The following is a 121,278-nucleotide window of genomic DNA, read 5'->3' as shown; positions in this document are numbered from 1 at the left end:
ACCATACGCAATGCCAAGCGTTGGCTGGAGATGTGTAAAGCTCGCCGCCTTTGGATTTTGGAGTGATAAATTACTCTTCACCATCTGGCAGTCCAACGGACAAATCTGGGTTTGGTGGATGCCAGGAGAATGCTACCTGCCCCAAAGAATAGTGCCAACTGTAAAGTTTGGTGGAAGAGGAATAATGGTCTGAGGCTGTTTTTCATGGTTCGGGCTAGGCCCCTTTGTTCCAGTGAAGGGAAATCTTAATGCTACAGCATACAATGACATTCTAGACGATTCTTTGCTTCTAACTTTGTGGCAACAGTTTGAGGAAGGCCCTTTCCTATTTCAGCATCCCAAATGCCACCATGCATAAAGCGAGGTCCATGCAGAAATGGTTTGTCAAGATTGGTGTGGAAGAACTTGACTGTCCTGCACAGAGCCCTGACCTCAACCCCTTCGACCACTTTTGGGATAAACTGGATCTCTGACTGTGAGCCAGGCCTAATCGCCCAACATCAGTGCCCGACCTCACTAATGCTCTTGTTTCTGAATAGAAGTATGTCCCCGCAGCAATGTTCCAACATCTCTTCCCAGAAGAGTGGAGGCTGTTATAGCAGCAAAGGGGGGACCAACTCCATATTAATGCCCATGATTTTGGAATGAGATGTTCGACGAGCAGATATCCACATACTTTTGTTAATGTAGTGTGTATATCTAAATATGGATCTGTTCTGCAGTATTTGACTAAAAAGTTATATTCAAACTGAATTGACTGAATGACTGTACAGTTACGAAAGAGTTTCAAACCATAACAAGCAAATCAGTAATATCCAAGAATTGCCAACTGGTTGGCAAAGAAAGCTATGAGGTATCGAAAGACACTGTTTATCTCATACACATCCACCGGCTTGACATTCTTTGCTTGGATTGTTTAGGTAATGTGATTTCTGAACTATTTTGATAGATATGACTGTATTATTGTACAAGATGATGTATGTTGTATTGGATTTAAATTATTGTGTCATACAACACAAAACCAAACTGAAAGAAGCATTGACTTCTACACACTAGGCTGGTCTTGTTATGAATCTCAGGACTACAGAAGAACAGTAGAAAAACTGTGCATTAAAAGATGATTTCTCTGTCATCAACCCAGAGCACTACAGGAGTTATTGTGTCGTTACGATCCTTATGATACAGATTATCACTGATTTTACAACAATGAAGAAACTCCTAACTCACTAATAATTGAACATTATTACTTTTTATAACCATACACAAACCCAAAAGATACGGTATGACATGTGTATCCCAATAGGTATTGCATTGTCTTTATAGTAGTCTACTTGCTTAGGTCCTGCAATAAATCACATATCATACCTGCCTCTAACATCCATATATGTCATACGTTACTGTGTACATCTAATGCATTATCCCACCAAAACCATACGGAGCTCTTTAAGGTAAATGACTCAAACCTACAGTGAGGCATACTGTAGGAGAAATCACCTATAACCTTCTTCAGTACAGTATGGAACATCCACTGTTTATTGCACGGTGTTAATCAAATCAAATTGTATTTGTCACATGCTTTGTAAACAACAGGCGTGGACTAACAATGAAATTATTACTCAGTTAATGACAGCCAAGTAACATTAGTTATCACCCAGAGAATGCTAAGGTCTGACTCTCCACCTTTTGTGCTGTGCAAGCTTCAGTGTGTATGTTCATGCAGGTTGTGGTAAGTGTTGACAAAAAAAAGTGTGTAGCTATTGCTTTGTACAAGCTTCTGGACAAAGGGACCAACATAGCTTCTGGACAAAGGGACCAACATAGCTTCTGGACTAAGGGACCAACATAGCTTCTGGACTAAGGGACCAACATAGCTTCTGGACTAAGGGACCAACATAGCTTCTGGACTAAGGGACCAACATAGCTTCTGGACTAAGGGACCAACATAGCTTCTGGACTAAGGGACCAACATAGCTTCTGGACTAAGGGACCAACATAGCTTCTGGACAAAGGGACCAACATAGCTTCTGGACTAAGGGACCAACATAGCTTCTGGACTAAGGGACCAACATAGCTTCTGGACTAAGGGACCAACATAGCTTCTGGACTAAGGGACCAACATAGCTTCTGAACAAAGGGACCAACATAGCTTCTGGACTAAGGGACCAACATAGCTTCTGGACTAAGGGACCAACATAGCTTCTGGACTAAGGGACCAACATAGCTTCTGGACTAAGGGACCAACATAGCTTCTGAACAAAGGGACCAACATAGCTTCTGGACTAAGGGACCAACATAGCTTCTGGACCAACATAGCTTCTGGACTAAGGGACCAACATAGCTTCTGGACTAAGGGACCAACATAGCTTCTGGACAAAGGGACCAACATAGCTTCTGGACAAAGGGACCAACATAGCTTCTGGACAAAGGGACCAACATAGCTTCTGGACAAAGGGACCAACATAGCTTCTGGACAAAGGGACCAACATAGCTTCTGGACTAAGGGACCAACATAGCTTCTGGACTAAGGGACCAACATAGCTTCAGTGCCCTGTGTGAATCTTACAATGCTAAAGGAGATACTTTACCATCTGTTATTATAATATTCACAAAACAACCAATAACATGGTCGTGCTCCCAACATTCTGAATTGGCAACCTAAAGCTAACCAACCAGTTTCCACATTCATAAGTGAACCACAAAAATATATCTAGTACCTCTAAAGGCTAAACCATACACATAACATGACCACATTATCCTATCTCATCTCAAATGACCTCATGCTTGTCTCCAGAATTAATTGAAACTAATGTTCAAGGCACTTTAAGTTCAAATTCTTCCACATTTCTTTAGACTATTTCAAGCACTTGTGTTGTACACATTTCAATGAAGTTTGAGGAAGTTGAAATATATTACAACATAAATAGCAGAGTAATAAAGCAGAGGGTCATGGTAACCAGATAATCCAGGCTTGTAACCAGGGGTACAAGGTTTTTAACCAGGGGCTCAGGCTGGTAACCAGGGGTACAAGGCTTTTAACCAGGGGCTCAGGCTGGTAACCAGGATGACACGGCTGGTTAACAGGGTGACAAGGCTGGTAACCAGGGTGACCAGGCTGGTAACCAGGGTGACACAGCTGGTAACCAGAGTGACAAGGCTGGTAACCAGGGTGACACAGCTGGTAACCAGAGTGACAAGGCTGGTAACCAGGATGACACGGCTGGTTAACAGGGTGACAAGGCTGGTAACCAGGGTGACCAGGCTGGTAACCAGGGTAACAAGGCTTCACAGTGATGGCAAGATGGTGAATGGCTCTGCTGAGTTAGGACAGAGCCCTGCAGCACCTAATGTACACACGCTCACACAAAAACACACAGGGGTTACTGTATATACATACACATACTGTACACACATATGGGTGATTTACTCAAAAACGTGAACAATTTATGTACAAAGACATACAGTATGAATGAATAATATACAAATAGATCATGTAAATACACGAACGCTTTATACACAAACAAACAAATGGATTATGCACATACACCTTATTTATATACACTACAGCACATTCACACAGGTGATAAGATAGACATATGTCCCGTCCCTTATGTACATAAATATGAGGTATGTCAATTGAGGTTGATAATGTCACACACATTGATAACAGCATACGCTGAGTGTACAATACATTAAGAACGTTCCATGTTCTTTCCATGACATAGATAGATTGACCAGGGGAATCCAGGTGAAAGTTATGATTCTGTATTGATGTCACTTGTTAAATCCACTTTAATCAGTGTAGATGAAGAGGAAGAGGTTAAAAAAATTTGTTAAGCCTTGACACAATTGAGACATGAATTGTGTATGTGTGCCATTCAGAGGGTGAATGGGCAAGACAAAATATTTAAGTGCCTTTGAATGGGATATGGTAGTATGTGCCAGGCGCACCGGTCTATGTCAAGAACTGCAACGCTACTGGGTTATCCACGCTCAACAGTTTTCCGTGTTTATCAAGAATGGTCCACCACCCAAAGGACATCCAGCCAACTTGACACAACTGTGTCAACATGGGCCAGCATCTCTGTCAACATGGGTCAGCATCTCTGTCAACATGGGCCAGCATCTCTGTCAACATGGGTCAGCATCTCTGTCAACATGGGTCAGCATCTCTGTCAACATGGGTCAGCATCTCTGTCAACATGGGCCAGCATCTCTGTCAACATGGGTCAGCATCTCTGTCAACATGGGTCAGCATCTCTGTCAACATGGGCCAGCATCTCTGTCAACATGGGTCAGCATCTCTGTCAACATGGGTCAGCATCCCTGTGGAACGCTTTTGACACTTTGTAGAGTCCATGCCCCAACGATTTGAGGCTGTTCTAAGGGCAAAAGGTGGGGGGAACTCAATAGTAGGAAGGTGTTCTTAATGTTTTGTACACTCAGTGTGTATACAAATACTTATCATATACATATATGCTGGTTAAATAGAAATAGTTTACATTGTGGTAAGGGAAGACTAGAGCTCTAACTACATATAACTCATTTTGGAAACATAGTTGGAAGACATGGAGCTACAGGGGTTAGTGGTTCCTGGGTTTGGGGTAGGGTGGACCAGGGGTGGTGGTGTCACAGGTTGGGGGCACGGCAGGTAAAGCAAACACCCCTGAACCCAAGGGGGACAGCAGCTCAGGCCAAAGGCTTACACAGAGGGGCGAGAGGGGCGAGAGCAGCAGCCCTCCAAACAGGTCTGGGCCTGAATGGGCCAGCATGTAGCCAGGATGGAACTCTGCCTGTCTCGGGGAGCTGGTCTTCATCACTGAGCACAGGGCCTAATTGTCAATCATCGGCCATGACAGGGGGAGCTGGGGGCCTTCAGAGCCAGGGGCTGTCCTGGCAGGTGCCTGAAGAGAAAGATATGGAGGTGAGCTTTCAGTCACCACAGACTTTCACCTTGACTGTACCAGACCTGACTTCAAATAGTATTTGTTTTCTTTTAAATACATTAAACGTTTGATTACGTCTGCCTGCAGTGCCAGCTGGCAGGATCTGCACTTTTAGGACTATTCCATCAGTTCTATTGTGCCAAACATGCTCAATCAAATGCAGTTAACTTCTTGGTGACAGGGGGGCAGTATTGAGTAGCTTGGATGAATAAGGTGCCCAGAGTAAACTACCTGCTACTCTGTCCCGATGCTAATATATGCATATTAGTAGTAGTATTGGATAGAAAACACTCTAAAGTTTCTAAAACTGTTTGAATGATGTCTGTGAGTATAACAGAACTCATATGGCAGGCGAAAGCCTGAGAAAAATCCATCCAGGAAGTGGGAAATCTGAGGCTTGTAGTTTTTTAACTCAGCCCCTATTGTAGATACAGTGGGATATTGGTTATGCTGCACATCCTAAGGCTTCCACTAGATGTCAACAGTCTTTAGAACTTTGTTTGAGGATTCTACTGTGAAGTGGGACCGAATGAGAGAGGAATGAGCCAGGTGTCTGACAGATTGCCACAGGCTCTGAGGCGCGGTCACGAGAGAGTTAGCTCTCGTTCCATTGCTTTTCTAGAGACATAGGAATTCTCCGGTTGGAACATTATTGAAGATTTATGAAAAAAACATCCTAAAGATCTATTCTATACTTAGTTTGACAAGTTTCTACCGGCTGTAATGGAACTTTTTGAATTTTTTTGTCCAACGTTCGGCTGGACCTGAACGCGCATTTGGATTTGTTTTTCCAAATGCCCTAACAAAAGACGCTATTTGGACATGAATTATGGACATTATCGAACAAAACAAACATTTATTGTGGAACTGCGATTCCTGGGAGTGCATTTTGATGAAAATCATCAAAGGTAAATGAATATTTATAATGCAATTTCTGACTAATGTCGACCACCCAATGTGGCGGATATCTTTTTGGCTGCTTTGTTGTCTGAATGTTGTACTCAGATTATTGCATAGTTTGTTTTTTCCGTAAAGTTTTTTTGAACTCTGACACAGCGGTTGCACTAAGGAGAAGTATATCTCTAATTCCATGTATAACACTTGTATTTTCATCAACATTTATAATGAAATATTTCTGTAAATAGATGTGGCTCTCTGCACAATCACTGCATGTTTTAGAACTACTGAACCAATGTAAAATTAGATTTTTTTAAATATAAATATGCACTTTATCGAACAAAACACACATGCATTGTGTAACATGAAGTCCTATGAGTGTCATCCGATGAAGATCATCAAAGGTTAGTGATTAATTTTACCTCTATTTGTGCTTTTTGTGACTCCTCTCTTTGGCTGGAAAAATGGCTGTGTTTTTCTGTGAGTTGGTGGTGACCTAACATAATCGTTTGTGGTGCTTTCGCTGTAAAGCATTTTTTAAATCAGACACTGTAGCTGGATTAACGAGAATTGTATCTTTAAAATGGTGTAAAATACTTGTATGCTTGAGGAATTTTAATGATGACATTTTTGTTGTTTTGAATTTGGCGCCCTGCACTTTCACTGGTTGTTGGAGAGGTGGGACGCTACCGTCCCAAATATCCCAGAGAGGTTAACTTCTTCGATATAGGGGGCGGTCTTTTAATTTTTGGATAAAAAAACGTTCCCGTTTTAAACAATATATTTTGTCACGTAAAGATGCTCGACTATGCATATAATTGACAGCTTTGGAAAGAAAACACTCTGACGTTTCCAAAACTGCAAAGATATTATCTGTGAGTGCCACAGAACTGATGCTACAGGCGAAACCAAGATGAAATTTCAAACAGGAAATGCCCCAGATTTTGAAGGCGCTGTGTTCCAATGTCTCCTTATATGGCTGTGAATGCGCAAGGAATGAGCCTACACTTTCTGTCGTTTCTCCAATGTGTCTGCAGCATTGTGACGTATTTGTAGGCATATCATTGGAAGATTGACCATAAGAGACTACATTTACCAGGTGCTCGCTTGGTGTCCTCCGTTGCAATTATTGCGTAATCTCCAGCTGCGTGCATTTTTCCATTTGCTTCAGAGGAGAAACCCAACTGCCACGAATGACTTATCATCGAATAGATATGTGAAAAACACCTTGAGGATTGATTCTAAACAATGTTTGCCATGTTTCTGTCGATATTATGGAGTTAATTTGGAAAAAAGTTTGGCGTTGTAATGACTGAATTTTCGTTTTTTTTTCTTAGCCAAACGTGATGAACAAAATGGAGCGATTTCTCCTACACAAATAATCTTTTTGGAAAAACTGAACATTTGCTATCTAACTGAGAGTCTCCTCATTGAAAACATCCGAAGTTCTTCAAAGGTAAATTATTTTATTTTAATGCTTTTCTTGTTTTTGTGAAATGTTGCCTGCTGAATGCTAGGCTTAATGCTATGCTAGCTATCAATACTCTTACACAAATGCTTGTGTAGCTATGGTTGAAAAGCACATTTTGAAAATCTGAGATGACAGTGTTGATAAAAGGCTAAGCTTGTGAGCCAATATATTTATTTCATTTCATTTGCGATTTTCATGAATAGTTAACGTTGCGTTATGCTAATGAGCTTGAGGCTATGATTACGCTCCCGGATACGGGATTGCTCGACGCAAGAAGTTAAATCATTTCATAATTTGATAGAAAACAAACACAATTTGAACCCAGCCCTAAACTATACACACGCTACCCCCACAAACACAAAACATACATTACATTTAGCTACACCACCACTAAATAATGGATAAAACATAAACTCACATACATACCGTATCGAACAACTACTCACATCTGGAGCGCTGAACAGTCTGTCTCTTGTTCTGGGCCCCCCGGGGTCCTCGTTCCAAAGTGGTTGCCCTCTGCGGCTGAGGGAGCTGGTCCGCGGGTGCCGGGTGACACCCAGGGCCTCCATGGTCCAATCATCCACTATCCTGTGAAGGGAGTCTGTGAAGGACTCTGTGTAGGAGCCCATGTAGGTGCCGGTGTAGGTGCCTGTCTTGTTGTTGCTGTTGTTGGCCTGGGTTTGGGCCAGCCCTGCTACTGTCTGGTGGGGAGAAGTAGAGCTGGCTGTCTGTTGTTGGGGTGGCTGGGTGGATGCACCTGGGCCTGCTCCAGTCCCTGGGAGATGGACATACTGTTCACACCCTGCCTCAAGTTCAAACTAGCTCTGTTGCTAAAGCATGCTATTTTAACTAAATGTAGATACCATGAACACTAGATGGCCAATCCTGTTTATAAAATTATATCTAATAAAATGTGCTTATGAGAGCAACTTTGGGGAAGGAAAACAAGGTATAGGAGTAGCTACAATAAATACACAATACACATAGATTGGGGTTTTCTAAATGGCTAATGTCTTTGCTGCAAGTTACACTTACCCCTTCCACGCTCTTTTCCAAGGCAGAGTCGTTTCAGAGTTGACCCTAGGGGACAAACAGAGTTAGGAATCCATGCAGCATGAAGACAAAAACACGCAGTGTAAGTCTACAAACATACAGACACGCTGCTGCACAGAGCTGCTCAATGGCCATACTCAACATTATCACATATACAGTACATAACACTGTGGGAAAGCATGGTTCAGTCAACTATCTGAATACTGATGGACAAGGCCAATCATGCAGTCACTCCAGAAGTGAGCTGCAGAACTGTAAGAGGTCTGAGAGAGAAAACGAGAGCGAAAGAGAGAGAGAGATCCTAACCAACGGGGCACAACATAACAGTGGCTATGTGTAGCCATGCAGACGGGGTCCACTACGTAGGACTGCAGGCGCAGAGACTGGGATACATTGAGAGGATCTGTGCTGAGCAGACAGGCAGGAGAGGAGAGTAAGAGTGAGCTGAGCACACAGTGCTGCTGCAGTGCATCACTATACTGTACATGCACTACTCATCGGCCAAGCACAACAGACAGAGAAAAACATTTAACTAGACTAAATAACTTTTTTGCCCTCTTTGAGGACAATACAGTGCCACTGACACGGCCCGCAACCAAAACCTGCGGACTCTCCTTCACTGCAGCCGACGTGAGTAAAACATTTAAACGTGTTAACCCTCGCAAGGCTGCAGGCCCAGACAGCATCCCCAGCCACGTCCTCAGAGCATGCGCAGACCAGCTGGCTGGTGTGTTTACGGACATATTCAATCAATCCCTATCCCAGTCTGTTGTTCCCACATGCTTCAAGAGGGCCACCATTGTCCCTGTTCCCAAGAAAGCTAAGGTAACTGAGGTAAATGACTACCGCCCCGTAGCACTTACTTCCGTCATCAAGAAGTGCTTTGAGAGACTAGTCAAGGACCACATCACCTCCACCCCACCTGACACTCCAATTTGCTTACCGCTCCAATAGGTCCACAGACGATGCAATCTCAACCACACTGCACACTGCCCTAACCCATCTGGACAAGAGGAATACCTATGTACGAATGCTGTTCATCGACTACAGCTCAGCATTTAACACCATAGTACCCTCCAAACTCGTCATTAAGCTCGAGACCCTGGGTCTCGACCCCGCCCTGTGCAACTGGGTACAGGACTTCCTGACGGGCCGACCCCAGGTGGTGAGGGTAGGTAACAACATCTCCACCCCGCTGATCCTCAACACTGGGGCCCCACAAGGGTGCGTTCTGAGCCCTCTCCTGTACTCCCTGTTCACAGACGACTGCGTGGCCATGCACGCCTCCAACTCAATCATCAAGTTTGCGGACGACACTACAGTGGTAGGCTTGATTACCAACAATGACGAGACGGCCTACAGGGAGGAGGTGAGGGCCCTCGGAGTGTGGTGTCAGGAAAATAACCTCACACTCAATGTCAACAAAACAAAGGAGATGATTGTGGACTTCAGGAAACAACAGAGGGAGCACCCCCATATCCACATCGATGGGACAGTAGTGGAGAGGGTAGTAAGTTTTAAGTTCCTTGGCGTACACATCACGGACAAACTGAATTGGTCCACCCACACAGACAGCGTCATGAAGAAGGCGCAGCAGCGCCTCTTCAACCTCAGGAGGCTGAAGAAATTTGGCTTGTCACCAAAAGCCCTCACAAACTTCTACAGATGCACAATCGAGAGCATCCTGTCGGCTGTGAGGTCTGCACAACGCATCACCGGGGGCAAACTAACTGCCCTCCAGGACACCTACACCACCCGATGTCACAGGAAGGCCATAAAGATCATCAAGGACAACAACCACCCGAGCCACTGCCTGTTCACCCCGCTATCATCCAGAAGGCGAGGTCAGTACAGGTGCATCAAAGCTGGGACCGAGAGACTGAAAAACAGCTTCTATCTCAAGGCCATCAAACTGTTAAACAGCCACCACTAACATTGAGTGGCTGTGGCCAACACACTGACTCAACTCCAGCCACTTTAGTAATGGGAATTGATGGAAATTGATGTAAAATATATCACTAGCCACTTTAAACAATGCTACTGAATATAATGTTTACATACCCTACATTACTCATCTCATATGTATGTGTATATACTGTACTCTATATCATCTACTGCATCTTTATGTAATACATGTATCACTAGCCACTTTAAACTATGCCACTTTGTTTACATACCCTACATTACTCATCTCATATGTATATACTGTACTCGATACCATCTACTGCATCTTGCCTATGCCGTTCTGCACCATAACTCATTCATATATCTTCATGTACATATTCTTTATCCCTTTACACTTGTGTGTATAAGGTAGTAGTTTAGGAATTGTTAGGTTAGATTACTCGTTGGTTATTACTGCATTGTCGGAACTAGAAGCACAAGCATTTCGCTACACTCACATAAACATCTGCTAACCATGTGTATGTGACAAATAATTTGGATTTGATTTGATTTGAACTAGCTCAGATAGACACAGAGGAGAAGGTGGGATGGGGGAGAAGAGAAAAGCTAGAGGTAAAGAGATAAGCTAGAGGATGAGGAGATGAAGAGATGAGGGATAGGAGTGAGACAGTAAAGAGGAGGAGATGAGGGACAGGAGTGAGACAGTAAAGAGAAGGAGATGAAGAGATGAGGGATAGGAGTGAGACAGTAAAAAGAAGGAGATGAAGAGATGAGGGATAGGAGTGAGACAGTAAAGAGAAGGAGATGAAGAGATGAGGGATAGGAGTGAGACAGTAAAGAGAAGGAGATGAAGAGATGAGGGATAGGAGTGAGACAGTAAAGAGAAGGAGATGAAGAGATGAGGGATAGGAGTGAGACAGTAAAGAGAAGGAGATGAAGAGATGAGGGATAGGAGTGAGACAGTAAAGAGAAGGAGATGAAGAGATGAGGGATAGGAGTGAGACAGTAAAGAGAAGGAGATGAAGAGATGAGGGATAGGAGTGAGACAGTGAAGAGAAGGAGATGAAGAGATGAGGGATAGGAGTGAGACAGTAAAGAGAAGGAGATGAAGAGATGAGGGATAGGAGTGAGACAGTAAAGAGAAGGAGATGAAGACATGATGGATTGGAGTGAGACAGTAAAGAGAAGGAGATGAAGAGATGAGGGATAGGAGTGAGACAGTGAAGAGAATGAGATGAAGAGATGAGGGATAGGAGTGAGACAGTAAAGAGAAGGAGATGAAGAGATGAGGGATAGGAGTGAGACAGTAAAGAGAAGGAGATGAAGAGATGAGGGATAGGAGTGAGACAGTAAAGAGGAGGAGATGAGGGATAGGAGTGAGACAGTGAAGAGGAGGAGATGAGGGACAGGAGTGAGACAGTAAAGAGGAGGAGATGAGGGATAGGAGTGAGACAGTAAAGAGAAGGAGATGAAGAGATGAGGGATAGGAGTGAGACAGTAAAGAGAAGGCGATGAAGAGATGAGGCATAGGAGTGAGACAGTAAAGAGAAGGAGATGAGGGACAGGAGTGAGACAGTAAAGAGGAGGAGATGAGGGACAGGAGTGAGACAGTAAAGAGGAGGAGATGAGGGACAGGAGTGAGACAGTGAAGAGGAGGAGATGAGGGACAGGAGTGAGACAGTGAAGAGGAGGAGATGAGGGACAGGAGTGAGACAGTAAAGAGGAGAAGATGAGGGACAGGAGTGAGACAGTAAAGAGGAGGAGATGAGGGACAGGAGTGAGACAGTGAAGAGGAGGAGATGAGGGATAGGAGAGAGACAGTAAAGAGAATGAGATGAAGAGATGAGGGATAGGAGTGAGACAGTAAAGAGAATGAGATGAAGAGATGAGGGATAGGAGTGAGACAGTGAAGAGGAGGAGATGAAGAGATGAGGGATAGGAGTGAGACAGTAAAGAGGAGGAGATGAAGAGATGAGGGATAGGAGTGAGACAGTAAAGAGAAGGAGATGAAGAGATGAGGGATAGGAGTGAGACAGTGAAGAGGAGGAGATGAAGAGATGAGGGATAGGAGTGAGACAGTGAAGAGAAGGAGATGAAGAGATGAGGGATAGGAGTGAGACAGTAAAGAGAAGGAGATGAAGAGATGAGGGATAGGAGTGAGACAGTAAAGAGAAGGAGATGAAGAGATGAGGGATAGGAGTGAGACAGTAAAGAGAAGGAGATGAAGAGATGAGGGATAGGAGTGAGACAGTAAAGAGGAGGAGAACCAATGAAGATAAAAGAAGAGGACATGAGAAGAGGAGAAACTAGGAGGAGAGGAAGGAGAGCAGTGCAAGAGGAAAAGGAGCAAAGTGAGTGGTGGAGCGAGGGAGGGAGAAGAGGAGGAGGAGAGGAAGGAGAGAAGTGCAGGAAGACGAGGAGCAGAGTGAGTGGTGGAGCGAGGGAGGAGAGGAGGAGAGGAAGGAGAGAAGTGCAGGAAGACGAGGAGCAGAGTGAGTGGTGGAGTGCTTGGAGGAGAGGAGGAGGAGAGGAGAGGAGGAGATACAAACAGATAGACAGAGACACAGGCCCACTGAGGAATCTAGCGCGTGGTTTGCTACTGGATTTATAGGTCACTCTCTCTGGCGGTGGAGGGTAAGACGGCCAGCCTGTGGAGAGGAGGAGAAGAGGAGGAGAGGAGGAGGAGGAGAGGAGGAGGAGAGGAAACACAAGACACTAGGGTAAGAAGAGCACACAGCTCTGGACAGAACACACATTAGAGATGAGTTTGAACAATAACCCATGTCAGAACCATAAAGGTTAAAGGCTGCAGATGCCTGATTAAGGTCGATGTGACCGAAACGTTGCACCGTCCTACTTCCATTTTGATCCTCCTCTGTACCTGTGATAAGACTTTACATGTTCTATCATTTGCACCTTGTCCCAAAATTCCCAGGTTTTCCCGAAATCCCGGTTGGAATATTTACTCAGGACGGAATAAGCAGGAAATCTGGATTCCTCCGACCAGGAGTTTTGGAAAACCTGGTCATTTTGAAAGTTACCTGAATTTTGTAACCCTAGTGATAATGTTCTCCATTTGCATGGCTGGGATGTGTAGATTGTAGGTCACCTTGGCCTGGTGAAGCTTGTGGTCCTGTCCTCTCTCCGTGTAGTCCAGCTCCAGCGTAGATGTTGTCTGAAGAGAGGGAACCCTTGAGGGAGCAGGGCTGCTTGGTCTGGACAGGTTCAGAGGTGGAGGTGAAGGTATCCAAGTGACTGGTACCTGAACGGGCTCTTCTGTCCGACTGTAATGGAGCTTTGGCTGGAGACCAGTTCAGACTGACTGTAGGCTCACCTGCACAGACAGACCAACTTAAATATTACACACAGAAACCTGCACAGAGAGACATTAAGTGCATCACAAATGGCACCCTATTCCCTATTAACTGGACTACTTTTGATCAGGGCTCATATGGGGCTCTGGTCAAAAGTAGTGCACAAAATAGGGAATATGTTGCCATTTGGACATAGACATACACATTATTACAACTTAGCCCTGCTACTCCATTCAAATTATGACAGTTACCTTGCCTGACACATGAGGACCTGTCTGCCTTAAATCATGCAGACAAGCCTGTTTCAGTCCTTTCCAGAAGGATCTTTCAGATCATCTTTCAGAAATGACTGGTTTTGGTGCCTTGTACTCACTGGTTTTGCCAGAGTCGCTGGTTTTGGGGGTGACATGCCTAAGCTGTTGTACCAGAGGACTGAGGAGTTTTTCAGCCTTCAGTTTGTGCTTGTGCTTGCTCCTCCGCTTGGGGGGAACTGAGTGAGAGAGACCAAGGAGGGGTGGGGTGGCTTTACCCAGCCTGCGGTACAGCAGCTCTATCTCCCCTCTGTGGTGCGCCTGCAGCTCCGAGAGCTCCTTTAAATGTCTGGGTGGAGGAGATGGATGGAGGGGAGAGAAAGGTTTTAGATAAAGGGTAAGTTGACTTACTCAGATTATGCTCTTCTAGACTCAGACACACCCACACACATAAACACACAGCTGACTTACTTCTCCCTGAGTCTGGTCAGCTCTCTCTTCATATCCGAGTCCTCTAACTCAGAGTCATTATCACTGCTCACATAGGCCGAGCCATGCACGCCCCCCTGCCGGCTCAGCGAATCAGAGCTCTGCACACTACTACTACGGCCTGAACGGCGTAGGAAAGCCACCGCTCTCTTCATGAGGTCACTTCCTCTACGCTCCCCTGAGCGACCGTGGCGTGAGGGCGTGGCCGGGGCCAGCTTGGCCGGACTACTCTCCGAGTCCGAGGACAGGAAGCGCGCGTGAGCGTGGACTGTAACATCAACAGACACGGAGGTGGATGTGGAGGCGTGTGTCAACGACCCCCGTTTGGCCATGGCGGGGGGTGTATCAAGGTAGAAGTCTGGCGGGGCGGAGTAGCGGCTGTCATAGGTCCTCAGGGTGACGTCGTCCTCGGTGCTGACCACTGAGAAACGTCCGATAATGGTGGAGGCGGCCTGGGCACTGCTGCGGTAGTCTGAGAGATGGCCAGCAGGGTGCACCGGGGAGGCAGCGCTGCTCCAACTCCTCTGCTTCCGCTCTCCTTGCGTCACCACATCAGGAAGGTCTGTGATCATCTATAGATAATGAAGTTATTGTTTAAAAAGCTCTGACACGTTTATACCTACTTTGCAGAAATGAAACAAACAGGGAATTATAATATCAATCCACAATATCACAAACTCAAATTATAAGACATTAGTCAGGCATTGTAGGTAGATGGAGTCACTAAGAGGTAGTAGTAAATAGTGGCCTTGGGGAACAAAAATGTAACACAGTAAAGTACCTTAAACTGGCCTCTGGATCCAGAGCCAGAGCAGGAGGTAGAGTGTGGCACGTTTTGTCTCCTAGACATGGGAGCTGCAGACAGAGAGAGAGAGACTGAATGCCCAGGTTAACAATAAGAGCAATAAGAGCTGTTCAATAGGTTAAAGGAAAATAACTGAAACCTCTGTGGATCTTGAAATTGATCACTGTCATAGACAGCTGTTTGAGGGATCACAATAATGTTGTATCCTTCATACCACACTATAGAATGTACATACCACACTATAGAATGTACATACCACACTATATAATGTACATACCACACTATAGAATGTATATACCACACTATAGAATGTATATACCACACTATAGAATGTACATACCACACTATAGAATGTACATACCAAATATATAATGTACATACCACACTATAGAATGTACATACCACACTATATAATGTACATACCACACTATATAATGTATATACCACACTATAGAATGTATATACCACACTATAGAATGTATATACCACACTATAGAATGTACATACCACACTATATAATGTACATACCACACTATATAATGTACATACCACACTATATAATGTACATACCACACTATATAATGTACATACCACACTATATAATGTACATACCACACTATAGAATGTATATACCACACTATATAATGTATATACCACACTATAGAATGTATATACCACACTATAGAATGTATATACCACACTATAGAATGTACATACAACACTATAGAATGTACATACCACACTATATAATGTACATACCACACTATAGGATGTATATACCACACTATAGAATGTATATACCACACTATAGAATGTACATACCACACTATATAATGTACATACCACACTTTATAATGTACATACCACACTATAGAATGTATATACCACACTATATAATGTACATTCCACACTATAGAATGTACATACCACACTATAGAATGTACATACCACACTATAGAATGTACATACCACACTATAGAATGTATATACCACACTATAGAATGTACATACCACACTATAGAATGTACATACCACACTATAGAATGTACATACCACACTATAGAATGTACATACCACACTATAGAATGTACATACCACACTATATAATGTACATACCACACTATATAATGTACATACCACACTATAGAATGTACATACCACACTATATAATGTACATACCACACACCGCAGAATCACTCAACGTGCTCAAACTGTCCATCCTCTCTGGAATCTGAGGCTGAAAGAAGGAGTGGAGAGGGAGGGAGGGATGAGAAAAGAGAGAAGTGAAACAGAGAAAGACAGTTGACAGGGAGAGAATAAAGAGCAGTCATTTTAAAGGGATAATGGTCAACATTTAAGGATGAATGGTGGACATAGATTACATGTACTTTACATGCAGTCTGGGGTGTGAATGAAGTTACTTTTAAGGACTAAACAAATCTCAGAACAGAAAGTATGGTTGCATCCCAAATGTATTGCACTATTTAGGGAATAATAGGGTGCCATTCTATGATTTATACGGAATAAAGGTTCTGTGTTTACCAGTTGTTCCCCTGTCCGGTAGCGCCCCTCCCCCATAGGTTGGGGGGTGCTGCTTCCTGAACCCAAGGTGGCGCTGTCTGGACCAGGAGGGGATTGGACGTACTCCGTCCCCGAGCCTGGCGTCTCCGCAGCACTGCCTGATGGATACATGGGGGCGTACTCCTGGTACAGCAGGGTCCTCAGCTTCTCGTCCAGAGTCTTGATGGTGCTGTCCACAAAGCCCCCTCGGCCCCCCACCCCTCGCCCCTCCCCATCTGACTCACTAGGCCCCCCTGCTGTGTGCTGGTGGGGGGCAGGGCTCTGGGGCAGCGAGGGGGCCTTTGCTCCACCCATGGAGAAGGGCTGCTGGAGCACCACAGGCGGCTGGGAGCGGTCAGGGCGGGCAACGGAGGGGTAGGAGAGTTGGAGGGACTCTCTGGCTGAGGAGGTAGAGGGGTCCTGGGAGGGCAGAAGGGTGAGAGGAGCTGATTTCCCCTGGCCTCCACCACTCACATCCAGGAACATTGGCATGGCCAGTGGGCAGCAGGGCACCTCCTCCACCATGGAGGCAGCACATGCCATCTCCGCCATCTGCTGGACGGCATGGATGGGGGAGATGGCACCAAGACGCCCTCCCCCCTGGTGCTCCTCTCCAGGCAGGGAGCTACGGAGACCTCCAGAGGGGGCCACTGGCAGAGCCAAGGCTGACTGGGTGTGATGCAGCCTGGGCAGGATAGAGCTGTGGGCCTGGCCCTCTGGAGGATGGCCTGGTTGGACAGATGGGGGGCCAGAGGGAGCTGAGACATGGGACATAGCCAGGAGGAGAGGGTCTGTGGAGGACAGGATGGGAGGGCTACAGAGGCCATAGCCCTCGTAGTTGAAGCCTCCACTCCCCCCAGACACAGAGTTAGCTATGGAGGAGGACGCTGATACTGCAGGAAGAACCGAAAGAAGACCCAATATAAGAGTAACATCCTGTTTGTCTACAAATGTACAACAGGCCCACATCCAAAGACCTTAAACAGATAATATTTCAAACTAAAGCACATTATTTGAGGATGTGGTTCATTCGTTTAGCACTAGAGGACAACATGGTACCGTTACTCCACCAGGATGACATAGTACTCAAATGGTCACATGGAAACAAAGTCACCTCTGTCTGAAGCAGTCCCTGCAGTGCCATAATCGGCAGACTTACCTGGCACAGCACTTCCATCAGGCTGAGCAGTCCCATCATGTTGAGTAGTTGTAGTCCCATCATGTTGAGTAGTTGTAGTCCCATCATGTTGAGTAGTTGTAGTCCCATCATGTTGAGTAGTTGTAGTCCCATCATGTTGAGTAGTTGTAGTCCCATCATGTTGAGTAGTTGTAGTCCCATCATGTTGAGTAGTTGTAGTCCCATCATGTTGAGTAGTTGTAGTCCCATCATGTTGAGTAGTTGTAGTCCCATCATGTTGAGTAGTTGTAGTCCCATCATGTTGAGTAGTTGTAGTCCCATCATGTTGAGTAGTTGTAGTCCCATCATGTTGAGTAGTTGTAGTCACATCATGTTGAGTAGTTGTAGTCCCATCGGCAGACATGTTTGCAGTCCCATCCTGGTTGGAGCTGGGAGTCTCCTCCACTGGGCAGATGATGAACCATCGCTTCCCTGTGTGGAGCACTGAGAGAGAAGAGAGAAGAGGAGAGAAGAGTGAGAGATAGAGAGAGAGAAAGCAATGGAGAGAAAAGGAAAGAGAGAGAGAGAGAGAGAGAGAAAGCAATGGAGAGAAAAGGAAAGAGAGAGAGAGAGAGAGAGAGAGAGAGAGAGAGGAAAGTCATCAGCTATGGCAGCCAAAACATCACTAAGTCCTCAGTACAAGCTCCTTTCAAAACCTTCCTCCACAGACATCCCAATCACAAACAGAATAGATAGAGGATAAAGGAGGGGGAGACAAAAGAAGAGAGAGAAAGACTGAGAGAATGGAGTATTACCATTCTGCTGATAAACAGGCTGGGGTGCTCCAGGCTGCTGACTCTTTAGAGGGATAGAGAGACAGACAGAAAACAGACATTTGAGTGTGTGTGTGTGTGTGTGTGTGTGTGTGTGTGTGTGTGTGTGTGTGTGTGTGTGTGTGTGTGTGTGTGTGTGTGTGTGTGTGTGAGAGAGTACGTGTGTGTGCGTAAGTGTGTGTGAGAGAGTACGTGTGTGTGTGTGGTTTCTTTTAATGAATGTTCATGTGAGTAGACTAGTCTCTGTGTGTTAGTGGGTTGTGTTTGGGATGTCCCCGTCACCTCTCCCCCCGGCCCCCAAGAGGTGTGTCCCAGTTGGGGACTGCCCCCCAAAGCAGAGTCCGTCTCTCCCTCCATGTCCTCGCTCAGCATGTCCTCAGCCTTGTCCACGATGTCCTTCAACTGGTCAATGAACATCGCCTTCTCTATGGGTAGGATGAAGAAATTCTCTGCCTACACACACACACAAAAACACACACACACAAACGTGCACACACACACACACACACACACAAACACACACAGAGACATGGACACCACACACACACACAGAAGATGTAACCACATGTAAATAATTGTGAAGATATAACACTTCAGGAACAAATAACACTTCAGGAACAATCGTAACATACAGTAATTATACAATATCAGCAATATACAATATCAGGAAAAGTCAAATGACAAAAGGAAATACTATAGATAGAGAATGACCCAACAGTACAGGCTACATTAATTTCCCACATCTTCTGCTGTAGTGCATTGAGCTTGGTGACAGAGGAGGAACCGAAGGTCCATAGTCCTTTGAGCGTTTGCTCTAGCTTGGTGACAGAGGAGGAACCGAAGGTCCATAGTCCTTTGAGCGTTTGCTCTAGCTTGGTGACAGAGGAGGAACCGAAGGTCCATAGTCCTTTGAGCGTTTGCTCTAGCTTGGTGACAGAGTAGGAACCGAAGGTCCATAGTCCTTTGAGCGTTTGCTCTAGCTTGGTGACAGAGGAGGAACCGAAGGTCCATAGTCCTTTGAGCGTTTGCTCTAGCTTGGTGACAGAGGAGGAACCGAAGGTCCATAGTCCTTTGAGCGTTTGCTCTAGCTTGGTGACAGAGGAGGAACCGAAGGTCCATAGTCCTTTGAGCGTTTGCTCTAGCTTGCCTGGAGTGGCAGACAATCTGCTTTGCAGTTTTGGGACTATTCTAATTGGTCCATTAATCCTTAAGAGTGTATTTATGCACCATTGCATTAAATCCCCATCAAAATCCCAATCAAAATCCCAATCAAAATCCCAATCAAAATCCATCTGTTTTTCCATGTATGAATCTGTTATTCAATGCGTTTCATCAAATATGTTTTTCTATTTTTATACCTACAGGGGTCATACAATTCCAAATCAAGTAGCAAAATGATCCATGGTACATATAGGGAAAACACTTCAAAACCTTATTCCTTGTGATTTATATTTTGACTGTCTTTTTTATGAATGTGTTATTCAATGCAATACCAGTAAAGGCTAAATTCAATATTTTATTAAAAAAAATATGTACATACAGTTGAAGTCAGAAGTTTACATACACTCAATTTGGAGTCATTAAAACTTGTTTTTCAACCACTCCACAAATGTCTTGACGGAAGGATGACACAAGTCATTTTTCCAACAATTGTTTACAGACAAATTATTTCACTTATAATTGATTGCATCACAATTCCAATTCAGGTACACTAAGACGACTGTGCCCAAAAGCTTGGAAAATTCCAGAAAATGATGGCATGGCTTTAGAAGCTTCTGAGGAGGCTTGCAACCCGAAGAACACCATCTCAACCGTGAAGCATAGAGGTGGCAGCATCATGTTGTGGGGGTGCTTTGCTGCAGGCCGTGCACTTCACAAAATAGATGGCCTCATGAGGCAGGAAAATGATGTGGATATATTGAATCAACATCTCAATTCATCAGTCAGGAAGTTAAAGTTTGGTCACAAATGGGTCTTCCAAATGGACAATGACCCCAAGCATACTTCCAAAGGTGTGGCAAAAAGGACAACAAAGTCAAGGTATTGGAGTGGCCATCACAAAGCCCTGACCTCAATCCCATAGAAAATTTGTGGGCAGAACTGAAAAAGAGTGTGCGAACAAGGAGGCCTACGAACCAAGCTCTGTCAGGAGGAATGGGCCAAAATTCACACAACTTATTGTGGAAAGCTTGTGGAAGGCTAACCGAAACATTTGACCCAAGTTAAACAATTTAAAGGCAATGTTACCAAATACTAATTGAGTGTATGTAAACTTCTGACACACTGAGAATGTGATGAAAGAAATCAAATCTGAAATAAATAGTTCTCTCTACTATTATTCTGACATTTTACATTATTAAAATAAAGTGGTGATCCTAACTGACCTAAGACAGGGATTTTTTACTAGGATTAAATGTCAGGAATTGTGAAAAACTGAGTTTAAATGTATGAGAGCATCAGCTGTTCCGGACAACTGTGTGATCACGCTTTCCGTAGCCGACGTGAGTAAGACCAGGTCAACATACACAAGGCTGATTACCAGGACGTGTGCTTCGGCCATGTGCTGACCAACTGGCAGGTGTCTTCACTGACATTTTCAACAAGTCCCTGATTGAGTCTGTAATACCTACATGTTTCAAGCAGACCACCATAGTCCCTGTGCCCAAGAACACAAAGGCAACCAGCCTAAATTACTACAGACCCGTAGCACTCACATCCGTAGCCATGAAGTGCTTTGAAAGGTTGGGAATGGCTCACATCAACACCATTATCCCAGAAACCCTAGACCCAACATAATTGCATACCGCCCAAACAGATCCACGGATGATGCAATCTCTATTGCACTCCACACTGCCCTTTCCCACCTGGACAAAAGGAAAACTCATGTAAGAATGCTATTCATTGACAACAGCTCAGGGTTCAACACCATAGTACCCTCAAAGCACATAACTAAGCAAAGGATCCTGGGACTAAACACCTCCCTCTGCAACTAGATCCTGGACTTCCTGACAGGCTGGCCCCAGGTGGCGAGGGTAGGTAGCAACACATTTAATTTTTTTTAACCAGGCAAGTCAGTTAAGAACAAATTCTTATTTTCAATGACGGCCTAGGAACAGTGGGTTAACTTGCCTGTTCAGGGGCAGAACGACAGATTAGTACCTTGTCAGCTCGGGAGTTTGAACTTGCAACCTTCCGGTGCCTAGTCCAACTCTCTAACCACTAGGCTAGCTACCCTGCCACGTTGATCCTCAACACTCGAGCTCTACAGGGGTGCGTGCTCAGTCCCCTCCTGTACTCCCTGTTCACCCACGACTGCATGGCCAGGCACGACTCCAACACCATCATTAAGTTTGCTGACGACACAACAGCGTCAACGATGAGACAACGACGAGACAGCCTATAGGGAGGAGGTCAGAGACCTGGCCGTGTGGTGCCAGAATAACAACCTCTCCCTCAACGTAGTCAAGACTAAGGAGATGATTATGGACTTCAGGAAAAGGAGGACCGAGCACGACCCCATTCTCATCGATGGGGCTGTAGTGGAGCAGGTTGAGAGCTTCAAATTCCTCGGTGTTCACATCAACAAAAAACTAGAATGGTCCAAACACACCAAGACAGCCGTGAAGAGGGCACGACAAAGCCTATTCCCCCTTGGGAAACTAAAAAGATTTGGCATGGGTCCTTAGATCCTCAAAAGGTTCTACAGCTGCAACATCGAGAGCATGTTTGCATTACTGCCTGGTACGGCAATTGCTTGGCCTCTGACCGCAAGGCACTACAGAGGGTAGTGCGTATGGCCCAGTACATCACTGCCTGCCATCCAGGACCTCCACACCAGGCGGTGTCAGAGAAAGGCCCTACAAATTGTCAAAGAGCCCAGCCACCCCAGTCATAGACTGTTCTCTCTACTACCGCATGACAAGCGGTACCGGAGTTCCAAGTCTAGGACCAAAAGGCTTCTCAACAGTTTTTATCCCCAAGCCATAAGACTCCTGAACAGGTAATCAAATGGCTACCTGGACTATTTGCATTGTGTGCCCCCACCCCAACCCCAACCCCCCCAAACCCTCTTTTTACGCTGCTGCTACTCTCTCTTTATCATATGTGCATAGTCACTTTAAATATACATTCATGTACATACTACCTCAATTGGGCTGACCAACCAGTGCTCCTGCACATTGGCTAAACGGGCTATCTGCATTGTGTCCTGCCACCCGCCAACCCCTCTTTAACGCTACTGCTGCTCTCTTTTCATCATATATGCGTAGTCACTTTCACCATATCTACATGTACATACTACCTCAATCAGCCTGACTAACCGGTGTCTGTATGTAGCCTCGCTACTGTATATAGCCTGTCTTTTTATGGTTGTTTTATTTCTTTACTTACCTATTGTTCACCTAACACATTTTTTGCACTGTTGATTAGAGCCTGTAAGTAAGCATTTCACTGTAAGGTCTACCTACACCTGTTGTATTTGGCGCACGTGACAAATAAACTTTGATTTGATTTGATTTGGCTAAGGTGTATGTAAACTTCTGACTTCAAATGTATATGTTTTTTGATACCTAAAGGCCTAAAGGGGTCCTACAATTCCAAATCAAATAGCTAAATGATTAATGGTATGACCATCTTAAAACAATTCCATATGTTAGCATAGTTGAACCCAACCCCCATTTGGAATGCAAACAGGTCTGCCAAGGTCATGACCTCACCATGTAAATAGCGATTTCTTCTGGAGCATCTCCGTCCAGGTCAAACTTGAAGGTTACCATTTTGTGGTTGTGGGTCTCCAGCTGGCACTCCACCATCTTATCGCCCGTGTTGCTCACCTGAGGGAGAAGGAGAAATCACTTTTAATGTGCAAGTACGAATATGCATATACTTTGAATATAGCAATATATTAATATACAGTATAAATGGTAATTTCTGTTTTAAACTTTATCCTTTGGACTTACTGAATAGCTTAAGAATGGCAAAAACCTTGACCACTGGTCAGTTCGGAGAGGTGGGTAGTCAGGACGGACGGACTTACATTGAGCATGCTCAGTTTGGGCTTGTTGGTCTTCTCTTGGCGTGAGCGTGTGCGGGTCGACTTGCGGTGGTGTTTCCGGGACTTCCCATCTCCCTTCCCGCTGCTGGCCGAGCCATCGTAACCATCACTCATCTCCTTACCCGACGCCACATCTGAGTTGAAGCTAAAGGTAGGGATATGAAGGAGGTAAAGAACACTTTTAATAACCTCTACAGGATCGGTGTTCCGTCCCCCCACCTCCCCCGTGGGACGGTTGAGCTAACATAGGCTAATGTGATTAGCATGAGGTGGTAAGAAACAAAAACAAATCCCAGGACATAGATGGGCAGAAAGCTTACATTCTTGTTATTCTAACTGAACTGTTCAATTTACAGTAGCTATTCTATTTACAGTAGCTATTACAGTAGCTATTATTATTTGAGGAGAGTGCACAATTACAAACTTGAAAATGTATGAATAAACCAATTAGGCACATTTGGGCAGTCTAGATACAAAATTTTGAACATATATGCAATGGGTCATTGGATCAGTCTAAAACGTTGCACATACACAGGTGCCTTCTAGTGGCCAAAGTCTAAATTGTGCACTATGGCCAAGACCAAAGAACTGTCAAAGGACACCAGAAACAAAATTGTAGACCTGCACCAGGCTGGGAAGACTGAATCTGCAATAGGTAAGCAGCTTGGTTTGAAGAAATCAACTGTGGGAGCAATTATTAGGAAATGGAAGACATACAAGACCACTGATAATCTCCCTCGATAAAAACTCAACTCGTCGTGTTTGGAGGACAAAGAATGCTGAGTTGCATCCAAACAACACCATACCTACTGTGAAGCATGGGGGTGGAAACATCATGCTTTGGGGCTGTTTTTCTGCAATGGGACCAGGACGACTGATCCGTGTAAAGGAAAGAATGAATGGGGCCATGTATCGTGAGATTTTGAGTGAAAACCTTCCATCAGCAAGGGCATTGAAGATGACACGTGGCTGGGTCTTTCAGCATGACAATGATCCCAAACACACCGCCCGGGCAACGAAGGAGTGGCTTCGTAAGAAGCATTTCAAGTGGCCTAGCCAGTCTCCAGATCTCAACCACATAGAAAATCTTTGGAGGGAGTTGAAAGTCAGTGTTGCCCAGCAACAGCCCCAAAACATCACTGCTCTAGAGGAGATCTGCATGGAAGAATGGGCCAAAATACCAGCAACAGTGTGTGAAAACCTTGTGAAAACCTTGCGAAAACGTCTGACCTCTGTCATTGCCAACAAAGGGTATATAACAAAGTATTGAGATAAACTTTTGTTATTGACCAAATACTTATTTTCCACTATAATTTGCAAATAAATTCATTAAAAATCCTACAATGTGATTTTCTGGATTTTTTTTCTCATTTTGTCTGTCATAGTTGAAGTGTACCTATGATGAAAATTACAGGCCTCTCTCATCTTTTTAAGTGGGAGAACTTGCACAATTGGTGGCTCACTAAATACTTTTTTGCCCCACTGTATGGTATGTATGTGTATGGATATATATATTTACCCAAACAATAGATGGGTGATTGGAAATGATGCAGACAATTACATTGATGGAAGCAACAATCTATACGCAATATTAATTCTGATCCACCCCTTAAAAAATATATTATAATAATAAAAAATAAAACATTCAGGATTGATACAAAATAAAACATTCAGGCTTGACAGGGCAAGGTGTCCATTGTCACACAGTGTAGTGTTCTAGGTTTATTATTCACAGATAGTCAGGGTCACTCATTGTATCCACTAAAGCCCCTGTACTGTACATTGGGGAAAAACATCTTAACACTCTAGTCAAGTTCAGAAGGTATGGCCACACACCTGTCATAGCCTGCATAACTGTGAAACGCCATGGGTTTCTCTTGCACTGGCTCCTGGGGGAAAGACAATGGGGTTGTTGGATTCACAAAACATGTCATATGGGGTTGAGTATGCTTGTATCACAATTGGCACACTATTCCTTCCTATATAGTGCACTACTTTTGACCAGTGCCCATAGGGCACTATGTAGTGAATAGGTGGCCATTTGGGACATAACCTACATTTACAATATGAGTAGTGCATAGCCAACACACAAGATAAGTGTTCCCTGATACATGTAGAAGTAGTGTTCACAGTATGTGCGGTGCAGTGTGTGGGAGTTGAGTAAGAATTGTGTCTGTGCTGTACTATAGGATACTGTAGGGAATTATAGGGAACTCTAGGGTAGGGAACTGTAGGGTAGGGAACTGTAGGGTACTGTAGTGAACTGTAGGGTACTGTCGGGAACTGTAGTGTAGGGAATTTTAAGGTACTGTAGGGAACTGTAGTGTAGGGAACTGTAGGGTAGGGAACTGTAGGGTACTGTAGGGAACTGTAGGGTACTGTAGGTAACTTTAGGTTACTGTAGAGTACTGTAGAGAACTGTAGGGAACTATAAGGAACTGTCGGGTAGGGAACTGTAGGGTACTGTAGGTAACTTTGGGGTACTGTAGAGTACTGTAGGGAACTGTAGGGTAGGGAACTGCAGGGTACTGTAGGGAACTGTAGGGAACTATAGGGTAGGGAACTGTCGGGTACTGTATGGAACTGTAGGGTACTGTAGGTAACTTTGGGGTACTGTAGAGTACTGTAGGGAACTGTAGGGAACTGTAGGGTAGGGAACTGTAGGGTACTGTAGGGAACTGTAAGGAACTGTAGGGAACTATAGGGTAGGGAACTGTCGGATACTGTGGACTACTGTAGGGAACTGTAGGGAACTATAGGGAACTGTGGGGTACTGTAGAGAACTATAGGGTACTGTAGGGAACTGTAGAGTAGGGAACTGTAGGGTACTGTAGGGAACTGTAGGGTACTGTAGAGTACTGTAGGGAACTGTAGGGAACTATAAGGAACTGTAGAGTAGGGTACTGTAGGGAATTGTAAGAAACTGTAGGGAACTATAGGGAACTATACGGAACTGTAGAGTAGGGTACTGTAGGGAACTGTAAGAAACTGTAGGGAACTATAGGGAACTGTAGGGTAGGGAACTGTAGGGAACTCTAGGGGAGGGTACTGTAGGGTACTGTAGGGAACTATAGGGAACTGCAGGGTAGGGACTTGTAGGGTACTGGAGGGAACTGGAGGGTAGGGAACTGTAGGGTAGTGTAGGGAACTGTAGTGTACTGTAGGTAACTTTAGAGTACTGTAGGGAACTGTAGGGTACTGTAGGGAACTGTAGGGTACTGTATGGTACTCCAGGGTGGGGTGCTGTAGGTAACTGTAAGGTACTGTAGAGTACTGTAGGGAACTGTAAGGAACTGTAGGGAACTGTAAGGAACTGTAGGGAACTATAGGGTACCGTAGGGTAGGGACTTGTAGGGTACTGGAGGGAACTGGAGGGTAGGGAACTGTAGGGTAGTGTAGGGAACTGTAGTGTACTGTAGGTAACTTTAGAGTACTGTAGGGAACTGTAGGGTACTGTAGGGAACTGTAGGGTACTGTATGGTACTCCAGGGTGGGGTGCTGTAGGTAACTTTAAGGTACTGTAGAGTACTGTAGGGAACTGTAAGGAACTGTAGGGAACTGTAAGGAACTGTAGGGAACTATAGGGTACCATAGGGAACTGTAGAGTAGGGAACTGTAGGGTACTGTAGGGAACTCTAGGGAACTGTAGGGTATGGAACTGGAGGGTACTGGAGGGAACGACACTGTAGTGTACAGTAGGGAACTGTAGGGTACTGTAGGTAACTTCAGAGTACTGTAGGGAACTGTAGGGTACTGTAGAGAACTGAAGCGAACTGTAGGGAACTGTAGGGTACTGAGAGGAACTGTAGGGTACAGTAGGGAACTGTAGGGTACTGTAGGTAACTTTAGGGTACTGTGGGGTACTGTAGGGAACTGTAGGGTACTGTAGGGAACTATAGGGTACTGTAGGTAACTTTAGGGTACTGTGGGGTACTGTAGGGAATTGTAGGGAACTGTAGAGTAGGGAACTGTAGGGTACTTTAGGGAACTCTAGGGAACTGTAGGGTATGGAACTGGAGGGTACTGGAGGGAACTGGAGGGTAGGACACTGTAGTGTACAGTAGGGAACTGTAGGGTACTGTAGGGAACTGTAGGGTACTGTAGGGAACTCTGGGAAACTGTAGGGTAGGGTACTGTAGGGAACTGTAGGGTACTGTAGAGAACTGAAGGGAACTGTAGGGTAGGGAACTGTAGGGTACTGTAGGGAACTGTAGAGTAGGGAACTGTAGTGTACTGTAGGGAACTCTAGGGAACTGTAGGGTAGGGAACTGGAGGGTACTGGAGGGTACTGGCAGGAACTGTAGGGAACTCTAGGGAACTGTAGGGTAGGGAACTATAGGGGAATGTAGGGAACTGTAGGGTACTGTAGGTAACTTTAGGGTACTGTAGGGAACTGTAGGGTAGGGAACTGTAAGGGACTGTAGGGAACTGTATGTAACTTTAGGGTACTGTAGGGTACAGTAGGGAACTGTAGGGTCAGGAACTGTAGGGTACTGTAGGGAACTGTAGGGTAGGGAACTGGAGGGTACTGGAGGGAACTGTAGGGAACTATAGGGAACTGTAGTGTAGGACATTGTAGGGTACAGTAGGGGACCGTAGGGTAGGGAACTGTAGGGTACTGTAGGAAACTGTAGGGTACTATAGGTAACTTTAGAGTACTGTAGGGAACTTTAGGCAACTGCAGGGTAGGGAACTTTAGAGAACTGAAGGGAACTATAGGGTACTGTAGGGAACTGTAGGGTACTCTAGGGAACTGTAGGGTACAGTAGGGAACTGTAGGGTACTCTATGTAACTTTAGGGTACTGCGGGGTACTGTAGGGAACTGTAGGGTACAGTAGGGAACTGTAGGGTACTGTAGGAAACTGTAGGGTAGGGAACTGTAGGGTACTGTAGGGAACTGTAGGGTACAGTAGGGTACTGTAGGGTACTGTAGGTAACTTTAGGGTACTGTGGGGTACTGTAGGGAACTGTAGGGTACAGTAGGGAACTGTAGGGTAGGGAACTGTAGGGTACTGTAGGGAACTGTAGGGTAGGGAATTGTAGGGTACTGTAGGTAACTTCAGGCTACTGTAGGGTACTGTATGGAACTGTAGTGTAGGGAACTGTAGGGTACAGTAGGGTACTGTAGGGTACTGTAGGTAACTTTAGGGTACTGTGGGGTACTGTAGGGAACTGTAGGGTACAGTAGGGAACTGTAGGGTAGGGAACTGTAGGGTACTGTAGGGAACTGTAGGGTAGGGAACTGTAGGGTACTGTAGGTAACTTCAGGCTACTGTAGGGTACTGTATGGAACTGTAGTGTAGGGAACTGTAGGGTACAGTAGGGAACTGTAGGGTAGGGAACTGTAGGGTACTGTAGGGAACTGTAGGGTAGGGAACTGTAGGGTACTGTAGGGAACTGCAGGGCACTGTAGGTAACTTAGGGTACTGTAGGTAACTTCAGGCTACTGTAGGGTACTGTAGGCAACTGTAGTGTAGGGAACTGTAGGGTACTGTAGGGAACTGTAGGGTACTGTAGGGTACTGTAGGGGGCTTTAGGGTACTGTAGGGAACTCTAGGGAACTGCAGGGTAGGACATTGTAGGGTACAGTAGGGAACTGTAGGGTAGGGCACTGTAGAGAACTGAAGGGAACTGTAGGGTAGGGAACTGTATGGGAATGTAGGGAACTGTAGGGTAGGGAACTGTAGGGTACTGTAGGTAACTTTGAGGGTACTGTAGGGAACTGTAGGGTAGGGAACTGGAAGGGACTGTATGGAACTGTAGGGTACTGTAGGTAACTTTGGGGTACTGTAGGGAACAGTAGGGAACTGTAGGGTCAGGAACTGTAGGGTACTGTAGGGAACTGCAGGGTACTGTAGGTAACGTTAGGGTACTGCAGGATACTGTAAGGAACTCTAGGGAACTGCAGGGTAAGGAACTGTAGAGAAAAGTAGGGAACTGTAGAGTAGGGAACGGTAGGGGACTGTAGGGTCCTGTATGGAACTGTAGGGAACTGTAGGGTAGGGAACTGTAGAAAACTGAAGGGAACTGTAGGGTACTGTTGGGAACTGTAGGGTAGGGTACTTTAGTGAACTGTAGGGAGCTGTAGGGTCGGGATCTATCTGTGTAGCTACCTACCTCTTGGCTGTCCTCAGGTTGGGAAACGGTAGATATGGACTCAGTTTCCAGGTTCTGCTGAGTCGTGGGCAGGCTGGTACCTTTCTGGGTGCCAGCCTGCTGCAAGGCTGCAGCCAGAGCCGAGGCTGGAGCCAGGGGTGGGGCCGGGGCTGGACTCTCAGGGAGTGTCTGATCAGACCCGGCTGCAGCAGCAGGGTCTGGGGACAGGACGGCAGGCTGGACGGGGTGGAGCGGGGCCAGTGGTGACACCGGAGCCTCTCCCTGGGGGTCCTGAGGGGCACCAGTCTGGATCTGGAGGGAGGAATAACTTAGGTATTACAGTACCCTTTTTGCCACTGCTGCTAACATTGTACAACCCATAGAAATAGACAGCCAGGTCACCTGTCATATAAGTCAGTTTTCAGAACCGGCCACTAGAGGCAACAGTAAGCGCTAGGGTTTTACTAGGGTGTTGTGGAAAGGGATGGTGGATAGGCGTATGCATCTCCCTCTGATTCCAAAGGTTGCAAGTTCGAATCCAGCGATAGAAAGTAGTTTTTTAAGATTTTGGTTTTAAGCCAATCCCAAACCCTAAACCCTAAACCTTACCATAACCATTCAGAGTTAATGCATAACCTTAAGATTTCAGAGTGTATGCCTAAACTTCACCTTAAACACTTCAAAATTTGACATTGCAACAAATTCTAAATTTGACATTTGAGAAATATTGATGAACGTTTAATTCAGACATGAGACTGTGAGTGCTAGTTGGAAATAGAAGGAATGGAACGGGCATCCCCATTCAAGTCAATGATGGCATAATAGGTGGACTGGAGGCCACCGGGAGCATACCCATAGGAGGGAAGCAGGAAATAAAAGCAGAAAGTAAAAGCAGGAAGTCTACCCATAAATCTTTGAGATTTCCAGTCAAATTGCCAGGGTTAGATGTTCCAATTCTATTTCTATGGTACAACCTACTAGTTCATCCAAATGTGTGTTCTGAACTGTGCTACTGTCCATGTCTTACTGTCCACATTCCAACTTAAAGTAAAAATGCAAAGCCAAATTATTTGGAAGGTTTTGTAAATCCAGTATACGTAATGTAAGCTACGGTTGTAAATTCCTGTACCTTTCCACAGATTACCAGAAACCCTGGTTAGAGGACTGTGAATGTCCTTACTCCTTCTCACCTAATTCCAGGAATCTTCCAAACGGGATTTCAGGAAAACTAGGTAATTTGGGGGAAATCACTAGAATTTTACAACCCTACAGTGAGCATTAATTAGAATATTCATATGGAGAGGTTGCTCTGCCACGTGTTTCTCAGGGAGGTGGGCAAGGGGGGCGGTAGGGTGTACATGGGAGAGGGGCAGGTGGTAAGAGGGTTGGAGAGGGGGGAGGTCTTGCTGAGGGGTGGCAGGATAGACCGACTGATGCCATGGCTGCTGTCAGGGCATCCTAGGGGGCAAGTTCATTGCAAGCAGGGGGATGGGTACTGCCATGCCTAACATCTGCTGGGGTTGTTGGGCCAGGGACACTGGGATCTGGGGGGTGCCAACGGTGGTTAGGGAGGGCACAGTACAGTAACAGGGGCTGGGGGGACCAGGTACAGGGAGGGAAATCCTTGGGGGGTAGACAGGGCACAGAGGAGCTGGGTAGTAGGGGACAAACTCGCATCCGCCTGGTACCCCACCATGGCAGGGTAAGGCAAGGAGGGAAACTATGGGGAAAAAAAGTGAAATAAACATAATGAAAACGTAACAAACACACAGCTTTAATCTCTCTGTTTTCCACATGCATCAGTTTAGATTAGGAGTGAAACAACCCCTGATCTTAATTCATTAATTAAAGGTCCAATCCATAACTTCTGTGTCCCCAGTGACAACAATATAAAGTACAAACACAATCAACCTGAAACAAAAACAAACAAACAAAACAAGATGTATGATTTTCACTATGGAGAGAAGCCTGTTCCTTTTCTTCATTGGTTTTGCAGTACGTGTGCACTCACAAAGACCTTCGATCGCTGTCAGTCCTACAGGGCACTTTTTGACCAGAATTCTTACATGTTACTCTCATTACTTATTACTTATTACTTGCGAATGGATTATGCATTTACAGTTATGATCAAATCTATATGATATACAGTTGAAGTCGGAAGTTTACATACACCTTAAACTCAATTTTCACATTTAATCCTAGTAAAAACTCAGTAAGTCAGTTAGGATCACCACTTTATTTTAAGAATGTGAAATGTCAGAATAATAGCAGAGAGAATGATTCATTTCAGCTTTCATTTCTTTCATTACATTCCCAGTGGGTCAGAAGTTTACATACAATCAATTAGTATTTGGTAGCATTGGCTTTAAATTGTTGAACTTGGGTCAAATGTTTCTGGTAGCCTTCCACAAGCTTCCCACAATAAGTTGGTTGAATTTTGTCCCATTCCTTCTGACAGAGCTGGTGTAACTGAGTAAGGTTTGTAGGCCTCCTTGCTCCCACACACTTTTTCAGTTTTGCCCACACATTGTCTATAGGATTGAGGTCAGGGCTTTGTGATGGCCACTCCAATACCTTTACATTGTTGTCCTTAAGCCATTTTGCCACACCTTTGGAAGTATGCTTGGGGTCATCGTCCATTTGGAAGACCCATTTGCAACCAAGCTTTAACTTCCTGACTGATGTCTTGAGATGTTGCTTCAAAATATCCACATAATTTTCCTCCTCATGATGCCATCTATTTTGTGAGGTGCACCAGTCCCTCCTGCAGCAAAGCACCCCCACAACATAATGCTGCAGCCCCCGTGCTTCACGGTTGGGATGGTGTTCTTCGGCTTGTAAGCCTCCCCCTTTTTCCTCCAAACATAACGATGGTCATTATGGCCAAACAGTTCTATTTTTGTTTCATCAGACCAGAGGACATTTCTCAAAAAAGTATGATCTTTGTCCCCATGTGCAGTTGCAAACAGTAGTGTGGCTTTTTTTTATGGCAGTTTTGGAGCAGTGCCTTCTCCCTTGCTGAGCTGCCTTTCAGGTTATGACGATATAGGACTCGTTTTACTGTGAATATAGATACTTTTGTACCTGTTTCCTCCAGCATCTTCACAAGGTCCTTTGCTGTTGTTTTGGGATAGATTTGCACTTTTCGCACCACAGTATGTTCATCTCTAGGAGACAGAACGCGTCTCCTTCCTGAGCGGTATGACGGCTACATAGTCCCATGGTGTTTATACTTGCGTACTATTGTTTGTACAGATGAACGTGGTACCTTCAGGCGTTTGGAAATTGCTTCCAAGGATGAACCAGACTTGTGGAGGTCTACAATTTGTTTATGAGGTTTTGACTGATTTCTTTAGATTTTCCCATGATGTCAAGCAAAGAGGCACTTTGAAGGTAGGCCTTGAAATACATCCACAAGTACACCTCCAATTGACTCAAATGATGTCAATTAGCCTATCAGAAGCTTCTAAAGCTATGATATCATTTTATGGAATTTTTCAAGCTGTTTAATGGCACAGTCAACTTAGTGTATGTAAACTTCTGACCCACTGGAATTGTGACACAATTAATTATAAGTGACATAATCTGTCTGTAAACAATTGTTGGAAAAATGACTTGTGTCATGCACAAAGTAGATGTCCTAACCGACTTGCCAACACTATAGTTTGTTAACAAGAAATTTGTGGAGTGGCTGAAAAACAAGTTTTAATGACTCCAACCTAAGTGTATGTAAACTTCCGATTTAAACTCTATCGGTGTTGCTTGAGCGTCATGAGTCTGTCAAGCGAGACTATCTACTTCCCACCTCTGTCTTGATCTGTAGTGGCTCAATAGGGGGTGTGGCCTGGGCAGGCTGCTGTAGAGGGGGAGGAGCACTGCTGGCCAGGAAGGCAGCTGATTGGACCAGACTGGTGGTGATGTCAGAGCACTGCTCAGGTAGAGGCTGACTGGTAGACAACTGTAGTAGGAGAGAGAGATAGAGAGAGAACGAGAGAGAGAGAGAGGGGGGGGGGGGGAGATGGGGAGAGAGGATAGAGGCGAGGGGACAGAGACAGACAGGCAGGGTGAGTAAACGTCATGACAAAGTTAATTGAACATCTATATCTGTCCTGTTCCACAAACATAATCTATTGCCTCAAACACTCTGCCTGTCCTGTCACCAAGTCTGGTTGGCAAACAGCCATATCTGTCTATTTTTTCTGTCTGACTGGTACACGTACCACACATACACACATGTCACCGGGTCTGGTTGGCCACAAACACATATGCACACACACACCCAGAAACACACACACACCCACCCACACACAAACACACACACACTCACCCACACACAAACACACACCCACACACACACACACCCACACACAAACACACACCCACCCACACACAAACACACACCCACACACCCACAAACAAACACACACCCACACATAAACACCCACCCACACACACACACCCACACACCCACAAACAAACACACACACACATAAACACCCACCCACACACACACACACACACACACCCACACACACACACACCCACAAACAGACACCCACACAGAAACACAAGGCTCCGGGCTCACACATACACACCACAGGGCTTGTCTATGTGTGAATATACTGTACTCACAGCTGAGAACAACAAACATCACAGCCACCTTCATCTCTGCTCATTGAACAGAAGCCTGGGGACAGACAGCATCTGACTGGACAGTCAATATTTTGTTATTGAGAGTCCCACAAACTATCACTTCTCATAGCTACACACTCACAGGTACACACACACATGTACATACACAAACACACATTCACACCCAAGTGTTGGATTCAGAACAGACCCTTACCTCCTGGTTGGGCTGGACAGGAGCAGTAAGCTGTGCCTGTGCCTGTCCAGTGGGGACATGGGCAGCAGCTGAGAAGCTCTGTGTTGCAGCTGGTCTGCTCTTATGTACTGTAGGCCCTGGTGTGGCTGGAGCAGAGATATGCCGAGCCTGGGGCTGGGTCAATCCTGTACTGGGCTGGAACACACAGGGGAAAGGCTGGCTTTCAGCTCATGGCTAAGAAGATCTATAACACATCATATAGAACAATCATCTGGAGAAGAAAATGAACATTGAGACCAACACAAATTAAATCATCAGCATCTTCAACTGAGAAATGTTCCTTCACAGGAGCAACACAGGAGTTAATCATTGTGAGCAGGGTTGATATTGCTGCTGGAAACTGCAGGATAAAGGGGAGAGGCTGTTGCAGTAGTAAGGGGATCTACACAGGTGATCCATCATATCATAGAATAAATAGTAATCCAAGACGTTCTCTGTCTGCTGAGGAGGGATCAGAAACAGCTAGAACTGAGGCTAGGGGGAAGTGTTGCAACATTTCAGTAACTTTTCCAAATTACCCAGGTTTTTCAGAAATCGCAAGAGGAAGATTTCCAGAATCAGGTGGGAATAAGCAGGAAATCTGCAATCCTAGTTTTCCTGATCAGGATTTCTGGAAGACCTGGGAAATTTGGGAAAGTTATCGGAACTTTGTAATCCTATTAGGGGTGGATTTTTGATTGGGAAGTATTGTTGCGCTTGGTCATCATGGGAGGGACAGAGGAAGCTGAGCAAAGCAGGAAGAAGAACCAGCCCCATGCCCCTGCTGCAGCTAGGTCGGGTGTCGCTATGGCAACTGATGGGCATGGTCAAAGTTCAATCAAGCCTGTCGTATCCCTGACCTACCATTGTGCCACCTGGACCACCTGGTCTGCCTTCGCTGTCATGTGGCGATAGAAGCAGAGCCTTTTCCAAACTCAGGCCCAAGCCCAAGCCCTGGTCTTGATTAGAATGCTCAAGCACAGGAGAGGTGGGCTGGCTTTGGCCAGGCCAGTAGGCCCCGGTGTCTGGTGGTATAGGGGAGCTGGTCCTGCGAAGCCCAGCCTTTCCATAGCTTTGGCTGGGCCAGTAGGCCCCGGTGTCTGGTGGTATAGGGGAGCTGGTCCTGCGAAGCCCAGCCTTTCCATAGCTTTGGCTGGGCCAGTACAGGGTGTCTATTGGTGTTGGGGAGCTGCTCCTGCGACTGACGATGTGTCTTAGACAGTGGTTGAGCAGGGACAGACCTCCACTAGAGGAGCGGACCAATAGGTAAGGAGGTGGGGCAAGATTTGAGGGTGTGGTCCAGAAGGGAGATGGTGGAGCAGACAGGAAGGAGGTGATTGGAGGGAGATTGAGCAGTGAGAGGAGGTGGGGGGAGATTGATGGGGGGGTGTGGACTGGTAAGCACTGGGGAGAGGGAGGGAGGGGGGGCATTTGGGGGTAGCCTAGAGACTCCCCGGTCTCCATCCTGGTCCTCAGTAGAAGGTCAAAGCTCGCACAGGCTCTGCAGGAGTGGGAGTGGGAGTGGGAGTGGGAGTGGGGCAGGGGCAGGGGCAGGTCAGAGGGGCATTGTATGGGCTTTGTAACCAGTATGGCAGGATGGGAGTGATTGACTGATTGACTGATTGAGTCATGGTAGGAACACTGATGATGCTGGAACAGTGGAGGGGACAGGACAGGATCCTGAGGGGGAGGGGGGAGGGAGGCTGCTGCGCACTCCTCTGAAATTTCGTCCCCTTCTCGGCTCCCACGTAGGGTATTATCTCGTTTGGGACAGAGGTGGCAGTGAGAACGACTCAGTGGCTTAGGGAGAGAGTGGGCCCTGCACATGTCAATCAAGGAGGTGCTTCCACGCCTAGTGCACTGATTGCTCCCACCACAACTCACTGTCCTCTCATTGGTCCCACAACCAGCAAACCAATATTCTGCCCTCTCAGGGGAGAGAAGAGGATTCTGAGATGCAGAGGGCTCACTGAAGTAGTGCTGCTCAGGTCGATCGGACAAAAGAAAACATATTTTAGTTCAGTTTGTCTTTACAAAGACAGAAACTACCCAAAACACAACATAAACAAGGAGCTAGAGAGACAAAGGGTATGTCTGACACTTGCAGTGAGAATACGTTTTGAAATACAGTGAGGGAAAAAGTATTTGATCCCTTACTGATTTTGTATGTTTGCCCACTGACAAAGAAATGGTCAGTCTATAATTTTAATGGTAGGTTTATTTGAACAGTGAGAGACAGAATAACAACAACAAAAATCCAGAAAAACGCATGTCAAAAATGTTATAAATTGATTTGCATTTTAATGAGGGAAATAAGTATTTGACCCCTCTGCAAAACATGACTTAGTACTTGTTGGCAAAACCCTTGTTGGCAATTGACATGCGTTTTTCTGGATTTTTTGTGTTTGTTATTAAAATTATAGACTGATAATTTCTTCGTCAGTGGGCAAACGTACAAAATCAGCAGGGGATCAAATACTTTTTTCCCCTCACTGTATGAGTTTGAGACAATGGGGCATTTTGTGTGAGAGAACTTACAGGTGGAGACTGGTAGGCCCCCTGATGAAACTGTGTGGTACTAGCATGGGAGTAGGCCACCTGCGGAGGCTGTGCAGTGGGCTGCTGGTAGGCCGCCTGGTGCAGCTGGGCCTGGGACTGCACAGGTGGGCTGTAGACCTGGGGTGTAGATATGGGCTCTGGGAGGGACTGGTAGGGGGCACTGTGCTGACTGTCTAGAATAATAGGGAACAGTGTGTGGAGAAAACATTACGCCAACCTCAGACAAGATAGAGAGAGGGGGGGGGGGGGGGGGGTAGCCACAGAGATGCACTTTCTCCTTTACTGTGAGACATATTCCTCTACAAGTGATTCATTATTCACAGAAATAACTACATTTATTCCAAATTTTAACTTAGTAGACCCAGAGGAAAAACTAAAAATACTAATGGGCGAAGTAGCAATGGCTCCTCTTGCAGCCAAATATGTATTTGCCTGCCATAGCCTGAGGGACACTGAATAATAACATCTGCATAGTGAATAGTAACTTACCTATTATTAGTATTATTGTTATTACTATTATTGTTATTTCTATTATTATTGTTGTTTATCATTCCAAATAGTAGTGGTATGGGTAGTAGGGTGATGAGAATGATAGCAGTTTAATGATGGTGGTGGTAGTAGGAGTAGTAGTAATGATGATGGCAGTTGTAGTACTGATGTAATGGTGACGATGACAGTTATTTAGTTATAAGTTAGTTATAGTTTCATTTTCCATGTTTAGCTTGTAATATTTATTACATTTCTACTATATTGTTGTTATTTTTGTATTTACTTTTGTATTATTATTTACTACCATTTTATATTATTATTTGTTATTGTTACTTACTTTTATTAGTTTTATTACAATATATATTGTATACATTGTTGATTTGGCAATATTGACACAATGTTTTCCATGCCAATAAAGCAGCTTGAATTTGAATTTGAAAGAAAGAGATAGCGAAAGAGCTAGAGCGTAAGAAAGAAACAGAGGTACAAAGAGATTAAGCGTCATTATAATTCAAAAGCTGGGAGATGACTCACTGAGCTGAGTCACTGGTGCTATTCACACCCTGCAGCAGTCTCTCTCTCTCTCGCTCTCACTCTCTCGCTCTCTCGCTCTCTCTCGCTCGCTCACATACACACCCTGATCTGCCTTCATGTCCCTCTATCTCTACCTGTCCTCTATAAGCCCTGTAGATATTCATCCGGATTACTTTGAACAGATCGGCCCTGCCTCAAGAGAAGGTGACCAGTGTATGTATATGTGTGTGTGTTTCAGTTACTTTAAGTGTTGGTCTGTTTTCTTGTATGCACATTCGTCTATGTGTTTGTTTCTTTATTTGTTTGTTGTTTTCCTGTGTCTCTGTCTTTGCTATTAGTTCAGAGGCTGCAGAGCAGGTTCTTACATGGGGCCGGCAGGCTGCAGAGCAGGGTAAGGGGCTGGTCACCCTCTTCCTCCTCAGACTCTGCTGGGGCCAGTGGCGCCCCCTGTGGTGGTAACCCCATGCTGGGCAACTGCAGCAGAGTTGTTTATTGTAAACATTTGGTTAATAATAATATGATAACATTGATTCAGACAGACAAATAAAGGAACAAATTAAAAACCAACATCAACAACGACAAAAAGCACAAACCTGTAGCAGGTTCTGGGTCTGGGTGTCGACTGCAGGGACGGTCCGATCCCTCCTCCATTTGATGAGAGCCACTCGGTCCTTGATGGACTTTCCTACTATCTTCACATCGCTGTCCAGGAAGAAGCCCGACTCCACCTACAACAGAGAGGTTATTACTAAACTAAGCACTAAAGGGAGTGCAATGTGACGCAGCATGGCAACGTTAATGTGATTGGTCAAGAATCCCCATGCTCCAAATGTTACACATTTCTCCATTCATCTTCTCTACTGTTTAGGGTCTTTCACTAAATTGTCTTTGCTATCACTAAACCAGGAAGAACACAGAGTACACCTACAGAGGACAGAACAGGACACAGAATAGTACAGGACTGGACAGTACACAGAATAGTACAGGACTGGACAGTACACAGAATAGTACAGGACTGGACAGGGAAGGATGTGGCAGGGCAATGCAGACAGGACATTGAAGGATATGGCAGGGCAATGCAGATAGGACAGGACATGACTTGGCAGGGCAATGCAGACAGGACAGGACATATCAATGCAGAGAGGATAGGACAGGACATGGTAAGGCAATGCAGACAGGGAAGGGAAGGGCACAACAGGATAGGACAAAACAAGACAGGACAGATGTTATTACTAAGAACCCTGACTCCACCTACAACAGACAGGTTATCACTAAACAGGGTTTATGAACTACTGTGGGAATTAGAATTGATCCGACACCATTTTAGGGACATCAGTTGTTGGTCTATCTTTGTATCACAGTCACCCAAAGATAGAGGGTTGCCCCTCCCCACCCCACCGCTCTCAGATGGGACACAGGGTCAGGCGGGGTCAACCGGAATAACTGGTTGTTGTGATTTAAATCAATACCTTCCTGGATCATACCGGCCCGTCCACGAGACCAATGACGATTTACTGATTACATAATGGGTCATTATATCAGAACAGTGTTGGGAGGTGAGTCTGTTACTGTCTGTTACTGTCCAGGATCGGTTTGAGCAAGATAGTGTAGATCAGTGATTCTGTGCTGTCTGACTGGAATCTCAAAAACACTATTTCATGACTATCACCAATTGTACAACAGCCCCCAGCCCCCAGAGGCGTGTTGGCATGTTGGGAGATATAGTCTGCACAGAACAGACAAAACCAAGATCACCATAGCACAGAGAGTGACAGACACTACACTCTAGAGTACACTCCAAGTGTTTTTTTTAAAACACTTACCTTATCATAGAACAAAAATATATATTTTGACTCAACAAATAAAGTGTATCTATAGTTCTGTTTCTCAGTCTACATCATATATCCATATCATACTCTGCAACTGGCACTGCAAATACACCAACCGTTTCTGAACCATGATAACGTGAGCCCTACCAGAGTTATATACAATCTCTACATATGGCTCGGCAACTCACCATCTCCTGGGCCACACCCTCTGGGGTCTCTTTCTCCAGGTCAAAGGTGAACTCGATGGCCCCGCTGTCCTTGTACTTCCCCTTCAGCTTCTTAGGGTCCTCCACCCACACCTTGAGGGCAATGGAATTCTTTTCCCCATCATCCTCCTCGGCCAGCTCCACCCTTACGCCTGTGTCCTCCGCAAAGAAGGCATGGTTCAAGAGGTCCTTTATGGTGTACCTGAGGACAACCCACATTCAGTACAGTATACACACGCACACGCACGTTCACACACACACATAACACTGCTGCTGTGCAAAGGTTATAGTATCCGTCGGATCCAGAGATGTGAAATGTCAGTACACATAAAAACATCAACAGTAGCAGACCCAAATACTGGCACCAACTTCATACCTCAGGACAGAAACAGTGTGTGTGTGTGTGTGTGTGTGTGTGTGTGTGTGTGTGTGTGTGTGTGTGTGTGTGTGTGTGTGTGTGTGTGTGTGTGTGTGTGTGTGTGTGTGTGTGTGTGTGTGTGTGTGTGTGTGTGTGTGTGTGTGTGTGTGTGTGTGTGTGTGTGTGTGTGTGTGTGTGCGTGCGTGCGTGCGTGTGTGTGTGTTTATTGGTCACGTACACAGCAGGTATAAAAGGTGCAGTGAAATGCTTATGCAAAGTTGGCTAGGAGATAGCAACAGGGCGACCGTGTCTGTGTGTGTATGTTGTCATTTTGGTATGTGTCTGTGTCGTGTATGTGTGTTGTGCATATGTGTTGGTTTTTATCATTTAATGCTTTCTATCTGCTCAGTTGTTTACTTTAAAGATGGACTTGACTCTATCCACTTACCTCTCTTCCCTCCGATGGCAGATACACTCCCCGATGATCTCCTTAATCTCTGGGTCACTGATCTTATCATAACTGGCAGGCTTCACCCCCTGGAGATGCCAGACACAAATAACAACTATCTTCAGGATGACAAGTACGAAGAATATCATATGATATCTCAAACATTCTCACACTGACACTCACATTCACATTCAGACGCAAAAACAAGAACAATCTTCATGATCACAAACATGAAGAACATTTGTTTATTTTTTGGATCCCCAGTTGCGACAGTTACTCTTCCTGGAGTCCACAAATATCGGGTGATGTCTCCCAGAGTCCCAAAAACAACAACACACACAGCGTTCAACCTGAATTCTTTGTGACAGGAGTAAGATGGCTGACAAATGTCATACCCCATTAAGAACAGATTCCCCGTGGTGCAGTGACATGGTCAGGAAGCTCCCTCTGGAAAAACATATGGGCACATGTTCCAAATATGGGTTCCAAATAGCACCCTATTCCCTATGTACTTCACTGCATAGGGAAAAGTCAATCAAAAGTAGTGCACTATGTAAGGAATAAAATACCATTTGAGACAAGGACATGTTCTCCTTAAGTCTCCTTAAGTCATTTCCATGTGTTTGATACCATTCCATTCACTACAATCCAGCCATTATTATGAGCCGTCCTCCCTCACCAGCCTCCTGTGCACTTCATTCATACTGGCATCTCTATAGTAACATTAGTGCTACTTTGATATTTCTGAGTGACTCTGTAGAAGCCTGTATCTGTGATCTTATGTAGGTTTGTTTTGTTAGTACTAACAGCTTGCATCACCATGGTAACCTTTTGGACTATTCACTGTAGATCTGTATGGCTTTGCTGTTAGTGCTAGTAAGTAAACATTGGCAATAGTAATGGGGTGGGTGGGTTGGTGCTAGTAAGAAAACATTGGTGCTAGCAATGGTGTGGGTGATAGATAGGATTGAAGATGGACTCGCTGGACTCACGCCGGTGACTTTGCGGTAGATCTGAGCAGCGTTCTGGCACTCGGAGTAGGGGTATTCTGAGGTGGCCATCTCCAACATACACATCCCGAAGGCATAGACGTCCACCGCCTCATCATAGTGCTCCTCATACATCTCAGGGGCCATGAACTCTGGGGTGCCTGGGACGGCAGGGGTCAGAGAAGAGGGCAAACGTCAAAGGTCACAAGAGTTACAGGGCTCCTTCAGAAAGAAACAGGTTTTTCCTTACACACTGGAACACACTCATGCTAAAATGATAAACATGCTAAGCTAATTCACATATACCTATCCAAAAGAGGCTCATTGAATTCACGAACAGGTCTCAACAGTATTACTGTCATAATCCATGAAATGCATAGTTACAGTATAGATTCCATACTCTTTTACAGGTGATGTATTTACTACCCTTCCAAGCAGAGCATGAAAGAGCATGATTCCTCATCCTCACCGATGACACTCTTGGCGAAGGAGGCCCTCTTCAGCGTAGCTAATCCCAGGTCTCCTATCTTGACGGAACCGGTGGGGCCGGTGATGAAGATGTTGTCACACTTCAGGTCCCTGTGGATGATGGGAGGGGTCCTGGTGTGGAGGAAGTGGAGGCCCTTCAGGATCTGTCGACACCAGCTCCTCAGAACCTTGGGCTTCATCACCTTGAAACGCTTGAGATACCTGGAAGATAAAGGGCAGACCATCATCATCAAGATTTTCATCATCAAGACCACTAACGTTACAATCCATCTGATAATGAACAACTATCATTCAACTATGAATCAAAATGTGGAGGAACTATTTCATTCCATGAAAACTGACACCAGTGGAATTTCCCTTGTTTAAAGTTACTCTTTCTTCATTTCATAAGAACAGCTTAGGAAGGAGGTGATACAGTTTAGGAAGGAGGTGATACCTTACCTTGTATTTAATGTTAAGCTCAGCACTGTTGTGTGGGAGTGTGTGTGTGTGTGGGGGGGGGGGGGGGGGGGGGGCATGCTGTTGGTTGTGTGTGTCTCACGTTTTTAGTGTCCCTGAGGTCATGAGCTCTGTCACAAGAACGATGCACTTCTTCCCTTTGACCGGTGACTCCCAGAAGTCATAGAAACGCACAATGTTTGGGTGCTGGAGACCCTTCAACATCTCTGCCTCCTCCTTAAACCTCTGACGCTCCGCTTTAGTCAGTTTACGGTCCTGAGAGAAGAAAGAAGAGAGGGGGAGGTAAAGACAGAAAATAACAAGGAACACAGTTCCTTAAATTATCTGGCATAACATCATCTCTATAATATATCCATGCTTGTGATTTTGAATATAAAGTATCAATAGAAATATTTACAAATATTGTCACTAATGATTTTATGGGGATTTGACCATGCTGCATTCAAGTTGAAAACATCCATTAGTCACTATTCCATTGTCTCAGCAGTTATGTGATTGTACTACAAACCCATGAATGTAGGCTATGTTTGGAGTTAACTTCTTTGTGACAGGGGGGCAGTATTGAGTAGCTTGGATGAATAAGGTTCCCAGAGTAAACTGCCTGCTACTCTGTCCCAGATGCTAATATATGCATATTAGTATTGGATAGAAAACACTCTGAAGGTTCTAAAATGGTTTGAATGATGTCTGTGAGTATAACAGAACTCATATGGCAGGCAAAAACTCTGAGAAAAAATCCAAACCGGAAGTGGGAAATCTGAGGCTTGTAGTTTTTTATCTCAGCCCCTATTGGAGATACAGTGGGATATTGGTTACGTAGTTCCTAAGGCTGGGAAAATGGCTGTGTTTTTCTGTGACTTTTGGTGACCTAACATAATCGTTTGTGGTGCTTCGCTGTAAAGCCTTGTTGAATTCAGACACTGTGGCTGGATTAACGAGAATTTTATCTTTAAAACGATGTAAAATACTTGTATGCTTCAGGAATTTTAATTATGAGATTGTAGTTGTTTTGATTTTGGCGCCCTGCACTTTAACTGGCTGTTGGCAAGGTGGGATGCATCTCACATTTCCCAGAGAGGTTAACGCAAGTGTGAAATTTTGAGTAAGGGAAGCATAGGGATGTGAATCTCTCTTCTCGTAACAGCCAGTTACAATGTATACAACACACATCTGTGATCTGGATGTGATGTCAGAATCACATCAGATGTGACATCATTATTTTTAAAGCATGATGTACAGCAAAGATATCTATTTGTATGATATGTGGTGATGTCAGAAGTGGGATCAGTCTTGCTTTGTTAAACAGGTGTTGTGAATCAGATAAAGACTTCACAAAAAAAAAAAAAAAAAAGCAGATATTTAAATTACATTTGAGCATGGTGAAGTTATTAATTACCCTATGGATGGTGTATCAATACACCCAGACACTACAAAAATACAGGCATCGTCCCTAACTCAGTTGCCCGGAGAGGAAGAAAACCACTCAGGCATTTCACAATGAGGCCAATGGTGACTTTAAAACAGTTACAGAGTGTAATGTCTGTGATAGGAGAAAACTGAGGATGGATGAACAACATTGTAGTTACTCCACAATACTAACCTAATTGACAGAGTGAAAAGAAGGAAGCCTGTACAGAATACAAATATTCTGAAACATAAATCCTGTTTGGAAAAGGTTCTAAAGTAATACTGCAAAAAATGTGGCAAAGCAGTTCACTTTTTGTCCTGACTACAAAGTGCTAAGTTTGGGGCAAATCCAATACAACACATTACTGAGTTCCACTCTCCATACTTTCAAGCATAGTGGTGGCTGCATCATGTTATGGGAAAGCTTGTAATCTTTAAGGACTGGGGAGTTTTTCAGGATAAAAAATTAACGGAATAGAGCTAAGCACAGGCAAAATCCTAGAGGAAAATCTAGTTCAGTCTGCTTTCCACCAGACACTGGGAGATGAATTCACCTTTAGGCAGGACAATAACCTAAAGCACAAGGCCAAATCTACAATTGGAGTTCCTTGCCAAAAAGACAGCGAATGTTCCTGAGTGGCTGAGTTACAGTGTTGACTTAAATCTACTTGAAAATCTATGGCGTTACCTGAAAATGGTTGTCTAGCAATGATCAACAACCAATTTGACAGAGCTTAATGAATTTTGAAAAGAATAATGGAAAATGTTGCACAATCCAGGTGTGGAAAGCTCTTAGAAACTTACCCAGAAAAGTAGTGCCAAAGGTGCTTCTACAAAGTATTGACTCAGGGGTGTGAATACTTATGTAAATAAGATATTTCTGTAATTCATTTTCATTAAATATGACAGAATTTCTCAAAACATATTTTACTTAGTCATTATGGGGCATTGTGTGTAGATGGGTGAGAAAAAAATATTGAATCCAGGGTGTAACACAATAAAATGTGGAATAAGTCAAGGGGTATGAATACTTTCTAAAGGCGCTATAAACACACAGACACATACAAACAAACACACACACATTTTTTTTCAGGGAACCGTGTGCATAGAGTGTTACAGAGTTCCGATTGCAGAAATAAATCATGTCCATTCACAAGCATGGATTATTGGAGGAAGGTGCCGAGCCGAATTTCACCTAAAGCCCATAACCATCTAAGCTGTCGTATATCCAAACAACTAACATATTAGTAAGCAGATGCTAGCCTATTACAGATGTAGGATCTTCATTTGATCACTCCTTTGTTGCTGAGAACTTTCCAGCACCACAGGAAATGCAGATGAGCTTCATGATTTACATAAATTCACTGAAAACACGCAATAACACACGGTTATATTAACAGCATTTCACTTCTCATGTAGCCTAATTTTGGCCATTTAATAGTCTAACCACCAATCAAGCAAAATTATGGATTAAACGTTCAAATCCTGTTTCTGCAGGATTATTTTGCTGCAACAATACTGGTCAAATTAAGATCGTACATCTGTAAACCTATCCTTAATTGCCAATACTGTATTTCCTATTCAGGATCCTATTCTGGAAGGAGGTGAATACTGGTAAGGGAGTTGCTTGGGGCTATATAAGGATCATGTGACTGTCTATGGATTTTCTCCAAGGCAGGGTGTGGCACTAACAGCATCTGATTGCCTTACTGAGCTTTGTCATCGTGATAGAACTAGAGTCCTGCTCTAACAGAATGGGTGAGACCCAGAATGAATGCAATTAGCCACGATTAAATACGGGTTTATTGTCTCCGATACACAGCAGCCAGATCGCTGTGTATCTTCAAATGACTTGCACAGGCGCACACTCCCCCCTTTTCCCTATTCTCTCTCTCTGCAGAGGGGAGCGCTTGTGTGTGTGCGTGTGTGTGTGTGTGTGTGTGTGTGTGTGTGTGTGTGTGTGTGTGTGTGTGTGTATAAATATAGTGGGGAGAACAAGTATTTGATACACTGCCGATTTTGCAGGTTTTCCTACTTACAAAGCATGTAGAGGTCTGTAATTTATATCATAGGTACACTTCAACTGTGAGAGACGGAATCCTAAACAAAATCCAGAAAATCACATTGTATGATTTTTAAGTAATTAATTAGCATTTTATTGCATGACATAAGTATTTGATCACCTACCAATCAGTAAGAATTCCGGCTCTCACAGACCTGTAAGTTTTTCTTTAAGAAGCCCTCCTGTTCTCCACTCATTACCTGTATTAACTGCACATGTTTGAACTCGTTACCTGTATAAAAAGACACCTGTCCACACACTCAATCAAACAGACTCCAACCTCTCCACAATGGCCAAGACCAGAGAGCTGTGTAAGGACATCAGGGATAAAATTGTAGACCTGCACAAGGCTGGGATGGGCTACAAGACAATAGGCAAGCAGCTTGGTGAGAAGGCAACAACTGTTGGCGCAATTATTAGAAAATGGAAGAAGTTCAAGATGACGGTCAATCACCCTCGGTCTGGGGCTCTATGCAATATCTCACCTCGTGGGGCATCAATGATCATGAGGAAGGTGAGGGATCAGCCCAGAACTACACGGCAGGACCTGGTCAATGACCTGAAGAGAGCTGGGACCACAGTCTCAAAGAAAACCATTAGTAACACACTACGCCATCATGGATTAAAATCCTGCAGCGCACGCAAGGTCCCCCTGCTCAAGCCAGCGCATGTCCAGGCCCATCTGAAGTTTGCCAATGGCCATCTGGATGATCCAGAGGAGGAATGGGAGAAGGTCATGTGGTCTGATGAGACAAAAATATAGCTTTTTGGTCTAAACTCCACTCGCCGTGTTTGGAGAAGGATGAGTACAACCCCAAGAACACCATCCCAACCATGAAGCATGGAGTTGGAAACATCATTCTTTGGGGATGCTTTTCTGCAAAGGGGATAGGACGACTGCACCGTATTGAGGGGAGGATGGATGGGGCCATGTATCGCGAGATCTTGGCCAACAACCTCCTTCCCTCAGTAAGAGCATTGAAGATGGGTCGTGGCTGGGTCTTCCAGCATGACAACGACCCGAAACACACAGCCAGGGCAACTAAGGAGTGGCTCCGTAAGAAGCATCTCAAGGTCCTGGAGTGGCCTAGCCAGTCTCCAGACCTGAACCCAATAGAAAATCTTTGGAGGGAGCTGAAAGTCCGTATTGCCCAGCGACAGCCCCGAAACCTGAAGGATCTGGATGGAGGAGTGGGACAAAATCCCCGCTGCAGTGTGTGCAAACCTGGTCAAGAACTACAGGAAACGTATGATCTCTGTAATTGCAAACTAAGGTTTCTGTACCAAATATTCAGTTCTGCTTTTCTGATGTATCAAAAACTTATGTCATGCAATAAAATGCAAATTAATTACTTAAAAATCATACAATGTGATTTTCTGGATTTTGTTTTAGATTCCGTCTCTCACAGTTGAAGTGTACCTATGATGAAAAGTACATGCATTGTAAGTAGGAAACCTTGCAAAATCGTCAGTGTATCAAATACTTTTTCTCCCCACTGTATATATATATATATATATATATATATATATAACTGTATCCTCAGCTGATCAGACACACTGGCAGCTGGCAGTATTTTATTCCCTGAATCATGTTGCATCATCCACTGATCCGAGACAATCAGGACCTGGTAAATCAGTCTGGCCCAGAGATAGGGACCGTGAGAGGGAAACACATCCATATGATCAGTTGATTTACTAAATAAGTATTACTACATTTATGAAGTATTTCTGCAGAAGATGTCTTCGACAATCTCGGCTGTATCCCCTTTTTTCTTTTCACTCAATTATCTCTCTCTTTTGCTATCTCTTTTATTTCCCTAATATTTCTTTATATATTTTTTTTCTCTGTCTCTCTCTCACGCACACACACTTTTGATGTCCTGATGCCCTGTATCACTGTAGCACAGGAGCACTGAAGGGCGAGGTATTATCTCCATGGAGAGTATAATTGCTGAATTATCACTCCCCCCCCCTCACTCCCCTCATCTCTCCTCTCATATAATCTCTCCTCTCTCATCTCCTCTCCTCTCTCATCTCCCCTCTCATCTCTCCTCTCATATCATCTCTCCTCTCATATCATCCCTCCTCTCTCATTTGCCAGCAGCATACTACCCTGCATCCCACTGCTGGCTTACTTCTGAAACTAAGCAGGGTTGGTCCTGGTCAGTCCGCTGTCTTCCGGCTGGGATGTTAAACCCATGGCACTTATCGTAAGAGTAGGGGTGTTAACCCTGGTGTCCTGGTTAAATTCCCAATCCGACCCTCATACCATCATGGTCACCTAATCATCCCCAGCTTACAGTTAGCTCATTCCTCTCCCCTGTAACTATTCCCCAGGTCATTTCTGTAAATGAGAATGTGTTCTCAGACAACTTACCTGGTAAATAAATCAAATCTCTCCTCTCCCAGCATAGAGGACCTGACAGGCTGCAGAGGAGACTAAGTCTGTGTCCCAAATGACACCCTATTCCCTTTATAGTTCACTACTTTTAGTGCACTATATAGGGAATAGGGTGGCATTTGAGATGCACCTTGACTCCCCCTGGGGAACCTAAACAACAAGGGGGCTCCAGGCTAAAATTGTTCCTAAAAAATACCCTCTCCAATCCTGGGTCTAACACTGAAAATGCTGCATCAGCTCCATAGCAAAAACACACTTACTTACTTACTGACTGACTGACCGACTGGCTTGCTTGCTTACTTACTTGCTTGCTTGCTTGCTTACTTACTGACTTTATTGTCCCCATGGGAAAATGTTGTTGCAGTGTCATGTACACATTTAAAGTGGCGTTTAAATACAAAACCAAATTGATAATACAACTTTCATAACAGTTACGCACCAATAAAAATAATAATAGTAAGAAATAAGAAGTAAAACATGAAATAAAAAAGAAGAAAAGACTAGCCTGCTGGCCTTACGGAGTCAATGGGAACATTCCCTGAGCTATTTAGGAGGGATATCACACCTGGCACAAATGATTGTCTCGTTCTATTTTTCCTGCTGAGGGGTGCCCTATACCTGCGCCCAGAGGGGAGTAATTCAAAGTCCAGGTACAGGACCCCTCTGTGTCTGAAACTACTGAATATCTCCCTCTCCCTTGGCTTAGTTCTGGAACCACAACACATACTCTGACTCACCTGCCTGTGCACTGAAACAGTGTATTTACAGGCATAGCCGAAGGGTGCATATGGTAGGCTGTGTATACTGCATGAATTGTTAAATTATGACGTCACATCCATACACAGATTTGTGAAATGTATCAGATGCTGTTCTAAACCAATGCCAGTGAACTAGTCTCTTCCTCTCTCAGCTGTCTCTGCTCTGACACTAAACTCCTCTCTCAGCTGTCTCTGCTCTGACACTAAACTCCTCTCTCAGCTGCCTCTGCTCTGACACTAAACTCCTCTCTCACCGGTTTCTGCTCTGACACTAAACTCCTCTCTCAGCTGTCTCTGCTCTGACACTAAACTCCTCTCTCAGCTGTCTCTGCTCTGACACTAAACTCCTCTCTCACCGGTTTCTGCTCTGACACTAAACTCCTCTCTCAGCTGTCTCTGCTCTCACACTAAACTCCTCTCTCAGCTGTCTCTGCTCTGAAACTGAACTCCTCTCTCAGCTGTCTCTGCTCTGACACTAAACTCCTCTCTCAGCTGTCTCTGCTCTGACACTAAACTCCTCTCTCAGCTGTCTCTGCTCTGACACTAAACTCCTCTCTCAGATGTCTCTGCTCTGACACTAAACTCCTCTCTCAGCTGTCTCTGCTCTGACACTAAACTCCTCTCTCAGCTGTCTCTGATCTGACACTAAACTTCTCTCTCAGCTGTCTCTGCTCTGACACTAAACTCCTCTCTCAGCTGTCTCTGCTCTGACACTAAACTCCTCTCTCAGCTGTCTCTGCTCTGACACTAAACTCCTCTCTCAGCTGTCTCTGCTCTGACACTAAACTCCTCTCTCAGATGTCTCTGCTCTGACACTAAACTCCTCTCTCAGCTGTCTCTGCTCTGACACTAAACTCCTCTCTCAGCTGTCTCTGATCTGACACTAAACTTCTCTCTCAGCTGTCTCTGCTCTGACACTAAACTCCTCTCTCAGCTGTCTCTGCTCTGACACTAAACTCCTCTCTCAGCTGTCTCTGCTCTGACACTAAACTCCTCTCTCAGCTGTCTCTGCTCTGACACTAAACTCCTCTCTCAGCTGTCTCTGCTCTGACACTAAACTCCTCTCTCAGCTGTCTCTGATCTGACACTAAACTCCTCTCTCAGCTGTCTCTGCTCTGACACTAAACTCCTCTCTCAGCTGTCTCTGCTCTGACACTAAACTCCTCTCTCAGCTGTCTCTGCTCTGACACTAAACTCCTCTCTCAGCTGTCTCTGCTCTGACACTAAACTCCTCTCTCAGCTGTCTCTGCTCTGACACTAAACTCCTCTCTCAGCTGTCTCTGCTCTGACACTAAACTCCTCTCTCAGCTGTCTCTGATCTGACACTAAACTCCTCTCTCAGCTGTCTCTGCTCTGACACTAAACTCCTCTCTCAGCTGTCTCTGCTCTGACACTAAACTCCTCTCTCAGCTGTCTCTGCTCTGACACTAAACTCCTCTCTCAGCTCCTCTTGCGACACCCTAAAACGTTCTATGCAGCAGTACAGAAAATTGACCGCAAATGGACCAAACCCAGATCTGTCCTACAGAAACGTGGGGGGTCATTTTTCAGTCCGCTGAAAACGTAGAGAATAGAGTTGTATTAAACACAATGGTGCCAAAGACACATCAATAGGCACAATGTCACTATCATGAATGCATGGCTTTGATTTTAGAGTAATTTGCGTTAAGGGGGCTGAATAGCTGAGAGCTGAGTTTTTGTTAATACACAGCCGGACATGTCAAAGCAACTGTGAAAGTAACTGTAGCTATACCCAACTATACACAGAGTCACCCAGTTACCTGCATGGAGTCTGCATGAAGACTTTGCTTGGACTGTCCAAACGAAACCCATGATGGTAGTGATTATGAGGGAAAGAGAGTAGAGAGGGAGAGATGGGAGAGCAGGGAAGGAGGGAGAATTTGACATACATGTCACCCAAGATACTCTAAAGGAATTGCATCAAAACAATGGATCTGTATTGGTTTGTGACTACATACTCTGCAAGAACAGACCTCAATTAGTCCTGGTAGGCTGGCATACTGACTGCCCAGAGCAAGGTTATTATAGTTTTGTGATTTAATATTATTTTTTATAACTATTCATTTTCAGATTTGTATTATAAATTCAGTTTAGTTTCAGTTAGTTTTCAGACGTGATTTACTCGTTTTTATTTAGCTTCAGTTTGATAAAAAAAAAACATTTATATTTAGTTTTTTAATTATTTATAGTAGTTTTAGTTTTAGGGACTATGCGTGGGAGGCTAGGAACCATTTACAGTGCCTTCAGAAAGTATTCACACATCTTCACTTTTCCACATTTGGTTGTGGTACAGCCTGAATTTAAAATTGATTAAACTGAGATTTTGTGTCACTGCCCTACACACAATACCCCATAATGTCAAAGTGGAATTATGTTTTTAGAAAAGTTTGTAATTAAAAATGAAGCTGAAATGTCTTGAGTCAATAATTATTCAGCCCCATTGTTATGGCAAGCCTAAAAAAGTTCTGGAATAAAAATGTGATTAACAAGTCACATAATAAGTTGCATGGAGTCACTCTCTGTGTAATAATAGTGTTTAACATGATTTTTGAACGACTTCCTCATCTCTGTACACCACACATACAATTATCTGTAAAATCCCTCAGTCGAGCAATGAATTTAAACCACAGATTCAACCACAAAAGAAGGAAGCCTGTACACAATACAAATATTCCAAAACATGCATCCTGTTTGCACTAAAGTAAAACCACAACAACGAAAACATTTTAAAATGACCTGAATAATGAGCGTTGTGTTTGGGGCAAATCCAACACAACACATCACTGAGTACTACTCTTCATATTTTCAAGCATGGTGGTGGCTGCATCATATTATGGGTATGCTTGTCAATGGCAAGGACAAGGGAGTTTTTGGGGGGGGATAAAAATAAACGTGATTGAGTTAAGCACAGGCAAAATCCGAGAGGAATGTCTGGTTCAGTCTGCATTCCAACAGACACTGGGAGACAAATGCACCTTTTAGCAGGAAAATAATCTAAAACACAAGGCCAAGTATACAGTTGCTTACCAAGACAACATGGAATGTTCCTGAGTGGTCTAGTTACAGTTCTGACTTAAATCGGCTTGAAAAATCTATGACAAGACTTGAACATGGCTTTCTAGCAATGATCAACAACCAACTTGATAGAGCTTAAAGAATTTTTAAAAAGTATAATGTGCAAATATTGTACACAGCTGTAAACACTGTCAAAGGTATCCATAGACTGGATAGGCATAACATCTCTGTATCTGTGTCATGATGGTATCAGTGACAGGATGGGCAGCACCATTGAGGCCATCTCCATCTTGAAATAGTCAATTTTCTTCTTCAAAAGTAAAATTCATTTGCTGATCCCTCCTGATGACCTAGCTGTCCTGACTCTAACCTGGGTCATCAGGAGGGATCAGCCAATGAAGCTGGAAGTCCTGCCCAGCTGACTAAATCAAAATGGCAAAAGTCCTCAATGGCCCTGCTCATGCTAACAAAGGATTACTGCCACTAGAGGACTCCATACAACTCCATAGTCAGGACATAGGTTTGTTTAGGTTAAAATTATTAATTAATCCTAATGTGACTTGGATTTAAAGGATAAATCCCTAGACTGATGCAATAAATATAGTGGAAGGAAACTCCCATGTTTACTCCAATCCAATGCTTTATTTTACTTTAGTAGATGTACCTTTACCTTTATCTGACAGAAAGAGAGGGGAAAAAAGACAAATTAAGTCATGGCACATTGAATATGTTATGTTTATGTCATTGTAAACATGTATCTCTATCCAGAGAGACATCAGGGATTGTAACATACTCTGTTTCACGGAAACATGGCTCTCCCGTTATATACTGTCACAGTCGGTCCAGCCATCTGGATTCTCAGTCCATCGTGCCGACAGGAATAAACATCTCTCCGGGAAGAAGAAGGGTTAATCATGTATGTTACATGATTAACGACTCATGGTGTAATTGTAATAACATACAGGGACTCAAGTCCTTTAGTTCATCCGAACTAGAATTTCTCACAATTGAATGCCAACCGTATTATCTCCCAAGAGAATTCTCTTCGGTTATTGTCACAGCCGTGTAAATCAAGCCGATACCACGATGGCCCTCAAGGAACTTCACTGGACTTCGTGTAAACTGGAAACCATGAGGCTGCATTTATTAAAGCTGGGGATTTTAACGAAGCAAATTTGAGGAAAAGGCTTCCTAAATTCTGTCAGCATATCGACTGTAGCACTCACACTGGAAAAACACTCGACCATTGCTACTCCAACTTCCGGGATGCATACAAGGCCCTCCCCTGCCATACTTTCAGAAAATCTGACCACAACTCCATTTCGCTCCTCCCTTCCAATAGGCAGAAACTCAAACAGGAAGTACCCATGCTAAGGACTATTCAACGCTGGTCTGACCATACGGAATCCACACTTCAAGATTGTTTTGATCATGCGGACTGAGATATGTTCCGAATACCTTCGGGGGAATAATATTGATGTGTACACCGAGACGGTTACTGAGGATATTAATAAGTGTATAGGAGATGTGGTACCCACTGTGACAAATTAAAACCTACCATAATCAGAAACCGTGGATAAATGGCAGCATTCACACTTAACTGTTAGCGCGAACCACCGTATTTAACCATGGTAAGGTGACTGGGAGTATGGCAGAATAATAACAGAGTGGTCATTCCCTCCGTAAGGCAATCAAACAGAGTCGCAATTCAACAGCTCAGACATAAGATGTATGTGGCAGGGTCTACAGTCAATCACAGACTACAAAAGGAAAACAAGCTATGCCACAGACACTGACGCCTTTCTCCCAGACAAGCTAAACACTTCATCGACCGCTTTGTGGATAACACAGTGCCACTGACGCAGCCAGCTACCAAGAACAGTGGGCTCTCCTTCTCCGTGGTTGACGTGAGTAAAACATTTAAACGTGTTAACCCTCGCAAGGCTGCCGGCCCAGACGGCATCCCTAGCCACATCCTCAGAGCATGCGCAGACCAGCTGGCTGGTGTATTTACGGACATATTAAATCATTCCCTATCCCAGACTGCTGTCTCCACATGCTTCAAGATGGCCACCAATGTCCCTGTTCCCAAGAATGCATAGGTAACTGAACTAAATTACTATCGCCCAAGGATCAAATCACCTCTACCTTACCTACCACCCTAGACCCACTTCAATTTGCTTACCGCCCCAATAGGTCCACAGACGATGCAATCGCCGTCACACTGCACACTGCCCTTCCCATCTGGACAAGAGGAATACCTATGTAAGAATGCTGTTCATTGACTCTAGCTCAGCATTCAACATCATAGTACCCTCCAAGGTCAACATTAAGTTCAAGGCCATGGATCTGAACCCTGTCCTGTGCAATTGGGTCCTGGACTTCCTGATCTGTCTGGCCCCCAGGTGGTGGTAGGAAACAACATCTACACTTCACTGATCCTCAACACTGGGGCCCCACAAGGGTGCGTGCTCAGCCCCCTCCTGTATTCTCTGTTTGCCCATGACTGCATGGCCATGCATGCCTCCAACTCAATCATCAAGTTTGCAGATGACACAACAGTAGCAGGCTTGATTAACAACAACGATGAGACAACCTACAGGGAGGAGGTGAGGGCTCTGGGAGTGTGGTGTCAGGAAAATAACCTCTCACTCAACGACCACGAAACAAAGGAGATGATCCTGGACTTCAGGAAACAGCAGAGGGATCAACCCCTGATCCACTTCGATGGGACACCAGTGGAGAAGGTGGAAAGTTCTTCAGTGTACACATCACAACAAACTGAAATGATCCACCCACACAGACAGTGTGGTGAAGAAGGCGCAACAGAGTTTGGCTTGTCACCTAAAACCCTCACAAACTTTTATATATGCACAATTGAGAGCCTCCTGTTGGGCTGTTGTGGCAACTGCACCGCCCACAACTGCAAAGGCTCTCCAGAGGCTGGTGCGGTCTGCACAACGCATCTACACCTACACCTACACCACCCGATGTCACAGGAAGGCCAAAAAGATCATCAAGTACAACAACCACCCAAGCCACTGCCTGTTCACCCCGCTATCATCCAGAAGGCGAAGTCAGTACAGGTGCATCAAAGCTGGGACCGAGAGACTGAAAAACAGCTTCTATTTCAAGGCCATAAGACTGTTAAATAGTCAACACTAGCACAGAGGCTGCAGCCTACATACACAGACTTGAAATCATTGGCCACTTTAATAAATGGAACACTTGTCACTTTAAATAATGTCACTTTAATAATGTTTACATATCTTGCATTGCTCATCTCATATGTATATACTGTATTATATACTATACTCAGTCTATGCCGCTCTGACATTTCCGGTCCATATATTTATATATTCCTAATTCCATTGCTTTACTTAGATTAGTGTGTATTAGGTATTTGTTGGGAAATTGTTAGATATTACTTGTTAGATATTGCTGCACTGTCGAAACTAGAAGCACAAGCATTTCACTACACCCGCAATAACATCTGCTAAACACATGTATGTGACAAATAACATGTTATTTTATTTGAGTATGTGTGTACACATACCCCCTTTTACCTCTTCCAGGTATTTCCGCAGTCCACATGGGGCACTTAGTGCTCTGCCAGGTTGACCCTTCGGCTGGACAGTGACCCCAGACACAATCTTCGAAGCAAATAAGCAATATTTCTGAAGTACTGTGGTCAAGACCCTTGCTGGATTCATCTGTCTGGCATCTTCCTGGTGTCCTGCTGCTCCATGGCTGTACTCTCTGATTTGCCGATGTAAAAAGAGACTCTGCTTCCCTCTAGGGCCGGGACGATACCAGCATCGCGGTACTTGTTAGTAAAGTGGCAACCAGATTTTTTTTTTTTAACTAATGTTGTAAACAAACAAAATGATGTTGTCATCCAGTCACATTTATTCATTTTCCAAGCTATAGTACACAATATTTTACATTCAGCAGGTTTTTGAAGGACCAAACAGTTGGTCCTGTTTTCATTTTTTGCATTGGAAAAAATATTGCGATACTGGTATTGTCAGACTTACTTCCCTCATCAGTGGTTCCATGTCTGTTGAGCGAAGTTCCAGAGACGCACTTGGATCCATCTTGGCAATCTGCTGCAAAGGTTATGTGGAAGTTGGATGCCAAAGGATTCAGTATGCATACGAAGCGCTCACGCAGTGACTTCAGGGGGACCTGTGCCAACTGTTTTGCAATAGTAGTTGACTGCAAGTGCGCTTCAAGGTTGAGAAGGCACGGCACCACATCAGACAGCGGCTGGCTGTCAGTTTGAAATGCTCCATGACATTGGATTTAGGTTAAAGGTTGGCTGAAGAAAAAAACGTTGATTTAACGTCATCACATTAAATTGTTTTGAGGAAATGAAGTGGAAACAATGTTGATTCAATGTAATTTCAACAACATCTATGTGACAACGTTGAATCCACGCGGAAAACGGATTGGATTTGCAAAAAGTTATCAACATTGTTTTTTTTGCCAACTTTGAACCTAAACCCAATGACATGGTGAAATGTTTTGTTGACTTGAAGTAGAATTCACGTTAGTTGACAACTCAACCAAACGCAGCAGCTACTCTTCCTGGGGTCCACACAAAACATGAAACATGATATAATACAGAACATCAAAAGACAACAGCTCAAGGACAGAACTACATCATTTTTCAAAATGGCAAAAGGCACACGTAGCCTACATATCAATACATACATACAAACTATGTAGGTCAAATAGGGGAGAGGCGTTGTGCCGTGAGGTGTTACTTGATCTAATTTTTAAACCCGGGTTTGCTGTTCACTTGAGCAATATGAGATGGAACAGAGTTCCATGCAATAATGTCTCTATATAATACTGTATGCTTTCTTGAATTTGTTCTGGATTTGAGGATTGTGAAAAGACCCCTGGTGGCATGTCAAAAAATTACGTAGAAACAACGTTGATTCAACCAGTGTGTGTCCAGTTGGTTCCTGTTCTATTGGTTTTCTTTCAACTTGTTTTCATTGCCAAAGGCATTATCATAGTCATATTAGCAACCCATGATAGTTGTTGCATCTTTAGATCTTCTCTCTTTCTAAATTCATAATTATTTCCATCTTTTGTCCAAGAAACTACTGCTGCGGCATTTTAGAACAAATTTTACCAAATTTTACCGCAAATTGCTTTATGGAACACTGACGCGTAGACCTAGCGCCTTGTTCACATTGCTGCACCAAATTGTGAAGAAATAATAGTTTATCAACATTTTAAGCAAAACATTTTTATCTGTTCCATCAGCTTAATTAATTGGTACATCATATACCTCCATTACACTACTTTGATATGCATTGTGGAGATTAAGAAGTGAGTATATGCAATGTGCACTATAAAATAAGTGGGTATACGGTGTATACTTGCGTTTACCCTCATATTACCACCAGTCACTCTGTCAGTGACAGTCTGTACACTGACTAAAATCCCCATACAGGAAGAGGGGAAATTGTAATCCCTGACATGCAGATTAAAAATGCATGCAACTGGAATAGCATTGGTTCAAGTGGTGTCACCGACAATAATGTCAGTGTGTCTGTGCAGTGGTAGGCCTATCATAGAAGTAAGTCTATGACTTCAATTAAATGTGATATGACCAATAACCAAAGTGTGGCAGGAACTCAACTCATCCTTGTGCGCTGACAACTATTAATAAAGGTCAAATACAGTGCAAAAATGTATGTCAGATATAAAATAAGGTGTTATTACCTCTTTATAAAATAGCTATAGTGTTATACATGTTGCAGTGAGGCTATCATCTGGATATACAGCGGGGTGCAATAATTATTTGCACCTTTGATATTGATGAGCAAAAATAAATAATACAAATACTGAGCTATATTATATGTTATAAAAAATGGATGTTATACTAATACAATTGCTCAGAGAAAGAGATTCAGTTTAACAAGTAATAAAACAAAATCTAAAAAAGATATGGGTCAAAATTATTGTCACCCGTTTTCAGTACATGAGGCCAGCACCCACACTTGCGAGGATACTGAGCCTTTTTCCAAAATGTTTTATGAGATTGGAGAACACACTGGGAGGGATCTTAAACCATTCCACCATACAGAATATTTCCAGATTCTTGATATTCTTTGTCTGCGCTTATATACTGCCCTCGTCGATTCAAACCATAGGTTTTCAATAGGGTTCAAGTCCGGAGACTGAGATGGCCATTGCGAAATATTGATTTTGTGGTCAATTAACAATTTCTTTGTGGATTTTGATGTATGCCAAACACATGACAATGATAGGCTGAATACATTTTATTCAAATTGTAAAACAAGGTTATATTACCTGAAGTTCACACCAAGCGACTTCTACCCAGGTGTCTGTGTCCAGACCTTTGTAAACAGTCTTGAAAGACCCTCTCCCGAGCTCAGTATCGAACTTGAGAAACCGGCCCCCGGGTGAGGTGGACACGGCTTTCATCTCGTTCTCATCCTCGTTTTCATCACTCCCAGCTTTCCCAGTGGTATCAGGCGGCGGTTCAGCTGCATCATCTGGTTTGGGCTCGGCCACGCTCCTCTCCTTCTCCTCATCCGCGCTCACGCTTTCAGTTGCGCTGTCCTTCTGCCCCACTTGGCTCTCGGTGCTCGAGCTCTCCTGGACCTGGAAAGCCACGCGTGGTCCAATCGCGAGGGTTCGGGTTCGGTCCACGATGGTGCGCAGGTGGACGCTGAGCGCTGGAGTGCTGTTACCGCATTCTGGCGCGTCCAACGCTTGGTCGTCCGCGTCCGAAAACCACAAACTTCTGCGAATGAACCTCTGGCGGACGAGTCCCCGGTAGTCCGATAAGGGAAACGCGCTCTGGTCGCTTGCCCCACGCAGCACTGCCGTTTCTATGTTGACATTCCGCTGTCCACCGTTCTCATAGATAGGCCTATTGTCATTGATGTCAGAGTCTAAATTGGGCACCGAGGAGAATGTGGATCCAAGTAGCGGGTCCGAGCCCGAGTCGTCCCCGGAATCCATCCCCGGGGAATGTTTAGACACTTACCGGTGACATTCAGAGGCGACTACTATTATTGTCCTTCCCCAGCGGTGAGGGAGTGCATACCTTCAACGTTCGCCTGCACTGACGCAGTTAGGAAGCTATACTATCCCTAATATAATAATCTCACTTGAGATATCTGGCATATTTATTAAAATACCAATTGATGACAAACTCTTATAACAGGTGCAATGGTGCCACTGCTTGATTTAATGCGGCTCAGCTTATCACAAATCCAGCCAGCCAGCCAATTGAAATGTTGCATTAATAAATTACAATGTAATTCATTCCTATTTTATGCAGTGTATTGCAACATTGCTTTCTTAACTGATCAAATTGGTTACAGTTTAGAAGCAGAACTCGTGGTAGGTAGAACTGCTACAATAAACACTCACGGACAGTTGTCGTGCCAGGATAGTTCCGTCTCTCTCTAATCCCTCAAAATAACCATGTAAGTGTCAGGTGCGCAGCTGTGACCGCTATAATCTTAGGCTAGCCGATCCCGTAGCTGGTTATTGAGTATTCATTACAGTTTTTTCTTGGTTTAAAAGCAGAATGAAGTCAGGGACGGCATCGTCCCCATCGCATCACTCCGTAACTATTCGCCTCCGCTGGGGAGAAGTTCTGTTCAGCGGTGTCCGGGAGATTGTTTGCTCACTGCGGCACGGTATTCTCCCAGTGTGAATGACGTGCTCAGAGCATCTCACCGTTCGTTCGGGCTGTATTTGTGCGGTGTCTCTCTCAAATTACACTTTCCATTGCAAGGAGACAATTCAATTTTAAAGACACACATCCACGTCCTTAGCAACAACACATATCCGATAAATGCACACGTTTTTATGCGGTAGCTTTCAGCCTCCGTGACAGGGGTTGTTATGGACCGACCACCACTCTCTGTATCCTCCCATCCTATGCATGACGCTTCGGCAGCGTATAGGGGGTTGACTTCCCCTATTCTCGGCAGAAACCTGCAAATTATAGCCAATATGTGATCATTATAGAATAATTGCCTATTATTTTATATTCTACTGAATTTAACTCAACTAGAATATAATCGAAAGTAATATAATTAAAAATCATGCAAATGACCCCTGATTAGAAATAGCTGTCACGCCCTGGCCTTTAGTTATCTTTGTTTTCTTTATTATTTTGGTTAGGCTAGGGTGTGACATGGGTGATTTATGTGTTTTGCCTTGTCTAGGGTTTTTTGTAGATTTATGGGGTTATGTTCTTTTAGGTGTCTAGGTAAGTCTATGGTTGCCTGGATTGGTTCTCAATCAGAGGCAGGTGTTTATCGGAGCCATATTTAGGCAGCCATATTCTTTGGGTATTTTGTGGGTGATTGTTTCCTGTCTTTGTGTTTTCTGTACCAGTTAGGACTGTTTCGGTTTTCACGTTTATTGTTTTGTAGTTTGTTCATGTTAAGTGTCTCTTATTAAAGAACCATGAACTATAACCACGCTGCGTTTTGGTCCGTCTCTCATTCCCAAGAAGAAAGCCGTGACAGAATCACCCACCACAACAGGACCAAGTGGCGTGGTGACAGGCAGCGGCAGGAGGAGCAGCGATGTCAGGATTATTGGACTTGGGAGCAAAATCTGGACTATACGATTTGGGAAGAGATAGATAGGTGGGCGGTCGACCTAGGGAGAGTGCCGGAGCCCGCCTGGGATTCGCTGGAGCAGTGCGAGGAGGGTTACAGGAGAATGGAGTTGGAGTTGGAGAAACGAGCACGGCGGCGCGGTAGGAAGCCCGAGAGTCAGACCCTAAAATTTATTGGGTGGGGGCACACAGGAAGTATGGCAAAGCCAGGTAGGAGACCTGCGCCAACTTCCTGTGCTTACCGGAGAGCGAGAGAGACCGGGCAGGCACCGTGTTATAGCCCGGTGCAGTACATTTTTCTCATGAATCTACACACAATACCCGCTAATGACAAAGAAAAAACTTCTTTTAAAAAAAATGGTTGCAAATCTATTAAAATGAAGACAGAAACACCTTATTTACACAAGTATTCACACCCTTTGCTATGAGACTCGAAATTGAGCTGGGGTGCATCCTGTTTCCATTGATCATCCTTGAGATGTTTCTACAATTGGAGTCCACCTGTGGTAAATTCAATTGATTTGACATGATTTGGAACACACCTGTCTATATAAGGTGCCACAGTTGACAGTGCATGTCAGCAAAAATCAAGGCATGAGGTGGAAGGAATTGTCTGTAGAGCTCCGAGAGAGGATTGTGTCGAGGCACAGATCTAGGGAAGGGAATCAAAACATTTCTGCAGCATTGAAGGTCCCCAAGGACACAGTGCCCTTCATCATTCTTAAATGGAAGAAGTTTGGAACCACCAAGACTCTTCCTAGAGCTGGCCGCCCAGCCAAACTGAGCAATAGGGGGAGAAGAGCCTTGGTCAGGGAGGCGACCAAGAACCTGATGGTCACTCTGACAGAGCTCCAGAGTTCCTCTGTGGATATGGGAGAACTTTCCAGAAGGACAACCATCTCTGCAGCACTCCACCGATCAGGCCTTTATGGTAGAGTGGCCAGACGGAAGCCACATGACAGCCCATTTGGAGTTTTCCAAAAGGCACCTAAATGATTCTCAGAACATGAGAAACAAGATTCTCTTGTCTGATGAAACCTGAATGCCAGCGGAAACCTGGCACCATCGTTACGGTATAGCATGGTGGTTGCAGCATCATGCTGTTGGGATGTTTTTCAGCGGCAGGGACTGGGAGACTAGTCAGGATCAAGGGAATGATGAATGGAGCAAAGTATAGAGATATCCTTGATGAAAACCTGCTTCAGCATGCTCAGGACCTCAGACTGGGCCGAAGGTTCACCTTCCCACAGGACAACGACCCTAAGCAATGACAACACAGAAGTGACTTCAGGACAAGTCTCTGATTTTCCTTGAGTGACCCAGCCAGAGCCCGGACTTGAACCTGATCGAACATCTCTGGAGAGACCTGAAAATACTGTGCAGCAACACTCCCCTTCCAACCTGAGGAAGCTTGAGAGGATCTGCAGAGAAGAATTTGAGAAACTCCCCAAAATGAGGTGTGCCAAGCTTGTAGCCAAAGGTGCTTCAACAAAGTACTGAGTAAAGGGTCTGAATAGTTATGTATATTTAATATTAACATTTTTATTTTTAATACATTTGCTAAAATTCTTGCTTTGTCATTATGGGGTATTGTGTGTAGACTATTTTTAGAATAAGGCTGTAACATAACAAAATATGTAAAAAGTGAAGCGGTCTGAATACTTTCCAAATGCACTGTATATTGCTGCTAGTAGTGTGCCTCTGCAAATATATACTGAAGATGTACGCAAGATGGCACCTTCAGCATTGGAAAGTGGAATATTATTCTGACGCATTCAGCAACAGTTACGTTTTTCAAATGATGTTGAAATGGTGTTTGGGAATATTTTTTACCAAATTCACCAAATACATACCAGGCTTAGCCCAAAGTTAGAATCAGAGACCCTTCAAATGATCAGATCAACGGTATTTACAATATTCATGAAAACCCTATATAGTATTTTAGATTTTGTGAAACTCTGTGGAATCCCTTGTGTTTCGCCCAAATGAAAGGGGCATTCCTTAATTATCAAAACATGCAAATTCAGAGGCTACTTTCAGTTTCTCTAGACCCCAGTGTAAAAACGCCCCCTAGTGAAGCCCTGTAGTCAGTCCTCCACTTCTTGCCGTTTAGGCGTTTTTCACATAGGGACCGACCCGGCGGCCACTGGCAGAAACACAACGACACGGACTCCCACAACACATTTAGGATTTTAACCCCCTTTAGATTAAATTAAATATTTAAGAGGCAAATATGGCAACTGAAAACATGGAAATGAACGGAGATGCAGACGGAGAGAACGGAGGAGAGGTAAGATAGGCTACGATGCAAGAAGCTGTGAGTCCGCAGTCTGCAACAGAGACCAGCCCCAATCTACGTAAAAATGTTTGGGTTTTTTTCTCAGAAAAATGGCCATAACCTATGCCGCAGTTTACTGCATCTAGGTTACATTGTAACCTAACAGTTATAGTTTACCACATAGGATACAATGTAACTATTACTCGCTACGCGGATGTTAATCGGTAGTTCATTTATTAACATCTCACAATTCTGTGCTGAAACTTTTCTTTGTGGGGCTTCAACAGGACTATACTAAATTAAGCACCAGTCTCGTCTGAATGATTGCAAACCCAATACAATATACTTACTCGTAGTCTATAATGGGCATATTAGCATAGTTTTTGAGTACAGTTTGCGCGTAATGATTACGCAGTATGCTCGTGAAAATGAAAATCCGCAGAAATACAACACGTGCCTGTTGTCATGGGGATTATGCTCCGAACAGTGGATATTTTATGAGATTGGGAGCGTAGCCAATGGGCCTGTTGGTGGTCATCAGCATCGACCAAAGGCACATAAATGTATTTTGGAACGTAAAGAAAAGGTCTATACGGATAATTAAATGCCACACGTTAAATGTTAAATACAGACAGAACCATATCATTTAGAATTGTGTGTATTTTATGGGAGGGTGCTTTAACCCTTTTGACTATATAGCATACACAACCCTTGATCACGTTTTAGGCCTTTTTCAAAGACCATTGTCACTAACCTTTGAACTAGTTCAGGTTTTCTATTACAGCTAATTAAGTAATCGGTTATAGTCCAAAACCCACCTGTTGAGGATTAAGTGTGAGATCATAGCCATGCTCCTGGTTTAGACTACCTACACGAGGAGAATCCCTTTATCGACTATCCTTCAAATATTATGTTGATGTGTTTGAAAACCCAAATCATGAAAAGTATCAGAGAACTTCATCTACCAAACGATTGATCCAACAATGTTTGGTAGCTAGAAGATGGCAAGAATGTTGTTGTCAGTTGTTTATAACTTTATAACACCAAACTGTGTTGCATTAAAAATACATTACACAATGAGAAAGTAGGGAGAAATGGTGACTTCCCACATTCATAGCAGGTTATCCAGGGGCCATGCTTGTGAATAGGTGACATATATTAAGGGGAAAGCCACATCATTTTGTTACTAACCTAGAGTAAACACCTGTTACACCACAACAATAGGTTATAACAATGTCAAAGGCCAAAGGAAAGCAAGTAGAATTCCCCACAAGTCCCCATTGATGTATGTTGAGGCGACAGCTCTGAGTGTTCAGTGCTATGTGGTTGTTAGTATTTGGTGTAATATGCCACAGAAAACAAACATTCCTTTGGGCAAAGGTAAACGTCCTTCCCTACCAAGCAGTTTAAGTTTAGGCCTACTCAATGTCTGCTTCCGAAATGGCCCCCTGGCCTATTCTCTATATACTGTAATGCACTAGCTACCAGAGACCTGGTCAAAAGTAGTGCACTATATAGGAAATAGGGTGCCATTTCAGACCCATTTAGTGTTTACATAATTATGCAGGATACTTTCAAATCACTCAGTATTGATTTGTCTTGTTGGTGGTCTGCCGAAAACTAAATAGTTTACGTAGCCTCAGAGACCATGTATGCTTAGCGGTCCAATTATCTGTTTGGTTGGCAGACCAGAGTTGTCTGCAACTCTGTCATTCTCCTCAGTGGTTTATTCAAGGTTGTCTGTTGTGCGTGTTGTAGAAAACACTGCAGTTCTGTAAAAAAAATAATACCCTCTTTGAAGAACATATTTTGAAAGTCCAACATCCCAAGTGAATCACAATGCATTGAGCAACATAAAGGAGGTGTCCAGTCTTCACCTGCTCTGCTCTGTGAGCAAAGTGGCATAATGGCCTGGGATTCCGGAAATGATTGACATTTACAGTACCAGTCAAAAGTTTGGACACACCTACTCATTCAAGACCTTTTCTTTATTTTGACAATTTTCTACATTGTAGAATAATAGTGAAGACATCAAAACTATCTTCACTATTATTGTACAATGTAGAAAATAGTAAAAACAAAGAAAAACCCTGGAATGAGTAGGTGTGCCCAAACATTTGACCAGTACTGTAGGTAATTGGCTAAGAAACACTGTTACCACCGATAAATCCACTATAATTGAGAATTTCAATAAGCATTTCTCTACGGCTGGCCAAGCTTTCCACCTGGCTACCCCTACCCCGGTCAACTGCCCGGCACCCTCCACAGCAACCCGCCAAAGCACCCAGCATTTCTCCTTCACCAAAATCCAGATAGCTGATGTAATGAAAGAGCTGCAAAATCTGGACCCCTACAAATCAGCCGGGTTAGACAATCTGGACCCTCTCTTTCTAAAAATTATCTGCCGAAATTGTTGCAACCCCTATTACTAGCCGGTTCAACCTCTCTTTCATATCGTCTGAGATTCCCAAAGATTGGAAAGCTGACGCGGTCATCCCCCTCTTCAAAGGGGGTGACACTCTAGACCCAAACTGCTACAGACCTATATCTATCCTACCCTGTCTTTCTAAGGTCTTCGAAAGTTAACAAACAGATTACCGACCATATCGAATCCCACCATACCTTCTCCGCTGTGCAATCTGGTTTCAGAGCTGGTCATGGGTGCACCTCAGCCACGCTCAAGGTCCTAAACGACATCATAACCGCCATCGATAAGAGACATTACTGTGCAGCCGAATTCATCGACCTGGCCAAGGTTTTCGACTCTGTCAATCACCACATTCTTATTGGCAGACTCAACAGCCTTGGTTTCTCAAATGATTGCCTCGACATGGTTTACCAACTACGTCTCTGATAGAGTTCAGTGTGTCAAATCAGAGGGCCTGTTGTCCGGACATCTGGCAGTCTCTATGGGGGTGCCACAGGGTTCAATTATCGGGCCGACTCTCTTCTCTGTATACATCAATGATGTCGCTCTTGCTGCTGGTGATTCTCTGATCCACCTCTACGCAGACGACACCATTCTGTATACTTCTGGCCTCTCTTTGGACACTGTGTTAACTAACCTCCAGAAGAGCTTCAATGCCATACAACTCTCCTTCCGTGGCCTCCAACTGCTCTTAAATGCAAGTAAAACTAAATGCATGCTATTCAATCGATCAGTGCCCGCACCTGCCCGCCCGTCCAGCAGCATTACTCTGGACGGCTCTGACTTAGAATACGTGGACAACTACAAATACCTAGGTGTCTGGTTAGACTGTAAACTCTCCTTCCAGACTCACATTAAGCATCTCCAATCCAAAATTAAATCTAGAATTGGTTTCCTATATCGCAACAAAGCATCCTTCACTCTTGCTGCCAAACATACCCTCGTAAAACTGACCATCCTACCGATCCATCGACTTCGGCGATGTCATCTATAAAATAGCCTCCAACACTCTACTCAACAAATTGGATGCAGTCTATTACAGTGCCATCCGTTTTGTCACCAAAGCCCCATACACTACAAACCACTGCGACCTATACGCTCTCGTTGGTTGGCCCTCGCTTCATACTCGTCGCCAAACCCACTGGCTACAGGTTATCTACAAGTCTCTGCTAGGTAAAGCCCCGTCTTATCTCAGCTAACTGGTCACCATAGCAGCACCCACTCGTAGCACACAGGTATATCTCACTGGTCACCCCCAAAGCCAATTCCTACTTTGGTCGCCTTTCCTTCCAGTTCTCTGCTGCCAATGACTGGAACGAACTGCAAAAATCACTGAAGCTGGAGACTCATATCTCCCTCACTAGCATTAAGCAACAGCTGACAGAGCAGCTCACAGATCACTGCACCTGTACATAGCCCATTTATCTACCTCATCCCCATACTGTATTTATTTATGTATCTTGCTCCTTTGCACCCCAGTATCTCTACTTGCACATTCATCTTCTGCTCATCTACCATTCCAGTGTTTAAATTGCTATATTGTAATTACTTCGCCACCATGGCCTATTTATTGCCTTAACTCCCTTATCTTACCTCATTTGCACTCACTTTATATAGACTTTTTTTCCTACTGTATTATTGACTGTATGTTTTGTTTATTCCATGTGTAACTCTGTGTTGTTGTATGTGTCGAATTGCTATGCTTTATCTTGGCCAGGTCGCAGTTGCAAATGAGAACTTGTTCTCAGCTAGCCTACCTGGCTAAATAAAGGTGAAACTATGTTACTTAGAAAAGTCCTGATCAAACTCAATGGAAAACAACTGTGCAATCATCAAGCTCTGTTAGAGTTTCTTGTTTTTACCCATCAGTGTTGATCTTAAACCTGCGGATTATACTAATTGTTGAGTTTTGTTCATATAGAAGCAACATGAAGAGCCCACATATGAATCTCACAGTAAAACAACAACAGTTGTTCAGTTAATGTACTACCAGTGTATGAACAAGGAAGGCAGAGGATGGGAAGGAAAAAGGAGAGCTGAGAAGGGCTCCCATCTCTTACATGAGCAACAACATTGACTGGTCAGCAGTGTCTGTTCAGACCCACAATGATCTATTTGTTACTCAACAATCATGCTTAAGAAAAGTGTCTGGCATCACCAGAATACGTAATACAGTACACATACTGTATCTCAGCCTGTTATAACACTCTGGATATAAGCAGCAGAGGTAAGTCTCTCCTTGGCCCAAGAGAGGGAGAGGGACAGATAACCAGATACTGAGAACAAGGCCATGAGAAGGTTCCCTCATTAAGTATTTCTAGTTAAATTTTGAATACAGCAGTATAGGAATCTAGCCCATTTGAATGACAGAGAGATGGGCAACAAGATTGAGTGAGAAAATGTCACACAAAAAACTGGGCCAGAGAAAGGGAGTGAAAGTCAGAGAATGGGATGAATGAAAGACAAAGAAAGATCAGTGCAGGAATTTGAGGGTTATAAGTCAGTGAAGGAAAGCAGGCTGCTTCTCAGAGAGAAGTAACTGTCCAACCATTGCTAGCCTCGGTCACAAGGACAACTTTTTCCTCTGTGGGCTGTGAGTGTTTTTAGAGGTGGTGAGAGGCATGTGGGCTTCTCTGTTTTACACTGCCAACCTGGGCACAAGGCTCTCCTTGTTTTTTGGATGGTCAGGCTGGACGGTTCCACCCAAAATAAACACTCTGTCCTCAACCCACAAAGACGCCTGGGTAATGTTTGGTTTAGGAATCCCACTTTTTCAATGATGTAACAATTTAACTTCGTATTTTCCAACCCGCTCTACTGCAGGGTGGTAAAGTAGAGAAGAGACCTTCCTCCACAGGGTGAACTGCTTTCTCCTGGTTTACAGTTTCAGTATCTACACCCTGGTTGGCAAGAAACTGAAGAGAAGACATAGCACATGATCTCTTGACCTCTCTTCCTTTCTATCAGTTCTCTGTGCACGGTGCGCAGTCACCATGGACCGAGGGCATGGTCACACTTCCTGTTAAAATAGTCCCACAACACTTTCATTTCCCACAAATCCACAGCAGAGTCACTGTAGGAATCCCCAAAATGTCCACATACTTCCATTAAAACTTTATCCTAAATAAGCTGAAGGTCAGTATGACATAGTAAAAAGTTCAGTGAGGACATTAACTCATCATAGTGTTCATATAATGTAGCATAGCACCAGCCTCTTATATAATAATAATAATATAACAGTGTGCTCTCCTACAGGTTCACTTACAACTGTAACCAGACAGTGATGTACCTGAGTTAAGTTCATAGACATAAGGATAGATAGACATAGGGCTAGATATACGTTATGTTTATACTGAACATAATTGATGTCTTTGTCTAGTCTATGTTGTACTAATGTTAGTCTCTCTGTATTCATGTCAGGTTCCACACCTTAGGGGCAGGAATCACAGGGCGACGGGGGGTGCTCTGAACATGAACCACTACGCCAATAAGAAGAGTGCAGCAGAGAGCATGCTGGACGTGGCATTACTCATGGCCAACGCCTCCCAGCTGAAGGCTGTCCTGGAGCAGGGCCCAGGTTTCACCTTCTACAAACCTCTCATCACTCTCATCTCCATCTCCCTCATCCTGCAGGTCACAGTGGGCATCCTGCTCATCTTCATCGGTGGGTCTCAATTCTATTCTATTCAACTTTATTAATCCCCCCCAAGGGTATATGAAGAAAGTAATCCACACTCTGTCTGGCTCTGGCGCTAACCAGCAACTGTTTGCTTCCCAATAATATTGCCTTTCTACTGAAGAGTGAAGTCATTCAATACTTCCCACAAATGTAAAAGCATTAGATTGGTGGAGGCATGAGCTAAGAGTTTCCACCATATTTCTTATCCCAGTCATTCCATTTTTTCTTTCAAATCAGTGAAGGGCAGTGCACACTTTGGGAGGGAGGAGCGACATTTGGGACGTAGCCATAGATTGATGAGGCGTGGGGCCAGGAGCGTAGAAATATAATGAATAGAATGGGTTTGGAACCTCTTATCCTGACAATTGTACTGGTAAACTCCTGGGTACACTGGTTGCCTGGTATTGTGAGGCAATAATTTCCATGGTAATATAGCATGTTAATTCAAATTATGATGTCATTATGATGATGTTGTGCTGTAAATTTTAAATTCAAGGCTCTCTGACTAACAGACCATTTAAACACATTTTATGGATAGGCTACTGTGAAAGGCCAGGATAAAAAAGGCACAACACTTTGCTGTTGAACCAGTCTTAGTAGCTTAGGCCTAGGATAAGGGTAGCCTATGGAGAGCTCGGTATGAAACAGAACAACAACAATATTTCTAAATAGGATGGGGTCAGAAGCATGACATCATAAATCACTTCTCTAGTTCCATGGCACTGTGTGCACATGTAGGCCTAAATGTCTTTAGGTATAACATTTGCACGTCTATACAAGATACTAGGCTCCTGTCAATTGTATTGTTGTTGCCTACAGTGCCTTGCGAAAGTATTCGGCCCCCTTGAACTTTGCGACCTTTTGCCACATTTCAGGCTTCAAACATAAAGATATAAAACTGTATTTTTTTGTGAAGAATCAACAACAAGTGGGACACAATCATGAAGTGGAACAACATTTATTGGATATTTCAAACTTTTTTAACAAATCAAAAACTGAAAAATTGGGCGTGCAAAATTATTCAGCCCCTTTACTTTCAGTGCAGCAAACTCTCTCCAGAAGTTTAGTGAGGATCTCTGAATGATCCAATGTTGACCTAAATGACTAATGATGATAAATACAATCCACCTGTGTGTAATCAAGTCTCCGTATAAATGCACCTGCACTGTGATAGTCTCAGAGGTCCGTTAAAAGCGCAGAGAGCATAATGAAGAACAAGGAACACACCAGGCAGGTCCGAGATACTGTTGTGAAGAAGTTTAAAGCCGGATTTGGATACAAAAAGATTTCCCAAGCTTTAAACATCCCAAGGAGCACTGTGCAAGCGATAATATTGAAATGGAACCACTGCAGACCACTGCAAATCTACCAAGACCTGGCCGTCCCTCTAAACTTTCAGCTCATACAAGGAGAAGACTGATCAGAGATGCAGCCAAGAGGCCCATGATCACTCTGGATGAACTGCAGAGATCTACAGCTGAGGTGGGAGACTCTGTCCATAGGACAACAATCAGTCGTATATTGCACAAATCTGGCCTTTATGGAAGAGTGGCAAGAAGAAAGCCATTTCTTAAAGATATCCATAAAAAGTGTCGTTTAAAGTTTGCCACAAGCCACCTGGGAGACACACCAAACATGTGGAAGAAGGTGCTCTGGTCAGATGAAACCAAAATTGAACTTTTTGGCAACAATGCAAAACGTTATGTTTGGCATAAAAGCAACACAGCTCATCACACTGAACACACCATCCCCACTGTCAAACATGGTGGTGGCAGCATCATGGTTTGGGCCTGCTTTTCTTCAGCAGGGACAGGGAAGATGGTTAAAATTGATGGGAAGATGGATGGAGCCAAATACAGGACCATTCTGGAAGAAAACCTGATGGAGTCTGCAAAAGACCTGAGACTGGGACGGAGATTTGTCTTCCAACAAGACAATGATCCAAAACATAAAGCAAAATCTACAATGGAATGGTTCAAAAATAAACATATCCAGGTGTTAGAATGGCCAAGTCAAAGTCCAGACCTGAATCCAATCGAGAATCTGTGGAAAGAACTGAAAACTGCTGTTCACAAATGCTAACCATCCAACCTCACTGAGCTCGAGCCGTTTTGCAAGGAGGAATGGGGAAAAAATTCAGTCTCTCGATGTCCAAAACTGATAGAGACATACCCCAAGCGACTTACAGCTGTAATCGCAGCAAAAGGTGGCGCTACATAGTATTAACTTAAGGGGGCTGAATAATTTTGCACGCCCAATTTTTCAGTTTTTGATTTGTTAAAAAAGTTTGAAATATCCAATAAATGTCGTTCCACTTCATGATTGTGTCCCACTTGTTGTTGATTCTTCACAAAAAAATACAGTTTTATATCTTTATGTTTGAAGCCTGAAATGTGGCAAAAGGTCGCAAAGTTCAAGGGGGCCGAATACTTTCGCAAGGCACTGTATGTGCAAGGCATTTAATCGGACGAGAGGCGGTCTTTGAAAATAGGGATGGACAGCCTACTTGAACAAGCAAAATGAAGTATGCAGGTATGTGAATTGTGAATAATGAAAAGGCATGAGGGAAAATAACAAAATATTTCAAAGCACTCTCGGTAGACCATTTAAAACCCTGTTATTCATACGCTACTTGGCTAATGACCAGGATAAAAAGACCCATCTATGCGATGCGGCTAAACGAGCCTTGATTAAGGGGAGGGTAGGCTATGCTTGGTTTTTAATCAAATTAAATGAAATAGGGGAAACCAATCTTTTTTTTTATGTTTCTAAGTATGAGATTCACCTGCACAAAAGGCACTCTCTCTTCTATGGGCATTGTGTGTCATGGCTGAGCTTCCGCTCCCAAAATCCATGCTATCATCAACTGTGTTACCATTAAGACCTACGTTTTGTGTGTCTTTAACTTCCCACTAGCGCTGCATGAAATTGTCACTTTTGCACTTGTTTTTAAAGACACAACTCAAATATTGCCACCCCTCGCACTTCAGCGCAAACGGGCTGATGTTAGACAGGTAAGTTGCCGAACCTAGAAAATGCCAGTGTGCCAGTTTTTACATGACGAAATTGCAAACTAACATGCTTTTTGACCTAGTGCCTCAACGCCAGACAAAATTAGAGCCATATGTGTGTCTGTCGGCCTGAGACTGGCTCTCTCAGCAAACATAATATTATCTGTGTATTGAGTGAAGCCTGGTCCATCACACCCCTGGCCATAATATCCTTATGTTCCCCTGCCAGGGGCTCCCATTGTGTGTGTGGGAGAGTTCAGGAATGAGACCATTGAGTGTTGTATTTCTCCTCTGAGCTGGTTCAAATTAGGAATACTCAGCTTAATGTCCTGAGGGGGAATTGCTAATGTTACAGGAGTTGTGTGTCTGCACTGAGAGCATTTGAAAAATGCTAAACTAAACTGGGCCCTAACTAACTCTCACCTCAATCTCCACAACATATTAGCCATCTCCAGTGAGGAATATAATGAATGTCCTAAATAATAATTCACCTGAGGGTAGGAAATGTCAAAGTCTGTATCTTCATATCAGATGGTTCAATAATGATTAGTAAGACAATGCTGAATAAATGATGGTTAAAAAGCCAGGCGGGCCACCATGTGGTAGAGCTGAGTTCACTTGTCCAATCTTGTCTACTTGTCCAATTTTGTCTACGCACTCAGTGATTACTTCAAAGAAGGGAGAGGGGAAGAATGCACTTTTAAGGAATTCAAACAGTGCCCCCAGTCTTAGAAGCAACACTTGAAAACACTGGCATAGCTCCCTCTGTTGGTTGGATTGAGGACATGCTTGGAGACAGTAAATTAATCCTCAACATATTTTGGTGTCTCTCTCTTGTTCTGTAGTAAAGTGGAACGTGAACGATGAGAGCATGCACTTCAAGCTGAACATTATGGAGAATGTCACCACAGCACTCGTCTTCATCATTGTTGTAGTCAATGTCTTCATCACAGCATTTGGCGTCCAGAAGCCCAACACCAACTCCTAACTGCCCTCACTCCTTACCCATGGTCATCAGATAGTACACAGGTAAAGGCATTATACTAGTGTTATATATACAATACGCACATACTTTGGTAGTGTTTGGAAATCATACATGTATGAGAGTTGCATGTCAAATTCAGGTTACATGAGCTTTATAAATACACTACATGACCAAAAGTATGTGGACACCGGCTAGTCGAACATCTCATTCCAAAATCATGGGCATTAATATGGAGTTGGTCCCCCTTTACTGCTATAACAGCTTCCACTCTTCTGGGAAGGCTTTCCACTAGATAAGGGAACTTTGCAGTGGGGACTTGCTTCCATTTAGACACAAGAGCATTAGTGAGGTTGAGCAGTTAGGCCTGGCATGCAGTAGGCATTCCAATTCATCCCAAATGTGTTCGATGGAGTTGAGGTCAGGGCTCTGTGCAGGGCAGTTAGGTTCTTCCACACAGATCTCAACAAACCATTTCTGTATGGACGTCACTTTGTGCCGTGGGGCATTGTCATGCTGAAACAGGAAAGAGGCTTCATCAAACTGTTGCCACAAAGTTGGAAGCACAGAATCGTCTAGAATGTCATTTTATGATGTAGCATTAAGATTTCCCTTCACTGGAACTAAGGAGCCCGAACCATGAAAAACAGCCACAGACCATTATTATTCCTCCACCCAACTTTACAGTTGGCACTATGCATTGGGGCAGGGGGCAAGCATTGGGGCAAGCATTCTCCTGGCATCCACTAAACCCAGACTCGTCTGTTGGACTGCCAGATGGTGAAGCGTGATTCATCACTCCAAAGAACGCATTTCCACTGCTCCAGAGTCTAATGGCGACGAGCTTAACACCACTCCAGCCGACGCTTGGCATTACGCATGGTGATCTTAGGCTTGTGTGCGGCTGCTCGGCCATAGAAACCCATTTCATGAAGCTCCTGACAAACCGTTATTGTGCTGGCGTTGCTACCAGAGGCAATTTGGAACTCAGTAGTGAGTGTTGCAACCGAGGACAGACGATTTTTACACTCAGCGCGTAAGTGGCCTACCACTTCGCAACTGAGCCGTTGTTGCTCCTAAACGTTTCCACTTCACAATAACAGCACTTACAGTTGACCGGGGCAGCTATAACAGGGTAGAAATTTTACAAACTGACTTGTTGGAAAGGTGGCATCTTATGAAGGTGCTACATTGAAAATCACTGAGCTCTTCAGTAAGGCCATTCTACTGCCAGTGTTTGTCTATGGAGATTGTATGACTGTGTGCTCGACATTTTACAACTGTCAGCAATGTGTGGCTGAAATAGCCGAATCCACTAATTTGAAGCAGTGTCCACATACTTTTGTGTATATGTAGGTAGGCCTACTGTTACAGTTACAGTACTGTCACACATAGGTGAATCTTATATTAAATGTTTGATATTGTAATTACCTACCATAGCTGCAAAGCTGTACTAACCCAATTACTGCTATGTTACAGGCCAGAGAATTTCAGGGATCCAGTCTTCCATAGGCCTCAAGCCATCAGGTTCTCTGTTACGTCAAAGACAATGGATAGATCAACTCTACAGGACTCACACTGGCCTTTCATATCCACAGCCAGTCAACATTTCAGAGGCAATTACAAACTCAGAGTTGACCATCTTTGTCTTTCCATATTCATTTCTCAGGATCTCAATCAGATTCATTATCAAGATCAGAATTTGTCAACTTTGTCTTCCCCTGGTCATTTACCCTACTTCATGTTGTTACGTCACACACTTCATCAGTTGCTATTTACATGCTGTTAGAACATTACATTGTTCAATGACCAATGGCGTTCATTTATTGCCTTTTCAAATATCAAATTTATTTATATAGCCCTTCGTACATCAGCTGATATCTCAAAGTGCTGTACAGAAACCCAGCCTAAAACCCCAAACAGCAAGCAATGCAGGTGTTGAAGCACGTTGGCTAGGAAAAACTCCATAGAAAGGCCAAAACCTAGGAAGAAACCTAGAAAGGAACCAGGCTATGAGGGGTGGCTAGTCCTCTTCTGGCTGTGCCGGGTGGAGATTATAACAGAACATGGCCAAGATGTTCAAATGTTCATAAATGACCAGCATGGTCAAATAATAGGTCTGGGACAGGTAGCACGTCCGGTGAACAGGTCAGGATTCCATAGCCGCAGGCAGAACAGTTGAAACTGGAGCAGCAGCACGGCCAGGTGGACTGGGGACAGCAAGGAGTCATCATTCCAGGTAGTCCTGAGGCATGGTCCTAGGGCTCAGGTCCTCCGAGAGAGAGAAAGAAAGAATTAGAGAGAGCATACTTAAATTCACACAGGACACCGGATAAGACAGGAGAAGTACTCCAGATATAACAAACTGACCCTAGCCCCCCGACACATAAACTACTGCAGCATAAATACTGGAGGCTGAGACAGGAGGGGTCAGGAGACACTGTGGCCCCATCTGATGATACCCCCGGACAGGGCCAAACAGGAAGGATATAACCCCACCCACTTTGCCAAAGCACAACCCCTACACCACTAGAGGGATATCTTCAACCACCAACTTACCATCCTGAGACAAGGCCGAGTATAGGCCACAAAGATCTCCGCAAACGGCACAACCCAAGGGGGGGCGCCAACCCAGACAGGAAGATCACATCAGTGACTCAACCCACTCAAGTGACGCACCCCTCCTAGGGACGGCATGAAAGAGCACCAGTAAGCCAGTGACTCAGCCCCTGTAATAGGGTTAGAGGCAAAGAATCCCAGTGGAAAGAGGGGAACCGGCCAGGCAACAGCAAGGGCGGTTCGTTGCTCCAGAGCCTTTCCGTTCACCCTCACACTCCTGGGCCAGACTACACTCAATGATATGACCCACTGAAGAGATGAGTCTTCAGTAAAGACTTAAAGGTTGAGACCGAGTTTGCGTCTCTCACATGGGTAGGCAGACCATTCCATAAAAATGGAGCTCTATAGGAGAAAGCCCTACCTCCAGCTGTTTGCTTAGAAATTCTCGGGACAATTAGGAGGCCTGTGTCTTTTGACCATAGCGTACGTGTAGGTATGTACGGCAGGATAAAATCAGAGAGATAGGTATGAGCGAGCCCATGTAATTCTTTGTAGGTTAGCAGTAAAACCTTGAAATCAGCCCTTGCCATGACAGGAAGCCACTGTAGGGAGGCTAGCACTGGAGTAATATGATCAATTTGTTTTGGTTCTAGTCAGGATTCTAGCAGCCGTATATAGCACTAACTGAAGTTTATTTAGTGCTTTATCCGGGTAGCCGGAAAGTAGAACATTGCAGTAGTCTAACCTAGAAGTAACAAAAGCATGGATCAATTTTTCTGCATCATTTTTGGACAGAAAGTTTCTGATTTTTGCAATGTTACGTAGATGGAAAAAAGCTGTCCTTGAAACAGTCTCTATATGTTCGTCAAAAGAGAGATCAGGGTCCAGAGTAACGCGAGGTCCTTCACAGTTTTATTTGAGACGACTGTACAACCATTAAGATGAATTGTCAGATTCAACAGAAGATATCTTTGTTTCTTGGGACCTAGAACAAGCATCTCTGTTTTGTCCGAGTTTAAAAGTAGAACGTTTGCAGCCATCCACTTCCTTATGTCTGAAACACAGGCTTCTAGCGAGGGCAATTTTGGGGCTTCACCATGTTTCATTGAAATGTACAGCTGTGTGTCATCCGCATATCAGTGAAAGTTATATGATCTACAGGGTTATTTTATACATATCCCAGAGCCGCTGTCCTGGTGACTTTGTTCTAGAAATACTTGATGTACACACCCAGCTGCTGCGCACGCGTGCAAGAGTCTTCATTCTACTTTTAGCTCTGTACATAAACAAGTATTTCTATATTTTTACCACCCTAGCTAAAACCCAAAGCACAGCTGTCTTAACTGCTATTGTTAATGCAGTAGAGGTTTGCAGATGTTTTTGGACTTCAGCTTATCTGGGTGTGCTGTAAACGCAGTGGTGAAAAGTACTTAATAAAAAAAATACTTTAAAATAATACTTAAATCGTTTTTTGGGGTATCTGTACATTACTATTTAAATTTTTGACAACTTTTACTTCACTACAATCCTAAAGAAAATAATGTACTTTTTACTCCATACATTTTCCCTGACATCCAAAAGTACTCATTATATTTTGAATGCTTAGTAGGACAGAAAATGATCAAATTCACACACTTATCAATAGAACAACCCTAATCATCCCTACTGCCTCTGATCTGGCGGAGTCACTAAACACAAATACTTCATTTGTAAATGATGTCCGAGTGTTGGTGTGCCCCTGGCTATCCGTAAATTAAAAACAGAAAATTGTGCTGTCTTGTTTTCTTAATATAAGGAATTTTACATTTGACTTTTAATATATTTTAGCAATTACATTTACTGTTGATACTTAAGTATTGTATATTTAAAACCAAATACTTTTACTCAAGTAGTATTTTGCTGGGTGACTTTCACTTCAGTCATTTTCTATCATTTATTTTACTCAAGTATGACAATTGGGTCCTTTTTCCACCACTGTAAATGCTTTGACCACAGCCCCATGCTAAACATGTGTACATCATTGTACAGCAGAGAGGAGTGGATATAATCAGAGTCCTGTATGAGCCTGGGCCTACATATCGTATATATATATATATATATATATATATATATATATATATATATATTCAGGCAGTACTGTACAGTTTACAGTCATTAAGGGTTAAAAAATTCAAATAACTATCCCAAAATAACCAGGTTTAAGTTACCAGACGTTTGCAACCTAACAGTCAACAAACCTCAACTTGGTATCAAAGGGGGACTGTGCATGCTGCCTTATATATGTAATCTCAGATCTGTCAAATACAGTATGTATAGTTAGAATTTAAATGTACATGTATATACACCACAGGATGCTGCTGAGGGGAGGACAGCTCATAATAATGGCCGGAATGGAGTGAATGAAATCAAACATATTTGACACCATTCCAGTCATTCTGCTCCAGCCATTACCACAAGCCCTTCCTCCCCAATTAAGGTGCCACCAATCTCCTGTCATATACAGTACAAAATATTAAAGGACACCTTCCTAATATTTATGGAGTTATTTCCCCCCACCCACCCACCCATTGAATGGTACACATACATGTCTCAATTGTCTCAAGACTTTAAAATGATTATTTAACCTGTCTCCTCCCTTCATCTACACTGATTGAAGTGACATCAATAGGGGATCAAAGCTTTCACCTGGTCAGTCTATGTCATGGAAAGAGCACATAATCTTTTGTACACTCAGTGTATAGATTTGTGTTGGAAGTGTGTATGTCATGCCTCGTTTAGCCTTGACAGTATAATAGTTTTTCTATTTTTGTAAATGAAGGACCAAATCATTTAACCCCACTTAATATACATTTTATGCACTATATGCAGTAGAACACTTTACTACTCTGAAATGAAGTTTGTGAATAAAATACAACAATTTGTTCAGATATTGTTTTTTTATTGTCCATGCATGGAAAGGCTAATGAAGGCACTTGAGAGACCAAGACAGTTAGTCTGTGGGGAGACTCCTAACTTCCACGTTTAGACATAAAAAGAGTAGGTATTACTGGTGTATCACAGCTCTATGTCTACACATGGATTATATCTGGTAGGTTAAATGTGTATTTAACATGATGTTCCCTACTATAAAACAGTATAGGCCTTATAATCTACTTCCCCCATTAACAATATTGACCTTAACAAACTAAACATAATTACAGCAAGTTAGTGAACAAAGGCTTCATGCATGTGTAAGAGAAAACATAAGACATGTTGGTTAGAGAAGGCTTTGAAAATTCTTAACATTTGAGAAAAGTGAGAGAGAAATAGACTCCGAGGTGAAACAACACAGTTGAGACCTGAAATGTATTACTTTGTGTTGTTTTTTTAGTGGGCATAATAAAAAAAGAACACTTTCAAAAACAGTGACTTAGTACCATTTTCACTCAAAAAATATTTAAAGATGGAATCCGCAGTAGGGGAAACAGCGCTACTGTCCGCCACACCGCCATTGTTTCGTTGGCGAACCGGAGGTAAGGAGCCTCACACCAAAATAAAAATGCAGAAGATATTCTGCTGTTCTATTACACGTCCAATGATGTCAGAGAGTAAAAACTGTTTGTTGTTTACAGTAACCTCTTTGTGGCAAACGGACATAGCAGTTTCATCATGAAGGATTCCAGCTTTAAACATCAGGAGATAAGTCAATCACTATAACGTGATAGTTCTAGTGAACATATTGCAATCTCTCTGATATCGCTAAGTGACACATTCATTAAACTGTGCCTAGATATACAAACATAGTGGACCTGGATTCATCTAATGTAAAGACATTATGTGGTGGACATTTAGCCCAAGCCAAACACTGGGCATATATTATAACATTGTTATTACATTTGTGTTTCTCATAATCTCCCTGACAACAGAGACATTATCACAAAACAAATAGCAATACATTTAGCGCTTGGTTGTTTTTTTCTTGAACAAATTAAACACATCATCTTATAAATACACCAAATAAATTTATGTTTTCTAATGTCAATCCCCTGAGTATACTGAGCAGTACAACACATACCCTGGAAAAGGTTCCGTATTTAAAGTGAGCCTGGTCTCTGGGTATTCTGTACAAACCCCTACATGTCTACTGTGTCCACGCCACACAAATTAAGATGAATGCAGACAGAATCTCTGATGCTATTCAGTAACATAGGCTTACATTTAGTGTAATAATAGTTGCTTTCACCAGAGAAGAGGCATGTCTATAACTAACCATTATTAGGACAATGAAAGTCCATAAAAACAGAGCTGTATGAAAAATTGTCAGCGAAAGTAAGATCCTTAAACCCAAAAGAGATATATATATAATATATATATATATATATATAGTATTTACAGAGTTGTAAAAATCAATGACTTAAGGGCTTTAAGGCCCTATGAAGACGAATCGAATAGAGCCCAACCAAGCTGTACTAACCGTAGTTGCTGTAACTAGTTTGGTTCAGGCTGGCACGGTAGTGTGAAAAGGGTGTAGTGTAGTGTGGATGTCCGGAAGCACCTCTGGAGTGTGTGTTCTGATGTGCTAGTGGTGTTGGAGACACACCCACTACTTCCTGATGGGCTCTTCAGTGTACCATATGAGAACCTCTCGGGCTCGTCGACCCAATCCAAGAGCAGCCATGCCAAGAGCCCTGCTGCCCCTTGTTACTTTGGCCTCTGCAGGACAACACATGGTAGGTTCAACTTTGTTTTATTCCCCAACAAATAATCATGATAGCATTGACAACTTCAACCTAATGAAAACTGAATAGGTGTAAAAGCCCAAAACCAATGAAAAAGCTTGCCCTGTCAGGTATGAGATGCAAACACTAGAGCGTTTTAAATTACATAAAAATACACTTTTTAAAATCGGTGATGTTATTGTTTTAGACATCCTTTGTGTTTTATGTTATTTTTCTCATTCTTTTCACTGCTTCTTCTTGTTTGTTTAATTGTAAAGTGTCATCCGATTGCACTTTAAATAAAGTTTGATTTGTCATAACATGAAGATGCAATGTTATGCTTGATTTTTAATTTTTTAAAGTCTACAGGAGTACAGACGAGCTGTAAAAAATGTATGATTTCTGGTGTTCCTACTGTTTTCTTTGGGGGAAAAAAAACAACAATTTTACTCACCGCCATAGTAATGTAGTAGAGCCACCCCAACTGCAACACTGAAACAACTCAGGAAGAACATATGACCTGGAGAGGGAAGAGAGAGCAGAAGACAGTATGTGAGAAAGAGAGGTTTACGGTACGTAAAGGGCATGTGTGTTTACAGTACATGTGTTGGTAAGTGACAGAGTGTGCACTTTCTGTGAGTATAGCTTACCTCTGTCGTTTAGCACATATCTCTGCTGAGTGGGTGAGGCTGCAGTCGTGAACGGGTCTATAGAATCTGGGAAAGAGATTGCAAAATGTCAGCGATAATGTCATCCTCACTCAATCAAATCACATTTTATTTGTCACATGTGCCGAATACAACAGGTGTAGACTTTACAGTGAAATGCTTACTTTACAAGCCCTTAACCAACAATGCACAGTTAATAAAAAGAAGTGTTAAGAAAGCATTTACTAAAATAAACTGGAGTAAAAAAAGGTATTTTGGTGTGAATAATAATGAGAACAAATGTCAGATCTCCAGTGACTGATTGACAGTCGGAGAGACTAACCTCTGAGGCGGAGACGCGTGGGTAGGCTGAAGTACACCTCTTCCACATGCAGGTGAAGTGCCCGGTAGAACTCCCGGCAGGCCTCTTCACCTTTCCCCTGTAGGTGAGCCAGGAGCTCGGCCAGTCGGACGCAGGTGGGCACATCAAGGTCCCTAAACTGGATCATCAAATCATATTCAGCATTCCAGGAATTCAGAAACACATTTTCTGTGAACGCTAGCCTATTACTCAATTGTAACATTGTGTTACAGTCTGTCTGGCGCTGGTCTGACAATGAAACAAGTAGTCATTCTCGGACTCTTACTACCAGTGGAAGTTACCACTACCCTGGGTCAAAATTATTTTACTGGGGAGCAAGACTCACTTTGGTGGCCTCCTTGTCTGTGAGGATCTGCGGGTAGATCCTGTTGAGCTGCAGGATGAGCTTATCCACTAGTTCTGTGTCCAGGCGACGGTCTGCCCTAAGGAACCGACTGTCCTCCAGCAGCTGGTCATGGAAGCTGTCTGACAGTCACATTGGAATGAATCACAACATGAAAATTATAATAATAAAATGGGAAGACATGAGGATCACACAGTTCATATTTGGGCAAGGATATGGAATGATTGCCTCCCTAAATGAGGATATGGGATATACAGTATAAACAAACTAGGACAGTGAAATCTCAAAATATGCTACTAGAGTCAAAGTTTGAAGAGGCATTTACAGCAGAATGAAATCTAGTTCCTTTTTTACATTTGGAACGTTTTGACAGAATAGGTAGGCTATGCCAGGTCGACATTGATTGTCTGGACATGGCTTGTCCTAAAATAGCCAAGTACACGTAGTGACTCTAGGGTGAAATGTAAGTTAAATGCCTTGTGCCTCGCTGGCTGCTCTCGGGCACATGATTTTCTTCGGTAGCCTATACTTGCCTCTTAAGAAAATGTGTTGAATTCAGCTCAGTCTGTGTGTGTCTAATGCTAGAAATGTACAGTATCTTTTTGTGTTATAATGTGTAAACGGGTAGGGTACAGCAACTTGTGATATCATTTTACATTAGTTCAAAGGCAGGCGCGAGGTGTAGCCTACACCAGAAACAATGTTGCTTAGAAATAGACGTATCTGCCGGGAACACTACACGTTGCAAAGGGTTAGGCTACCAAGTGTTAGCACGATAGCAAACATTACATTAGAAGTTGGAAGTGCCATGTCATTGCCATTCAAAACTCTCGAAAAGACAAGGAAGAAGCTGTCCACTTGTTGACAACCATGCTCTCCCGCCCAGACTGGTTACGTTACGTTCAAGCACAATATCATGTGGGTAAGTGTAAATGATACAATTAATTTTAAAAACATATCCATGGCATAAAAACAGAAAATACACTAGTACTATATTATAAGAAGTATCCGCCAAACCTCCCATTGTGGAGTCGCTTCTGTTCTTTGTTAGGACCCTCCCTCGAGATCATCAACCCGGTGTTCACTAGTTACCACAGCCACGAAGTCATAATTATGGCTAAACCCGCGTATTTCTACAAATGATCTTCTTAAAATCACACTGCTAACATTATATCCAACCCTAACCTTAAATTAGGTCGAATTTTCCCCCCATACATTTTACGATGACCTTCATTAGCCAACTTTGTGGCTGGGGTAACTAGTGACAACCCATCAATCCAACACAACTGCAGGGAGTGGCTATAACTTCCCCGGAAATGCCCAATACCACGTATCCATGACTAAATGTATCAAAGGTACACATTGAATATAAAGTAGCCTAACTTTCGGTTATTTCAGTGAGATTTAACATCCATAATTCGGGATATGTTAAAAAAAAGTTGTAAATGCTATGAAAATGTGTTATGATCTGATCTCGTTTGATTTACAGTAAGGCCCATAATCACGCATTTTAGGATTAAGCTATTATGGCTATATTTGTATTGACTAATGCATGTTGGAAAACTTCCTAAATTAATACACAGGTCATTTTAGAGGGACACATTGAATGACTGAAGCATAAATATGATTAGATAGTGAAGATACTGTAGAATAGATCAATAAATACACACACACACAAACATTCACATTTGTTGTTGTTGTTTTGGCTCTGTACTCCAATACTTTGGATTTGAAAATATACAATGACTATGAGGTTAAAGTGCTTTAATTTGAGGGAATTTTCACCCATACTTTGAGGGACCAAAAGTATTAGGACAAATTCACTTTTGTGTGTATAAAATTAGTAAAAAGTTAAGTATTTTGTCCCATATTCATAACGCACAATGATTACACCAAGCTTGTGACTGACTGGTGGATGCATTTGCTGTTTGTTTTGGTTGTGTTTCAGATCATTTGGTACAGAAATGAATGGTAAATAATGTATTGTAATTTTGGAGTCACTTATATTGTAAATAATAATATAATATGTTTCTAAACACTCCTACATGAATATGGATGATTCCATAATTACAGATAATCCTGAATAAATGGTGAATAATGATGAATGAGAAAGTTACAAAGGCATAAATACCATACCCCCTCAAAATTCTAACCTCACACTATTGTAATGGTGAGAGGTTAGCATGTCTTGGGGGTTTGATATTTATGTGTCTGTAACTTTCTCACTCATCATTATTCACAATTCACTCAGGATTATCTGTGCTATGAATATGGGACCAAATACTTAACTTTTTACTATTATACACATACTGTATAAGTGAATTGGTACCCTAAAATGAGAGGACTATGTACAAAAAGTACTCTAATTTCTAAACGGTTCACTCGATATGGTTGAAAATACCCTCGAATTAAAGATGACAGTCTGCACTTTAACCTCATATGATAACCTCGTTGTATCCTTTAACATCCAAAGTGCTGGAGTACAGAGCCAAAACAACAAAACATTTGTAACTGTCCTAATACTTTTGCGGCTCACACTATATAAAATATAATCCCAACACCACATTAAGACTAAAGTGAAGTTTATTTGGCATACCTTTAGGCAGAATAAAGACTAAAGTGAAGTTTATTTGGCATAACTTTAGGCAGAATAAAGACTAAGGTGAAGTTTATTTGGCATACCTTTAGGCAGAATAAAGACTAAAGTGAAGTTTATTTGGCATACCTTTAGGCAGAATAAAGGTAACTATGAAACATGCACCTTGCCAGTGCAACATCATCATCATACAGGTAGGCTGTTGACTTCTATTGAGCACACATCTCACCTACCATCTCCATCCAGAGTCTCTTGAAGACGACATGAAAAAAGGCATCGATATGGTATCAATATGGCAATAATCATAATCCACATTATCGACAATGCCAACATACATGACATTGTTTAAAAATAAATACAAACAAGTGAAGTTATTTAGTACAAAGATATACAACTCAATTAGGATCAAAATTGTGAGTAAGAAGTAGTAGTAAAATGTAACAATAGCATCAGCAGACAAACAGACAGAGAATGTTTATACTGTGTTTCTATATCGATTGCGTTCAAATTGCACTTGTAAAAAAAGAGAATCCCAAATGTAACTTTTATTGCATCAACAATAAATTAAATGGCACTGCAGATGTGTTCATGACTTAACTTAGTCTGTTTGTTGAAATCACAACAACACTTTTAGAGGATGTAAAAAGGGCTCATAAAATTGCATTAAAACAGACAATACAAAAAGTCTCCACCATAGTCGCCTGAACTTTGCCATACAAAGGTAGAGTATAAATAAGTATTTGCATTAGTAATCTCTCCCTCGGCCATCATCGAAAACGCTCTGAACCACTATTAACTAGGCAGCCAAAGTTAACAGCTGTGGTATCATTACTCTTAAAACAAGGTTTACCGATTAATAATAATCATAATAATAGCCCCTAAATTTGCAACTCTGCATGCTTGCAGGATCGCAGAATCACTTCACACAATTCACCACAGTTCCTATTATTTTCCTCAATCTGTTATTGACTGGGGTCATAACCTCTTACCACAATTCTCAAAGACATAGAAAACATTCAAATCTAAATGTAGCTTCTCTTTTGTGGACAGAACAAACTACTAGTCAAAATTAAATCCAGCTTCTCTTTTGTGGACAGAACAAACTACTGGTCTAAACTAAGGCCAGAAATTACCCACTAGGCACACACTGGTTGAATGTCCTGCTGGAACATCCTGCTCTCACTGGTTAACTTTTTTTAAGCACATTATCAATATGTGACAAGATTTAAAAAAAAGAGAGGAAAAACAAATTCCAATTTAAGATGTTCATCTATGTGCTTGTAGAGAATGTCTGTTAGCTTGTGAGTCCTATTGAATATTGACCCCAGAGAAAACTGGAGCAAGTTAGTTCCTATGACTTTGCTGGTTTGTTCTCCATGGAAATGTTGTTATCAATCTGACAGTTATATAATGACAAAAGCTCAAATATTTAAATTACTAATTAATGCTCCAATGACCAAACATGTAACAATTCTTAAAAGTGTATGAACACCTCACACATTCACTGAGGTGTGAATTACAAGCAAAAAAAGAGAAATAAAAAGACATGAAAAGTGTGCAGTCATCAGGGGAAACATAGACAGAGTAATACCAGTATAGTGGTGGACAATGTGGGATGAGCGACTGAATCACAATGGGGGGTCAAACTGTTGGTCATACCCACAGAAATAGACCTAGATATCTCTATGGTCATTCCCACAGAAATATACCTAGATATCTTTATGGTCATTCCCACAGAAATAGACCTAGATATCTCTATGGTCATACCCACAGAAATAGACCTAGATATCTCTATGGTCATACCCACAGAAATAGACCTAGATATCTCTATGGTCATGGCCACAGAAATAGACCTCGATATCTCTATGGTCATGCCCACAGAAATAGACCTAGATATCTCTATGGTCATTCCCACAGAAATATACCTAGATATCTCTATGGTCATTCCCACAGAAATAGACCTAGATATCTCTATGGTCATACCCACAGAAATAGACCTAGATATCTCTATGGTCATACCCACAGAAATAGACCTAGATATCTCTATGGTCATACCCACAGAAATAGACCTAGATATCTCTATGGTCATACCCACAGAAATAGACCTAGATATCTCTATGGTCATACCCACAGAAATAGACCTAGATATCTCTATGGTCATGGCCACAGAAATAGACCTCGATATCTCTATGGTCATGCCCACAGAAATAGACCTAGATATCTCTATGGTCATTCCCACAGAAATATACCTAGATATCTCTATGGTCATTCCCATAGAAATAGACCTAGATATCTCTATGGTCATCATACCCATGAGTCTTTGTTGTTTCCTGCAGCCACACCAAGACACCAAACCCCTGGGGATTTCACGCATCTGTAAAGGTCAAGAGTGTGTGTGTGTGTGTGTGTGTGTGTGTGTGTGTGTGTGTGTGTGTGTGTGTGTGTGCACAGAAACAAAGTCCTCACACTACAGCAGTACGTGTCTCTGACATTTGTCTCAGGCCAGGAGGGGACACTGAAGTAATCATCGGCAAGCTGACTGTCAACCTTTGAAGGACACAGCTTGGTTAAATTACTGTAAAATAGAGAGATAAGAAAATTACATTAAAATCTGAGGGTTAGATAATCATCTGGCCAGTCTTCATTTGATAAATCTTGTTTGATTAAACGGTTACCTATGTTAGTGGCAGTGGGGAGTCATTGGGGTCAAGAGGATGGTTAGTCATGTACAGTGCAGGCCTGCTGGCTGCAGGAAGCAGAGGACTCAGGTATGGTATTGTATTTACATGCAGGTTAGAGGATTGATAATGATTTAGGAGATGAGTTTTCAGATGACAGGTTAGAGAAGATGATGAGGAGGGTGGGTTGACAATTGGGTGATAGCGTTATAAGAGAACAGCAGGAGGTATATTATACAGTCCTCATTAGAGTACATAGTCCTCATTAGAGTAGAGTTAATAGTCCTCATTAGAGTAGAGTATATAGTCCTCAGTATAGTATACCGTCCTCAGTAGAGTAGAGTATATAGTCCTTAGTAGAGTATAGTCCTCATTAGATTAGAGTATATAGTCCTCATTAGAGTAGAGTATATAGTCCTCATTAGAGTATTTAGTCCTCAGTATAGTATACCGTCCTCAGTAGAGTAGAGTATATAGTCCTTAGTAAAGTATAGTCCTCATTAGATTAGAGTATATAGTCCTCATTAGAGTAGAGTATAGTCCTCATTAGAGTATTTAGTCCTCAGTAGAGTATATAGTCCTCATTAGAGTAGAGTATATAGTCAGTGGAGCAGAGTATATAGTCCTCAGTAGAGTATATAGTCCTCATTAGATTAGAGTATATGGTCCTCATTAGAGTATTTAGTCCTCAGTATAGTATACCGTCCTCAGTAGAGTAGAGTATATAGTCCTTAGTAGAGTATAGTCCTCATTAGATTAGAGTATATAGTCCTCATTAGAGTAGAGTATAGTCCTCATTAGAGTATTTAGTCCTCAGTAGAGTATATAGTCCTCATTAGAGTAGAGTATATGGTCCTCATTAGAGTAGAGTATATAGTTATCAGTAGAGTATATACTCCTCATTAGATTAGAGTATATAGTCCTCAGTAGAGTATATAGTCCTCATTAGATTAGAGTATATAGTCCTCATTAGAGTAGAGTATATAGTCATCAGTAGAGTATATAGTCCTCATTAGAGTAGAGTATATAGTCCTTAGTAGAGTATACTCCTCATTAGATTAGAGTATATAGTCCTCAGTAGAGTAGAGTATATAGTCCTCATTAGAGTAGAGTATATAGTATATAGTCAGTGGAATAGAGTATATAGTCCTCATTCGAGTAGAGTATATAGTCCTCAGTAGAGTATATAGTCCTCATTAGAGTAGAGTATATAGTCCTCATTCGAGTAGAGTATATAGTCCTCAGTAGAGTATATAGTCCTCATTAGAGTAGAGTATATAGTCCTCATTAGAGTATATAGTCCTCAGTAGAGTAGAGTATATAGTCCTCAGTAGAGTAAAGTATATTGTCCTCAGTAGAGTATACAGTCCTCAGTAGAGTATATAGTTCTCATTAGAGTAGAGTATATAGTCCTCAGTAGAGTATACAGTCCTCATTAGAGTAGAGTATATAGTCCTCATTAGAGTATATAGTCCTCAGTAGAGTAGAGTATATAGTCCTCAGTAGAGTATAGTATATTGTCCTCAGTAGAGTATACAGTCCTCAGTAGAGTATATAGTTCTCATTAGAGTAGAGTATATAGTCCTCAGTAGAGTATACAGTCCTCAGTAGAGTAGAGTATATAATTCTCATTAGAGTAGAGTATATAGTCCTCATTCGAGTATATAGTCCTCAGTAGAGTAGAGTATATAGTCCTCAGTAGAGTAAATAGTCCTCATTCGAGTATATAGTTCTCATTAGAGTAGAGTATATAGTCCTCAGTAGAGTATACAGTCCTCAGTAGAGTAGAGTATATAGTTCTCATTAGAGTAGAGTATATAGTCCTCATTTGAGTATATAGTCCTCAGTAGAGTAGAGTATATAGTCCTTATTAGAGTAGAGTATATAGTCCTCAGTAGTGTATATAGTCCTCATTCGAGTAGAGTATATAGTCCTCATTAGAGTATATAGTCCTCAGTAGAGTAGAGTATATTGTCCTCAGTAGAGTAGAGTATACAGTCCTCAGTAGAGTAGAGTATATAGTTTTCATTAGAGTAGAGTATATAGTCCTCAGTAGAGTATACAGTCCTAGGTAGAGTAGAGTATATAGTTCTCATTAGAGTAGAGTATATAGTCCTCAGTAGAGTAGAGTATATAGTCCTCAGTAGAGTAGAGTATATGGAGTTTCTAATCCTCAGTAATGTTGTCCTGAAAACCCTCAATAAACATTTCACAACCAACCTACGCTCATAACCATATCTTGGTTTAATTTATACAAAACCGGACCCATGTTTAAATGCTTATTCCTAACTTTAACTAAGCCTAATGTATCAATGCTCTGGTATTTCTCTTCAGAACAAACCTTGTTCGACAATCTCCATTATATAAAGTGCCACGAAAACAAACCACATCACACATTATCACTTTATGATATCAAAGCAAAACACTAAAGTGCCTAAACTCACAGTCCACTTTTATTTAGTAGCTACAGTATATGTAATTGCACTTCTTTAGTTATTCCTGAGTGGTTTTGGACCAGACAGAAGCAGCAGGGTAGAAGCTTCTGGCAGTGAAAGGGCCTTAAGTCTGTCTGCCTGTCTGTCTTTGTCTGCCTGTCTGCAGCCGACACTGCCGCCTGTCTGACTGACGGTTATACTCTCTTACACTTTCCTCAAAACCTCTCGTCATAAGAGCTACATAACACTGTCATAATCATGGCATAACATAGTCATACAGATTATGCCATGTACACTCCTGCTCTAAAGTTATGTAATAACGCATACATGCTACACCGTTAGCCACCATTGTCATGGTTACAGCAACATCCTTGACAGAACAATGCCGGTGAAGCTCAGCAGTGCAAAGCGTGATGAGAGGTTAGAGGTTATGATGGAGGTTATAGAGTTCAAAGGTCACAGTATATATTGTACTCCTCTCTGCAGAGGACAATGGGGCCTCCCAGGATGCCGTGGGGCTCGGGGAGGACCCAGCAGGAGCATCTCTGACTTACGTGATGATTGGCTGAGGCCCCTTTGCCCCGCGCCGACGAGGAGGTCTTGCCCCGACTGCTCGTCGTTGCTCCTGTAACCCCACCACGGCGCGCCTGCTCATGATCAAACTCCAGGTCCTCCAGACGCTGGGTCAGGGCCAGCTTCTGCTGGATGGCCATGCGGAGCAGGGAGTTCAGGGTCTTCTTCTCGTCCTCCGCCGCAACCAGCTGTCTCTGCATCTCGTCCAGCTGAGTTACGTACTCATCACACCTGAGAGACGGAGAGAGCGGGAGGGGGGACAGAGGGAGTGAGAGAGAAAGAAGGGGGAAAGAGAGAAAGAGGGGGCAGATGGAGAGAGGGGGGAGAGAGAGAGAAAGAAAGCAAGAGATAAGAGAGAGAGTAGCATGAGTCCAACATTGAGTGCGGTTACATGCACACAATAATGTGATTATTTTGGATAGATTAATATAATAGTTAGAGTAAACCGTTTACATGCTTTGCAAGAAAAACGATTTGCCTAATAATCCTGTTTACATGGACACATCTGAAATCAGGCTAGCTGATGGCACTCTGATAAACACAGAGAATCAGCAATACAAATAAACGTTCTCCCACAGTGAACACTATTTTTGAGAAGCATATTTGATTTTGAGTTTGGAAACTACTTCTAAGATGCCTACATTCAGTTGATTCAAACACACTTTCCTCGCGCTAAAGAGGGAGGCTTGCTTGGCTGGTGCTAGCACATGCGCATCTTCACATGTCCTAATAATTCAAAAGAAAACCAGGTATTTTAATCAGCGTATGCTTACTTTTATTTTGACCGTACGCCGATTTAAGATACGCAGTGTTTACATGACTATTGCATAATCTGCCTACTGCCATAATCAGTTAAATATCGAATTATTAGTGTGCATGTAAATGTACTCAATAACACAAAAGATCAATGTATAACTTTCTCCACCAGGTGGCACAAATCTTCTTTTACTGCTGCTGCCAGTCGGTGCATGTTTTCTCCATTTAGACTCACAGAGCCGCATTTTCCAGATGCTGTCAGGAGGAGCCTGCCAGCGGACTCTGAGTCACTTCAGTATTACATCAGACAGTTCCCACAATGCCCTGTTTCTCCTACACACACATATGCAGACTCTGGCAGAAAAACAGCTCCTCAACTACCTAAAAGCTCACTGGTCTCTCATTATAGCTAAAAGGGACCAATCTGTTCTGTTCTTATTCCTTTAGATTTTCTAAATAGTTCAAGAGGGAGGAGATGAATAATATGGGGGAAAAAGCCCACTATAATAGATTAATACAAATATAATATAGGGTTTAATTAGTGTTTTAATGATTTTAACCTTAGTATAACATGAACAATTCATATTTCAACTATTTATATGTACTGAATTCCAATAAACCTTTGAAGACCTACTCCTTGTTTGGATATGATGGGTGTGGACAACATTTACCCTTTTAGAAAAATGGGTTCAAAAAGGGTTATTCGGCTGTCCCCGTAGGAGGACTCTTTTGGGTTCCATGTAGAACCCTCTGTGTAAAGGGTTCTACACAAAACTCAAAAAAGTTCTACCTAGAACCAAAAAGGGTTATTTAAAGGATTCTCTTATGGGGACAGCCCAATAACCCTTTTAGGATCTAGATGGCACCTTTTTTTCTAAGAGTGTATAGATTAATAAGGTGCCAAAGGTGCCTTATTTCTTGGTGTTTTAAAAGCAGACTGAGTAGGCCTACTTATAACTGCTCTTAGCGTGTATCGACTAAGCCTTGCCTTGTTGCGAACATGGCCCGTAGTGAGGAGAAGGTGGCAGCGTCTTCTTTCAGAGCCTTCAGCTCGTTGCGGAGCTTCAACATGGTATCCCTCACCATGGTCTTCTCGTTGTCGTATTTACTCTTCAGGTTGGCCAGCGCCACCTCAGCCGTCTACAGAGTAGAATAGAATAAATACATTATTGTCAAGTTTATTATAATGGAAGGCTGGGGTCACAGGTTACTGGGTTGTCTTGACCTTTTGCTAATTTTAACTCTGTCTGAACTTCTACACACAAAGTAAATACTCTCAACTACTGTGAATTTCATACAGTATCACCTTCACTTTTAAACAGTATCAACTGCTCATGCACACACCGACACACACTCAAGCATGCATACACTCACAAACTCCTGCTCACATGTTTGTTGGCTTTGAGCACGGTCCTCAGGGTGGCGATCTGCTCCCTCTTGGTGCTGAGGAGGGACTTGAGTTTGAGGATCTCCCCCATGCAGGCCTCGCTGTCCTTATCAGCCACGGTGCTCAGCTCCATGGTGGCCATCCTCTGGCGGGACAGCTCTGTGGTGCGGTCCACCGCCTGCTGCAGGTGACGGATCTGGTCCCTGATGATGGCCACCAGGTTATAGATGTTCATAGGCTCTGGGCGGGATTCTGGGGCTGAGACTGGGGCTGGGGCGGCTGGGTCATTAGCTTCAGGTTTACTGGGGTCAGTATCAGGGACCAGCCCGTTGGAGAGCAGAACGTGGGACAGACGTCGTCCTTTCCCCTCCCGGCCGCCCCCGCCACCTACGCTGGCCTTGCCCTCCTTGTAGTAGTCAAGCATGACCCGGTTGGGCGTCTCGTTGTTGCACATGCACACGTGGTTGTAGAGGTTGGCCAGCTCCTCACTGAACACCACCAGTTCGTCCTGCGCCACGTTCAGACTTCCCTGCGACTCGCCTGCCGACTCGCTCACCCGCCGCAGGTCCTTCTCCAGGCGCTCCATCTCCTCGTGCTCCACCCGGCTGCTCTTCTCCAGGGAAGCTAGCTTCTCGCTCAGCCCTGCCACGTCGCTCTCCAGGTGGGCTCGCTCCTCCTCGTACTGGCTCCGGCATGACTGGTACTCTGCTTTAAGAGTCTTAAGCTCCTGTCTGAGCTCCCCGGCCTCGGACACAGCCACTGTGTACTTACACTGCAGGATCTCAGGCCCGTTGATGTCCAGCTCGTAGTAGTCCCCGTCACCATCGTCACGGCTGTCACGCTCCTTCTCGCTGTCCAGGGCCGAGTGGCGCTCCTTGCTGGCCTGGAGTTTCCTCATGGCGCTGAGGTTCTCGGTGAGACGTCCTACTATCTCCTGCTGCTCAGACAGAGTCCCGTGGGCCACCTCTAGCTGCTTCTGGGCCTCCTGCAGGGAGGAAAGTAGTGCTACCTTCTCCCGCTCAACCTGGACAACACAGACATTGGACACAGTTACACAACAGCAATGAGAAATGTCTTCATCACAGTCCTATTTCAGCTTGGAGTTTAATAGTATGGATTTAGAAATTATTAGGCAATTACTGTGTATTTACCATTTTACTATACAATTTCTATGTAAATACCAGGTAAATAGCTGGCACTAGAATGAAGTGTAACCCAAAATGCCATACGAATTTAGGTTTTCACACTGTAGTGTGAGACACTGTCACTCAAGAATTTCACACCGTATTTATTCACCTGGATAAGAGAAGTATTCTAATCAGTCCATGTAGCCCATCAAGTCCCACATAGGGTTCCATTGATGTGTCTTTGACTCTGCCGCTCAGGTCAGTATAAGTAATCAATGTCCCTAAATGGATGACCACTGTGCTCCTCAAAGCTTAATGGACTTTCCAACCATTAGGCAAAGGACTGTTTACAGCTGGAGGGATGTAAAACCTATCTATTTTCCATGCAACACACACAAAGCTTGATAAGCTCGATAATGCTAAGAATTACTTTATTTCTTTACCAGGGAAGTTGACACCTTGACAGTTGACTGTGAATAAAGCAAACAGGCTAACCATTTTTAAAGTCATTGCCTGCTGCTACTATGTGGTCATCTGAAATGTGTCATCTGTAAACAGAGTTATCCATACCTGCATGAGCTGCTGCTTAAGTTTCTGGATCTCTGAGATGTTGAGTTCACTCAGCAGGTCATCCACTAGGCTGGGGGCGGGCCGGAGCTTGGCTCTGTTATCCTCGTTGCAGTCTGCAGCCATCTTAGCCAGGCCGTTCTCATAGCCATGGAACGAGTCATCATTGTTGGGTTCGTTGGTGGCAGCAGTGGGATCCTCGCTGAACTTGAAGCCGTCCAGGGAGATGTTCAGGGGGCTGTGGTGGTACGGTAACAGGTTGTCCCCAATGGTCATGTAGTGGGACAGTTCTTTACGCAGGGCGGCCTTCTGCTCGCGCTCAGTCTTAATGGTCTCCAGAGCCTCGGTCAGCTGGTGCTCGGCGATCTCCCGCAGGCGCATGGCCTCCTCCAACTGGCTGTGGAGGCACTGGGAGTCCTCCTCCAGACGACAGATCTCATGCTTCAGACCCTCAAACTCCACCTAAGAGAGTCCACAGCACATCAGAGGAATCACTAAGTAAATACGGAGAATCCCTTCCATTACAAAAGCATTGTTTTGTCTCATCCCCACCAGTTGGTTCTTGTATCAACGGCCTAATTCGTTGGTCCTGTCACTTTACCACCCAAAGTGTATTGGCCACTCTACAACCTTTACCTTTACCCATTACCCATAAAAGCCCTCATCCTGCCCTCATCTCCATACCCAACAGTGCCCATTTATTTTCCTGCCTCAGTGGAAGCCTCCTCCCTCCCCCTTTCCTGCCCCAGTCCTGGTCCCTTGCCCTTCCTCTCACCTGGCTCTGTCGGAGCAGGGACACCTGTTTCTGCAGGGAGATGTTCTCGTCCTCCAGCTCACTATAGTCCTGCAGCAGGCGTGCCTCTCGCACCTTATACTCTCTGATGTCATCACGCAGTTGGCTGCGCTGCAGCTCCACCAGCTCAGAACTCTACACAGCACAACAGAGGAAAAAATATCAGAAAGTAGGCTGCTACTTTAAGGAAGTGTGCATATCATCAAGAAAGTTTGTTCATAAGCAAGTTTGTCTTGAATGGATATGGCACTTTCAACAGACGGGGGAAGAGAGGGGAAGAAAAGGGCAGGAGAAGAAGTGAAAGAGGAAAACATCATGTCAGAGAGTGCAATACAAGGACATGTGGATTTGATCCAGAATGCACCCAATGGTTGTACAGTAATGTCAAAGCAGCATCTTATGTGGCTGTATGTCAGTGGAACTGTGTTGGGATGAGATCTTGGCACCTTGGCAACTTTAACCAGGGGGGAACAAAATCCAGTTACCAAACCAGGCCATAGAGTGAGAGAGCCTAATAGTGTGTCTCTCACTGACGACTATTACATCATCAATGTGACTGGTGCCAGCTGACCAATCAACCACCCTTACAGACTCCATACCATTTTCAACCTCTCCCAGTCCCACTTAGCTCTGACTCGCTTTCTCTCTGTCCCACTATCCCATTATCTCTGACTCGCTCTCGCTCTGTCCCACTATCCCATTAGCTCTGATTCGCTCTGTCCCACTATCCGATTAGCTCTGACTCGCTCTCGCTCTGTCCCACTATCCCATTAGCTCTGACTCGCTCTCGCTCTGTCCCACTATCCCATTAGCTCTGACTCGCTCTCGCTCTGTCCCACTATCCCATTAGCTCTGACTCGCTCTCGCTCTGTCCCACTATCCCATTAGCTCTGACTCGCTCTCGCTCTGTCCCACTATCCCATTAGCTCTGACTCGCTCTCGCTCTGTCCCACTATCCCATTAGCTCTGACTCGCTCTCGCTCTGTCCCACTATCCCATTAGCTCTGACACGCTCTCGCTCTGTCCCACTATCCCATTAGCTCTGACACGCTCTCGCTCTGTCCCACTATCCCATTAGCTCTGACACGCTCTCGCTCTGTCCCACTATCCCATTAGCTCTGACACGCTCTCGCTCTGTCCCACTATCCCATTAGCTCTGACACGCTCTCGCTCTGTCCCACTATCCCATTAGCTCTGACACGCTCACGCTCTGTCCCACTGTCCCATTAGCTCTGACACGCTCTCGCTCTGTCCCACTATCCCATTAGTTCTGACACGCTCTCTCTGTCCCCATTGTCCCTGTTTTACTTCATCATTACAGACTGAGCGGTTTAGGTCCTCTTCGTCAGATTGGTGAGATACACAAGTCTTTGCACATTGAGATTTGACCTCTCCACATTGACCATGTTTGTGTTTTGGGCAGGTCCTCCACCCTCCAGCTCACCTCTCTCATCTCCAGGGCAACGGAGGCCAGGCGCTCATTCTCTGATTGGTTGCTGGTGAGGGCAGTCCTGGCCAACCGCAGCTCGTTCTGCAGCTCCAGGACCATCTGCTGGTATTGGGCCTCCTTACTGGCTGACTCCAGCATTAGTGACTCCTCCCTGCTCTCCCCATCTGCAGCCACCTTCCTATGGGTGGAGTAGGCCTGGCCGAATGCCTGGGGAGAGGAAGGGAGACACATACATTAGTACCAGGACTGAACACCTTCCCATGTGGGGAGTAGGCCTGGCTGGACGCCTGGGGAGAAGAGAGGAGAAGCATACCCAGACATGGATTAGTACCAGGATTGAACAGTGATATGAGTACAACATTGGGGAAGAAGGACTTGTGAGCATGAACAGTTGTGAGCATCATGACAGGTTGAGAGTAATAATACCATAATAGACAGTATAGTCATAATAATAAATAATACATTTTTTTTCACCTTTATTTAACCAGGTAGGCAAGTTGAGAACAAGTTCTCATTTACAATTGCGACCTGGCCAAGATAAAGCAAAGCAGTTCGACACATACAACGACACAGAGTTACACATGGAGTAAAAGAAACATACAGTCAATAATACAGTATAAACAAGTCTATATACGATGTGAGCAAATGAGGTGAGATAAGGGAGGTAAAGGCAAAAAGGCCATGGTGGCAAAGTAAATACAATATAGCAAGTAAAACACTGGAATGGTAGATTTGCAATGGGAGAATGTGCAAAGTAGAAATAAAAATAATGGGGTGCAAAGGAGCAAAATAAATAAATAAATAAAATACAGTAGGGAAAGAGGTAGTTGTTTGGGCTAAATTATAGGTGGGCTATGTACAGGTGCAGTAATCTGTGAGCTGCTCTGACAGTTGGTGCTTAAAGCTAGTGAGGGAGATAAGTGTTTCCAGTTTCAGAGATTTTTGTAGTTCGTTCCAGTCATTGGCAGCAGAGAACTGTAAGGAGAGGCGGCCAAAGAAAGAATTGGTTTTGGGGGTGACTAGAGAGATATACCTGCTGGAGCGTGTGCCACAGGTGGGAGATGCAATGGTGACCAGCGAGCTGAGATAAGGGGGGACTTTACCTAGCAGGGTCTTGTAGATGACATGGAGCCAGTGGGTTTGGCGACGAGTATGAAGCGAGGGCCAGCCAACGAGAGCGTACAGGTCGCAATGGTGGGTGGTATATGGGGCTTTGGTGACAAAACGGATTGCACTGTGATAGACTGCATCCAATTTGTTGAGTAGGGTATTGGAGGCTATTTTGTAAATGACATCGCCAAAGTCGAGGATTGGTAGGATGGTCAGTTTTACAAGGGTATGTTTGGCAGCATGAGTGAAGGATGCTTTGTTGCGAAATAGGAAGCCAATTCTAGATTTAACTTTGGATTGGAGATGTTTGATATGGGTCTGGAAGGAGAGTTTACAGTCTAACCAGACACCTAAGTATTTGTAGTTGTCCACGTATTCTAAGTCAGAGCCGTCCAGAGTAGCAATGTTGGACAGGCGGGTAGGTACAGGTAGCGATCGGTTGAAGAGCATGCATTTAGTTTTACTTGTATTTAAGAGCAATTGGAGGCCACGGAAGGAGAGTTGTATGGCATTGAAGCTTGCCTGGAGGGTTGTTAACACAGTGTCCAAAGAAGGGCCAGAAGTATACAGAATGGTGTCGTCTGCGTAAAGGTGGATCAGAGACTCACCAGCAGCAAGAGCGACCTCATTGATGTATACAGAGAAGAGAGTCGGTCCAAGAATTGAACCCTGTGGCACCCCCATAGAGACTGCCAGAGGTCCGGACAGCAGACCCTCCGATTTGACACACTGAACTCTATCAGAGAAGTAGTTGGTGAACCAGGCGAGGCAATCATTTGAGAAACCAAGGCTGTCGAGTCTGCCGATGAGGATGTGGTGATTGACAGAGTCGAAAGCCTTGGCCAGATCAATGAATACGGCTGCACAGTAATGTTTCTTATCGATGGCGGTTAAGATATAATTTAGGACCTTGAGCGTGGCTGAGGTGCACCCATGACCAGCTCTGAAACCAGATTGCATAGCAGAGTGGTGAGATTCGAAATGGTCGGTAATCTGTTTGTTGACTTGGCTTTCGAAGACCTTAGAAAGGCATAGTAGGATAGATATAGGTCTGTAGCAGTTTGGGTCAAGAGTGTCACCCCCTTTGAAGAGGGGGATGACCGCAGCTGCTTTCCAATCTTTGGGAATCTCAGACGACACGAAAGAGAGGTTGAACAGGCTAGTAATAGGGGTGGCAACAATTTTGGCAGATAATTTTAGAAAGAAAGGGTCCAGATTGTCTATTCCGGCTGATTTGTAGGGGTCCAGATTTTGCAGCTCATTCAGAACATCAGCTGAGCAGATTTGGGAGAAGGAGAAATGGGGAAGGCTTGGGCGAGTTGTTGTGGGGGGTGCAGTGCTGTTGACCGGGGTAGGAGTAGCCAGGTGGAAAGCATGGCCAGACGTAGAAAAATGCTTATTGAAATTCTCAATTATGGTGGATTTATCAGTGGTGACAGTGTTTCCTATCTTCAGTGCAGTGGGCAGCTGGGAGGAGGTGTTCTTATTCTCCATGGACTTTACAGTGTCCCAGAACTTTTTTGAGTTAGTGTTGCAGGAAGCAAATTTCTGCTTGAAAAAGCTAGCCTTGGCTTTTCTAACTGCCTGTGTATAATGGTTTCTAGCTTCCCTGAACAGCTGCATATCACGGGGGCTGTTCGATGCTAATGCAGAACGCCATAGGATGTTTTTGTGTTGGTTAAGGGCAGTCAGGTCTGGGGAGAACCAAGGGCTATATCTGTTCCTGGTTCTAAATTTCTTGAATGGGGCATGTTTATTTAAGATGGTTAGGAAGGCATTTAAAAAAAATATCCAGGCATCTACTGACGGGATGAGATCAATATCCTTCCAGGATACCCCGGCCAGGTCGATTAGAAAGGCCTGCTCGCTGAAGTGTTTCAGGGAGCGTTTTACAGTGATGAGTGGAGGTCGTTTGACCGCTGACCCATTACGGATGCAGGCAATGAGGCAGTGATCGCTGAGATCTTGGTTGAAAACAGCAGAGGTGTATTTAGAGGGCAAGTTGGTTAGGATGATATCTATGAGGGTGCCCGTGTTTAAGGCTTTGGGGAGGTACCTGGTAGGTTCATTGATAATTTGTGTGAGGTTGAGGGCATCAAGTTTAGATTGTAGGATGGCTGGGGTGTTAAGAATGTTCCAGTTTAGGTCGCCTAGGTCGCCTAGCAGCACAAGCTCTGAAGATAGATGGGGGGCAATCAGTTCACATATGGTGTCCAGAGCACAGCTGGGGGCAGAGGGTGGTCTATAGCAGGCGGCAACGGTGAGAGACTTGTTTTTAGAGAGGTGGATTTTTAAAAGTAGAAGTTCAAATTGTTTGGGTACAGACCTGGATAGTAGGACAGAACTCTGCAGGCTATCTTTGCAGTAGATTGCAACACCGCCCCCTTTGGCAGTACTATCTTGTCTGAAAATGTTGTAGTTTGTAATTAAAATGTCTGAAATTTTGGTGGTCTTCCTAAGCCAGGATTCAGACACAGCTAGAACATCCGGGTTGGCAGAGTGTGCTAAAGCAGTGAATAGAACAAACTTAGGGAGGAGGCTTCTAATGTTAACATGCATGAAACCAAGGCTATTACGGTTACAGAAGTCGTCAAAAGAGAGCGCCTGGGGAATAGGAGTGGAGCTAGGCACTGCAGGGCCTGGATTCACCTCTACATCGCCATAGGAACAGAGTAGGAGTAGAATAAGGGTGCGGCTAAAAGCAATAAGAATTGGTCGTTTAGAACGTCTGGAACAGAAAGTAAAAGGAGGTTTCTGGGGGCGATAAAATAGCATCAAGGTATAATGTACAGACAAAGGTAAGGTAGGATGTGAATACAGTGGAGGTAAACCTAGGTATTGAGTGATGAAGAGAGAGATATTGTCTCTAGAAACATCATTGAAACCAAGAGATGTCATTGCATGTGTGGGTGGTGGAACTAATAGGCTGGATAAGGTATAATGAGCAGGACTAGAGGCTCTACAGTGAAATAAGCCAATAAACACTAACCAGAACAGCAATGGACAAGGCATATTGACATTAAGGAGAGGCATGCTCAGTCGAGTGATCAAAAGGGTCCAGTGAGTGGAGAGGTTGGTTGGGGGTCACGGCGATTTAGACAGCTAAATCGGTAGCAAGCTAGCATAGGAGCAAGCTAGCATAGAATGGAGGTCTGTTATTAGCCAACTCTTGCGTTCCGTCAGTAGATTAGTGGGTTTCCGTGTGGTAGAGGGGATTAATCCAAATCACACAACAACAAAAATAAAAACAATAGATATAGTTATAGAGGCCCAAGAAGAAAAATAAATAAATAAATAAAAATAAAATTAAATAAAAATTGTCCGATTGTCTATTCAGATAGCAGCCGATAAGATAGCCAACGGCTAGCAGGCCGCAGATGGGCGCCCAGGCAACGTTGCGCCGGAGGAGCCAGCCGGACAATTCCCTCGGGTAGACAACGTCGGCAGTCCAACTGTGAAGGCCCGGTGGGGCTCCGCGTAGGCAGCAAAACGGGTCCGGATAGGTGACTGCAGCCCAGGAGTGATTGATGGAACTCTTCAGCTGGCTAGCTCCGGAACAATTGATGTTAGCTCCGGAATCGACGAAAGCCGATAGTCACACGGATAGCAGCTAGCTAGCTGTGAGATCCAGGTGTGGATGTCCAGAGCCAGCGGCCGAAATCCGGTATGTTCCGTTCCGAGGCGCGCTGCACCGCGCCGTACAAAACTGGCGATAGATTCTCGAGCCAAAGGACAGCCGATGACCACAAACCGTGGTTAGCTGAGTACTAACGATTAGCCAGTAAATAAGCTAACTAGCTTCTGAACCAGCTTCAGAGTAGCTTCTGGACCAGCTCCCGGCTAGCTTCTGGCTAATTTCTGGCTAGCCTCTCGGAGGATTACAGATCTGAGGTAAATAATACTTTTTTATATAAATATAAATTGGTGAAGCGGATTGCAGGAGAGTGTTCTGAAGATGAGTTTTTGGAAAATTAAAAATGTATGTGAAAAAAAAGTTGTAAATATATCTATATATTTATATACATGACAGGACGAGGACAAAAATACGTCTGAACTGCTATGCCATCTTGGGAATGATATGATACATGTAGGATTAAGACAGACATTTAGTATGATAAACCAGATATCATTAACCAGTAAGGGTAAACAAAACAACAGTTTAAATGGCTTGAACAGATCAATGTGAGATTCCCACAGACAGTTGACCCCTGGGCTTATAAAACATTCAGTCTGCATCACAGGGTCTTTGTCCCAAATGGCACCCTATTCCCTATAAAACACACTACTTTTGATCAGGGCCCATTGGGCTCTATATAGGGAAAAGGGTGCCATTTGGGACATTGCCAGGGACACTGTGCCAACTGATGATGTAACAGGATTCTAGAGCAGAACAGTCCAAAAACCCAGGGTTCTTCTCCTGCCTCGCTTGTGTCCATCTAACCTTTAATTCTCTGCACCCTGTAATAAACCGGCATGTCAGTGTGGCTGACGCAATGACAAAATGTTGCTAGCACTGAGGCATTGCTACATTCTGACAAGGCAAATGTTCCATTACTAATAGAGGCCTGGGGGAGCAGATAGGCAGTGCTGGATATGGCTGTCAGTCACAAGAGAGCACCCACCAAAATATTTCTCTCTCTCCCCCCTTGAAGGGAAATATTTTGGTGGGTGCTCTGTTTCGACTGACTCAGCCAGATCTCTCTCTCTCTCTGACACGGTGACATGTATTATTCCATTTTTTATACATCCCTGCTACATCACCGTTCTGTGTGCATATTCAATTCCCAACAAGGAGGAGCCCACTCAGAACCTGAGAGATCTGGACGGAGTCATAATTACAGAATGATTCACTTAGAGCAGGGCTGTCCAAAAGACTGCTACCTGACAGCTGCTTCATCTGTAGTGGCCAACTTGTCTAACCTACAGTACAGTACACAGCAGCAGCAGGGCTGAATGACTGGGTGGTGATTCAAGAGACTAGAGTCCAGTTGCTGCTTTGCTTTTCTGGCAGCTGCCCATCTGGGTCATCTAATTAGCCACTGCACCCATAGTGACCCTGGGTCTAATATAGCACATATCAGTGGCTCTCTTGCCAGCGACCACACAGTACAGTACAGCACTACCTTCCCTCTCTGTCTGGCCAGCTGACGATAATGTTCACAGGACTGGAGAACATTACCAAAGCAATCCCTCCTTATCCATCAATTGTACCCAGTGGTGTAAAGTACTTTATTACAAATATTTTTGGGGGTATCTGTACTTTAATATTTATTTAATTTCATAAATTTTCCCTGACACCCAAAAGTACTCTTTACATTTTTAATGCTTAGTAGAAAAGGACAATGGTCCAATTCACACACTTATCAAGAGAACATACCTGGTCATCCCTACTGCCTTGGTCTGGTGGACTTACTAAATACATATATATTGTTTGTAAATTATGTCTGTGTTGGGTTGTGCCCCTGGCTATCTGTAAAAAAAAATAAAAAATAAAATTGTGCTGTCAGGTTTGGTTAATATAATATAAGGAATATTACATTATTTATACTTCTATTTTTGATACATACGTATGTATAGCTTAGTAATTACATTTACTTTAGATAGTTAAGTATATTTAAAACCAAATACTTTTAGACTTTTACTCACATTTTATTTTACTGGGGTACTTTCACTTTTACTTGAGTAATTCTCTATTAAGTTATCTTTACTTTTACTCGGGTATGACAGTTGGGTACTTTTCCCACCACTGATTGTACCATAATGTGGATGCAGTGCTTGCAATCAATAACAGCTATCTATCGAACTTCTTGATAGATAGCATGTCATTAACACCAAAAGCTCTGCCTTCACAATCTGGAGGTGACAATGCTACTTAGCTGAAATAGTAATTCTAGCGCAATTGTTTTAGAAAACATCTTCAAAATTGAAACTAATTATGTTAGCAAATGATAGGTTGAAAGGTGAACTGCTAAGCTAGTTGCATTTCAATTAATCTATTTAGAGATTCAAATTTGCTTCCTGTTTTTGGCTGTTTTAATATGTTATGACACGGTCATAACTATGTCATAATATGTCATAACAGCTGAGATAACTTGCCATAACACTGTCATGACTAGGGCTGTGGCGGTCACGAAATGTTATTGTCAAGCAAATAACTCTCGGTCTCACGGTAATTGACCGTTAATTAACATAACACATTTAGCATCTCCTGGCTTCCCACAAGCCACTGAGGCAGACCCTTGGAACATCTACATTTGAAAAAGTCTAATAAATCCATGTAATATAGCCTCCACCTTCACAATAAATTCATTATTTATTTTAGACAGGTCTAAAGAAGCATGATATGAAGAAAATGTAGTCTATTTCTTAAGAAAATAATAGCATACTCTGATTTGTGTTAGGTCCTGACGTGGCTACGCAAAATGGCTACACTAGTTCATTTAGCCGACAGGATTTGCTAAGAATTCTGTGGCATTATTTAATAGTATAAAGAATAAAGAATACAAACGATTTAAGGGAGCACGCACATGCGGCTATTCTGTGTTGAGCAGTTAACAAAGAAATAGGTACTCCTATATGCTTAATTTAGAGTTATTAATGTAACTTAGTTGTTTTACAAACATTGGGCTACTTGTGTATGACACAAGTCCTTTTTCCAACAATTGTTTACGGACAGATTATTTCACTTATAATTCACTGTATCATAAAAGTAGATCTACTAACCGACTTGCCAGTTTGTTAATAATACATTTGTGGAGTGGTTGAAAAACGAGTTTTAATGACTCCAACCTAAATGTATGTAAACTTCCGACTTCAACTGAACATAAGTTTCCTTTTGTTTGAAAATTGGTTTCTTAAGTCCTTTGTTGTTGTTGTAATTCATTCTTCACAGTCATGTTTTTCCCCATCTTATTTTAAATAAAGGAAAATACACTTTATGACACCGTCACTGTCATGAAGCATTATGACCACCCTGTGTCACTTTACTTGGACTAAGAAAATACACTTTGACACTGTCGTGAAGCATTATGACCACCCTGTGTCACTTTACTTGGACTAAGAAAATACACTTTGACACTGTCATGAAGCATTATGACCACCCTGTGTCACTTTACTTGGACTAAGAAAATACACTTTGACACTGTCGTGAAGCATTATGACCATCCTGTGTCACTTTACTTGGACTAAGAAAATACACTTTGACACTGTCACGAAGCATTATGACCACTCTGTGTCACTTTACGTGGACTAAGAAAATACACTTTGACACTGTCATGAAGCATTATGACCATCCTGTGTCACTTTACTTGGACTAAGAAAATACACTTTGACACTGTCAAGAAGCATTATGACCACCCTGTGTCACTTTACTTGGACTAAGAAAATACACTTTGACACTGTCAAGAAGCATTATGACCATCATAATCACATAAGCCAGATAGGCCTATCACGTACTGTATATGCCCTTATGTCAATCATCAGTCAAAAAGAGGGTTCTTGTCCTGCTCCTGAAATCTGCTCTTGCATTCATCCTAGTCAAGTGCATTGGGGTAGCTGCATGTCTGATATAACTTTGTGTGCAATTACAATGATAATTTAATATGGTCAGTTTCAGAAAATATAACAAACTTACTGTTGACAAGTAGGCTATCGTGTCATGGAATGTTCTGCCTTGTGTGGTAGGTTTTGACACTCTTATGTTGGTGTCATAAACAGCCATGAAATAATGCATTAAATGTCACAACGGGTCTAAATATATGTGTCATGACAGTGTTTTAACCATATTATTACAGGTTTTGACAAGTTATGTCAGCCGTTATGACATATTATGACATGGTTATGACAGTGTCAAGTAAAGTGTTACCATGACGCTGGGTGTCAAGTAAAGTGTTACCAAATTTTCCTATATTCAACTTCTAAAATACATACAGATTCAGTTTTCAAATTGAGTTCTTTCAATTTAGATTGAAAACCAGAGACAACATCCTGGTCCTTTTCCCGACAGGAAAGGTATAGGAGAACAGATGGAATCAAACATTCACTGTGGTAAACAGAAACTTCTGAAGCCAGCAGGTTTCTGAAGCCAATATTGCATGTTGAATTAATTTTCTTCCTATGAATTTGGCTCTAGCATTTGAACCGTTTTGGCAATGAGCTACTCTCTGGAGCATGGACGTGCCTTCTGTTCCCGTCTATGATGATCACAGGCTGCATTTGAAGGGAGTGTCACAAAAACAGAAAAATGCCATTTGCATTCATTTCCGTTTCAAATAATGACATACACGTTCAAAAGATGAATTAAATTATTCCATTTGTGCATTAAACATAAACAAATATTAAATTCTAATTCATTATCCTAATACAAATTAAAATTGTTCCTAAGGGGAAGGGTACCACAAAATGTACAGATCAACAGAAGAGGCCTTACTGAACAAACATTTTGTGGTACCTACTGTATACAGCCCCCTCTCCCCGAGGAACTGTGACAACACTGTTGTTTAACTGTAGTGAACTATAAGTCATAATTACAATACAGACTTTCACATAATTATAGGCCACATGCCTTCAGTGGACAAAATACAGACAGTAATTTTCATACAATCGCCTGCTCTTGAGAACATATCTACAGCATGTCACTCCTGTGTTGCTTTATACTTTGGACACTCTCTGACATGTCATGTGATGGACTCCAGATCAGATATGTGATAATTGATTAAAGAATAAGGCCTAATGGAAATACATATAAACATTAAAGGATTGTCATTGATTAGAGGACTGTTGTTGCACTGTCCCATAGTTTCTGGTAGGGTTGCAAAAGTAACTATCCCAAAACTCCCAGGTTTTCCAGAAATTCTGGTTGGACAAACCCTGTTTTTGCACTGTCTAATAGTTCCTGAAGTGTGTTTGGCGCAGTAGAGTTGAAGCGAGGCGGGAGACCCATCGGAGACATGAGGAGCTTAGTGTTAACTACCTCCACCTGTGTCTAAGCCTCTGTCTGACCCCATGTCCACGTACGTAACAAGCGCTCAGTGTGTGTGTGTGCATGTGTGTGCGTGCGTGTGACGTCGGCTTCACAGGAACAGACAATCCCACACGGATGTACTGTAAGCGGTTCACGTAAAGGTCAGCAAATAAACATGTAATTACTGTGTTAACTAAGCTAAGGTTTTGCTGACCTGGGCATTCCATGAATAAGAGGGTGTTAGTGTGAGAATGTGTATAACAGGAATGTGGTGAGCCTACTAGCTTGCCTTGGTTATACCTATCCCATCTGATGCCTCTCTCTCTATCTCTTTCTCAAACTCCTATGTCTGTTTTTACAAACACCAAAAGTAGGGCTATCTGAATAAATACATATATTTTCATTCTAATGTAGTTTAATCAGTAGAGATATGAGTTTAATGGTGGCCCAATACTCTCTGATGCTGGTCATAGCTACTGAGGAGAAAAATATATCCTTTCTCAATGATACTACTTGTCCCCCAAGTCTTAGTCCCCCCCGCCCCCCCCCCCCTGCTCTGAGCATATGCAGTGTTCACATGCAAGTGGGAACTAGGAGACTCTGAAATGTCCGACTTGGAAACTAGTTGAGCTCTGAGTTTTTCACTTGAATTACTAGAATGAACCAATAAGGAGCTCTACGCAAATAACTCAACTTCCGGGTTTCCGAACACGCAATACTCCTAGGTCCAGTCCATAAACCTTCCTCAGAGAGAGATAGGGGTGAACCATCTTAGAATCCAGTGGGAGATTTAGACCTTTCTTAGGGCTGTTTACAAAATATTATCAATTAAATCAAATTTTATTTGTCACATACCCGTGCTCAGCAGATGTTATTGCGGGTGTAGCAAAATGCTTGTGTTTCTAGCTCCAACAGTGCAGTAATATCTAACAAGTAATATCAAAGAATTTGACAACAATACACACAATACACACAAATCTAAAGTAAAGAAAAGGAATTAAGAACATATAAATATTTGGACAAGCAATGTCAGAGCGATACAGTAGAATAGGTTAGAATACAGTTCTACATATGGGATGAGTAATGCAAAATATGTAAACCTTATTAAAGTGACTAGGGTTCCATTTTTAAAGTGGCCAGTGATTTCAAGTCTATGTATATAGGGCAGCAACCTCTAATGTGCTAGTGATGGATATTTAACAGTCTGATGGCCTTGAGATAGAAGCTGTTTTTCAGTCTCTCAGTCCCAGCTTTGATGCACATGTACTGACCTCGCCTTCTGGATGATGGCGGGGTGAACAGGCAGTGGATCGGGTGGTTGTTGTCCTTGATGATCTTTTTGGCCTTCCTGTGACATCGGGTGCTGTAGTTGTCCTGGAGGGCAGTTAGTTTGCCCCCAGTGATACGTTGAGCAGACCGCACCACCCTCTGGAGAGCCATGTGGTTGCAGGCGGTGCATTTGCCGTACCAGGCAACTGCATCGACAGTCAGCCTGACAGGATGCTATCAGTTGTGCATCTGTAAAAGTTTGTGAGGGTTTTAGGTGCCAAGACAAATTTCTTCAGCCTCCTGAGGTTGAAGAGGCATTGTTGCACCTTCTTCACCACACTGTCTGTGTGAGTGGACCATTTCAGATCATCAGTGATGAGTACACCGAGGAACTTGATGCTTTTCACCTAGTCCACTGTGGTCCAGTCGATTTGAAATAGAAGAGTGCTCCCTCTGCTGTTACCTGAAGTCCACGATCAGCTCCTTAGTTTTTTGACAATGGGTGAGAGGTTATTTTCCTGCCACCACACTCCCAGGCCCCTCACCACCTCCCTGTAGGCTGTCTCGTCATTGTTGGTAATCAGGCCTACTACTGTTGTGTTGTCTGCAAACTTGATGATTGAGTTGGAAGTGTGCATGGCCACGCAGTCATGGGTGAACATGGAGTACAGGAGTGGGCTGAGCACGCATCCTCGTGGGGCCCCAGTGTTTTGAGGATCAGCGAAGTGGAGGTTTTGTTTCCTACCTTCACCACCTGGGGGCGGCCCATCAGGAAGTCCAGGACCCAGATTGACGGGGCAGGGTTCATACCCATGGCCTCAAACTTAATGATAAGCTTGGAGGGTACTATGTTGTTGAATGCTGAGCTATAGTCAATGAACAGCATTCTTACATAGGTATTCCTCTTGTCCAGATGGGATAGGGCCGTGTGCAGTGTGATCTATTGGGGCGGTAAGCAAATTGAAGTGGGTCTAGGGTGGCAGGTAAGGTAGAGGTGATCCTTGAATAGTCTCTCAAAGCACTTCATGATGACAGAAGTGAGTGCTACGGGGCGATAGTCAATTCATTCAGTTACCTTTGCTTTCTTGGGTACGGGAACAATGGTGGGCATCTTGAAGCATGTTGGGACAGTAGCCTGGGATAGGGAGAGGAGAGATTGAAAATATCTGTAAACACTCCGGCCAGCTGGTCTGCACATGCTCTGAGGACGCTGCCAGGGATGCCATCTGGGCCAGCAGCTTTGTGAGGGTTAAAATGCAATTCAATTCATGCTTAAATGTCTTATTCACATTGGCCATGGAGAAGGAGAGCCCATAGGCCTTGGTAGCAGCCGCGTCGGTGGCACTGTGTTATACTCAAAGAAGTCGAAGAAGGTGTTTAGCTTGTCCCGGAAACAAGACGCTGGTATCCGCGACATGTCTGGTTTTCCCTTTGTAGTCCGTGATTGTCTGTAGACCCTGCCACATACGTCTCGTGTCTGAGCTGTTGAATTGCAACTCCACTTTGTCTCTATACTGACGTTTTGCCTGTTCGATTGCCTTGCGGAGGGAATAACTACACTGTTTGTATTTGGTCATATTCCCAGTCACCTTGCCATGGTTAAATATGATGGTTCGCGCTTTCAGTTTTGAGCGTTCCTGTATGTTATCACCATCACACCATGAGTAGTTAATCATGAAGCATGCCCTTCTTCTTCTCGGAGAGGTATTTATTCCTGTCTGCGCAATGAATTGAGAACCCAACTGGCTGTACCATGGCAAGACTCAGACAGTATATCCCGAGAGAGCCACGTTTCCGTGAAACAGAGTATGTTACAATCCCTGATGTCTCTCTGGAAGGAAATCCTCGCCCTGAGCTCATCAACTTTATTATCCAGAGACTGAACTTTTGCAAGTAATATATTCGGAAGCGGTGGGTGGTGTGCGCGCCTCCTGAGTCGGACTAGAAGACCGCTCCGAGTACCTCTTTCCACCGGTGGTGATTTGGCTCAGCCTCTGGAATCAGTTCAATTGCCCTGGGGGGTACAAACAAAGGATCCAATTCGGGAAAGTTATTTTCCTGGTTGTAATGCTGGTAATGCTGGTGAGTTACCGCAGCTCTGATATCCAAAAGTTCTCTAGGGCTGTATGTAATAACACCAAACATTTTCTGGGATAATAATGTAAAAAATAACACATAAAAAAACAAACCACACAATACCCTATAATGTCAAAGTGGAATTATGTTTTAGAAATGTTTATAAGTTAATACAATATGAAAAGCTGAAATGTCTTGAGTCTATACTTAAGTATTCAACTCCTAAGTATTCACCCCCACAGACTCACTCTGTGTGCAATAATTGTGTTTATGACTACCTTATCTCTGTACCTCACACTGTAAAGCCATTTCGAGCAGTGAATTTCAAAAACGGATTCAACCAAAAAGACCAGGGATGTTTTCAAATGCCTCGCAAAGAAGGGCACCGATTGGTAGATGGGTAAAAAATAAAAATAAAATTGGACAGTGAATATTACTTTGAGCATCGTGAAGTTATCAATTACACTTTGGATGGTACATCAATACACCCGGTCACTACAAAGATACAGGCATCCTTCCTAACTCCGTTGCTGGAGATTAAGGAAAGCACTCAGGGATTTCACCACAAGGCCAATGGTGACTTTAAAACCTTTAAAGAGGTTAATGGCTGTGATAGGAGAAAACTGAGGATGGATGAACAACATTGTAGTCACTCCTGAATATTAACCTAATTGACAGAGTGAAAAGAAGGAAGCCTGTACAGAATTTTCTTTTTACAAAAGATGCACCCTGTTTTCAACAAGGCACTACTAATACTACTACTAATACTGCAAAAAAATGTGACCGTCACGACTTCCGCCAAAGTCGGGTCCTCTCCTTGTTCAGGCGGCGCCCGGCGGTCGGCGTCGCCGGTCTTCTAGCCATCATTGATCCACTTTTCATTTTCCATGTGTTTTGTCTTGTTTTTCCTCACATCTGGTTTCAATTCCCTCAATCATTTGTTGTGTATTTAACCCGCTATTCCCCCCATGTCTTTGTGTGGGATTGTTTATTGTAAGTGCTTGTGCGCGTGTTGATTGGTGCGCGACGGGTTTTTGTACCCAAATGTCTTGTTATTTTTATGCCGTGGGTTTTGCTATTAAGCTGCTCGGGCTATTACCAAGTTCTGCTCTCCTGCGTCTGATTTCCCTGCCACCAGTTACGCACCCCTTACAGTGGCAAAGCAACTTTTTGTCCTGAATACAGAAGTGTTATGTTTGGGGCAAATCCAACACAACACATTACTGAGTCCAACTCTCCATATTTTCAAGCATAGTGGTGGCTGAATCGTGTTTTATTTTGTGTTTTTATTTAACTTTTATTTAACTAGGCAAGTCAGTAAAGAACAAATTCTTATTTATAATGGCCTAGGAACAGTGGGTTAACTGCCTTGTTCAGGGGCAGAACGATCTAGCAACCTTTCGGTTACTGGACCAACGCTCTAACCACTAGGCATGTTATGGGTATGCTTGTAATCTTTAAGAACTGGGGAGTTTGTTTATGAAAAAAAATTATGGAATGGAGCTAAGCACAGGCAAAATCCTAGAGGAAACTCTGGTTCAGTCTGCTTCCAACAGACATTGGGAGAAAAAGTAATCTTTCTACAAGACAATAACCTAAACACAAGGCCGAACCTAAACTGGAGGTGCTTACCAAGAAGACAGTGAATGTTCCTGAGTTACAGTTTTTACTTAAATCTACTTGAAAATCCATGGCCAGACCTGAACATGTTACTGAGCTTGAAGACTCACAGCTGTAATCACTGCCAAAGGTGCTTCTACAAGACTCAGGGGTGTGAGTATTTACAGTATGTGAATGAGATATTTCTGTATTTAATTTTCAGTATATTAGCAACAAATTCCAACAACATATTTTCACTTTGTCATTATGGGGTATTGTGTGTAGATGGGTGAAAAAATAATATATTTAATCAATTTTGAATTCAAGTGGTATGAATACTTTCTGAAGGCACCGTACAAGGGACACACATGCTTGATGCTTGGCCTGGGAACTCATGTCCTTTCATTCCCCCTCTTTGTCTCTCACACAATGAAGTTCAAAAGTGAGGCTGAGCTCAGTGGAGTGGATTTACCATCAATATGCTTGAAATGAATGACAACAGAAACTAGCTATTCTTGATAGAGACAGAAATAATCAGGTAAACATAAACAATGCTAGTGAAGTTAGCATGATAGCCAGTTGTGTTGTGTGGCTGAACTTGCTGTCATTCTGCTAGAGCACCATAGTCAGAATTCTGCGAGAATGTTCTTTCTTAGATATAAGACATAGTCTAACTGTTTACTTCAGTATACTGCAAGCGATTGAGAGGGATTCACATGCTTCAGGGTAACTAAAATCCCCTTAAACGTTGTAAGGATATGGGCTGGACCTAGAAAGGCCTCTGGACTCACAAGAGACATAATGACTCAATTTAGTTATTGAGGCAATTGAGTACAGCCCTGTTTAACAATGGGTATTAGCTCCTATGAAGCAGGGAGCAACTGCAACAGGATTCTTCTGTAACACATATGTCCACAAGATAGAGGCCATTGTCTCTCTGAAAAAAGGCTACAGCATAAGGGCAGAGCTGATCAAAAACAGCCAAACAACCTGGTTGCTGTTCTCTCCCATTTGAGAAGCCAAAGGGAGAGAAACCCTTATCTAGCAGAGACAGAGCCAGCATGGGCCTGACTAGCTTAAATATAGTACTTACTGCTTTCACCAGAACAATTTCCACTGTCACACCAACAGCATGTTGGGACTTGTGAAGGCTGCTGCTGATAAATGTCAAGCAGAGATGATAACTTTAACAAAGATATTCAAATAGCACCCATATTTTCACACATAACATTTTGACACACATTTCACATGTATGTTTGTATACATCCGAAAACATCTGCCCTCTTGCCTAAAGTTGGTGTTCTGTCTTTTTGAACGTTGTCTTTTATCACACTAGGCCAACTTTAATGTTGTTAAAAGTAGGCTAAGAAACTTCTAATACAACTTTGTGGTGTTTGTTAACCACTTGAGCCAACAAGCAAACGTATTCAATCGTTCAGAGAGCATTCTGGGTGGGCTATAAAGTGTTTAGGATTAGGTTATAACAACATCACAGCTGAATTTAATTAAAAACTTTCGAAACAAAGCAATATAGCACTGCCTGAATCGAATGAGAAACGTAAGCTACGTGCCTAATTTGCTCTTTGTTAGAAACAATGTATCCGTTAACGGTTACAATACATGCGCGCTTTGACAGTAAATTGGACACATTTGCAGCAATGGAATGTTGTGACCTCACTCTACCTCCTTCAGTTGGTCGAGTTCATGCCGAACAGTCTCGAACTCGGTCTCCAACTCGTCATAACGCTGTTTGAGCTGTTGCTTCTCTTCGAGCACCGCCAGCCCGTATTCCGCCGCCTGGATCTTCTCATGAGTCGTCTCGCTCAGCTCCCGGGATAGGCGCTCTAATTCCGCCCGAAACCACTGCGGCCCGGCCTCTGCCACCAGAGTCGCCTCGGGATATTCCTGTTCTTCCACAGACATCTTGGCCAGCCGGTTCCGCCAACAACAGCGATAACGGACCCAGCCCTTGAAGGAGCACGGAAAATATCCTATAAAAATAAATCAGTGCCTTCTGTATTTGAACTGCATGTCTGTGTTTTTGTCTGTCTCGTCGGGTCCTCCACTTTTTTTGATGTGAACAAAGAGTTCAGCTATCTATCAGCCGGTACCGTTATAAGGTTGCATCTTCAGCTCGTTCCATACTCGATCCCTATCTTCCTCCCCCACCTACGTCATGCCACTAGAGGAAATGAACTTAACGGAGATCGTCGATTTGGAATACGGTGCGTTTCAGGTCTACAATTGTGTGCCATGGGAGATGTAGTTTTTTCCCCATTATGATTGGATGAAAGACTACGCCCACTGTTTAGCATATGGACTTCAACTACCATGGTCATTCGGGAGTTGATGCGCCGTAGCGCTTAAACTCGGTCTATGGTAGAAACATATGGTAAAACCCTACTGTCAATGGTAACCCCTACAGGCCCACAGTCCCCTGAAACACGGATTCTTTAACAAGACTGCCATCTAGGGATTTAAAAACGATACTGCAGTACAGTTATGATCGAGTTATTACAAGTGCAATGTGGTTCATCTGTGTGAAGGCCCATCTGTGCGTGCCTGACGACTCACACTAAATGATTCTGCTGCTACAGTACTTACTATAGAATGACTTCTCCGTATTGTTATATCATCATCAGAACATTATGGCATTAAAGAGCTCAGTGCAAAAAAGTAAGCATGAGTAATTTCCCACATGACTATACTCATTTGAAATCAGGACATAGGGCAAGATTATGATTTTGGGATGATTTATATACTAATTAAAAATAATGATTGAGTTTGTTGTTGTGGTCGGTTACAGGGGTTCAGTATGTGGTGGTGTTCAAAAGAGTGGTGGAGTTCTGTCTGCGGTCAGTTACGGGAGTTCAGGTGACTGTAGAATGGCACTAGACAGACAGGGCCAATGAAACATAACAGCGCTAGGGTGTGTCCCCTCAGGAGTTCCATGTAGATGGACATAGACCACGGGCTCTTCTTTTGAAGGCTGCCTGAAGAGGTTGCTCTGGAACGTACAGTTATGAACATAACTACTGTTCCCTGGAGGAAACAAGGTATAACATACTATGGGGAGTCCATAACCAATCTTTTTCAGCTGAAGCAAACTGAAACGATGCACATCGTCCCAATGGATGCAGAGCCCGCCTTTGGAAGCCCCGCCTTCCTGGTTATAATACCAGGGCTAGCATCCATTCCTCAATTCAGTGCCACTCTTCAGCAAGCCCAAACCCCCTGTCTGTGTGAGGCAAAAATATGTTATACTTCGTTCCCTCCTTCAGGGAACAGCAGTTATATTCATAACTGTACATTCCCTTTCAGTCGGTCACTCGGTATAACATACTATGGTGACATACAATCACGCCCCAAGACAGCTCAGAGGGTACCAAACTAGGAGGCCCACGGCAGCCCGTTTTTATGGTTCGTTGGAGGGCATAGCAGGATTTCTTATAAGCTTCCAGGTTAGAGTCCCTCTCCTTGAAAGTGGCAGCTCTAGCCTTTAGATCAATGCGGGTTTTGCCTGTAATCCATGGCTTCTGGTTGAGGTATGTACGTACGGTCACTGTGGGGACAATGTCATCGATGCACTTATTGATGAAGCCGGTGACTGATGTGGTGTACACCTCAATGCCATTGGAGGAGACCCGGAACATATTCCAGTCTGTGCTAGCAAAACAGTCCTGTAGCTTAGCATCTGTTTCATCTGACCACTTTTTTGTTGATCGAGTAACTGGTGCTTCCTGCTTTAATTTTTGCTTGTAAGCAGGAATCAGGGGGATAGAATTATGGTCAGATTTGCCAAATGGAGGGCGAGGGAGAGTTTTGTATAAGTCTCTGTGTGTGGAGTAAAGGTGGTCCAGAGTTTTATTTCCTCTGGTTGCACATTTAACATGCTGAAATTTGTTTAAATGGATTTAAGTTTCCCTGCATTAAAGTCCCCGGTTTCTAGGAGCGCCACCTCTGGTTGAGAGTTTCCTTGTTTGCTCATGGAGGAATACAGCTCATTCAATGCTATCTTAGTGCCAGCCTCTGACTGTGGTGGTATGTAAACAGCTACGAAAAATACAGGTGAAAACTCTCTGTGTAGATAGTGTGGTCTAAAGCTTATCATGAGACACTCTACCTCAGACGAGCAATAGCTCAAGACTTCCTTAGATATTGTGTAAGAGCTGTTATTTATAAAAATACATAGTCCGCCGCCCCTTTTCTTAAAAGACACCACTGTTCTATCGTGCCGGTACAGCATATAACAAGCCAGCTGTATATTGATAGTGTCGTCGATCAGCCACGACTCTGTGAAGCATGACATATTACAGTTTTGAATATCCCATAGGTAGTTTAATCTTGCGCATAGGTCATCCATTTTATTCTCCAAAGATTGCATGCTTGCTAGCAGAATGGAAGGAAGTGGGGGTTTATTCGATCGCCTATGAATTCTCAGAAGGCAGCCCGCCCCTTTGACCATTTTTCTCCGCCTCCTCTTCATGCAAATCCCGGGGATCTGGGCCTGTTCCCGAGAAAGCAGTATATCGTTCACGTCGGGCTCGTCAGACTCATTAAAGGGAAAAAAGGATTCTGCCAGTATGTGGTGAGTAATCGCAGTCCTGTTATTTTCGGGCATAAGAGATGGTAGCAGCAGCATTATGTACAAAACAAGTTTTTTTTTTAAGTTACAAAAACCGCAAAGAAACAAACAAAAAAACACAATCAGTTGGGGACAGGTAAAACGTCTGCTTTCTTCTCTTGCGCCATTTTATAAAGAGTGCACATTCAAGGGTAAACGGATGACCTCCGGGAACCAAGGTTGTCTAGGCCGACGGGTAGCCACCAAAATCAACAACAGACCATCCTGACGGACCCTCTCCAGGGGCCTGAATTAGGTCCCCTGGAGGATCGCATAGTGCAGGGTCTGAGGCCACTGATACGCCAATGCATCCTTTCCCAACAGATCACCCAGATCCCTTATTGAGAAGAACAGATAGCAAAACATTTTTTTTGCGATATGTAAGAGCTACATCGGCCTTGCCGAACCAGTCCCATATGTGGGCCACCACCGAGGGGTGCAGTCTCCAATCCTTACAGATAGGACCCCCCCTCCAACATCCTTACCCACTGAGCACCGACATCAGATGTCAATGGACGTTGTAAAGTAGTTTAAATTTGGTCAGTCCTCACAGGCCTTGATTTCAAAGTCCACAGACAACGTTTTTTGTTATGATCCGGAGCAGCTTTAATTTCAATGTACATAGATTTTTTTGCAGGGGGTACCGGCCTTGATTTGGCCCAAACATAGACGTCCATAATTGGTTCAGATTTGGTCCAGTTTCACAAGTTTGGAAAGAACAGTACAGTACAGTACAGTGAAGCACAGCAGAGTACAGTAGAGTACAGTACAGTACAGTACAGTGAAGCACAGCAGAGTACAGTAGTGTACAGTACAGCAAAGTCAAGAAAACTTGAGTACAGTAAAGTACAGTAGGAAATAGATCAGTTCAGTACAGCAGAGCACACTAGACTTGAGTACAGTATAATGTACTGTAATCTACTGAACTATATTCTACTTTACTGTACTCTACTGTACTGTACTCTACTCAACTGTTCTGTGCAGTGCTGTAAAGTGCTGTACTCTACTGAGCTCTACTGCACTGTACTTTGATGTTCAAATTTACGAAACATAGACGTCTATGATTGGTTCAGATTTTTTATGGACCAACCAAATGTGGTCTTGTTTGGGAGCAGATCTCATTAAAATAATAGCCATTGTGTAGAATAATACCCACATTTTCAAAATAGGATATTGCATTTTTGTATCTTTGTGTACGTATTCAGGCTATATCACCATGAAGAGAATAATTTTCATAGCCATAATTTATGCATTTCTGTACAGTCCAGATCAGGGAGGGACCCATGATGAAATTCCATTACAGTAATTCTGTTACTGGGTGTAAATCCACTTCACTTACTGTAGTTCATTAACCAAAATATATGTTTTTCAAAGTCAAGGTGTCATGTCATAGCTGACACCCCATTCTTTCTGCAGACATCATTGAATCTTAATTCAGATCAAAAATGTAACTGAAAAATTTGGTCACATAAAAAAATTGAGGTAGATTGTACCGAAATCCTGTTACCAAACTTTTCATCTGCACAGTTCTTCCAGTAAATGTGTTTTTGTAAGTGTGCATTGTTAAAAGTAGAGCATAGAGTTGTATGGTTTGTGAAATCAATGTTTTTTGTTTGGCGTACATTTTAAAGTGAAAAATCGGAGTCTCAGCGTTATTCAGTAACTGTGGAATTGCCCAACAATAAAGCCACTGCCATAATGAGCTCCGATTAAAATCTGTGGGTTGCACCACGCTGCCATACCAGGCTACCTGGTAGAGTGGAGAGAAACTGGACAAACAAACAGACGTCATTCACATTACCATCCATTCAGGAATTCACGTCAGGTTGGAGGACTTGTTGTACTTTCAAGTAAGATTGCTGTTAAACCACAGTCAAATGAGGTGGTAACATATTCTTGAGTTGATGTTAAAAAAAGATTTAGCCTACTTCCAAAGGCCCCTTTCACTTGGCTTGCCTGGCTGAAGCAACAGACTCTTGCTGACACCGACTATCACTTGGCCCCTTCACTCGACAGAACTTCCATCTGACTTTACAAAAAAAGATTGCAGTTTTGAAACTGCTGTAAAAGTGCAGTAGCTGCAGTCGGCTGGGGTATTTTGGATGCAGTAATTGAACTGCATCCAAAACATTTCTGCCTTTTGAACACAGTATTTGCAGCATTCTGCAGTTATACTGCACTCTGGAAGCAATCCTTTTTCGAAAGGGTAAGCCTAACATAACACATTATACAGACCCTTATGAAAAAGATTGCAGTCAGATTGCAGTGTAACTGCATTTACAGTGCAGTATAACTACAATTCAACTGCAGTACACTGCAGATATTCTGCAATTACTGCGGCCAAGATACCACAGTCGACTGCAGTTACTGCACTTTTACTGCAGGCTCAAAACTGCCTTTTTTTGTAAGGGGAATTATATTAATTCATGCTACAATGAACGTATTTTGTACTTACATTGTTTAGTCCATTGAGACAAACTGTACAAAAACGTAAGTAGCCCTACCTAAACAAAACTGGTGTCACTGTCCTGGTATGGTGACACTAATAGTTTCACGGAACTGGTGACTTCTACGGTTGTGGCTAGATGGAGAATTAACGTAGTAGGTTAGGATAATTAACGTTGCAGGTTAGGAGAATTAGAGTAGCAGGTTAGGAGAATTAGAGTAGCAGGTTAGGAGAATTAGGTTAAGGTTAGAAAAATAGTTACGTTTAGCTAAAATGCTGTAATCCATCTAACCACAACCTCATTGTCTACAAAATGCTTCCTCAATCTGTGACCGTTGCGTAGATATTATTTTGGGGTCTGTGAGAGCTTGTATGGTATATTTACAATCGAGGCTCAGCACCTAACCATTTTATAGAATCCTGGAGTTTTGGACCTCCAGTACAGCAGACAGCGACAGCTCCCTCCCTTACAGGCACGCAAATAGAGGAAGCGTTTGCGTTGTTTACACAAAGCTAGTAATTATCGTTCTCCTGGCAGCAGGGTATTATGCTGTCAACACGATCGCAGTTTTGTTTATCAAAATAAGAGTTCCATTTAAAAACATGCTACATTTTGGCAGTGGTGGAAAAAGTGCCCAATTGTCATACTTGAGTAAAAGTAAAGATACCTTCATAGAAAATGACTAAAGTAAAAGTAAAAGTCACCCAGTAAAATACTACTTGAGTAAAAGTCTAAAAGTATTTGGTTTTAAATATACTTAAGTATCAAAAGTAAAAGTATAAATAATTTACTCAGTTGGGATTACTCAGTAGGGTCTGTAGAATCGCCACTGAGAATACCAAACATTAGGAACACCTTCCTAATATTGATTTGCAACATCCACCACAACCCCAAGATACTGCAATGCCAGGTATTTCTAAATCTGAAGTAATGTATCCTCTAATTCTCATGCTGGTTTAAGGAATCCATCATCTTAAAATTGAAAGTAACGCAATTACTACTACTAACTTTATGTTGCATATCTCTCAATTACTGTCCAATGTGACCTTAAGTTCACTGGCACTATCACATACTTAAAACCACAGCAGTTGATGGCCATTCTAGTGAAATTTGGCATAACCTCTTCGCTGTCATAAAACAGACTGTAATTTCTGACTCGCAAAAAACACAGTGCACATTAACCTAATGTGTTCATTCAGATGTAACTTCAACAGATCATTGTACTCATTCAATATTCTGTCATTGCTTAATATGTTATAATCTTCTTTAGTTAGTGGAGATGGAACCCACTGGGAAAAAACTAGTTGAATCAACGTTGTTTCCACATCATTTCAACCCCCCAAATCAATGTGATGACATTAAATCAACGTTGTTTCCACATCATTTCAACCCCCAAATCAATGTGATGACATTAAATCAACGTTGTTTCCACATCATTTCAACCCCCAAATCAATGTGATGACATTAAATCAACGTTGTTTCCACATCATTTCAACCCCCAAATCAATGTGATGACATTAAATCAACGTTGTTTCCACATCATTTCAACCCCCAAATCAATGTGATGACATTAAATCAACGTTGTTTCCACATCATTTCAACCCCCAAATCAATGTGATGACATTAAATCAACGTTGTTTCCACATCATTTCAACCCCCAAATCAATGTGATGACAATAAATCAACGTTGAAAATAAATTTGATTTGCAGAAAATCATCACTAGTCTTTTTTTCACCCATTTGTTCACCTACATCCAATGACGTGGTGAATGGTTTTGTTGATTTCATGTTTAATTCACGATAGTTCACAACTCAATCAAATGTAAATCAAAACTAGACGTTGAACTGACGCCTGTGCCCAGTGGGAAGAGTTTTGGTTGTCTTTGCAATTTGATATTTAGACCCAGATAGTCATTCTATGTGTATTTGTTGGAGCACAGATGACTTGTCTTTGTGAGGAAAATGTTGTATTATTTTCATATGATACCAGATAGATTTCACAAATGTGTAATTATCAGAAAATACTATGATACTAGATAATTCAAAGAGGTGTACGATAAATACCCTACTGAGTGCTCCCAACTTCACTTTTACATCGGCACAAAAAAACTTTAATTATAAGACAATACTTGCCATATGGCCTATGGAATGGGTGTAGTAAAAGGCCAGCAACAATTGGCATTATTCAGCCCCACCATATATACAGTGTCTTCAGAAAGTATTCACACCCCTTGACTTACTCCACATTTTGTTGTGTTACAGTCTGAATTCAAAATCTACACCCAATGCCTAATAATGACAACGTGAAAACCTTTTAGGAAACTTTTGCTAATTAATTGAGAATGAAATACAGAAATATATTTTTTTTGCATACTTATTCACACCCCTGAGTCAATACTTTGTAGAAGCTGCTTTGGTGGAGATTACAACGTTGAGTCATCTTGGGTGTGCCTGTATCAGTTTTGCACATTTGGATTTGGGGATTTTCACCCATTCTTCCTTGCAGATTTTCTCA

General features: G+C 43.3%; 4 protein-coding genes across 5 annotated transcripts; 1 reads left to right on the top strand and 3 right to left on the bottom strand.

Moving 5' to 3' along the window:
* Positions 1–4,357: 4,357 nt before the first annotated feature.
* On the bottom strand, positions 4,358–60,597 carry LOC110528432 (serine/threonine-protein kinase WNK1). 2 transcript variants are annotated; one of them, XM_036984007.1, is made up of 27 exons: positions 59,010–60,597; positions 43,095–43,267; positions 42,534–42,754; positions 42,068–42,225; positions 41,076–41,164; positions 40,252–40,471; positions 38,828–38,962; positions 38,600–38,708; positions 37,191–37,384; positions 34,635–34,808; positions 33,594–33,746; positions 29,810–30,100; positions 25,528–25,580; positions 23,674–23,836; positions 23,354–23,470; positions 18,921–19,091; positions 18,621–18,663; positions 17,848–18,309; positions 16,671–17,581; positions 16,308–16,365; positions 15,105–15,178; positions 14,306–14,895; positions 13,957–14,183; positions 13,379–13,603; positions 8,347–8,391; positions 7,758–8,086; positions 4,358–4,901 (listed from the first exon to the last, which is right to left on the bottom strand). In XM_036984007.1, the coding sequence occupies exons 1-27, from the start codon at positions 59,685–59,687 to the stop codon at positions 4,830–4,832; spliced, it is 6,135 nt and encodes a 2,044-aa protein (XP_036839902.1). In that variant the 5' UTR covers positions 59,688–60,597; the 3' UTR covers positions 4,358–4,829. The 2 variants fall into 2 exon arrangements, with proteins under 2 accessions (XP_036839902.1, XP_036839901.1); XM_036984006.1 differs by lacking the exon at positions 4,358–4,901 and having other exon boundaries at positions 7,638–8,086.
* Positions 60,598–63,401: 2,804 nt separating this feature from the next.
* LOC110528431 (ninjurin-1) lies at positions 63,402–75,646 on the top strand. Its single transcript, XM_021610485.2, has 4 exons — positions 63,402–63,598; positions 69,435–69,678; positions 73,550–73,733; positions 75,166–75,646. The coding sequence occupies exons 1-3, from the start codon at positions 63,542–63,544 to the stop codon at positions 73,690–73,692; spliced, it is 444 nt and encodes a 147-aa protein (XP_021466160.1). The 5' UTR covers positions 63,402–63,541; the 3' UTR covers positions 73,693–73,733; positions 75,166–75,646.
* A 3,524-nt stretch (positions 75,647–79,170) lies between these two features.
* On the bottom strand, positions 79,171–84,022 carry LOC110528430 (caspase recruitment domain-containing protein 19-like). The gene is made up of 6 exons (XM_021610484.2): positions 83,332–84,022; positions 82,297–82,436; positions 81,933–82,089; positions 81,593–81,658; positions 81,397–81,462; positions 79,171–80,937 (listed from the first exon to the last, which is right to left on the bottom strand). The coding sequence occupies exons 1-6, from the start codon at positions 83,336–83,338 to the stop codon at positions 80,828–80,830; spliced, it is 546 nt and encodes a 181-aa protein (XP_021466159.2). The 5' UTR covers positions 83,339–84,022; the 3' UTR covers positions 79,171–80,827.
* A 1,420-nt stretch (positions 84,023–85,442) lies between these two features.
* LOC110528429 (protein bicaudal D homolog 2) lies at positions 85,443–113,896 on the bottom strand. Its single transcript, XM_036984005.1, has 8 exons — positions 113,376–113,896; positions 96,671–96,883; positions 95,209–95,361; positions 94,437–94,895; positions 92,741–93,763; positions 92,341–92,492; positions 90,578–90,827; positions 85,443–87,485 (listed from the first exon to the last, which is right to left on the bottom strand). The coding sequence occupies exons 1-8, from the start codon at positions 113,613–113,615 to the stop codon at positions 87,483–87,485; spliced, it is 2,493 nt and encodes an 830-aa protein (XP_036839900.1). The 5' UTR covers positions 113,616–113,896; the 3' UTR covers positions 85,443–87,482.
* Between the last annotated feature and the right edge of the window lie 7,382 nt (positions 113,897–121,278).

Source organism: Oncorhynchus mykiss, chromosome 7 (assembly GCF_013265735.2).
Source record: "Oncorhynchus mykiss isolate Arlee chromosome 7, USDA_OmykA_1.1, whole genome shotgun sequence".
NCBI lineage: Eukaryota > Metazoa > Chordata > Actinopteri > Salmoniformes > Salmonidae > Oncorhynchus > Oncorhynchus mykiss.
The sequence above is the reverse complement of the archived record's forward strand: the minus strand, read 5'-3'. Positions and strand labels throughout refer to the sequence as shown.

What these genes read in the sequence shown, in the direction of transcription:
- LOC110528432 (XM_036984006.1), bottom strand. Translation starts at nt 59,687, where the DNA reads ATGGATTCCGGGGACGACTCGGGCTCGGACCCGCTACTTGGATCCACA. An exon ending in GGGCCTACCAGTCTCCACCT is followed by an intron (nt 34,809 to 37,190) that starts GTAAGTTCTCTC and finishes TGTGTGTTCCAG; the next exon opens with CCCAGTACAGGATTGACCCA. An exon ending in CTTGGGGGCCGGGGGGAGAG is followed by an intron (nt 18,664 to 18,920) that starts GTGACGGGGACA and finishes ATCCCTCTAAAG; the next exon opens with AGTCAGCAGCCTGGAGCACC.
- LOC110528431 (XM_021610485.2), top strand. Translation starts at nt 63,542, where the DNA reads ATGGCAACTGAAAACATGGAAATGAACGGAGATGCAGACGGAGAGAAC. An exon ending in ACGGAGAGAACGGAGGAGAG is followed by an intron (nt 63,599 to 69,434) that starts GTAAGATAGGCT and finishes TATTCATGTCAG; the next exon opens with GTTCCACACCTTAGGGGCAG. An exon ending in CATCCTGCTCATCTTCATCG is followed by an intron (nt 69,679 to 73,549) that starts GTGGGTCTCAAT and finishes CTTGTTCTGTAG; the next exon opens with TAAAGTGGAACGTGAACGAT.
- LOC110528430 (XM_021610484.2), bottom strand. An exon ending in CACGCGTCTCCGCCTCAGAG is followed by an intron (nt 81,659 to 81,932) that starts GTTAGTCTCTCC and finishes TCTCTTTCCCAG; the next exon opens with ATTCTATAGACCCGTTCACG. An exon ending in TCTACTACATTACTATGGCG is followed by an intron (nt 80,938 to 81,396) that starts GTGAGTAAAATT and finishes GTTGTCCTGCAG; the next exon opens with AGGCCAAAGTAACAAGGGGC.
- LOC110528429 (XM_036984005.1), bottom strand. Translation starts at nt 113,615, where the DNA reads ATGTCTGTGGAAGAACAGGAATATCCCGAGGCGACTCTGGTGGCAGAG. An exon ending in AACTCGACCAACTGAAGGAG is followed by an intron (nt 96,884 to 113,375) that starts GTAGAGTGAGGT and finishes TCCTCTCCCCAG; the next exon opens with GCATTCGGCCAGGCCTACTC. An exon ending in TTAAGCAGCAGCTCATGCAG is followed by an intron (nt 93,764 to 94,436) that starts GTATGGATAACT and finishes TGTGTTGTCCAG; the next exon opens with GTTGAGCGGGAGAAGGTAGC.